The sequence below is a fragment of the Cibotium barometz genome, chromosome 22, assembly GCF_041138505.1.
Source record: "Cibotium barometz isolate CiBa-2024 chromosome 22, ASM4113850v1, whole genome shotgun sequence".
NCBI classification, from domain to species: domain Eukaryota; kingdom Viridiplantae; phylum Streptophyta; class Polypodiopsida; order Cyatheales; family Cibotiaceae; genus Cibotium; species Cibotium barometz.
Genome location: NC_141067.1, coordinates 51161825 through 51306003, shown reverse-complemented (window position 1 = coordinate 51306003; position 144179 = coordinate 51161825). Strand labels below are relative to the sequence as shown.

The following is a 144179-nucleotide window of genomic DNA, read 5'->3' as shown; positions in this document are numbered from 1 at the left end:
TAATCAATCATCTAGGATAAAGAATGGTTGGATTTACTAAAGAAGAGAGGGGAATGCCTTTTTTCAATGAGGCATAACATCCATTCAATTTAGAGAAGATAAAAATCATAAAAAAAAACCATAAAAGAAATAGAAAAGAGAAGAATCTCCAACTTACATGGATAATTTGAGAGCTTTCCTTTAGCTTGATGGTTTGAGGGTTCTACTCTTGTTTGAAACAAGAGTGGCCACCAATCTTTTAGAAGAGGGAAGGTCAAAAACTAATGAATTATGAGTAAAATTCACAGTTTTTGGCACTTGGGAGAGGCAGGGTAATAGTGCAAAACACTATTGAGTTTCAACAAAGGGGAAGGCTTCTATTTATAGAAAAAAGTGATCTTCTAACCAAGCCAACTGATTCTAGAATTTTCCAGATCAGTTTCGTCAATTTTTGACCATTTTTGGGTCAGTTTAGTCCACTTTTTGGATATAGTTGAAACAAGAGAGAGGAAAGATAAAAATATCTCATTATTTGGGATTTTAAAACTCATTCAAGCATGTGAAATAGGCACCTCCTTCATGAGGGGAATTTCCCCATACTACTGAGGTGTCAAAAATGCATCATTTCACCTAAATATCTCTCTTTTTTAACTATTAACCTTGTCCTTAGTCAACTCTTCATCTTATGTGAGTATTTACTCATTTTTGGGGGATTTTCCTTTTTTTCTTCTATTTATCTCTTCCCTACATTTGGATGAATCTTATTGGTCCATAGGAACCTTAATTTAAAATTTCGAAAAAAATCTTGACCCCCAGGATAATGCCCTTAATTTCTAATGCACCTTCTGAAAATATTTTTGAACTTTTGTTTCAGGAAAACTTATTTTAATAAGATGAGATATTTTTCTATCCAGAAATATTTAAAAACTGAATTACCACTCTCTAGGTTAAAACTGGTAGAAACAAGATCTTTTATATTTCTGAAGAGGGATTTGATTACAGGGGAAGATGCTGGACACCTTAAGAGGCTGGGGAAGAATCTTACATTCTCTCCCACTTGAAAAATGCGAGATGCCCTCATCTTACAAACTGGGGATAATCCTGCAAACAGATCGGCTTCATTTTTCCAGGTGGCATCTTCAAAAGGATAGAACTTCCATTTTACCAATAATTCTCTGAGAATTCTGTTCTTGAGAATCCTTTCTCGAACATCAAGAATTTCTTCAGGTTCGAGTTCTATCTACCCTTGGGTGAAAGAGGTTAGGATTTCATCATCAAGCACATGATTTGGGCTTGGCACATATTTCTTTAGAAGGCTTACATGAAATACATTATGAACTTTCAAATGAGGAGGTAGAAGAAGTTCGTAGGCTAAGTCACCTACTTTCTTTGTAATCAGATATGGCCCACAATATCTGGGGGATAACTTTTTGTACTTCCCAAGAGATAGAGAACTTCTTTTGGGCCGTACTCTAATGAAGACCATATCTGCTTCTTCAAACTTTCTGTCTGTCCTCTTCTTATTTGCATACTGCTTCTGTCGATCCTGGGTAGCTTTAATATCTTTACCAATTGAGTGCATCTGCTGCTCCATGTCGTCAAGCATCTATATGGACATCTCGACCCTAATCAATGGGTCGGACCAAGTTAATGGAGTTAAGCAATCTTGTCCATAAAGAGCTTTAAAAGGGCTCATCCCGATACTTCGGTGATAAGAAGCATTGTAGGCGAACTCGACTAGGTGCAAATAGCTTAGCCACTTCTTGGGTTCCCTGCCACACAGCACGACCAAAGTATATCTTCGATTACTTGGTTTACCCTTTCAGTTTGACCATCGGTCTTAGGGTGATAAGCTGTGCTGAGATCCAAGAAAGTTCCCACTGCTTTGAAAAATGCAGTCCAGAACGTTGAAGTAAACTTGGGATCTCGATCACTTACCATTCTCCTGGGTAGGCCATGCAATCTGAAGATTTCTTTGAGGAATACTCTGGCCACATCCACTGCAGTACTGCAGTGTAGGTTTCTTTTACTGGGAACAGATGGGCAACTTTGGTTAGTCTATCAACAAACAACAAAAATGGAGTTGTAACCTGATTGCACTGAAGGTAATCCAGTAATAAAGTCCATACTGATACATTCCCACTTCATCTGGGGGATGTCCAATGGATGTAACTTCCCAGGCATTTTTACTCTTTCAGCTTTGACTTTCTGGCATGTCATACATTGACGTACATGATTCAGTACATCCTTTTTCAGACCAGGCCAAAAGAAGCTTTTCTTTACACTGTAGGTTTTGATGAAACCTAGATGTCCTGCTATAAGGCTGTCATGGGCTTCATTCAGAATTTGATCCTTGGTTCCCTCATCATTGGGGATGCATAGCTTGCGATTATAATACAAAATGCCATCATCGAGGCTGTACCCCCTTGAACTCTGTTCAACTCATGAGGAGTTTTGCTTTCCTGCATAAGTAGGGGGTAGCAATAGGGCAAAAAATCTATCCTGCATGATCTTCTCTCTTGCTTCAATAATCAAAGGATTTGATACTACAGTAATTGCAAGCAAGGAGGCTTTTCTATTGAGGGCATCTCCTACCACATTTTCTTTGCCTGGGCGGTACTTGATTTCAAAATCAAATTCCTGCAGGGTCTGCATCCACCTTCTTTGGCGCATGTTGAGGTCTTTCTGAGTAAAGATCCACTTTAATCTCTGATGATGTGTCATCAAAGTGAATCTTTTTTCCAGTAGGTAATGTCTCCACAACTTTAGGGAATAGACTACTGAAAGTAATTCCAGGTCGTGGATAGCATAATTCCTCTCATGCGTTCTGAGCTTTCGGGATTCATAGGCCACTGCATGACCTTCCTGCATGAGTGCACCTCCCAGGGTAAAACCACTTGCATCAGTTACTACCTGAAAGGGTAGAGAGAAATCTGGCAACTTCAGAACGGGACTAGTTACCAAGGCGGTCTTCACCTTATCAAAAGCACTCTGGCACTTGGCAGACCACTGAAATGGGGTATTCTTTTTGAGAAGGTTAGTCAGGGGGGAAGCTATGAGAGCATACTTTGGTATAAAAGTTCTATACCAACCAGTCAATCCCAAGAATCTTCTGACTTTTTTCACTGTCTTTGGTTCAGGCCAATCTATGACTGCTTGGACTTTTGTGAAATCTGGAGAAATTCCATCTTTGGATACCAAAAATCCCAAGTATTCAACGTGGTCAGCAGAGAAAGTGCATTTGCTCTTTTTGGCAAAGAGTTGGTGCTTCCTTAGAATCTCAAGAACTTTTCAGACATGATGTAAATGGATGTGAATGTGATGAGATGTGGATGTGGATGGATGTGAGTGTGATGTGATGAGATGTGATGATGTGGATAAATGTGAATGGATGAAATGTGATGTAAATGGATGTGAATGTGATGAGATGTGGATGTAGATGGATGTGAGTGTGATGTGATAGATGTAAATGGATGTGAGTGTGATGTGAATGTAGATGGATGTAAATGGATATGAATGTAGATGGATGTAAATGGATGTGAGTGTGCTGTGAATGAGATGTGATGATGTGGATAAATGTGAATGGATGATGTGGATAAATGTGAATGGATGAGATGTGATGTAAATGGATGTGAATGTGATGAGATGTGGATGTGGATGGATGTTAGTGTGATGTGGATGTGGATGGATGTAAATGGATGTGAGTGTGATGTGAATGAGATGTCATGATGTGGATAAATGTGAATGGATGAGATGTGATGTAAATGGATGTGAATGTGATGTAAATGGATGAGATGTGATGTAAATGGATGTGAATGTGATGAGATGTGGATGTGGACGGATGTAAATAGATGTGAGTGTGATGTGATTGTTGAGATTCAAGCTCAATGTCAGCTTGTGCCAGTTGCACTATGTGCTGGCATGTTAGGTAGTAACATGTGTGAGACATAAATGACCGCGTCTAGCTGGTCATAGTGTGTGGACATTAGCTAGGGTTAGCTCTATGTGGACACAACACATGTAGTGTGTTGTAGATTATGGATTATGGCTTTATGCATTGTGTGAGAAGGGAGATGGCTTCCCTCGATGGTCAGGGTTTGCTCCTGTGTGTGTGTCTCCTCTCCCTCTACCTATTTTTCATCATGGTATCAGAGCCTGGTGCTCTCTATTAGGGTTTATGAGTGAGTGAGAGAAGAGGGAGAAGAAGCTGTGAAGAAAAGCTGTGAAGCTTGCCATTGGAGATGTGAAGCTTGGCGCACACCAATTTTCATCAAATCTGAGAGCTTGGCCTACCAGGTAAGGACTAATAAACATCCTTGAGCGGATTGCAAGTGCAAAAACACAAACAACACCAGATTTGAGTTGCCCAAAGCAAAGAAAAATTTCTATTTTGCAAGCTCTCCATTAAAGCTTGAGTGTGGTGAATGTATGAGGAAAATGGTTGCAAATCTGAAAAAGAATCATGTATCTGGCAAATGGGAATGTATTGGCAACTCATGTGCAAGCCCTATATTGTAGACACTGAGAATTTGGAGCAAAGTTGATGCATTTAAGTGATTGGAATTCACTGTTTTGAAGCCCTCACAAAAACAGAGAAGAGGGGTCCATTGTTGATGAAATTGGAGCTGGTCTTTTGCAAAAATCAACTAATTGTTGGATTGGGTACATGCCTAGGAGTGTTGGCCATCTACTTATGCTTTCAATAACCATTATAAACTTGTCAAATCACCCCTACTGCAGGCAACGCAGACAGAAGTGAAGAAACAGAGAAAATTTTTCATCCTCTTGCAAAGTGAAGGCCAAATTCTAGTTTTGTGATTGATTAAACCCAAAATTTAATTAGCAATTTTGTGATACACATACTTGAGAATGTTGCTATGTGATTGGTTGGAACAATTATGCATTATGGAGCTAATTATGAGTTGATTAAACAGACTGTCTATAGCGATTAGTGAAACAGAGGGTCATTAATCGGCTAATTACTCTCTCAACTTAAACAATTGGTCTAATTTCTTTCACATGGAGTTAGTCATAATTGCTAAGCTAATGAATGCCTGGTCTCTCAATTTGGACAAGAATAAAAGGAATTAGAGCACTTTTACTATTGGTTTTTATTGGTTTTTCTCAAAACAAAGAAGGGGATTTGATGGATAACCCAGATTGTGGCCGAGAAGCTTGATAAGAATAACTTCCATACTTGGAGGTTCAGGTTGACAAATTTCCTGATGGGAAAAGGCTATTGGGACTACATAGAAGGTGAGCATGAAGAGGCATCGGAGATACTGGATATAAATCCGACTGCTGCAGATGTGAAAGAGTTTAAAGACTGGAACCAAGGAGCCAGGAAGATTATGTATTGGCTCTCCATTAGTATACAGGACACCATGATTGGGCACATTCAGGATGCCAAGTCCCCCAAGGAGGCGTGGGACACCTTGGTAAAGCTCTATGAAACAAATACCAAGGCACGTAAGATACAGTTGAAGAATGAACTTCATACTGTGGAGAAAAAGAGCATGTCTGTGAATGACTATGCGCTGAAGATAAAGGGTATTGTGGAATCCCTTACATCTATTGGTGTGTCAGTAGATGATGATGACAAGGTGGAAGTCTGTCTACGTGGTCTCGGGCCACAATACAAGGCATTCAAGATGTCCATTCAGACTCGGGAAAACATTCCCAACTTTACAGATTTGGTGTCTATGCTGATTATAGAAGAGAAGAGCTTGGGTGAAGACCAACAGTCTTCACAAACCAAAAACAATTCGGAGCAACAGGCCTTCTACACAAGTTCACGAAGAGGACGAGGTAGAGGAGGCCGTGGACGCGGTTAAGGAGGTGGCCGAACAGGTAATCAGAATTATGGCTAGCAACAGCAGCAACAACAACAGTCCCAGAATCAACAACAACAACAACATGCAGGTGGAAGAGGCAAATTCAAAGGCCGGGGGAGTCAAAGAGGCCATGGAAATTGGCAAAGGCAATATAGTGAGGCACGTGAATGCTATTATTGTGGTAAGCCTGGACATGTGCAGGCAGAATGTTATAAGAAGCAGGCTGACATGCAAAATGGGAAAGTGCAGCAAAACAACTATGCATCCTCAAGTAGAAATAATGAGGATAATGAAAGGTTGTTTGTTATGCAGCATGTCGTGAATACCATGTCTGAAAATGTTGATGCAGCACAAAAAGATAATGTATGGTATGTGGATTCAGGCACCACATGAGGAGTCATGGGGAGTGGTTCAAGAAGATGAAAAACTCGGAAAGACCAGGTTTTATGGAAACAGGGGATGACACTGCTCATCCAATTCCCCATGTTGGAGATGTGCCATTGTCTATGCAGGATGGCAAAGTGAAGTACCTTGCAGATGTACTTCATGTACCGAACATAACAAAGAATCTGGTTTCAGTTGGCCAGATGATTGAGTAGGGTTTGCAGGTTCGGTTTAACCCTGATGGTTGTTATGTTGAAGACTTTAAAGACAAGTGCAGGTTGGTTGCAAAAGGCAACAAAGTGGGCATAATGTTTACATTGAGAATGTAGACATGCCTGAAATGAGTGCTGCGATGTTTGCAAATGGTTCAGGAATTGTTGCAGACACAGACATCTGGCATAAAAGGATTGGACATGTAAATGTGCAGAGATTGAAGTCTATGCAGACAAAAGGAATTGTGACAGGGCTGCCAAAATTTAAAGTGGAAGGTATGCGTAAAATATGTGAAGCATGCCAATTTGGGAAGCAAACAAAGCATGTGTTTCCACGTAACAGATATGTGAGCAGAAATGCACTAGATGTTGTGCATTCAGATGTATGGGGTCCTACGAAGACCATATCTATGGGAGGCTGCAGGTATTATGTGACTTTCATTGATGACCACACAAGGAAAGTGTGGGTATATTTCATGAAGGAGAAGAATGAGGTGTTCACTCACTTTCAGAATTTCAGAGTTTTGGTTGAAAAGCAAACAGGGAATATATGTAAAGTGCCTAAGGTCAGCTGGAGGGGGAGAGTACTTCTCCAATGAGTTCTCTGAATTTTTGAAGAAGAATGGTATTTGGAGACAGTTTATATGCAGATACACTCCGTAGCAAAATGGAGTTGCTGAGCGAAAAAACAGGCACATTGCTGAGATTGCGTGAGCATTGATGGAAGAGAAGAATATGCCGCATAGCTATTGGGCTTAGGCTGTTTCTACAGCAGTATACATCATGAACAGGACTCCAACTGCAGCCATACATGATGTAACTCCAGAGGAGAAGTTTACTAGCAGAAAACCAGATTTGTCTCATCTGAAAGTCTTTGGATGCATTGCATATGTGCATGTGCCAGATGAGCTGAGAACTAAGCTGGATCCAAAAGCTGAAAAATGTGTGTTTATTGGATACTCCCTTGAGCAAAAGGGATACAGGTGTTATAACCCTGCTACACGTGAGTTGAGGGTAAGCAAGGATGTTGTCTTTGATGAGATGAGCAGCTGGTATGCTGCTGAAAAAGAAGCTGTTGGGGCTGATGTGAGTGGAAGTGTGGTTGCACAGAATGCAAGTCAGCAATCACAGTCTTTGAGTGGACCAGGAGAGTCCTCATCTAGTGGGTCTATTGATAAACCATGGAGTGGCAGGCTGCGTCATAATACCAGTCCTGCAAATGTGATTAGTACATCACGTAAAGGAAAAGAGAAAGTGGTTGAGCCCCTTGGTATGCCTGACATTTCTGTAGGGCATTCTCATGTTGATGGAGCTATGGACGCCATGAATGAAAAGCTGCAAAGATCAGGGAGAGTGAAGAACCCTGTGCAGAGATTTACATATGATGGTTATGTGGCACATCACTATGCATATATGGCAAAGGTTGTGCAGGTTGTAGAGCCCACATGCATTGATGAGGCTGTTGGAAATGTGTGTTGGGAGAAAGCTATGGATGAGGAGATGGATGCACTATATGGAAATGAAACTTGGGATTTAGTGCAATTGCCTGAAGGCAAGAAAGCCATTGGATGCAAGTGGGTGTACAAAGTTAAACATAACAGTGATGGAAGCATAAACAGGTACAAGGCTAGATTGGTAGCCAAAGGATATGCGTAGACATATGGGATTGATTATGAGAAAACTTTCAGCCCAGTAGCCAAGATGGCAATGGTGAGAGTTGTGATAGCAGTGGCTGCGTCAAAGCAATGGTCTTTACATAAGATGGATGTAAAGAATGCATTCTTGCATGGAGATTTTCAAGAACAGGTGTATATGTTGCAGCCACCTGGTTATGAGGATGTGGGTCACCCCGAGCATGTTTGCAGGTTGAAGAAAGCCTTGTATGGCTTAAAGCAAGCACCAAGAGCATGGTCTGACAAGATTTCTGAATATCTTGTCACTATTAGCTTTCATGTAGCCAATGCAGATTTCTCGCTGTATGTGAGACATGGTGATAGAGGAGTTGTGCTTGTTGTCATCTATGTAGATGACTTGATCATTACGGGGGACCATGATGCAGAGATCTTTGATGTAAAGATCTTGCTTAGACAGAAGTTCGAGATGAAGGATCTGGGGGAGCTCAGATATTTCTTGGGAATTGAGGTGATTAGGTCATCACATGGTATTAGATTACTGCAGAGACAGTATGGCTTGGACATGTTGTCCAAGTATGGTATGACAGGTTGTAAGCCTATTTCTGTGGCATTGGATCAGAATGGCAAGTTGAGTGCAGATTCAGGAGAGATCTTGGAGGATCCTACTATGTACAGGCACATAGTAGGAAGTTTGATCTACATGACGATCACCAGACCAGATTTGAGCTATGCTGTTGGGTTGGGGAGTCAGTTTATGCAGGTTCCACGAAAACCGCATTTGGATGCAGTGAGACGCATACTGAGGTACGTGAAGTCTACTTTGCATTGTGGACTATTCTATGAGACTGGGACAGAGATATGTGTACATGGGTACACAGATGCTGATTGGGCTGGAAGTATCTCAGATAGAAGATCTACCAGTGGATTCATGTTTTCTTTGGGGAGTGCTGCTGTGACTTGGAGCAGCAAGAAGCAGCCTACGGTTGCTCTATCCAGTACAGAGGCCGAGTATAGAGGAGCTGCTATGGCAGCATGTGAGGTAGCTTGGTTGAGAAAGCTACTTGCAGATTTGGGTCTATTAGTGGATAGACAAGTTGTCATTTTTTGTGACAACATTAGCAGTATGGTGTGTTGAGTGTTGAGTGAAGAAGAAGAAGATTTTCAGCCTCTCACCTTGTATGTTCTCTATTAGGGTTTTGTGAGTGTGTGTGTGTGCTTGTAAGAGCTCAATCTCTCTTCCCCCTTGCATCTTTTCAGCTCTAAGGGACCACATCACGAGTGCGTCAACTGGGGAATATGCTATATCATTGGAAGGGGCGGCTACAAGGCTTCAAGCATACTAAGAAGGAAGGACTAGTTACCATAGTGCAACATGTGTATACCCTTGGAGACCTGTACATTCAAGGCCAACGACCAAGGTTTCCTTCAAATTGTCAGTGAAACATAAACACAGCTTTAATAACATGCTAATATTGGATTTTTTGTTTCTAATTTTCTTATGATTCTCTATTTTCTTATGTCTCTCTGTAGATATTTTCCCCTCTAATTATGTTGAGGAACAACCACAAAGCCTCACTGGAGTTTTCTATGCTATGCATGCATGCATTGGAGAGGCAATGTTTGTATCTCAAAGCCCAAGTGATCTTCTACAGAGCAATATCTTTTTCTTTTCTCACTCATATTTTGTAGATAAAAAACCAGGTTTATTTGGCAAGCTAGAAGAGATCCCCAACCACCCTCTTAACAATCCCGAATGGCCCAAACCTGATGCTTGGACCATCTTATGCTTTAAGTTTAAGATGGTAAGTGTTATCAAGACATCACTCAAGTTTTCAAAGGCATCTAGGTCAATAGGGATAAATTGGTTTTATCCTTTACATGTTTTTGTGCACATGTTCAATTCCATGCCAATGCACCAAACAAAAATAATGTATATTTGTAAGGAGATACGGTCTAACCTCATTTAAGGATTACTAGGAGAGGGTTATGTGGGGGTATTTATACATCAAGCTAAGGGGGGGTGCCTAGATCCGGTGGGCATGCCACTTGCCTCCACAAGATCATCCTCCAACACATATCCAAAATATGCTTAAGATATCTAAGATCACCTTCGATCACTATGATTAATCATATCATAGTCCCATAGCTTACAAAGTATTAAAACCACCCACCTAAGGTAGTGTGCCCAAAACTAATGTAGATCACATCTTTCAATACACTTTCATGTTATCTAGCCACATTTTCCATCTGCAAAGAGACAATGACTAGAGTATTGTTGCCACAAAGACTCACTTCTCTATGTCTCTCAAAAGGAATACACTACAAAGGCTACAACAAAGAAGTGTCAACCCACATAGGGTGTGGGGGTATTTGTACATCAAGCTAAGGGGGGGTGCCTAGATCAAGTGGGCATGCAAATTGCAGCTCCAAAATATGCTTAAGATATCTAAGATCATCTTAGACCACTATGATTAATCATATCTTCTAACATAGTCAACAGCCTTAACTATTCTTTGTATTCTGACCAACCCCGCGGTCGCATGACCAAATCAAAGGAGGAACTTGCACTTGGTTCATAGAGACCAGCGCTTTTTTTCCCATCAAAAGAGGCACAGGCGTTGATTCTTTTTCCATAGAACAAGGATTATCCTGAGACTTCAACTATCGTAACTTAAACAAAATTGAGTTTTATTATAGGAATCCATGAGTCCAGCCTCAGTCCCATGGGTTAGCCAACCGCCCAACCACTGTATTGATAGGATCGATTCTGAAAATTTGGTTATGTTTTGTCCTAGGTACCAGGGAAAAGAGTTCCCAAGCCCCCTAGCCGGATCTCATGCAAAAAATAAATAGACAGACCACTTACACACCCAATATGAAATTGCCTTTTCTTTGATTTCAATATTTCCAAAACAAATTTGCAATAAAACCACTGTGTTTCCATCCTAATCCTCAGTATTCAATTTCCAGATCCAATTTCCAACTTTTCCACTTTCCAACCATAAAATCCAATTTTAGTCATTCCTTCCTCAGCGTACCTATGGCATCATCGGCAACAAGAACGCTCACCACCTCCTCACTCAGGGGCCTTTTCAATAGTACCTAGGAGTTTAATCACATAAAATCCATATGGACTCTCAGTTGGAGATCAGTAAGATGACCCAACAAGATCCATGTAGAAGAGCCATGAACTCATCCGTTGAAGACTAGTAAGGCCAATCAACCAGATCCATGCCCATGTTCAAAAAACAGCTCCAACTCATCTTTCTTCCTCATCGCATGTGTGGGTATCCTAGGGACCCAGAGCCCGAGCATCGTATGGTCAGCACCCTCTAGGTTCCTTCGTAGCTCACCTAGCGCTTCACTCATAGACCGCTTCCTTGGTCCCTCATAAGCACACCATTTTAATTGAACTGGGGGGATGGTCAAGACCTCCGCCGCGACCTTGCCACCTGAGACGTCCTTCATTGACTCTCCGTCAACTGTTGCAACTATGTCACTTAGGTCACCACATGACCTTATTCCACAAGATAGTCAAAATGCTTCCCTAGCATTATTGACATAAAACAATCTTTAAAAAAATAAGTTTCACATACAATTACAGTTCCAACAAAATTCCCATCTTTTCTCATCACCACTACACATTCTTTCACATCATTCCTCATCATTCCTCATCGTCCCATATCATCTCTCACCATTCCATATCATTTCTCATTATCCCACATCAATTTACATCTAATCACATCACTCCCACATCAACTCACATCCAATCACATCAATTCATATCTAATCCCATCATTCCCATATCCAATCACATAATCTCACATCAATTCACATCCAATCACATCATTCCCATATCAACTCACATCGAATCACATCATCTCACATCAATTCTCACATCAATCCACATCTAATCACACCATTCCCACATCAATCCACATCTATTCACATCTTCCCACATCAATCCACATCTAATCACATCCATTCACATCATTTCACATCCATTCACATCCATTTACATCCATTCATTTCATAACCATTCACATCCATTCACACCCATTCACATCATTTCACATCCATTTACACCCATTCACACCCATTTACATCATTTCACATCCATTCACACCCATTCACATCATTTCACATCCATTCACATCATTTCACATCCATTCACATACATTTCACATCATTTCACATCATTTCACGTCCATTCACATCATTTCGCATCCATTCACATTGTTTGACATCCATCCACATACATTCACATCATTTCATATCCATTCACATCATTTCACATTCATTCACATCATTTCACATCCATTTACATACATTTCATATCATTTCACGTCCATTCACATCATTTCACATCCATTCACATCGTTTGACATCCATTCACATACATTCATATCATTTCATGTCCATTCACATTGTTTCGCATCCATTCACATCATTTCACATCCATTCATATCTAAATGAATCATTTTCGTAATTCATCTAGAATTTTGTGCATAACCTTCTTTATTTTTCAAGAAAATGAATAATGCTCAAAACTCTACTTTTAGCATAAAATTTATTTTGCATAAATTCATTCTTTAATGATATAATTTTTTCTTCCATAACTTTCTCGCATTTTCTATGAAATGATAATGATTAAAATTCCACTCTTAGCATAAACACTATTATACATAAATTCATTTTCTAATGCTATAAACTTTGCCATAGCTTCCCCACATTTTTTATAAATTGAGAATGCTTAAAACTCCACTTTAAGCATTAAAATTTAATTATGCAAAAAATCATTTTTTAAATAATAAAATTTCTACCATAGTTTCCCCGCATTGTCTATGAAATGAAAATGCCCAAAAGTTTGCTTTTAATATTAAATTATGTTTATGCAAATCCTTCATTTTTTGATGATAAAATTTTGCTATAGTTTCCCCGCATTTAATATGAAATGAGAATACTCATAAGTTCACTTTTAGCATAAAATTTAATTTATGCAAAAACCTTCATTTTCTATTGATAAAATTTTGCTATAGTTTCCCCGCATTTACTATGAAATGAGAATACTCAAAAGTTCACTTTTAGCATAAAATTTAATTTATGCAAAAACCTTCATTTTCTATTGATAAAATTTTGCTATAGTTTCCCCGCATTTACTATGAAATGATAATGCTAAAAATTTCACTTTTAATATAAAAGTTAGTTTATGCATAAACCAAGGCTTAAACATAAACATTAATTCATCATAATCAAGAAAAGCATGGTTTTAAGAGAAAAACCACAAAATAAAATGCTTCCCAAGCATGAGGGAGGTTGGGAAGAGACTACCATTAAAAAAGAGAGGAAAACATCATTGATTTAGGCTTACCCTTGGTTTGCTTGATTCTTTAGGGAAATGTGAAGCCCTCAAAGAAGAAACTTGTCCACCAAGTAAAAGAGGGTAACCTCCAAGAGAAGAAAAGGATTAATGAAGCTCCAAAGCTTCATAATAATAGAAATATAATAAACTGAAAATTACACTAGCATAAAGTTACTCCAATATGAATTTCATACAAAGGAATGGGGGTCTATTTATAGGAGAGGGAGGCCACAAACCAAGTCCAACTAGAATCTAGAGGCTTCCATTGATCCATTTTGGACAAGTTTAGACTAGTTTAGCTCACTATTTTTATTTGGTTTGAAGGAGAAGAGAGGAGAGATGAAATATCTCACTTTTTTGAATTAAAAAATACCCTCTTGATGTGATTTCTAGGCGCCTCCTTCATGAGCCCTTCTCCCCATTCCGAGATGTCAAAAATTTTATTTTTAAACTAAAAAATCCAATTTTTTAACTAATAAACCCTGTACTAGTCAACTCATCTTATGTGAGAATTTACTCATTTTTGGGGGATTTCTTATATTCTTTGCTTTTTTCTCATCCCAACACTTGGATTAACCTTATTGGCCCTTCTTGACACTCTTTAGACCTTAATAAGATTTTTCTGAAATTTTATACCCCTATGCAAAGATGTCCAATTCACATATTCAATTAATTTGTAATGCACATTGGAAAACTCTTTTTAAGATTCTATTTTTGGAAATCTCTTCCTATTGACTGGGAGAAAATTTTTATCCAAAAATATTTTAAAACTGTATTATTTCTCTCTAGACCAAAACAGGGTAAAACAATATTTTCTTGCATTCAGAATTAGGGGATGATTACAGAGACTAAAGGGGAGGTTCTTACACCTTTACATCTCAAAAGATGGAGGGAGGAATCTTACAACCAGCCTCATAGAAAAGTCTATAATCAAATGTGGAATTTGTATACCTGAGAATTCATCTAGCTCCATCCAAGTGTGGATTCCTAGGGACCTACATAAACTAACTCACAAGTCCAACAACATAACTCTCGTCTAGCCTAGTAATGGTCATGTAGATTAAGCTACCCCCTATGCACCTGTATGTAGTGGGGTCCTCTAAAATCTTACCTATATCTATGGAAAACTTTGTGTTCTACTCCAATGGCACTAAAATAGGCTTACAGGCTATCATACCATACTTGGACATGTCCAAGCCATATTGCCTCTGCAATAACAAAATGACATGAGGAGGTGATCTCACTACCTCTATGTCCAAGTAATACCGCATCTCACCCAAATCCTTCATCTCAAACTTTTTCTTCAAAAGCCTACTGACATCATGTATGTCAACATCACCCCATCACTAGTGATAATCATGTCATCCACATAGATGACTAATAGCATGATCCCTCTATCTGTCTTTTTTATATAAAGTAAAAAATTTGCATTGGATATCCAAAATCCAATGGTAAGAAAATCTCTGATCTTGTTTGACCATGCTCTGGGTGTAAGATTCCTCCCGAGCCTTCGAGGTATACAGGAGTAAGAATCTCCCTTTCTGATCTTATAATTATTCCCTCTCTAAAATAAAAGAAAGTTTATGTTTAAAAAAAGGAAGACCCTTTTCATAGAATACTTCTCAGGAGTCCCACCTATTTTAAGGATTTAGAACAATGAGTTCAGAAGTGAGAATCGGTGTTTTGGATATGAAGGTTTTGGTTTTCATTCGAGTACGGCTCAAAAGAAGTTCATTATCTCTTGGGGAGTATAAGAAGTTATCCCCCAGATATTGTGACCCTTATATCTAAATTCAATATAAAAGTAAGTGACTTAGCCTACAAGCTTCTTTTATCTCCTCATCTCAAAATTCTTAATGCCTTCTATAAAAAAATGTGTCAAACACAAATCATGGAAAGACGGTAAAACTTCAGTGGCAAGTTACCGTTGGCTTCTAGGTTACGCTAGCTCCTTCCTTTATATAAGTCATAACTTTTACTTGTTGCTCACAGTAATCTTACTCCCATGAATCTTCTTTCTTTATGGCTTGGCAACAGGAATTAGTTTTATCCATGATGATTTCTCACCTTCAAGACGCAAGAGAGTCTGTGAAGAAAGATTTTATAGAACAGTATGAGCGCTCACTTTTTCCTCACTTGGGAACTTCTGTAGCACAGACCAAATGGCGGACCTATCAAGACATAACTAGGGTAACACCCTGGGGTCAGCAGCACTTTCGTAATAATGTCCGCTTGGCCATGGTTATTGAAGCCTTGGGTTTGGGTCCCCGATACTACTGCGTCATGAGATCAAGGCATCTTGGGTTTTCTGAGCGGGTCTTCTTACTGGCGTGTTTTCTTCCTCATGAGAAGATATGCCTTTACCCCGTTTTTGGCTTGCCTCTCAGAGGTCCTTTTGTTAGATCACCTCATACCACTGAGATAGGTGCGGCAATAACCAGCAGAATCATTCCCATAGATGAGTTACCCTATACTTGTGCAGCTTGTGAGGACTGCTTTTGTGACCATATGATGGACCGGCTTATGGAAGTGTAAAGAGTTCTTCTATCTTTACTGTATAAGTTCCGAGAATGAATAAAGTTTAAATCTTGTTCTTATTTTGAATCTTGCTCTCTTTAAGACTTTTCTTGGTGGTTAATCTTGATTAAAATTTTTCTCTAAGTCTCATATTCGTGCATCTTGCGAATTTATCACAAGTTGCGAGATGAGGACATCTCGCGTTTTTTAAGTGGGGTAGAATGTAAAATTCCTCCCTCAACCCCCTTTTTGATGTCTAGTATCTTCCCCTGTAATCAATCCCTCTTCAGAAATATAAAGACCTTGTTTCTAACTGTTTTAACCTAGAGAGAGAAAATATTCTAGAGAGAGAATATTCAGATTTTGAATATTTTTGGATAGAAAAATATCTCATATAATTAAGATGAATTTCCCTGAGACAGAAATTCAAAAAGAATTTTCAAATGTGCAATTGGAATTAATTGGAAATAGGTATAAAGAACCTTAGTCTAAGAGTCTAGATTTTCAGAAATCTTTAGACTATGGTCCAATAAAGGTTCCTATGGGCCAATAGCATCAATACATGTGTAGGGAGGAGATAAATCCAATTTGTAAAAAGAAGATATCCAAAAATGAGTAAATGCTCACATAAGGTGAAGAGTTGAAAATGTACAAGGTTTATTAGTAAAAAACTATGAGCAATATTAAAAATATGAGATATTTTGGGTATCCAAAAATGAGTAAATGCTCACATAAGATGAAGAGTTGAAAATGTACAAGGTTTATTAGTAAAAAAAACACATATGTAAGAAAGGGGAGTTCTTTAAAGGAGGTGCATATTTCACATAAGATGAAGAGTTCAAAATGTACAAGGTTTATTAGTAAAAAAAAACTATGACACATATGTAAGGAAGAGGAGTTCTTTAAAGGAGGTGCATATTTCACATAAGATGAAGAGTTGAAAATGTACAAGGTTTATTAGTAAAAAACTACGAGCAATATTAAAAATATGAGATATTTTGGGTATCCAAAAGTGAGTAAATGCTCACATAAGATGAAGAGTTGAAAATGTACAAGGTTTATTAGTAAAAAAAAAACACATATGTAAGGAAGGGGAGTTCTTTAAAGGAGGTGCATATTTCACATAAGATGAAGAGGTTAAAATGTACAAGGTTTATTAGTAAAAAAAAACTATGACACATATGTAAGGAAGGAGAGTTCTTTAAAGGAGGTGCATATTTCACATGCTTGAATGAGTTTTAAACTCATAAAAATTGAGATATTTCATCTCTCCTCTCTCCTCATTCAAGTCTAGTTCCAAAAAGTTAGCTTAACTGACCTAAAAATGGTCAAAAAGTGACCTAACTGACTTGGAAAATTCTAGAATCAGTTTGTTTGGTTAGGAGCTCAAATTTTCCTATAAATAGAAGCCTCCCCTTGTTGAAAAAATATAATGTCTTATGCATTGTTACTCTACTCTACCTAAGCCAAGAACTGTGAATTCTTTAATAATTCACTAGTTTTTGATACTTCTCTCTTTCTTCAATCCCCATTGGTGGCTCCATCAACATACTAAACCAATTGATTGGTTGGGGGCCTCTACCGTGAAGAAAGAATCAAGCAAATTATAAGATAAGTATAGTGAATTATGATCTTTTCTATAATTTCTCAATGATTCTCTCTTCTCAACCCCTCTCAAGCTTGAGAAGCTTAATTGGTATGGTTTTTGAAATGCTATTGAAGTTAATTAATTAATGATAGTAAAGAATTACATAAAATTCTATTTAGATTTAATTCTAATGGTTTTTCTCTCTTTCTCACTTAACCCTTGATCTGACCAAGTATCTTATAGATGCAATTGGATCAGCTCGATCAGAAATGATCTTGACTACGTTAGAGTAAAAAGTTATCCTGATGGAATCGCCCGTGCTTTCCGATAAAGGAAGTTTTTTTGGGTTCGGTTTTGGAACAATCGACGGATTAGTCTCTTATCCGGATATTCGTGGATGAGGCCCCGAATGTGGGACCCCTGTCCCGCGTGAGAAGTGCTACTTTCGCTGCCAGTATCCTGAATCCGTTGCTCGGTGGGAATAGGGATCTTACAGTTGGTATCAGAGCATTTGGTTAATAAAGATCAACTGAGAAGACAAATATGTCAAAAATTTATCAAGAAACACAAAAAGGTTATAATTGTGTGATATAATTCATACAATTTGATATTCAAACTGAAATTCATAATTTGGTAATTGGTTCTTCAGATGGAAGTACCACAATTATATAGAATCCCTGACTTGCTTGAGGCCTAGACATGATAGTATTTACCTTATAATTCCAAGGGCCGTGACTACCCGTATATACGAGAGTATACTGCAGCTCTTTACTGACAGTATATACGAGTAAATCTAAGACTTGAAATTATAAGTGTTAATGCTATCCAGATGATGATTTCGAATGTGATTGATATGATTTTTAATTCTGTTTGAGAATTGATGAATTGATTTGGATTTTGATTGAAAATGCTGATTGAAAAATGTTGATTTTAAAAATTAGTTGAAATATAATGAAACCACAATGAGGGGGAATGGGACGAGTCCCTGTGATGATATTCATAACTAGAATGATGATAACGAATTCAGCAAATCACTATGAGATTAGTGAGTTGTGCTGTCAGATTGCTACTGTTAATACTTGATTGGTAGATCAAGTTAAGGGATGTCAAATTGAGAACTTGCTTGACTGAAATTTCCGTGGAGGAATGTTCCGAAGGAAACTTTTCGGTCTAATGGACCATTATCATGTTAAAGATATGAATGATATAATCTGAATGAATTGTTATTTAATGATGAGTTCTATATAAGAGATATTTATCCCAGTGTTCTGTTGGGTTGACCAGAATATAAGGAACCCCAGAATAAAATTGGATCTTAAGAATAAGAGCTGTCCTCTACCTTGCGAGATGAGGATATCTCGCACTTTTTAAGTGGGGTAGAATGTAAGATTCCTCCCCAGCCTTCGAGGTGTACAGGAGTAAGAATCTCCCTTTTTGATCTTATAATTATTCCCTCTCTAAAATAAAAGAAAGTTTCTGTTTAAAAAAAGGAAGACCCTTTTCATAGAATACTTCTCAGGAGTCCCACCTGTTTTAAGGATTTAGAACAATGAGTTCAGAAGTGAGAATCGGTGTTTTGGATATGAAGGTTTTGGTTTTCATTCGAGTACGGCTCAAAAGAAGTTCTTTATCTCTTGGGGAGTATAAGAAGTTATCCCCCAGATATTGTGACCCTTATATCTGAATTCAATATGAAAGTAGGTGACTTAGCCTACAAGCTTCTTTTATCTCCTCATCTCAAAATTCTTAATGCCTTCTATAGAAAAATGTGTCAAACACAAATCATGGAAAGACGGTAAAACTTTAGTGGCAAGTTACCGTTGGCTTCTAGGTTACGCTAGCTCCTTTCTTTATATAAGTCATAACTTTTACTTGTCACTCACAGTAATCTTACTCCCATCAACCTCTTTTCTTTCTTAATCTCCTTCATGACTTGGCAACAGGAATTAGTTTTATCCATGATGATTTCTCACCTTCAAGACGCAAGAGAGTCTGTGAAGAAAGATTTTATAGAACAGTATGAGCGCTCACTTTTCCCTCACTTGGGAACTTCTGTAGCACAGACCAAATGGCGGACCTATCAAGACATAACTAGGGTAACACCCTGGGGTCAGCAGCACTTTCGTAATAATGTCCGCTTGGCCATGGTTATTGAAGCCTTGGGTTTGGGTCCCCGATACTAATGCGTCATGAGATCAAGGCATCTTGGGTTTTCTGAGCGGGTCTTCTTACTGGCGTGTTTTCTTCCTCATGAGAAGATATGCCTTTACCCCGTTTTTGGCTTGCCTCTCAGAGGTCCTTTTGTTAGATCACCTCATACCACTGAGATAGGTGCGGCAATAACCAGCAGAATCATTCCCATAGATGAGTTACCCTATACTTGTGCAGCTTGTGAGGACTGCTTTTGTGACCATATGATGGACCGGCTTATGGAAGTGTAAAGAGTTCTTCTATCTTTACTGTATAAGTTCCGAGAATGAATAAAGTTTAAATCTTGTTCTTATTTTGAATCTTGCTCTCTTTAAGACTTTTCTTGGTGGTTAATCTTGATTAAAATTTTTCTCTAAGTCTCATATTCGTGCATCTTGCGAATTTATCACAAGTTGCGAGATGAGGACATCTCGCGTTTTTTAAGTGGGGTAGAATGTAAGATTCCTCCCCCAACCCCCTTTTTGATGTCTAGTATCTTTCCCTGTAATCAATCCCTCTTCAGAAATATAAAGACCTTGTTTCTAACTGTTTTAACCTAGAGAGAGAAAATATTCTAGAGAGAGAATATTCAGATTTTGAATATTTTTGGATAGAAAAATATCTCATATAATTAAGATGAATTCCCCTGAAACAGAAATTCAAAAAGAATTTTCAAATGTGCAATTGGAATTAATTGAAAATAGGTATAAAGAACCTTAGTCTAAGGGTCTAGATTTTAAGAAATCTTTAGACTATGGTCCAATTAAGGTTCCTATGGGCCAATAGCATCAATACATGTGTAGGGAGGAGATAAATCCAATTTGTAAAAAGAAGATACCCAAAAATGAGTAAATGCTCACATAAGGTGAAGAGTTGAAAATGTACAAGGTTTATTAGTAAAAAACTATGAGCAATATTAAAAATATGAGATATTTTGGGTATCCAAAAATGAGTAAATGCTCACATAAGATGAAGAGTTGAAAATGTACAAGGTTTATTAGTAAAAAAAACACATATGTAAGGAAGGGGAGTTCTTTAAAGGAGGTGCATATTTCACATAAGATGAAGAGTTGAAAATGTACAAGGTTTATTAGTAAAAAAAAACTATGACACATATGTAAGGAAGAGGAGTTCTTTAAAGGAGGTTCATATTTCACATAAGATGAAGAGTTGAAAATGTACAAGATTTATTAGTAAAAAACTACGAGCAATATTAAAAATATGAGATATTTTGGGTATCCAAAAATGAGTAAATGCTCACATAAGATGAAGAGTTGAAAATGTACAAGGTTTATTAGTAAAAAAAAACACATATGTAAGGAAGGGGAGTTCTTTAAAGGAGGTGCATATTTCACATAAGATGAAGAGTTGAAAATGTACAAGGTTTATTAGTAAAAAAAACTATGACACATATGTAAGGAAGGAGAGTTATTTAAAGGAGGTGCATATTTCACATGCTTGAATGAGTTTTAAACTCATAAAAATTGAGATATTTCATCTCTCCTCTCTCCTCATTCAAGTCTAGTTCCAAAAAGTTAGCTTAACTGACCTAAAAATGGTCAAAAAGTGACCTAACTGACTTGGAAAATTCTAGAATCAGTTTGTTTGGTTAGGAGCTCAAATTTTCCTATAAATAGAAGCCTCCCCTTGTTGAAAAAATATAATGTCTTATGCATTGTTACTCTACTCTACCTAAGCCAAGAACTGTGAATTCTTTAATAATTCACTAGTTTTTGATACTTCTCTCTTTCTTCAATCCCCATTGGTGGCTTCATCAACATACTAAACCAATTGATTGGTTGGGGGCCTCTACCGTGAACAAAGAATCAAGCAAATTATAAGATAAGTATAGTGAATTATTATTTTTTTCTATAATTTCTCAATGATTCTCTCTTCTCAACCCCTCTCAAGCTTGAGAAGCTTAATTGGTATGGTTTTTGAAATGCTATTGAAGTTAATTAATTAATGATAGTAAAGAATTATATAAAATTCTATTTATATTTAATTCTAATGGTTTTTCTCTCTTTCTCACTTAAGAAATGGTCATACTCATGACCCTCTTCAATCCAAATGAAGCTTTTCATAAGGCTTTTCCTTAATCCAAGATTAAGCTATGCTTGAGGCCAAATTAATGGCTTTTTTCTATGCTTTTAGTTTATGTATATTGATGATTCAATCCATTATGGATTGATGATCCAATTAGAGACCATTCTAATTATTTTCTTAATGATCCAATTAGAGACCATTATGGATTGATGATCCAATTAGAGACCATTCTAATTATTTCTTTAATAATGAGCCTTATCCCTTAGAAAAAAATTGAGATTTATCAGTCATAGTAGCGGAGCTATGGCAAAATTTTTATAGAAATTACGCATAAAATAATTTCATTCAAAGCATAAAAAGAGGACTTCCTACCATATTCTAGGAACTATCATCCTAGATTAATTAAAAGAATATTATTATGCATGGAGATATGGATGTTTGCATGTAGATGTAGAGTTATGGATGTGAGTGTGAATGTGGAGGTGGATGTATGCATGGAGATGTGGATGTATGCATGTAGAAATAGATGTGTAGATGAGGATGTAAATGGAGATGTGGATGGATGCTTGTAGAAGTAGATGGATAGATGTAGATGTGAATGGAGATGTGGATGTATACATGTAGATGTAGATGTATAGATGTAGATGTGGATGTGGAGGTGGATGGATGCATGTAGATGTAGGTGTATAGATGTAGATGTGGATGTGGAGGTGGATGGATGCATGTAGAAGTAGATGTATAGATGTAGATGTGAATGGAGATGTGGATGTATACATGTAGATTTAGATGTATAGATGTAGATGTGGATGTGGAGGGGGATGGATGCATGTAGATGTAGATGTAAAGATGTAGATGTGAATGGAGATGTGGATGTATGCATGTAGATGTAGGTGTATAGATGTAGATGTGGATGTAGAGGTGGATGTATGCATGTAGATGTAGATGTATAGATGTGGATGTGAATGTGGAGGTGGATGTATGCATGTAGATGTAGATGTATGGAGGTGAATGTGAATGTGGATGTGGATGTGGATGTATGCATAGAGATGTGGATGCATGCATGTAGATGTGAATGTACGCATATAGATGTGGATGTACATGTAGATGTGGATGTATGGATGTGGATGCATGAATGTGCATGTAGATGTGGATGTGAAAATAGATATATGGATGTAGATGTGGATGTATGGATGTGAATGTGGATGTGGATGTAGATATATGTATGGATGTGAATATATGATATGTGATGTGAAGGAATCTGAAGTGATGAGATGGATAATGATGTGATGGGAAGAGTACACATATAACTGGAATGTGGAATAAGCAATGTGGATTGATGAGGGATAATGTGGAAAAATGAGAGTTAATATAGAAACTGTATTTTGTGTCTGTTTGTAAATGCTATTTGTAAATGACTGTTTTATGTCAAGATTGCTGGGAAAGCATTGTGACCATCTTGTGATTAAGGTCATGGAGACCTAACTGAAAAAGTTGCAACTGCTGAACGGAGAGTCAATGAAGGACGTCTCGCGTAGCAAGGTCAGCCGAGGTCTTGACCAGCCTCGGTGCGATTAAAATGGTGAGCTTCCAGTACGGTGGATGACGGGCCAAGGAAGCGGCGTATGAGTGAAGCGCTAGGTCACCTGCGAAGGATCCTAGAGGGTGCTGACCATACGGTGCTCGGGCTCTGGGTCGCCTAGGATACCCACGCGTGCGTCGAGGAAGATATTGGAAGAGAGTTGGAGTTGTTTTCTGAAATCGGGCATGGATCTGGTTGATTGACCTTGCTGGTCTTCAATGGATGAGTCCATGGCTCTTTATATGGATCTGTTGGTTGATCTTGCTGATCTTCAACGAGAGTCCATCTTGATAAGTGATTATATTGCCGAGTATTATGGGCTAGGGATTAGGAAACGGCCCCTGAGTGGACAGGTGGTGAGCATCCTAGTTGCCAATGATGCCATAGATACTCTGATGAAGGAATGATGGAAAAATTAAGAATCAACTGGATAAATTGGAAGATGGTGATCAGTGATACTATGGTTTTATTAAAGGATTGTTTTAAACTGGTTGAATCTGTGAAAAGGCAATTTCATATTGGGTGTGTGAGTGGTGTGACTAGTTTTATTTTGCATGAACATCCAGCTAGGGGGCCTTGGAACTCTTTTCCTTGGTACCCGGGACAAAACCTAACCAAATTACTAATTGGATCCCATCACTACAATGGTTGGGCGGTTGGCTAACCCATGGGATCGGATGGGGTTAGGCTGGACTGATGGATCCGTAAATCGAGACTCAAACTTTTGTTTTTACGATAGATAAAATAAATCTCGGACAGTAACTGTTCTATGGATAGGAATCAACGGCTGTGCCTCTTGAATGGGGAAAAAAGCGTTGATCCCAATGATCCAAGTGCAAGTTTTTTCCTTGATCTGACCAAGTATCTTATAGATGCAATTGGATCAGCTCGATCAGAAATGATCTTGACTACGTTAGAGTAAAAAGTTATCCTGGTGGAATCGCCCGTGCTTTCCGATAAAGGAAGTTTTTCTAGGTTCGGTTTTGGAACAATCGATGGATTAGTCTCTTATCCGGATATTCGTGGGTGAGGCCCCGAATGTGGGACCCCTGTCCCGCGCGAGAAGTGCTACTTCCGCTGCTAGTATCCTGAATCCGTTGCTCGGTGGAAACAGGGATCTTACAGTTGGTATCAGAGCATTTGGTTAATAAAGATCAACTGAGAAGACAAATATGTCAAAAATTTATCAAGAAACACAAAAAGGTTATAATTGTGTGATATAATTCATACAATTTGATATTCAAACTGAAATTCATAATTTGGTAATTGGTTCTTCAGATGGAAGTACCGCAATTATATAGAATCCCTGACTTGCTTGAGGCCTAGACATGATAGTATTTACCTTATAATTCCAAGGGCCGTGACTACCCGTATATACCGAGAGTATACTGTAGCTCTTTACTGACAGTATATACGAGTAAATCTAAGACTTGAAATTATAAGTGTTAATGCTATCCAGATGATGATTTCAAATGTGATTGATATGATTTTTAAGTCTGTTTAAGAATTGATGAATTGATTTGGATTTTGATTGAAAATGCTGATTGAAAAATGTTGATTTTAAAAATTAGTTGAAATATAATGAAACCACAATGAGGGGGAATGGGACGAGTCCCTGTGATGATATTCATAACTAGAATGATGATAACAAATTCAGCAAATCACTATGAGATTAGTGAGTTGTGCTGTCAGATTGCTACTGTTAATACTTGATCGGTACATCAAGTTAAGGGATGTCAAATTGAGAACTTGCTTGACTGAAATTTCCGTGGAGGAATGTTCCGAAGGAAACTTTTCGGTCTAATGGACCATTATCATGTTAAAGATATGAATGATATAATCTGAAAGAATTGTTATTTAATGATGAGTTCTATATAAGAGATATTTATCCCAGTGTTCTGTTGGGTTGACCAGAATATAAGGAACCCCAGAATAAAATTGGATCTTAAGAATAAGAGCTGTCCTCTACCTTGCGAGATGAGGACATCTCGCACTTTTTAAGTGGGATAGAATGTAAGATTCCTCCCCAGCCTTCGAGGTATACAGGAGTAAGAATCTCCCTTTCTGATCTTATAATTATTCCCTCTCTAAAATAAAAGAAAGTTTCTGTTTAAAAAAAGGAAGACCCTTTTCATAGAATACTTCTCAGGAGTCCCACCTGTTTTAAGGATTTAGAACAATGAGTTCAGAAGTGAGAATCGGTGTTTTGGATATGAAGGTTTTGGTTTTCATTCGAGGTACGGCTCAAAAGAAGTTCTTTATCTCTTGGGGAGTATAAGAAGTTATCCCCCAGATATTGTGACCCTTATATTTGAATTCAATATGAAAGAAGGTGACTTACCCTACAAGCTTCTTTTATCTCCTCATCTCAAAATTCTTAATGCCTTCTATAGAAAAATGTGTCAAACACAAATCATGGAAAGACGGTAAAACTTTAGTGGCAAGTTACCGTTGGCTTCTAGGTTACGCTAGCTCCTTCCTTTATATAAGTCATAACTTTTACTTGTCGCTCACAGTAATCTTACTCCCATCAATCTCCTTTCTTTCTTAATCTCCTTCATGGCTTGGCAACAGGAATTAGTTTTATCCATGATGATTTCTCACCTTCAAGACGCAAGAGAGTCTGTGAAGAAAGATTTTATAGAACAGTATGAGCGCTCACTTTTCCCTCACTTGGGAACTTCTGTAGCGCAGACCAAATGGAAACCTATCAAGACATAACTAGGGTAACACCCTGGGGTCAGCAGCACTTTCGTAATAATGTCTGCTTGGCCATGGTTATTGAAGCCTTGGGTTTGGGTCCCCGATACTAATGCGTCATGAGATCAAGGCATCTTGGGTTTTCTGAGCGGGTCTTCTTACTGGCGTGTTTTCTTCCTCATGAGAAGATATGCCTTTACCCCGTTTTTGGCTTGCCTCTCAGAGGTCCTTTTGTTAGATCACCTCATACCACTGAGATAGGTGCGGCAATAACCAGCCGAATCATTCCCATAGATGAGTTACCCTATACTTGTGCAGCTTGTGAGGACTGCTTTTGTGACCATATGATGGACCGGCTTATGGAAGTGTAAAGAGTTCTTCTATCTTTACTGTATAAGTTCCGAGAATGAATAAAGTTTAAATCTTGTTCTTATTTTGAATCTTGCTCTCTTTAAGACTTTTCTTGGTGGTTAATCTTGATTAAAATTTTTCTTAAGTCTCATATTCGTGCATCTTGCGAATTTATCACAAGTTGCGAGATGAGGACATCTCGCGTTTTTTAAGTGGGATAGAATGTAAGATTCCTTCCCCAACCCCCTTTTTGATGTCTAGTATCTTTCCCTGTAATCAATCCCTCTTCAGAAATATAAAGACCTTGTTTCTAACTGTTTTAACCTAGAGAGAGAAAATATTCTAGAGAGAGAATATTCAGATTTTGAATATTTTTGGATAGAAAAATATCTCTTATAATTAAGATGAATTCCCCTGAAACAGAAATTCAAAAAGAATTTTCAAATGTGCAATTGGAATTAATTGGAAATAGGTATAAAGAACCTTAGTCTAAGGGTCTATATTTTCAGAAATCTTTAGACTATGGTCCAATAAAGGTTCCTATGGGCCAATAGCATCAATACATGTGTAGGGAGGAGATAAATCCAATTTGTAAAAAGAAGATACCCAAAAATGAGTAAATGCTCACATAAGGTGAAGAGTTGAAAATGTACAAGGTTTATTAGTAAAAAACTATGAGCAATATTAAAAATATGAGATATTTGGGGTATCCAAAAATGAGTAAATGCTCACATAAGATGAAGAGTTGAAAATGTACAAGGTTTATTAGTAAAAAAAACACATATGTAAGGAAGTGGAGTTCTTTAAAGGAGGTGCATATTTCACATAAGATGAAGAGTTGAAAATGTACAAGGTTTATTAGTAAAAAAAAACTATGACACATATGTAAGGAAGAGGAGTTCTTTAAAGGAGGTTCATATTTCACATAAGATGAAGAGTTGAAAATGTACAAGATTTATTAGTAAAAAACTACGAGCAATATTAAAAATATGAGATATTTTGGGTATCCAAAAATGAGTAAATGCTCACATAAGATGAAGAGTTGAAAATGTACAAGGTTTTTTAGTAAAAAAAAAACACATATGTAAGTAAGGGGAGTTCTTTAAAGGAGGTGCATATTTCACATAAGATGAAGAGTTGAAAATGTACAAGGTTTATTAGTAAAAAAAAACTATGACACATATGTAAGGAAGGAGAGTTCTTTAAAGGAGTTGCATATTTCACATGCTTGAATGAGTTTTAAACTCATAAAAATTGAGATATTTCATCTCTCCTCTCTCCTCATTCAAGTCTAGTTCCAAAAAGTTAGCTTAACTGACCTAAAAATGGTCAGAAAGTGACCTAACTGACTTGGAAAATTCTAGAATCAGTTTGTTTGGTTAGGAGCTCAAATTTTCCTATAAATAGAAGCCTCCCCTTGTTGAAAAAATATAATGTCTTATGCATTGTTACTCTACTCTACCTAAGCCAAGAACTGTGAATTCTTTAATAATTCACTAGTTTTTGATACTTCTCTCTTTCTTCAATCCCCATTGGTGGCTCCATCAACATACTAAACCAATTGATTGGTTGGGGGCCTCTACCGTGAACAAAGAATCAAGCAAATTATAAGATAAGTATAGTGAATTATGATCTTTTCTATAGTTTCTCAATGATTCTCTCTTCTCAACCCCTCTCAAGCTTGAGAAGCTTAATTGGTATGGTTTTTGAAATGCTATTGAAGTTAATTAATTAATGATAGTAAAGAATTACATAAAATTCTATTTATATTTAATTCTAATGGTTTTTCTCTCTTTCTCACTTAAGAAATGGTCATACTCATGACCCTCTTCAATCCAAATGAAGCTTTTCATAAGGCTTTTCCTTAATCCAAGATTAAGCTATGCTTGAGGCCAAATTAATGGCTTTTTTCTATGCTTTTAGTTTATGTATATTGATGATTCAATCCATTATGGATTGATGATCCAATTAGAGACCATTCTAATTATTTTCTTAATGATCCAATTAGAGACCATTATGGATTGATGATCCAATTAGAGACCATTCTAATTATTTCTTTAATAATGAGCCTTATCCCTTAGAAAAAAATTGAGATTTATCAGTCATAGTAGCGGAGCTATGGCAAAATTTTTATAGAAATTACGCATAAAATAATTTCATTCAAAGCATAAAAAGAGGACTTCCTACCATATTCTAGGAACTATCATCCTAGATTAATTAAAAGAATATTATTATGCATGGAGATATGGATGTTTGCATGTAGATGTAGAGGTATGGATGTGAGTGTGAATGTGGAGGTGGATGTATGCATGGAGATGTGGATGTATGCATGTAGAAATAGATGTGTAGATGAGGATGTAAATGGAGATGTGGATGGATGCTTGTAGAAGTAGATGTATAGATGTAGATGTGAATGGAGATGTAGATGTATACATGTAGATGTAGATGTGGATGTGGAGGTGGATGGATGCATGTAGATGTAGGTGTATAGATGTAGATGTGGATGTGGAGGTGGATGGATGCATGTAGAAGTAGATGTATAGATGTAGATGTGAATGGAGATGTGGATGTATACATGTAGATGTAGATGTGGATGTGGAGGTGGATGGATGCATGTAGATATAGATGTAAAGATGTAGATGTGAATGGAGATGTGGATGTATGCATGTAGATGTAGGTGTATAGATGTAGATGTGGATGTAGAGGTGGATGTATGCATGTAGATGTAGATGTATAGATGTGGATGTGAATGTGGAGGTGGATGTATGCATGTAGATGTAGATATATGAAGGTGAATGTGAATGTGGATGTGGATGTATGCATAGAGATGTGGATGTATGCATGTAGATGTGAATGTACGCATATAGATGTGGATGTATGGATGTGAATGTACATGTAGATGTGGATGCATGAATGTACATGTAGATGTGGATGTGAAAATAGATGTATGGATGTAGATGTGGATGTATGGATGTGAATGTGGATGTGGATGTAGATATATGTATGGATGTGAATATATGATATGTGATGTGAAGGAATCTGAAGTGATGAGATGGAAAATGATGTGACGGGATGAGTACACATATAACTGGAATGTGGAATAAGCAATGTGGATTGATGAGGGATAATGTGGAAAAATGAGAGTTAATATAGAAACTGTATTTTGTGACTGTTTGTAAATGCTGTTTGTAAATGACTGTTTTATGTCAAGATTGCTGGGAAAGCATTGTGACCATCTTGTGATTAAGGTCGTGGAGACCTAACTGAAAAAGTTGCAACTGCTGAACGGAGAGTCAATGAAGGACGTCTCGCGTAGCAAGGTCGGCCGAGGTCTTGACCAGCCTCGGTGCGATTAAAATGGTGAGCTTCCGGTAGGGTGGATGAGGTGCCAAGGAAGCGGCCTATGAGTGAAGTGCTAGGTCACCTGCGAAGGATCCTAGAGGGTGCTGACCATACGGTGCTCGGGCTCTGGGTCGCCTAGGATACCCACGAGTGCGTCGAGGAAGATATTGGAAGAGAGTTGGAGTTGTTTTCTGAAATCGGGCATGGATCTGGTTGATTGACCTTGCTGGTCTTCAATGGATGAGTCCATGGCTCTTTATATGGATCTGTTGGTTGATCTTGCTGATCTTCAACGAGAGTCCATCTTGATAAGTGATTATATTGCCGAGTATTATGGGCTAGGGATTAGGAAACGGCCCCTAAGTGGACAGGTGGTGAGCGTCCTAGTTGTTGCCAATGATGCCATAGATACTCTGATGAAGGAATGATGGAAAAATTAAGAATCAACTGGATAAATTGGAAGATGGTGATCAGTGATACTATGGTTTTATTAAAGGATTGTTTTAAACTAGTTGAATCTGTGAAAAGGCAATTTCATATTGGGTGTGTGAGTGGTGTGACTAGTTTTATTTTGCATGGGATCGGATGGGGTTAGGCTGGACTGATGGATCCGTAAATCGAGACTCAAACTTTTGTTTTTACGATAGATAAAATAAATCACGGACAGTAACTGTTCTATGGATAGGAATCAACGGCTGTGCCTCTTGAATGGGGAAAAAAGCGTTGATCCCAATGATCCAAGTGCAAGTTTCTTCCTTGATCTGACCAAGTATCTTATAGATGCAATTGGATCAGCTCGATCAGAAATGATCTTGACTACGTTAGAGTAAAAAGTTATCCTGGTGGAATCGCCCGTGCTTTCTGGTAAAGGAAGTTTTTTCGGGTTCGGTTTTGGAACAATCGACGGATTAGTCTCTTATCCGGATATTCGTGGGTGAGGCCCTGAATGTGGGACCCCTGTCCCGCGCGAGAAGTGCTACTTCCGCTGCCAGTATCCTGAATCCGTTGGTGAGAACAGGGATCTTACACTGGGTGCCTATTTTAAGCCATACAAGGATTTGTGTAACGTGCACACAAAATCTAGGTGTGCATCACTCTCATAACCTAGTGGCTGCATCATGTAAACTTCTTTTTGCAAATCACCATGCAAGAAGACATTCTTTACATCCATCTGATGTCAAGACCAACCCTTTGCTGCTGCAGCCATAGCAATGACAGCTCTCACGGTTGCCATTCATGTAACTGGGTTGAATGTCTTTTCATAGTCAATGCCATAAGTCTCCGCATAGCCTTTGGCTACCAATCTTGCCTTATACCTCCTCACTGAAGCATGAATGTTATGCTTGACTTTATACACCCACGTACAACCAATTGCCTCAAACGCACTAACTTCCATGTTGCATTTGTACCCAATACTGCCATGTCCTCATTCATGGCATCTTCCCATTTCTTATTTCCAAGTGCCTTCTCAAAACAAGTTAGCTCCAATTCCTGTATGGATTTAACCATGTAAGCATAATGATGGGCTATATATCCATCATATCTCAATCTATCAATAGGGTACCTAACCCTCGTAGACCTGTGTACACTTGGATCACTGCCAGGTGTCCTCAAAACAACCCTCGTTCTCCTTACACTAGGAGTAACCATAGATGGAATGCCAAGCTCCTCATCAAGTCTTTGCTTAGAGCCACTACAGTCACCATCCATATATGAGTGACCTCCTAACAGATCAGGCACAAAGGGTTGATCTACATTTTCCTTCCCTTTCCATGATACATGTGTACCTACATTTGTCTTCAAGTTGCCTAACCATCCACTAAGCACCTATGATTGTTGCTCTATATGTGGTGTAGTATCAGCACTTCTTACATCTACATCTTTTATTGCCTTCAACTACTAGTGCATACCAGCTACTCATCTCCTCAAAAATCAACATCTCTGCTTACTCACAGCTCACGAGTGGTATGGTTATAATATCTATAACCTTTCTACTCCATAGCATAGTCAATAAATATGCATTTGTCTGCCTTTGGATCCAACTTTGTTCTCACTTCATGAGGAACATGCACATATGCAATACACCCAAACACTTTTAAGTGAGACATATCCGATCTTATGCCTGTAAACTTTTGTTCAAGCGTCATACCATGAACAGCTGTAGTGGGTGTCATGTTCATAATGTACACAGTAGTTGCTATTACTTCTATCCAAAAATAATGTGACATACTCTTTTTAGCCATCAAGGCACTTTTCATTTCTGCAATGTGCTTGTTTTTTCTTTCTGCAACACCATTCTGTTGTAGAGTATACCTGCATGTAGAGTATACCTGCATGTTGCATGTAAACTGTCTCTTGATTCCCTGCTTCCTCGAGAAATTGATGAACTCATTGAAGAAATATTTTCTCCCACCATTTGATCTCAGGCATTTTATTTAGATGCCTTCTTTCTTATTGACCAAGGCTTTAAATCTCTGAAAATGAGCAAACACCTCACTTTTCTCCTTCATGAAGTAAACCCACACTTTCCTAGTGTGGTCATCAATGAATGCACCATAGTACCTACAACCTACAATTATTGCATTCTTGGTCGGTCCCCATACATCTTAATATATGACATCTAATAGCCTTGCACTCACATGTTTTTCATGTGGAAAAGTATGTTTGGCTTGCTTACCAAGCTGGCATGCTTCACATACTTTGTGCATACCATCAACATTAAACTTTGGCAAATCTACAATAATATTTTTGGCCTGCATAGACTTTGTTGTACACTCACATGACCAATGCGCTTGTGCTATATGTCAATATCTGCAATGACACATGTTCCACGAGCATATATGGCTGCCTTTACTCTTTAAACATGTTCACATCCAAAGTAACATCCTGCCATTTTTGTTACCCTTTGCAACCAAACGACACTGATTTTTGAAGTCTTCCACCGTGGCCAGCTTGTTGAAAAGCCACTTGGCCCCTTGTTTAATTGCCAGCGCTGCTGCCAGCACGTGAATGGCAAACTCGAGAAGGTTGGCGAAGATGCAGAAATGATAGGTTGCCGCCTTGTGATGTACCGGGGATGGCTCTTACCGGAGGTGCAGGCGCAAGGGGTAGCAGCTGACAGGCGTTGTAGGCAAATGGAGCCGCCATTGAGGATCACCACCCACGAGGACAAGGTGGCTAGAAGGCGATCTCTGTGTGCGCAAAACGGCTGATGACAGGCTGGCGTCAAAGGGACGGGCTCGGACATTTTGGAGTCCCCGGTGGTAGTGCAGAGCCAACGGAGTGAAAAGTGTAGGGACGGCGACTGCAGAGGAAGTCGCCTAGGAGCTATTACGACAAGTGGAGGATCGCCATGAAGAAGCAAAGAAGAGGCTGGCACGTGAGCGTGCAGGGTTGATGAGTAGAGCTGCTGGCGACTGTGAGGAAGTCGCCTAGGAGACAGAGGTGTGGACAAGCGAAGAGCAGGGGCTAGATGTGAGACAAGCTTGACGTGGAAGCTGTTCAGAGACAGAGGGCAGGCGATAGGGTGGCAAGAGCGCAGTGACCAGAGAAAGTGCTTGGGTTCGTTGTGAGGTTGACAGAGGATCAGCACAGAGAGAGAGAGTGAGGTGTTGGAGTAGCTACTGCTGGCGACACACACGGAAGTGATGGGCTGCTGAAGAGTTGAGGGTTGCTGGTGGGGCACCCTCTTTGAAGAGAGAAGTGGCCAGGTTCTTTCTGGTGTGGTTGGCACAGGACGCAGGCGAGAGGTTCGCGGCGATTGAAAAATCCGACTGTGGGCAGAGGCAGTGGATCATGTGCCGATTAAGGATGTGGTGGAATTCCCTTGGCAGTAAATCCAGGCCTGAGTGTTTGTATGGTTGTGTGAGTAAGGCTTCTGTGTAGGGAGAAGCTTGTATGAAGTGTTGATTTGGAATTTAGTTGCTGGGTGTTTACCTTGTCTATGGTGCCCCTGTTTTGTCTTTTTGGCGTGGGTGGTGTGGTGAACCATGAGAGAAGTGTTCCAGCCGGTGGCTGGTGGTGCCCTCGTTCGTGTTAGTATTTTCGAAGTTGGGAGGTGAAGGGCTATAGAGGCATGGTCTTTTTTTCTTGTTTTCACCTCACATCTTTCTGGTGCCCCCACTGAGGAGAGCTCTAGTGTTGTTCTTTGCCTAGAAGGGTGTATGTTCCACTGAGGAGAGCTTAGGGATTGTTACAGGTTTTCATGATGTGGTCTTATCCGGAATTTCATGGCAGGAAGGGTGAGGATGTGTTTGACTTTTTGGAGCAAATGGAGTTGGCATGCATTAGCAATCATGTTACAGATGAAGAGCAGGCTTTGAGGTTAGTAAATATTTTCTTGAAGGGAGATGCCCGAAGCTGGTTTAAGGATTTTGAAGCACAGGATGCGGCATGTGAGCTACATAGTGTTTTGACCTTAGACAGGTTGAAAGAAGGGCCTTTGGAGAATTTTCAACAAGCAGAGGAGCCTAGTGTGCTTTGGAAGGGTGACATTGAAGCAGGAAGTTCCTCCTATGTTTTTGAAGAAGAGCTTGTTTATTGATGGTTTGCTACCCCATTTGAAGGTCAGGGTTGAGTTAAAGAATCCCAAGTCATTTGATGATGCAGTTAGGGTTGCTAGGGAAAAGGAAGGCAAGATTTTGAAGCAAATGGAGATGGGTATTTATCCGTATATGAAGGTGTTGTGTCTGCAAGGGATATGCATGTAAATTTGGTTGAGGTGGATAAGAGTCCCATGCAAAGTTTGATTAGACAGGATCCTCAAAGGCCTATACAGGTGCAAAGGGGGATGTTCTATATGCCTTCTGATTTTTTTCCAAAGTCTTTAAAGCAGGTGAAGGAGCAAAATAAAGATCCGTGTTTGATGAATAATGTGGATGTAGCTAAGGTTTTCCCTATTGTTGCAATTAAAAATAAGGATGTGCATGTTGAAAAGCAGGATGAGGAATCTGGGTCAAGATTTGAGACTTTTGTAGATGAGGAGTTGTCAGTGGATTCTTCTTTGGATTTGGATATCATGGCTGTACATGACAGTGATTTGGAATGCTCTATTGGAGATCATTTGCATTCGGATCTGGATGACATGCATGCACATGGAAGCAAAAAGGATGATGCCTTGGGATTGGCTGATGATAAGAAGGAAGAGGAGTTGGATATAGAATGCTTTGAGGATGATTCTTTGCCAGATTCTACAACGGAGGAGGATGGGGTAGAGACTTGTGAGATGAAGTGAAGATGGTTTGTAATGCGGATGTGGAGAGCATGGAGGAAGATCCTATTATTATGGATTTTCTTGGACAACTTGATGGTGATATGGTACCTCTATGGTACCTGCAATGAATGGTATGGATGTTTTTCTATTTGATACATTATGTGTTGGGGAGTCTTTGGACGATGATACTAGGGGGGATGGCAACATTCAAGAAGGTATGCATGTAGATTTGGCTGATGAAGAGCGTTGTGATGTGAGTAGTGTGTTCGAGGATGATATGTGGGAAGTTGCTAGCCTTGATGAACAGGAGCCAGAGATGGACATGGATGCTGATATGAAGTGGACGAAAATGGTTTTGTGGCTCATATGGTTGATGTTTAGTATGTAATGATGCAGCCATTGTTTTTCACAGATATTGGGGAATGGGATGGTGAGTTACAGCTGTTTCCTTTTGATCTTGGTGGATAGCTATTGGACTTTATCTTTTTGCTGCTGAGTATAAATGCTCTAGCAGATAGGGGGGTTGGCAACGTATGTCAGGCATTTATCTGAGAGGTGTTTGGGGCTTGTGTACATATGGGATGCATGGTGTGTGGAGAGTTTTGCTTTGGAATGCCTTGGCAGGTGTACAGGGTGGACGTTTTGTTTTGGGCTTGTTACAGGTTTGTGCGAAGTGTGGTTTGCTGAGGTGATATCAATTGTTCGGCCGCTTTGGTTGTGTACGCGTCCCAAGTACAATGGGCACTAGAAGATCGTATTCAAAGGTGTGTGGAATCAAGGGGCAAAGTTGACTTGAGAGAGTGAGGTGTTGGAGTAGCTGCTCTGCTGGCAACACACACAGAAGTGATGGGCTGCAGAAGAGTTGAGGGTTGCTGGTGGGGCGCCCTCTCTGAAGAGAGAAGTGGCCAGGTTCTTTCTGGTGTGGTTGGCACAACACACAGGCGAGAGGTTTGCAGCGATTGAAAAAGCCGACTGTGGGCAGAGGCAGGGGATCATGTGCCGATTGAGGATGTGGTCGAATTCCCTTGGCAGTAAATCCAGGCCTGAGTGTTTGTATGGTTGTGTGAGTAAGGCTTCTGTGTCGGGAGAAGCTTGTATGAAGTGTTGATTTGGAATTTAGTTGCTGGGTGTTTACCTTGTCTATGGTGCCCCTGTTTTGTGCTGTCTTTTTGGCGTGGGTGGTGTGGTGAATCGTGAGAGAAGTGTTCCAACCGGTGGCTGGTGGTGCCCCCGTTTCGTGTTCGTATTTTCGAAGTTGGGAGGTGAAGGGCTATAGAGGCATGGTTTTTTTTTTCTTGTTTTCACCTCACAACGGGCAAGAGAAAATAGTGCATGAGGGCATGGCTCAGCTTTTAGAAGAGTACAAAGAAGTGTTTGAAAGGCCTAAAGCCTACTACGAAAGAGAGATGTTGATCATGTATTGAGCTTGATCCAAATGCAAAGGCGGTCACAACAAGCCACCATATAGACTCTCTAAGGTCAAAAAAGATAAGGTAGCAAGGAAAGTTAAGGAGATTTTGGATACAAGATGGGTGGAACCAAGTCAATTACCATTTGCTTTACCTGTACTTTTGGTCAAGAAAAAAGATGGGACATTCAATATGTGCATTGATTACCGTGATCTCAACAAGGTCACCATCAAGAATATATAACCAAACCAATTACCATTTGCTTCACCCATACTTTTTGTCAAGAAGAAAGATGGAACATTCTGTATATGTGCATTGCATATCGTGATCTCAACAAGGTCACCATCAAGAATATATTTCCCATACCTTGTGTGGATGATCTTCTTGATGAACTCAAGGATGCCAAGTAGTTGTCTAAGATTGATTTGAGGTCGTAGCACCATCAAATTAGAATGAAGGAGGGTGATGAGTTCAAAACAAGATTTTGAATGGAAAGAGGGCTAATTAATTTTATGGTGGTGACATTTGGGTTATGCAATGTTCCCGTGACTTTTCAAGCTTTGATGAACAAAATAATATAGCCCTTCCTATTCAAGTTTGTTCAAGTGTTCTTCGATGATATCCTCATATATAGAAAGGAAGAGGATGAACATTTGATGCATGTTAGAGAAGCACTTGAGGTGTTGAAGAGCAACCACTTGTATACAAAGGAGAGAAAATGTATGTGCAAGGAGGGCATCAAGGTGGGTCCTAAGAAAGTTGAGTGTGCAAAAAAGTGGCCTACACCAATAAATACAACTCAACTAAGGATATTTTTGGGCTTATCATCTTCTATAGGAGGTTTATGAAGAGGTATGCAAAAGTTGGGCTTATCTTTTTATAGGTGGTTCATGAAAGAGGTATACAAAAATCGCAACCCCACTCAACAAGCTCAAAAACTAACCCTTCTTTTGGGATGAAATAGATTTTAGGAGCTAAAAAATCTTCTCACAAATAGCCCCTATTTTGGTTTGCCTGGATTTCACTAAACCATTCACAGTGAGGGGGGCCGATGTATGTGGGAAAGGAATTGGGGAAGTTTTGTACCAAGATCATAGTGTGATTGCTTATGAGAGCCACAAGTTGAGTTGTAATGAGATGCAAATTCATGTGTATGAGCAAGAGATGGTTTCTAATTTATATGTTATCAAGAAATGGCACCATTATCATTATGGGAGTCACTTCTATGTGAGGAGTGATCATTGCGTGTTGAGGTATTATCTCTCTCAACCAAATTTGTCTCCTAAGCAAAGGCAATCGTGGTTGGCTATACTATAAAATTATGACTTTGAGATTACATACAAAAAGGCCAAATAGAATGTGATTGCCGGATGAGTATTCTCTTTGTTAACCACCTCCAAGGTGCATAGGGATTGGATCATGGACATTCAAGAGGAGTATCTCTTGGCTGAGGAAGAATCATAACTATTACAGAAATTACAACATGTTTCTCATGAGGATTTGGTTCATTTTAAACTTCAAAATGGTCTCTTGTATTACAAAGAAAGAGTTTACCATGTGTCTAAGTCCAAATACAAGCAAAAGGTGATGGAAGAAATGCATTCAACTCCTATTTAAGGGAATTTGGGTATTTTTAAGACCTATGACAAGATAAGGAATATATTTTATTAGAAAGGGGTGTGGAAGGATATACATGCATATGTGTCAAAGTGTATGCCTTGTTAGCATAACAAAGATCCAACACATAAGCCCAGGAGTTTTCTACAGCCTTACCTATTCTAAAGGGAAAATTGACACACACTGCTATGGATTTTACTATGGGTATCCCTCATACAAAGAAGGGATGGGATGGATTATATGTAGTCATGGATAGATTAATAAACGTGGCACATCTCATCATTACAAACATTAAGTACATGGCATCTATGGCAACCAAGCAATTTTTAGAGTTTCTCTTCCAATTGCATGGTATGCAGCAACAAGTTGTTAGTGACCGTTATGTAAAGTTCATGAGCTCATTTTGGAGGACTCTATTTGAGACCATGGGAACCAGGTTGACTCCTAGTATGACTTATCATCCCAAAACTGATGGTCAAATAAAAAGGGTAAATAAGTGGGTGGAGACTTATTTGAGACACCATTGCCATGAGACACAACATTGATTGGTTTCCTCTTGCTAAATTTTCTTACAATAGTACTTATCAAGCATTGGTATGTTGGCAGTGAGTCCACAACAACATATACTTTTTCTTTGCACATATTTTGTAGCTTTTCCTTCTCCAGTCTTGCTCAGAGAGATCTATAAGCTTTGGGGTGGCCTTCTACAACTTAATTTCCATAGCACAGTTAGGGCCTATGCCAATATGTACATGCTTTGATGTATATGTATACACTAGTATTGTAGTACGATGTGGTGATGAAATAATGGTAAAATCCCCCTCTAAAATTTTATCACTCTATGAGGGGCTTGAAATCATCTTGAGATGTATCTCGGCAGGTTGATCCATGATGTTGCCTCCATTGATCCTTATTTTGTGGTAGCTATTCGCTACCCTTGATTAAGGAGATCACACTCTCTACAAATGCAACCCATGAAACATTGTATTTGATTTATCTATAGGCATTTATGTAGCTTGGTAATACTCATAGAGGAAAACCCTCGAGTAAAACTCAAATACTATTCACAATTAAGGGGAGGCTCTTGCTACTCCTTCTCATGCAAAGTGATCATCTATTGATGCAGGTCTGCACATACCATTTTACACTTCACCTTAGAGACTTTTTTAACCTCCATGAAAATGGACAACCATTATTTATCAAACGGATGTCAATATTTGTGAGCCTATGTGGGTCTTGACCTATTAATCTCAACCCATATTCCACATGAAATTCCTCGGCTGATTGCAAAAATTATCCTACTTCATTACTTTATATGGAGGAGATACCCAATGAGACATCCAGAATAGCATAACAAGTAAACACACAACCTTTTTAGAGAGCAAGAATTAATAGAAACTTCTTAAACCTATTCTATACTAGGGAGTAATCATGTAAGGAGAGGCTTATCCTTGCATAAGTTTGTATACTACCCATATGAGTTAGATAATCAATGTGTCTTATTAGAAGGATTATGGTGGCCTACCTTGTTTGGAGAGGCAACATAATTTGTAAAAGGTTGCGATGCATGCTATTATTTTGTTGGGATTCATAACATGATGACAAAATTCCCATGTGCCCTATAGTTTCCTTGTAACTATTTAAGAAACGGGGTATTGTTATCAAACCAATTAGTCCTACTTCTCAAGGAGCTCAAGGAATGATTTATCATTGCCACTGCTATCGACTACCACCCCAAATCGGTTAAGCTCATGATATCACAAAGGCTGATGAAAGAGCAATAAACAATTCCTTTACAAGAATATAATTACTAGATTTGGGTCTGCACTTGAACTAGTAAGTGATAGGGGGACTCACTTCATCAACAAATCCATGGTAGTACAGTGCAAATCCTTACCCTATTATGCCTAGGCTAATGGAAAATCGAAAAGCACCAAACAAGATTATCTATTTTGTCCTAATGACCAAGGTAATTGAAGCCTCTTATAATGACTAGGAACAAGAGTTACTAGCTACCCTTTGGGCTTATAGAACTATCTACAAGGTGGCCGTCCACACCAGACCTTTCAACTTGACATTTGAAACAAATTCCAACATACACATGAAATTCTTAGTACCAAGCTTAAGAATTACCTGTCAAGGAAGGGTTGACACGAAATATCCGGACTACTATAGCTTATTTTAACCTTGAATGCTCAGGAAAAGACAGACTATGTGTGTCTATGGAATGATCTTCAAAAAATTAAGGCACAAAAAATGGATTGATGAGAGTCTCAAAGACAAATAAAGTGAAGTCGGGGACATGGTTCTCATGTACAACACAAAGAACTAAAAGTGCAAGCTACAATATAAAGGAATGGGACCATTCCTAGTGTGTGAAATCATCCATCAAAAATCCGCATGCAACAAAACATGTGACAGTGTGGAGAGGAAAGGTTAGGAGGTTCACTTTGGGATTCAAATGCTAGAGTGGCTTTCATAATGGCCCTGGGCGCTGCAGGAGCTTGGCTGATATCCAAATTATTTTGAAGTTGGATGTCTTGGTTGAGGCTCCGCTTTTTGTTTAAAAAATTTGATGTATGGATTACCTTTGGATAATATATTTGGTCACCATGCTTTAGATATAGTGTTGTATTGATTCTAATGATCCAAGGTATTCTTTAGTATCCATACTTTTTTGGGCCTTTTTACCGCAATTGTTTTTTTGTTGCCTCAGTTCTAACTTTTGTTCTTGTTAACGAGGTTTTGGTTTTTCATTACGGTTTATGGTTTTTGTCAGCACAACAACGTCAATATTTTTGTCAAGTTTAAAACTTATTTGACTTGTGTTATTGTTATTGGAGGTGGAAGTTTGAGAGATTGCATGGTTTTGGTTAGTACCATGCTCCAATGGTACGATCTCTTTGTCTTTTTACAATATAAAGATTGCCGTTTGTTTTGTCCAATTGACCATGTAATTTGTGGTGGCCATTATTGAAATTCTCCCTAGTATGATGTTTTCATCACTTGTTCCTGCAGGGATCACATAGAATTTGCAAAATACACCTTTAGTTGAAATAACAAACTCAATTTCAAGGCTTCCTATAGTCATTGACAATTGATGATTGCAACAACCGTTGCTATCGATGGTGTGATATTTAGGTGACCTAACAATGTCCATGTTTCCCATGACATTATGTTATGAGACTGTCTCCTACATTAACTAGGGCAAGCCATGCTACTATATGGTCTGGTTGGGGAAACTCTAACTCTAGATGAGCTAGCTCCACATACGACTCTTAATTATTGAGACGTGTAAGTTTAGCTTATGAACATATATCTATCTGTACACTATCAGGTCTTCGTCCTCATTATTACTTTTTTGCAAGCCATCACTTCAAGTAATGCTTTGCGATTTTTGTTATCTTGTTTTTTATTTTCTTCTTTCTTCTTGTGGATTTGATAGAGCATATCCTGGGTGAGTGTTCCATAGTAGCATTTTAGTTTGCTACCATTGGAAAATCCAACCATTTCTTTTCCATCCAGGGTCTCAATCTAAATTGTCCCTTGAGGAGTGATTTGTGAGACTCTATAGGGACCTAGGCCTCTATATTTAAGTTTTCTTTTTCCTTTTCTGATAGTGTACATAAGTACCACATCTCCTTTGTTCATGTTTTTATCTTTAAGAGCTGGTTATCAAACCACTACTTGCGTTGTAACTTTTCACAACCATTAATCTGTAAATGAAGAATTTAATCTGAATTCATTAAGTTTTTCCATTTCAATAAGTATTTTTGACAAGGGATTTCCATGAAGATTGTGACGAGTAGATATAAGATGGCTTGGACTAATATATTCCAATATAAATACTACATCAAGCCCAAATTTTAGTTAGAAAGGTGTGAGGTTGACAGCTACCTTACGGTAGGCCCATAGAGCAGCATGTGGTTGGTGCTCCATGTTGTTGATGGGTGTGTACACTCCTTAGCATTTTTGCATTATCGTGGGTGTGGAACACCCCCTAGCATCAGTATCATTAGCTTAGGCTAATGAGTTGTGGGATTTGGTTATTTACAAGGTTTCATATCAAGAAGTGGTTACAAGAGTGCTAGTAGGGAGTTGGGATCTTGTGAATGTTATGAGAGCCCAATAGTCACATGGGTATCCCAAGAGTCACATGGTTGGATGGCTATATAAAGCCCCTTTTGTATGAAAATTAGACAGGACTATGGTATGTACATGATTCTTATACACACAATATACATGAGTCTTACATACACAATATACAATATATTATACATGACTCTTGGACACACAAGATGATGGATATGAAATACACTACGATGTTTTGCTTGTATCTTTATCTTGTGTCTTTTATCTTATTCTTGATCCATGTCTCTTACACCATGCTCATGTGTACATGTGTACTCCATGGATATGTGTTTTTTCCCCATACTAGCAAGGCTATTCGAACACTTGGCTATCATGGGTGACGAGATGAGAAGCTTCAATCTCCTCCTTGCCAAGCTCTTAATTAGAAGTCAAATGCCTAATCCATACACGTATTTCTTGCAAGAAGAGAGATTAGTAGTATGTATGATTCTTTCTTGATTTTCTTGATTATAGATTACCCAGAATATTTATATTTTCTCTCTTTCCCTTTTTTGATATAAAAAGGGAGAACTGGTTACATGGAGTGCAATGGTTTCAGGACTTGTCCACCATACGTGTAGTGTAGAGGCTCTTGCACTATTTGTTTTTGGATGCAGCAAAAGGGGATTGAGTCAAATGATATTACCTCTGTTTATATCATGAAAGCATGTTCTAACATAGGAGCCGGATCTACCATTTTTCGAGCTAAAACCCACGATCCCTCGAGTGAAGGTATCACAAAAAGAGGAGTAATTACTAATTTTTTAGAAAAATCACATGATTCCACAAGCATGTTTATCCAAGGAATATGGATATATTATTAAATTATGTATTTTTCACATTCCAAGAAAGAAACATTGATATTATATGATGCCTAGAAAACAAGCACAACTAAATATAAGAGTCACATGTGAGGATGGCGTGCAGAGAGACTGGTGGATTTAAGACACGTGAATGTAGGCATATGTAAAGGAGTTCATGCGCCCATATAAGAGACTCCTCTCCATGCACTTAATAGGAAAGACAAGGATTTCATGGGTATGTAAATGAGATCATTCCCTAGACACATAGTAGGATAGAATTAAGTAATGTTACTGAAAAAAGCATAAGAAACATCTCTTAAACTTATCGAATTGTAGATCTATATCTTTATTTTGAAAATTTTAAACTTGTCCATATGTAGATCTAAATTTTTTTTTTAATTTTTTTTCATGGTAAATCATGTTTTTTTGTATGATTAAACCCATAAAATGCAGTGAAATGGCATTTTTCGTTCGACTTGAGTGGCTGGATGACTATGTTTGGTCATTAGATATGAGAGTTATGGCAATTTTGAAAAGTTGTCCCAAGTACTTGGGCTTGCCTTCTTTCATAAACTATTCCAAGTACTTTCTTTAGAGAAAGGACTTGGGCTTGCTTTCTTTCACATCAAGTTTCTGTGCATACAAATGAGATCTTGCTATCTGAGGGACTTCTCCTGAAGTACTTTCCCTACGGGGGAAGTAGAGGGAAAAATGAGGTCATGGTAATGTAATGGAGAACATAGCCATGCTAGGGACTCTTCCCTAGGTGGTAATGTAATGGAGAACATATCTATGCTAGAAACTCTTCCCTAGGTACTTTCTATAATTAAATAGGGAGGATATGGAGGTCATGTGTGCTTGTAGAGAACTCCATGCCAAGAAATTCTATTGAACATGTATCCTCATTAAACCTTTTTTTTGGTAGTATGTTGTATAATTTCTTTGCATGTGGAAAATTATAGTTTGGTTTTTTTAACTAGAGGTTTTAGCTGGATAAATGCGCATACCCCATAGGAGCCTTAGCGCACGGACAAGTACAGTGGATTATTCATAAGATTAAGGAGACCCACATCGGCTTCCTTAATCTCTTAGACTACGCCCTGAACTCCCCTGGTGAAAGAACATACCTATGGTGTTTACTATGGACCTCAGTGGATTAGTGGTGTGCTAGAGGCGATCTCAATATGATTGAGGAGCCTAGTGACAGTATTGGAGGGAGCCACAAGACGATTAGTGGTGCGGGGTTGGCAGCTTGGGAGGAGCTTTGTTGTCACAGGTGGCTGCATACTTAGCACCACCCGGAGTTTTGTCACATGGAGGGTAGTCTACAGTTCTCTTGCTCAGACAGATAGGTTGGAGGAGCCAACCTATTGAGGATTAACAGATGAGTGGGCCATACATAGAGGAGGACTCAGGAGGTACAGTGGGGATCCTTGCATGCACCACCTTCTCAAACAGTCTTACACCTAGCAGCACATGAGAGGATTGCACCCTCTCAGAGTTTGTAACTTTCGGATAGTCTGATAGGGGATCTCTCCTTGAACCACAGCATTGAGCTCATAGGGGAGGGCCTTCAATTTGACAGGGGAGAACCAGCACAGGAGCTCGCCCGCGAGATTGCTGAGCTCATCTCCATTTCAAAGGAGAGGCCTTCAGACGACTAGAGGAGATGAGGGAGCAGGAGAGACGAATCTGACGTGGCCTTGCCTTGCTACAACGTAGCTACAGGAGTAGGATCCAAAGAGCCCTGATACAGACGAGCAGCATCGGGATCGTCGTAATCTCAACGCTTCTTTAAGATGCTATTCGCCACCAGCGCACGCCCAGAAACAAGCGCTACTGAGGTATGAGGAGGTTTACGGCTAGATCTCTCATCAAGAAGAGAAGCGATGGTGCCTAGCAGTAGAGGAGCAGCATCAAGATCGTACTAATGTCTTCTTCTGCCGAGGTTAAGGATGCAGAACAGGCAGCTCCCCAATCCTGTAGAGGCCCGACAGCAAGTTTGTCTTGTGCCATGGTGGAGACAGATGTCCTGAGAGGATATCATTGCAGAGCCCAACCCCTAAGTGGATTTTTAACAGGATCAAGTCTGCAACCAGCCTTGTCAAGCTTGATCTCCTTCGCTTTTCCGCGTTGCCTGACCTGCAATGGCACTCGTCGACGCGTACCCTTCCTCTGCTTGCGCTGGTCCAACGGGGATGTGGGCTGCCGATCCTATGGCGGTATTGTATGTACACGATTCTGGCTGTTGAGCATGATCCACATACCATTGCAAGAGGCTGTTCACAAAAACAAAAAGGAATTAACCTACAACTCATAAAAAGATGCCCTATCAATACTAGTTGTCCTTGATACTCAGGCCAATTTCAATTCACCGGAAACCTTGGAGGAATTATTGGAAATGTTTTCTGGGTTCTTCTGATTGGCACCACGGTGTTTGGTCTAGCTGGATGGCGTGCTTCTTTCCACTTCATTGCTAGTATAAGTGTTCTCATGGCAATTTTTAGTCCATTGATTTGCTATCGACCCTCACTTCAAGCAAGATAGCAAAGCTCTAGATTCTTTAAAAAGAATGCAGCTTGAAAGTGTTATGCCAAAACATTGTGTCCTTCTTGAGTGTTCTTGATTCGTTTGCCAGCATGCAAGCCTTAGACAAGGGGAAAAGATCCATGTAGCCATTTTGCACTTTGGTTTTGAGGAATAGATAATAGTTGGATCTTAGTATACTGATCACTAAGCAAGTACACTAAGCAAGTACACAAAGCATGGGCACTATACTCTCCACTTAGCTCCCTCTACTAGATCTATATGTGTGAGTAGTAGTCCCTGAATTTATAGGCTCATGAGAGGGAGGAATCTAGGGCCCTTGATTCTCTCCATCTCCCTAATGTTTCTCACCAAACTCACCTAAAAGGTGATTCCCCAATCAAAGGAAGATAACTACTAGACCTACACCTACTTACTCGACCTACACCCAGTTGCTCTAGACCTACACCTAGTACTCTAGCAATTGAGCCTTCTAACCTTAGAACAAGCCACATTAAGTATCACTAAGGAAATCTCACTAAGAATGGATGCTAGATCATATATTTTCTAATACCCTCCCTTGATCAAGCATCCAGACCACGTAGGGTGTGCTTGGATCAGCTCTACCACTAAGATAAGAAATCACTAAGATAACAAATTGTCCCATGGGCTATAACATGTCATACAAACTCCTTGAATGATGAGTTGGAGAAGTTTTCCTCCTCCTCCTATCGTTGCTTCGTCTTAAAGCAATCCTTGATGATGTGTCTCTTGTTGTTGTAATATTAGCGAGTTCGAGGAGCCTTGGTCTTTTTGTCCTTGATTGTAGCAAAATAGGCATGCTCCATTGGAATTGGTGTTGAAGGAGCTAAAGCTTTGGAACCCTCCATGCGAGTTTCCTCTAGAATGAGGGAAAAAGTCAGTGAGGTTAGTGTATGATTGTTTTGATTGGCTATCACTAAGACACATTGCTCATATAACAAGGAGGCATGCTTGAAAGCAACACATAGATGGCCTCCTCCTCATCAATAGTCACACCTGCACCACCGAGTTGATCAATCATACAACGGATGTCATTTACATGAGAAGAAATACGGTTTTGCCATCTTTTTACATCCTATAGAGTTTCTTCCTTAAGAAGAATCTAGTTCCATTGGTTTTCCCAAAGATAGACTTGAGCCTAAGCCATTCTTCATTCGAAGTCTTTACTGAGCTTACTTGATGAATTTGGCTATCACCTAGCCCACAAATGATGAGAGATAGTGCCTTGGAGTCTAAATTAGTTCACTTAGAGATAAGATCTAGATCTTAACTTAGCCTTTTCTTAGTTCCATTTACCACTCCCCACAAATCTTTCTCAATGAGACACATTTTCATTTTGACGCACCAAGTATGGTACTTGGAGCCATCAAATTTCTTGGTTTTGTCAAACATTTTTCCCACCATGGTTGCCATGGTACTCAACACATCACACACACACACACAATGTTACACAAATACGAAAGTCTTTTATAGCTCTAGAACTTTACAATGGAGCTTGTATTTTTACCCAAAAATGCTTTACTCAAGGATCCCTTAACTAGACAAGTGAAGGTGTGTGCACATGAACTTTAAAACCACTCTAGATAATGTGAATTGCCCTTGATCTTGAACCTGATCTTGGATTCTTTGGCTAAAGCAATTTGTGCTTTCTTTGACCATTTGTCTATTTTTGGGTTTTAAGTTGTGGGCTCTTTGTTTAGCAGGTTTTGCACCATCTATTAAAGGAATGGTGTGTTTTACCCTTTTCGAAGGAATTCCCTTCATATCCGTGTATTTCCAAGAAAAAACATCTTGACTTTCCTTGAGTAAGGATACCAATTCTTCTTCCTAACCTAGGGTTAGATTTTTTGGAATGAATATTGGCTTTGGTTCTTGTTGCCCTCGGTCAGCAAGACTTATCTCTTTAACCTTGATGGGACCATCATAATATGTATGAGGCTCTACGTAGGTGTTCTCCGAGGTTTCTCACTCCATATTAACCTATCCCCAATATTGTAGGACTTGAAATACTCATGCACTTATCTTAAATCTTCTTCATGAGAATTGGAAAGTGCTTTAAGTTTAGCTTCCTTCTATACCTCATCTTTAACTTTGTTAAGCTTACGTTGAGTAGAGCGACATAGTTTAGCATGTTCAGGGGGTTTCTAGAAAATTTTCTTCTTTCCTTGTGGCCTATGTCGTGGCTGGTATGGTAATATTTTTTAGATCATCTTCCCATTGGCACATATAAGATTCATGGGAACTTACCACTTTAACTTAGCATAGCCAATGAAGGTCGGTTTCCATAGAAAAGATGTATATTGTGCAAATCATGTCCCCAACTTTTACAAAAGTTTGTCAAGTCTGTTCAATCGTGCAAATCATGTCCCCAACTTTTACAAAAGTTTGTCCATGGTTGCCAAAATGTGAATCTAGTCTTCAGAATCTTCAGGCTCTAGATGTGGATCATATTTTGGATCCTTATTTGTACCATCTAGTAATTTGTTGCACAATCGGCACATGTTGAAAGTTGTGGTATTAATTGTTGCATTGCATGCCCTACACATGTCAATTGAAATGGTTGTGGTAGTGGGGTCACACTCATCTTCTAGTATTCCTTGACCCATACGGTGTGTTTTCCAAGAATTAAGGTCAACTTTTAATGTTTGACCTCATTTTTTTATGTATATGTGAGTGGTTTCCCAATAATACACTAATCACACTTCTCTCGTGTATGGTCTTCCAAGGATCATTGTGTACGACCCTTTTCTTTGAAAGTTCATTACCACAAATACATGGCTAAATGTGATACCAAAGGAAGTTAATCTTCAGGTTTTCAAGTATACCCATTGGCTATGCTATATTATCGTCAAGCTAGTGAGGAAGTCCGGGGCAAGCAACAAGAAGAGCGGCCTCTAAGAACTCCTCAAGGCTCTCGTGTTGCTCAATGGGCTTGGGGCACAACGCAATACAAACATAAGAACCCCAAAACCACACACTCAACAAGAAAAGGGGCACCACCTAGTTATGTGTATGAACTACGACACCAAAGATCTTTCCTTGTAGCCAATCAACACAAGCTAACCATATACATCAATCAAAAGGCACACAAACCGTCAACAAAGATCTTTCCTTGTAGCCAATCAACACAAGCTAACCATATACATCAATCAAAAGGCACACAAACCCTCAACAAACACTCATAACATATGATATTGTGTGTGTAGGAGACTAGCATAACACAAATAGATGTACACCAAACTTGAAGAAGAACTTAGAGAGACAATATAAGCTTGATTTTGTTGTCGGTATACACATGGTCTTAAGGTTACGGGAGCCCTCTCACCATACGACTCTCTTACCATGGATTGAAAGGCAATAAATCAAAAATAGGCCCTCAAGCCGCCAAGCATAAAATCACACCACAAAATACAAGGATCGAATTTACCTTAAATCAAACATCGGACCACTTTGCTAAATCAACTTTGGAGATGTAGGAGTCCAAGACTTGTACACAATTGCACCCAAACTACTAATATTATTTATGCAACAAGGGCAAGATACAATTATGATAGGGAGTATGGCATCGCTCAAGCCCTCACAATGACATAACTAGCTTCAAGCTTCTCTATGCAATCAAAGGTATTGATGTATAGAGAGAGCTCACAAGTTCACTATCTCCTTACACACTAGAGTTGGGAGTGGTGTACAATGTGTGTAATCCCCCCCTCCATAAGGAATGGAGGGGCTCTATTTATAGGTTTGAGAAGCCCCAATTAGGATTAAGCCTAATCAATTTTATTATGAGAAATCATAGATTATGGATTTTTTATTTTGGAATGAGAGTGGACCTCTTCTTATCCCTTGAGTCACATGGATGTGGGCTCAAGGTGAGAGAATTATTAAAGATGAGAGGAGAGTGTGATGTAGAGGTTTGAGCAAATGACTTGTAGTAATGCCTACTCGAAAAGTAGTAGAGTGGGTGCTTATTTACACATGTTTAGTGGTTAGTAGTTAGTAATCACTATAAAAGGTTAGTAGTACAATGTAAAAATGGGTGAGAAGGGCTGAGAGGTTGAGTGAGAGGAGTAAAGATTTAGAAAGATCCTTTGTGTGGTTGGAAAGATCCTTTGTGTGGTTGAAAGCTCGAAGAAGCTTGGACTCACCCATGTGTAGATCTTTAAGTTAACCGCCGGTCTCCTTCTTGCATTCGATGCCACAAAAGTTGATTGAGGTGAAGAACATGGGGGTTTTTGTAGATAGAAACCCCATATTTGTAGAGGTTAATATGATACATTCATGCTTAATTTTTATGTATTTTTTGAGATTGGGAAAATAATTTAGTAATATGGGAGTAGTAGGGAGAGAAATGGAGATGAGGTATGGGTGTAGAGTAGATATGAGAGCAAATGGAGATGGAAGGAGAGGGCAAAGGTGGAGAGGGTGAGAGAGAGGACATGAAGTTTGCAGGTTTGATGGAGTGAGAAAGGAACGAGTAAGTGTGTAGGTGATGAATGTGTAAGGGAGGTGAGAAGAGACTAGGTGTACCTTGCCAAAAAGTGGCAGACTGGGGTCCAATAAAAACTTCATATCTCACTGCCATTAGCTCCAAAAATTTTCAAAACATTTGAGCATATTCCTGAGCTCACAAGCTAACTTTTGTCTCTTGATGATCAGTCCAAATTTGGAGTGGAGGCGGGCGCAAAAATTTCAGCAGAATCATGTATTTTCTGAATTTTCAAAATCTTTGTGTGGGTCCCCATTAGTGGAATTTTTGATAGCTCCAAGAGTGAGCCCCCAATACATCATATCTTGACCTTAGATACTCAAGTGTATATGGACACTTACATGGAGGAGATTTTTTTCCATTTTATAAAGATATAATGGGAAAAAACAAGCTAGTACTTTAACTAGTCAACATATCATGATAATATGGTTATTATGATAGGAAAATAAAATAAACAAAGAGATCTAATTGTGAATAAAATATACAAAAATAATTGATATATGAAAAACTATTTAATGAAAATATATAAAAAATATTTAATAGTAAAAATATATATACAAAAATACTAAACTATGGAAGACAAAAGGGAGGGAGACCCTCATTATTTTAGGGACGATGAGAGAATAAAAGATGAAATAGTCTAAGGGAAAAAGTGATTTAGGTAGTAGGCTTTCTACACGGTGCTTTCTACACGGTGTGGGTAGAAATGTGAGGGCATAGGATTTACTTATGCAATGTGAAGTTGAAGCATATATACAATGATGGTCCAAAAGTATTATGAAGAAAAAATAATAATAATAATAATAAATAAATAAAAATATACTTAAGTTTTGTAATACACACACCTAATGAAGTATATACATAATTAGAGAAAATAGAGACCCCCATATTTAGGCCCTTATATGAGATGAAATATTTACACAAAAATGGGCCGTAATAATTTTATTTATTTTTGATAAGTAGCTAGCAAAAACTTTTTTTTTAATAATATAAAAATATATAGAAGATATGGGTAAAGTCCCTAACGCACACACGCCTATTTACAGTGAAAAGGAATTTATGACAAAGAGTTTATGTGACTTTCCTTGGCTGAGGTAGTTACTTGTGGTAATGTGGATAGTCGAAAAAATGGCTATCATTTAGCCCTCCCCCTAGATGATGGTATATTCATGTACCATCATAAAGTAGGCCTTCTAAAGCAAGTGGTGTAATGTAGTTCTCTTGTCCATCTTTCTTATGTTCCTCATGTTTTGCACCACAAACATCACTCAAACAACAGAACTTACATGCCCTTTTATCTCCTTTTTGTGGTTGCTTTTGTAAGTCTGTCGGTAAAATACAACTCAAGTCTGGCTTGAGTCTGTAGCCATTAACCTTCTTAGAATGTTCTTTCCATCCAAATCCATGAGCTGATAATAGCTAGAGTTGAAAACCTTCTTGACAATGTATGGTCCCTGCTATCTAGTTTCAAACTTGGCATCAAACCGGTTATCAAGTCGATCGTCATACTTTAGCACAAGATCTCCTTCTTTGATGCCCTTCTTTGATGCCCTTATCTTTAAAAGTTGCATTGAACTTCTCCGCTGCTTGCATGGCTTTTCTGATATAACACTCGTATGCAGCTTCTCTTTTCCAGTCTAGCTCAACTAAAGTGAGAAGTCGATCCACCCATGCATCTTGATCTCCTAGCCCACCCTTTCCATGTAGCCGCATTGTTGGAATGTTGAGCTCAATAGGCTGCAATGCTTCTTGGCCATAAACCAAGTGAAAGGGCGTAAACCCTATTGCTTCTCAGTAGGTAGTCTGGTATGCCCATAGTGCTCCATCAAGGAACTCGTCCCAAAGCTTCGTCTTGTTCTTCACCATCTTTCTTATGATTCGTGCAATGACACCATTAGCCTTCTCTACTAACCCATTTGATTGAGGATAGTAGGGTGTGCTATGACGATGTGAAAAGAGAAGCTCTTCACAAACTTCGGTGAGCAAACCTTTTCTAAAACCAGGACCATTGTCAGAAACAATCGCCAAGGGTGTGCCAAATCTCCAACATATATGAGTGTAAACAAATTTGCTTACAGTCTTTTCATTCACCCTTGCCACACTTTAAGCCTCCACCCACCTAGTCATGTAGTCTATGGCCACTAAGATGTACAATTTTCCATTTTTAGGTCTAGGCAGTGGACCCATAGCATCAATGCCCCATTTTTCAAATGGACCACTTACAATGACTAATTGGCGTGGACCATGTAGCAACCTCTTATTACCATTGACTTCGCAGTTATGACAGCTCTTACACCAATGTTGGACATCCACATGATGTAAGCTTGGCCAAACATACCCAGCAAGCAAAATCTTTTTCACAGTTAGTTCTTGAGCAAAATGGCCACCACATGCTTCTTCATGCAAACCTTCTAAAATGGCTGGAATCTCCTTGGTTGTTGTTGGTACTCTTCTGCACACTTGATCTTTTCCTCTTTGGTAGAGGGCACCTTCTAAGAATAAGAAAGAACTTGCCCTCTTCATGAGCCTCCTCTTTTGTGCCCTTGTGAAGTCTTGTGGGAATTCACCTTCCAAGATGTAGCTTACTATGGGAGCCAGTGTCTCCAAGATGTAGCTTACTATGGGAGCCAGTGTCTCCATTCCTTGGTATCGTGGTTGCTTAATAGCCGCTGCAGCCAAGACTACTTGCATTTCCTTCTTAACACATGCAACAGCTTGTTGTGCAAGTAGATCAGCATCCTCATTTTGTTTCCTAGGAATATGATACAATTGCACCTCCTTAAATTGATTAAACAACCTACGGATAGCATGAACCTTTTGCCTTGATCTTTCATTCTTGCATGCCCAAATGCCTAAAATTTGCCTTACAATAAGAAGTGCATCCCCTTTTACCAGTAGACGACGTATCCCTTGATTGATGCACACCTTCAAGCCATGAAGTAGTATGTCGTACTCTGCTGCATTGTTGCTAGTAGAACTTGGCAAGTTGACCTTCTCCTTCATAATAATAACCACCTCTCCACTTGGGTTGAGCAGCACCAGCCCTCCCCCTACTTTACCTATGGCTTTTCTAAAAGCTCCATCAAAGAACAAGGTATAGTTCTGGGTGGTGGCAATGGTAGGGTCTTTACTTCAGGCACCTTAATCTCGTTTTCATGCACTCTATAAGTGAGAATCCCTGTCAATTGTGCATGCACACTATCTTCTACCTTGAAAGAGTATTGGAATTCTTGCAATTCCATAACCCACTTTGTGATTCTAGCACAGATAGTCATTTGAGAAGACACCCAAGGAAATAAATTTTCTGCAGTGAGAATTACAAAAGGTTTTGGTAACAAGTAGGATCTAAATTTGTGGAGAATGAATCTTTGAAGGAGTTTATTTCTCTAGGAATAGAGACATCCAATGACAAGTTCATAGATGCATCTTCAGCTCTAGCTTTATGTTTTAGAAGGGCTCGAGATTGGTGATATTGGAAGGGAGAAGGTAGAATATGTAGAGCCTAAAGAGGACAACCAAGGCTCCATCAATTTATGAAAGGATGAAGTTCTAGAGGAAGATGAGAATCCGAAGGTAAGAATTTTCTCCATTTTTGTGTTACTTCTTTTTCACTGTTTGTTTAATTCAAATCCTATTTTGAATGTTAGATCGCGCGATAGAAGATGTAAACAACTTTTTGGGAATGGAGAAGGGTTCTAGAGGAGCACTAGACATGGAATCAAGTAAAACAGACAATGCTCTGGCTCATTATTTGCCATATCTTAACTGTAAGATTCCTCCCCCAACCCCTTTTTGATGTCTAGTATCTTCCCCTGTAATCAATCCCTCTTCAGAAATATAAAGACCTTGTTTCTAACTGTTTTAGCCTAGAGATCTAGAGAGATAATATTCAGATTATGAATATTTTTGGATAGAAAAATAACTCATCTTATTAAAATAAGTTCCCCTGAAACAAAAATTCAAAAAGAATTTTCCAATGTGCAATTGGAATTTATGGGAAATGGGTATAAAGGACCTTAGTCTAAGGGTCTAGATTTTCAGAAATTTTTGGATTATGGTCCAATTAAGGTTCCTATGGGCCAATAGCATCAATCCATGTGTAGGGAGGAGATAAATCCAATTTGTAAAAGAAGATACCCAAAAATGAGTAAATGCTCACATAAGATGAAGAGTTGAAAATGTACAAGGTTTATTAGTAAAAAACTACGAGCAATATTAAAAATATGAGATATTTTGGGTATCCAAAAATGAGTAAATGCTCACATAAGATGAAGAGTTGAAAATGTACAAGGTTTATTAGTAAAAAACTATGAGAAATATTAAAAATATGAGATATTTTGGATATAATGATTCCTTTTTGACACATATGTAAGGAAGGGGAGTTCTTTAAAGGAGGTGCATATTTCAGGGTTTGATTTTTTTTGCGAGCTTTATTTGGCGAGCTTTTTGGAGATAAGAGAGTTTTATGCGAGCTTGTAAGAAAAATGATACATTTTGGTGAGCTTTTATATAGTAAGTATTTATGAAAGAGAAATAAATACATTCACATACATACATACATATACATGCATATTCTCAAACACACCTACCTACCTACCTTCCTACATATATACATACATACATATATACACACATTTGTACAATACATACATACATACATGCATGCATACATACATACCTACATACCTACCTACCTACCTTCCTACATATAAACACACATTTTATGTCAAAGAAACTTAAATATAGGCACAAACATACCTATCTATGTACCTTTCTTCCAATATTTATTTCAACACAAGTAAAAACAAGTATACCCGGCTCATATTTTCTTACAAAAAGATTGAGTTCACATTTGCTTACAAGAAGATATATGGTTGGTACAACTCCTTTACCATAGCGTCGCAAGCTACCTACAATAAGACTTTAGAGTACGTGACAGTATACTCCATCTCCCAAAGCAAGACAAAAATATTGGGTTCAAATTTTCTTATAAAAAGATTAACTTCACATTTCCTTACAAGCTTAAGTAGGCACAAACATGAGAGGCTTGATTAAAGCTTAAGTATAGGCACAAACATCCTTGCTTCGAGGACGTTGTCGTACCATGGCACGTCTATGATGTGAAACCGTGCATGTGAGGCCATCAAATACACATCCAGATGCATGGGGTTAAGTGCCATGACGAGTCATTATATGATGCCATGTACATATGTTCATATTGTATATGAGGTTCAATAAGACAAGCTGAGGCTGAGTCAGATTTAGGAGTTTTTTGTATATGAGTATGGAGGATGATGTTTTTGCTGTTACTCAGAGCTCATGGGCAAGTTAGAAGCATCCAGTTATATATGATGGCATGAGGGCATACCAATGCACAAAGGAATCCATGTTGAAGTGTTTGAGGAAACTGTTGTGACCATTAGAAAGAAGGGAATATCATACCTAAAAGACAAGAATAGTGTGGTGAAAGATGGACTAGTGCTAAGGATATGCTTTGCAATGAGAATTCTAACCTTAATGCTAAGGTTAGAAGAAATATATAATGGGATATGCCTTGCAATGAGAATTCTAACCTTAATGCTAAGGTTAGAAGAAATATATAATGGGTGGCAGCGTACGTGGAAAAGGGAAAACATTTCTCTTATTTAGAATTTTCTGGAACAAGCGCAGTATATTGTAAATGGAAAATCCGGACGAGTAGCTGCAAAAAAGGTGGTATGCGCGACTTCTCCGCGGGAAGGAAATAGAAAAAGGACCGGAGGCTCACGGCGAAAACCAGAGTGAAAGGAAAAATATATGCAGCGTTGAGGAACAGTGTCAATTCTACCAGAGCTTTAAATCTTTTGAATATATATAATGCTTGTGCTTTGTAGGTGCTAGAATTAGAGAGTAATTCTAGTACTACATAATGATGTAATTATTGGAAAAGCCATTTTCAAAATCGACACTCAGCGATGCTGCTCCAGATGATTTTCCTTCGCATAATCGGCGAGCAGCATGTGTTTGGAAAAACAAATAAAAAGATCCACGTATGTAAATCGTCAGTTGAGTTTTTTTTTGTTTATTTTATTCTCTTAAAAAATTACACTCACTCTATGTGAATGGAGAGAATCAAATATTCTATACATCAAAGAGAATTTGGAAATGAATAGAAGGATCTTGGGAAAAAGCTAAGGAATTTGGGAGCTCGGAGATTTGTGAAAAATGCATTGAAGTTGAGGGTAAATTGCCTTACTTTCTACTCAAATGGATTTTGGAAATTATGAGTATGTCAAAGCTATGCCAAATGCTATATTTTGCTTGTGAGATGTTAGGATATTAAGGCAGGTTTTCAGGTGATAAAGGACATCTCGAAATAATGGTTTTGAGGGCACTGGATGTAATGGATGTAGCTGGCCACATGTATATTGGAAAAATTAGAAAGCTTTGTTATGCTCACATGTGAATGGTTCAAAGGATTTCATGCAATTCTGTGCAATCATCTGGATGAATTCAAGGATGTATTGAGGCAAGTGGACACATGTATTTGTCATTGGAAATAATGATGTTCAATACTCCTTGGGAAATCTTATGCGTGAAATTCCTTGTTGGATTTGACATTCACTCTCACAGCTAGAAGTTTCGTACTTTCCTGGCTGTACCGCACACTTCACGACATTCTTTTGGTGAACCCGACGTGAAACTGCTGGGGTGAGAGTGTGGTGAAATATACAGGGAAGCTATGGCTGAGAATTCTGAGGGCCAGGGGGTTCATTTTGACCCCGGAGTTATGCAGATGTTCCAAATGTTTACCATGTACATGTAACAGCAACAAGCTGCTGAGAGGGGACAGATTTCCACAACCAAGGCATTACAATCAATTGTGAAAAAGGTAGATCAATTTGATGGGAAGGACATTACAAAGTACCTGCGTAATTATATAAAGGAGATGGAGCTAAACAGGGTGACTGAGGAGGATATGGTTTGAAGTTTCGAGCTGGTATGCGTTCCTGAAATAAGAGAGCGCATAAAAGGATTGCAGACAGCACAGGGTGGCAGAAATTGGGAAGAATTCAAGCTTGCTTTAAAGGATGAATACTTCATGGAGGATTCTGAGCGAGTGACCAAACGAACTTTCTTGGAATGGGTCACAAAACCTAAAATGGGAATTTCTGCCACAGAATTGCTAAGGGAGTTTGAGAAGCGTTATGCCCTGTTGTCAAGAATAGAGCGTGCAACTTTGGACAGAGAAAAGACGGAGCTCTTCTTGCAAGCAGCTGGGAAAGATCTCCAGGAGAAATTGGAAATCCTCCTTGAGGATAAGAATACAGAGCAGGGATTAAAGAGTGATTGGAATGATGTTGAGGATGCAGTCACTATGTTAGCAAAGCGGCAGCGGAGGAGGGATAAAATGGTGATGGGCTCTGCAACCCCCATAGCTGCTGTTACCCCTGAGAATTTATCCAAGCCAACTGCTACAATTCCTAAGATAGATGGGCCGATGGATGAGCTTATCAAGGGTATGCGTGATTTAAAATTGAAGATGTCCAGGATTGAAGAAAAAGGTTATGCAAAGGCCTCAAACCAAAGAAGGGTTTACATATAGATGCATATGGTGTGATGACCCAGAGCATGCAAAGAAGGATTGTACCAGCTATAAAGAAGCTCTTAAAAATCAACTTGTGTTCTTCAAAGATGGGAAAATCCATCTTACAGAGACTGGTCTTCCATTGAGTACAAACTTTGGGAAAGGAGGGATGAAAAAGCTGGTAGAGGATATGGCTGCTAGTCATGCCATTTCTATGGTTGAGGCAGCAACCTATGGATTAAAGGTTGGTCAACTAAAGCAGGGGTTTGATAATGATGAGGATTATGAGAATGAGAATTTTTGGCCATCAACAATGGAATTAATTGCATCAAAGAAAGTGTCAAAGCAAGCTTTGCATGAGGCAGGTGATTGTATACGTCTTGAGACTGGCTGGGAGGAGCCTGTGGATTCTTTATCCATTCATGCCTATATTGCCAAATGCCAAAATAATGAGGCACAGGTAGAGGAGAAGCGAAAAAGGGAAAATGAGGAAGGGGGGCCATCAAAAAGAGTTACACGTGGAAGTGAAAAGAAGGATCCTGGGCCATCACATATGCCTCCACAGCATAGCAGACCTCCACATGATGTTTCAATGGAAGAAGTGCCAGCAAAAATGAAGGAGAAGGGTAAAGGGAAAAGTCCACTCTACAAGCTTCAATCTGATATTGAAGTTGCAACAGATCTCAAAAAGGTGCTTGAAGAGAGAATTCTAAACAGCAGGGTGGAATTCACACTAGGGGAAGTCTTGGGGATTGCAAAGAAAGAATTTCATGATGAGATAATTGATATTATACGAAGAAAAAGGCAGTCCATAATTGAATCTATTCCATCACAAGGAGAGGCAAGCACTTCCAAGACTCATGGTGTACAGGTACAGAAAAAGGAAGAGAGAGAAAATGTGGTGGAATGTAATCACTCTGCTGATGGGGCACGACAAGTGCGCTTTGTGGAAGAGGATGATGAAAAAGAAGTTCTTACAAAAAGTCATTACTCCAGGAGTCATTGGGCAAGAGCAACCACTGAAACCCTTGTCAAGATAGGTGATTTGGAAGAGCCGTATGTCGCTCTAATTGATCATGGGTCTGAAATAAATCTTATGGCTAAAAATCTCTACAACAAATGTAAGTGGCCAATGGATGTGGATCATGGGTGGATGATTAAAGCAGCTAATAATTCATCTGGAGAGCTTTATGCAGCATGTCCAAATGTAAGGGTAACTATAGGGGATGTGAAGGATGATCAGAATTTCTTTGTTCAGGAGATGTCATCGTATCCTCTCATTCTTGGGCAACCCTACATTACAGCTGTAAGGATGGAAACAAAGGTTTTGGATGATGGTTCAGCTTATGCAAGAATAAGGAGTAAAGATGGCAAAAAAGCTGTTCAATTTTTGACAGTTTGCATTAATCATGAAAGGAATCGTGAATCTCTTCGGGCACAGTCACTCCCAAAGATAAACAGAGAGTTCATGAATTACAGGGAGATGAGGGATTTTGGCCAGGTGCCATTGTAAAGCGGGATTCCAATGGTACAAGGGGAAATGAGTTCTCGCAGGACTCAATCAATGTAAATAGTTTTTCAGCAAATTTTCAGGGATTCTCCAGCTATGGGTCACTGGTTTTTGTAAAAAGCAAGGATTTAAAGCGTGGCATGGAAAAACATATACAAAATGAACAAAAAAGTTTTGAGCAGTGTGGTCTTTTGGAGAAAAATGAGTTTATTTCAGGGGTGCTTGATGAGGTGTCATTTATAGATACTATGGATGTGCTTTTTGATATGGGAAGAGCATGCTTACAGGGTGGAAATGAAATGATAAAGGTGTCATCTGCGGAGATGTATGATATAATCCAGGAATTTGAGGGGGTGGAATGTAAAAACATGAATTGTGAGATGGATGCTCATGTTGATACAAAGTACAAAACGGTTGCAAAGAAGGTGAAGCCAGTTGCCTTGCCCTTGCCACCAGGAAGCAAGGAGAAGATAGATGAAGCTTCTATGCAGCCAAATCTTAGAGATCCGAAGAAAATTGGGCATAAATTTACTCAAGAAACTCTGAAAGAGCTGAAGATTGGTGAGAAGGATTTTCTGTTGCCAGTTGAAAGGGAATGCTTTGAGGAGATGCTTGTAAAACATGGGAAAGCTTTTGCCTTTCAGCCGCATGAGATAGGTTGTGTTGATCCAAGTGTAACAGCACCAATGGTGATCTTTACTGTTCCACATGTGCCCTGGAACCTGCAGCCAATTCCAGTACCAAAGGCTCTCTTGCCAAAGTTGATGGAATTACTAAAGGAAAAGATCAGGATGGGAATCTTGGAGCCTTCATGTGCCCCATATTCCAACAGATGGTTTACTGTACCAAAGAAAAATGGGACATTGCGCTTTATTCAAGACATGCAACCTGTAAACAAAGTCACAATCAGGAATGTGGGAGCAGGTCCAATTGTGGATGAGTTTGCAGAAGCATTTGCAGGGAAAGCTATATACTCTATGGGTGATCTGTATTCGGGATATGATCAGTTCCAGCTGGATATACAAAGCAGGGACTTGACCACAATGAGAACTCCTTTGGGATTAGTAAGGATGTGTACCTTACCACAGGGTGCCACTAACTCAGTGGCACATATGATGAATGGAATGAATAAAGTCTTACGGGACTTCATACCACAAAAAACTATGCCATTTTTGGATGATGTGCCAATAAAAGGCTATGATGAGAAAGATAAAGATGAGGATTTGGATTCAAAGGGGTGCCGCAAGTTTGTGGCAAATCATATAAAGGATTGTGACATGATTCTATCCAGGCTTGAAGAAGTAAATCTTACTTTATCTGGGCTGAAATCAGTGTTTGGGGTTGGTGAAGTGCTAATAGTGGGACATCTTTGTAGTACTAGTGGACGCCGTCCTTGTCCAGCCAAGATAGATGCAATACAAAGAATGAAGGAAATATGCATTAATGTTATAGAGCTGAGGAGATTTCTTGGAGCATGCGTCTTTTATGTTATTTGGATCCCACATTATGCACATGTAGCAGATCCTCTTTATCAGCTTTTGAGGAAAAATCAAAAATTTTTGTGGAGTGCAGTACATATTAAAGCTATGCGGAAGCTGAAATATTTGCTCCAATCATCACCCATTTTGAGAAAGGCGGATTATGAGTGTGGCAGGCCTGTGATTGTTACAGTTGATACTAGTCCTACTGGGATAGGATGGGCAGTAGGGCAAGATGATGAGGATGATCATAGGTATGTAATTAGATTTGGAGCAAAGGTATTAAGCTTTCGACAACGAAAGTATCCACAGATCAAGAGAGAATTATGGGGGATAGTCACTGCTCTAAAATGTGAAAAAGAATATCTTATTGGGGCATCTGTACTAGTGGAGACTGATTGCTTGCCACTTCTTGGGATGATAGCAAGTTGTACCACTCCAGATATTGCTATGCTTAGGTGGATTGCTTATATCAAATCACTAAATCCTGAGTTTGAGCATATTGCGGGAAAAGATAATCCAGTTGCAGATATGCTATCACGAGCCAGGTATGAAGATGAGGAAGAGATGATTAGTGACATTGATGATGTGGGTACAAAGTTCTATACTACAGCATATGCAAAAGGGGATCATATTTGCCTATCAAATGCACTTGAGTCTTTTATTGAGGAAATATATGAAGGAGACTGGTTGCTTATTGGTCAATATTTGAGCACTCTAACAAGGCAACAAAATTGGTCTGACTCAGAATTTAAGAGGATCCGCAGAAAAGCATATGGTTACTTTCTAAAGGATGGGTATCTCTGGAAGCATCCTAAACAGAGGAATGCTATGCCACAGAGAGTCATATGTGATAAAGAGACTCAAGGAAAGCTTGTGAAAGAATTCCATGAGAGTCTCTGGGCTGGGCATAGAAGTGTATGGGCCACCTTTACCAAAATAAAGGAAAAATATTGGTGGAGAGGAATGTACAAGGATATTTCCCAATATGTGGAAAAATGCATAGTATGCCAAATGTACTCAAATGTGCGGCATCGTGATGGCTTGCAACCAACCTACCCACCTGCCATGCACTACAAATGGGTAGTGGATCTAGTTACAATGCCTTTGGGAATTTGGCAGATGCGGTATATAGCACTTGCAAGAGAAGATTTGACAAATCAGGTAGAAGGGCGTGCTCTTAGAACAAAGAGTACGGAAACAGTATGCAAATTTCTCTTGGAAGATGTGATCTGCCGATATGGTTGTGTTGGGAAAATAACAGCTGATAGGGGGGAGCTAGATGTTGAAGAAGCAAGGGAATTCTTCTCTAGAATTGGTATCAAACTGTCTCTAACATGTGCTTACAATCCTGAGGGCAATGGGAAAAGTGAGCGAGGACATCCTCCAATCATTAAAGCTTTGGCTAAGGCATGCAGAGAAAGGATGAGAGAGTGGCCAAAGCTGCTACCATATGCCTTGTGGGCTGACCGTACAACTCATAGCTCGGTGACAGGATACATGCCTGCAGAATTAATGTATGGTCAGAAGCCAGTGATGCCAGTTGAAGAAGTAATTCTAACTTGGAATGTATTGCCCTGGGTGGAAGGATTGAGCAGAGATGACCTCCTTGCATTGCGAATAAGACAGTTGGAGAGGAGGCCTGAAGATGTAGAGCTTGCTAAAGCTCGCTTGAAAGATGCAAGGTTGAAAAATAAAGAAAGATTTGATAGTAGACACAGACTCCGGCCAAAACCTATTGAAGAAGGTGATTGGGTTCTAATGTATGACAGTAGCCTTGACAACCAATTCACTGCTCAAAGAAAATTTGCAAAAAGATGGTTTGGCCCTTACATTGTCAAGCATGTGCATGGAAATGCCACGTATACTTTGTGTGAGCTTGATGGAACAGAAGTAAAGAATCTTGTGGCTGGCAAAAGAATCAAGATATTTAAAAGAAGGCATGATAGTGATCCTTTTGATTCACAAGAGGCTCAGGATGAGAGCTTTGACAGTGGTAGTATGGATATGATTGAAGAGGAAGAGGATAATCTTCCTGGAACTGCTGAAGATGAAGACGACATTCAGCTATATGTGGACCTTGATGATGATTTGGCACATACCAGAGGATGTGCAGGTTTAGAGGGGGTGGATGTCGTGCCATGGCACGTCTATGATGTGAAACCGTGCATGTGAGGCCATCAAATACACATCCAGATGCATGGGGTTAAGTGCCATGACGAGTCATTATATGATGCCATGTACATATGTTCATATTGTATATGAGGTTCAATAAGACAAGCTGAGGCTGAGTCAGATTTAGGAGTTTTTTGTATATGAGTATGGAGGATGATGTTTTTGCTGTTACTCAGAGCTCATGGGCAAGTTAGAAGCATCCAGTTATATATGATGGCATGAGGGCATACCAATGCACAAAGGAATCCATGTTGAAGTGTTTGAGGAAACTGTTGTGACCATTAGAAAGAAGGGAATATCATACCTAAAAGACAAGAATAGTGTGGTGAAAGATGGACTAGCGCTAAGGATATGCTTTGCAATGAGAATTCTAACCTTAATGCTAAGGTTAGAAGAAATATATAATGGGATATGCCTTGCAATGAGAATTCTAACCTTAATGCTAAGGTTAGAAGAAATATATAATGGGTGGCAGCGTACGTGGAAAAGGGAAAACATTTCTCTTATTTAGAATTTTCTGGAACAAGCGCAGTATATTGTAAATGGAAAATCCGGACGAGTAGCTGCAAAAAAGGTGGTATGCGCGACTTCTCCGCGGGAAGGAAATAGAAAAAGGACCGGAGGCTCACGGCGAAAACCAGAGTGAAAGGAAAAATATATGCAGCGTTGAGGAACAGTGTCAATTCTACCAGAGCTTTAAATCTTTTGAATATATATAATGCTTGTGCTTTGTAGGTGCTAGAATTAGAGAGTAATTCTAGTACTACATAATGATGTAATTATTGGAAAAGCCATTTTCAAAATCGACACTCAGCGATGCTGCTCCAGATGATTTTCCTTCGCATAATCGGCGAGCAGCATGTGTTTGGAAAAACAAATAAAAAGATCCACGTATGTAAATCGTCAGTTGAGTTTTTTTTTGTTTATTTTATTCTCTTAAAAAATTACACTCACTCTATGTGAATGGAGAGAATCAAATATTCTATACATCAAAGAGAATTTGGAAATGAATAGAAGGATCTTAGGAAAAAGCTAAGGAATTTGGGAGCTCGGAGATTTGTGAAAAATGCATTGAAGTTGAGGGTAAATTGCCTTACTTTCTACTCAAATGGATTTTGGAAATTATGAGTATGTCAAAGCTATGCCAAATGCTATATTTTGCTTGTGAGATGTTAGGATATTAAGGCAGGTTTTCAGGTGATAAAGGACATCTCGAAATAATGGTTTTGAGGGCACTGGATGTAATGGATGTAGCTGGCCACATGTATATTGGAAAAATTAGAAAGCTTTGTTATGCTCACATGTGAATGGTTCAAAGGATTTCATGCAATTCTTTGCAATCATCTGGATGAATTCAAGGATGTATTGAGGCAAGTGGACACATGTATTTGTCATTGGAAATAATGATGTTCAATACTCCTTGGGAAATCTTATGCGTGAAATTCCTTGTTGGATTTGACATTCACTCTCACAGCTAGAAGTTTCGTACTTTCCTGGCTGTACCGCACACTTCATGACAACGTGATAGTATATTGCCCACTTCCTCTGGTGATAGTGTCGGTTGATGCATTACCATATCCTCATTCTTATGTAATCCCAAAACTCGCAAGAAGACAAAATAGATATGCTTATATGCAACATAAGACTTTCCTCTAGATTCTCTTTGGATGAAATCAGGACATGTACACCAGGGTTGTACCTTGATGTGTATAAAATAGTCCTCTCCACTCTCACATGCCAAATGAAAAATAGAGTAGGGGGACGACTGCATTGCACTCTCATTAAATTAAGGACTATCGCTGTCATGGCCTCGACACTACCAATCCTCTTTTCTGCTTCTTTGAAAATCCAATGCCGCCACTTGGTTGATCTCTTTGTATTCTGTGTAGCATCATGTGGCCTCTTGTCACTTTCTTTGTTGCCCGCTGCTTGTGTGGACATTTCTCCCACCCCTGACACAAAAGGTTCCTCATGAGTAACATCTAACTTAAGCCCTGCCTTTACTAATTTCTCTACCTCTTGGCTGGTTATGTTGGTTCCAACATCCACTTTCCACATATCTGGGTGTGATGGCTTGTATATTATGCTTGTAAGTTGTGTCACGAGGCATTACGTAATACACAACACATCTACACACTTGCACACAGTGTGCAGTTTTGCGAGACAAAAGTGACAAACTATTTTAGTTTTCTCATCCTCTGTCAGAAGTCCAACTGTAATCTTTTTTGTCAGATGTCCATGAAAGATGTTGTTATACCTTTTATTGTTCAATTAAAAAGGACAGTTGAGCCTATGGCACTCCAAAGTACCAACACAATAGCTAATATGCACGGTACAACTTACAGACATGTTTGATGTTAATGGACGTATCCATAGGTGACCATCATATTTTTGCTCCATTCCGTCCATATTTCCTATTTTGCCATATGTTGGTGGAAACTCTAGGATGGAATCACCATCATAATGTCTTGGCATACCTCCTGGACTTGGATGACTCAAGTAACTTTTTCCAACAATGAACGTAGAAGAGAAGGTTGCTCCTTCTTACGAAGAACTGAAAGTATACTCTCTGAAGCAATACATTCATCTTCAGAGATATTGTGCTTTGAGCCTTTTGGATTGCTCGTGCCTTCACCTAGTTGCAAAACAGTTACTGAGCCATTCAAGTCATTCTCAGAGGAGGAGCTCGAGATATGAGCATGGGTGTTTTGTGTCCCTAATTCTTTATCCACTGAAGTCTCCAAATGTCGGACATCTTGGGCAATGTAATTAGCACTAGAATCAAGACTATCAGCAGCACAGAGAGGACTACATTGTAGCATATATGTTTTACTTCGAGTAATATCTACGAGGTAGTTTTTATTGCCCTCCATATCATAATGAGCGATGATTTCCTATAGGCTTCCATTGGTCCTAGTAGCTTTCACTCCAGAAAGAGCGTGTGATGAAGGCAGAAACCCTTGTAGATATCCATGACTGACAAGCGTGGTCTGGTGGAGAAGTATTAAAGTTTGAGATTTTTTGCTCCAGCCATCAAGCTCCCACTCAAAGGTGACAGTGTGCTCCATAGGGAAGGCAATACGAAGATGCAGAAAGGACATGAGAGACGAAAATGTGAAATGAAAATATAAGAACGAAGGAACAGCTGTAGTTTATGAAACAAAAATAGAAGATCAGGTATCTAGGTGGAGCAATCACGATTGAGAATGAAGGCGGTTAAAATGATAATACAAGGTAGAGCAATCACGATTGAGAATGAAGGCGATTGAAATGATAAAACAAGGTGGAGCAATCACGATTGAGAATGGTCACGATAAAATTTTTTTTATAAAAAATATACAAATATATATGTATCTACAAATATGTAAAAAAATATACAAATATATACATTTATTTGTAAGTATTATTTTTATAAAAGGCTAGTCTCTTTGTAAATACACACACACACACATGTCTATATTTATATATTATATTGTATATATTTTAGGCTAAGAATCTATTAGGATATATGTATTTTAGTGTGTGTGTGTGTGTATTTACAAAGAGACTAGCCTTCTATCTATTTCAGGATATATAGATATATTAGACTATATATTTAATATGTGTGTGTGTGTGTGTGTGTGTGTGTGTGTAACCTAATAAATACCTAGACTAAAATATATATATATACATCAATATATATATATGTACATATATACATAGCCTAAACTATATTCTCTCTCTCTTTTGAGCCTAAATGTTTAAAAAAGTTTTAAAAGAGGATGATAATGGAGATGGTAAGAAGGTTTTCTGTAACCTTCGTATTAGAATATCCTTGAGTACATACACCTAAAATAACCTTCACATTAAACAACATCCATATAGATTGTTATGATTATAAATTTTTTTTTATAAAATCTTAAAAAATATAGAAGGTATTGGATTTATGGTGATTCTAGAACCACAAGATGCCCACCAATAGTGATTCCTTTTCATGTAAATAATGTTGTTGAAGGGTTTTCCTAATATATACTATTATGCCTACTGTTAGTAAAAAATTATGAAAGCCTTAGAGAATACAAAAGGTAATTGATCTTACAACAAGGAAGTTTTAGAAAGATAATCTTACAATTGCATATCTTCCAAATGCATGCCACTTTTTCCAAGTCCAAGCATCCCTCTAGAGTAACCTTAGAAATATGCACGATGATAAGATCACATGAATTGGGGGCTTGTAAGATCATTTGTTGGACCACCTTGTTAGGTCTCATAGTACATAAGGGTAGATGAATTGAATGATGAAAATGGAGATGGTAAGAATAAAAATGGTAATAAATCTACTTTTCTAATGTACCTTCTAAGTACACATGGTCATCACAAGTGATCGAGGCTCCCACTTTCATGTTTGATGATATTGAGTTATCTAAATATTTTGGAGAATTGACTAGGACTCCCAACATATTGGATCATGCCTGAGTACATATACTTAAGATAACCTTCAAATACATATAATAACATCCATATTGAAGAATCCTTCAATACATATGCCTAAGGCAGCCTTCATGAAAAACATAATAGCCTCCATATGGGATCTTATGGCTATCATAAAAGAATTATGAAAGCCTTAAAGAGTATAGAGGTCAACTGATCTATGATAATTCAAGGACCGTACGATGATACCCTTTCATATAAATAATGGTGTTTAAGGGTCTCCCCAATATGGATTGTTATGGCTGATAGAAAAAAATTGTGAAAGCCTTAAATAATATAGAATGTAACTGATCTTACAAGGAATTTTTCTAAAAAGATGCTCTTACAATTTCATAGGACTATTTTCTATGTATCTAAATGCATGCCACTTTTTTCAAGTCCAAGCTTCCCTCTAGAGTAACCTTAGGAATATGTAAGAGCGCATGAATTGGGGGCTTGCAAGATTATGTGTGGGACCGCTTTGTTGTAGCGATCAATTAGCTAAGTCTCTTAATACTCAAGGGTAGATGGATTGAATGATGACAATGTAGATGCTATGGATGAAAATGGTATATTGAATCCTATTTTCCAATGTATTTTCAAAGTATACATGATGACTGTAGTTGATGGAGGTTCCGACTTTCATGTGTGATGATATTGAGTAATCTGGGCATTGTAATCAAAGTGAAAAATTGACTAGGGTTCCCAACATATCTGAGCATTGTTGAGTACATATACCTAAGATAACCTTTACATATACACAATAACCTCCATATCAAATCATCTTTGAGAGCATCTTTAACCGGTCATGATGCCTCCCTTGCCCCCGTTGCTCCGGCCACTCCAAGCTCCCGGTAGAGCCTGGGGATGGTCTGCGCTAGCACAGACCATCTTCCGGCTCTGTCGGGTGCTTGGAGTGGCCGGAGCAACGGGGGGTGGAGGTGGCAGCGATGGTGGCTGAGAGCTGAGACTGGCCGGAGCAACACGGTGGTGGAGGTGGCAGCGATGGTGAGGAGGCGGCTGAGAGCTCAGACTGGCCGGAGCAACGCGGTGGTGGAGGTGGCAGCGATGGTGAGGAGGCGGCTAAGAGCTGAGAGGTGGAGGTGGCGGCTGAGAGCTGAGTGAATGGTACTAGTTGCCCACTTGCCTCTGTCCTCTTTGCAGTTGTGAAAGAACACCTATTGATCAGCACAAGATACCTCCAAGTTCTAGGAAAGCGGCCAGTCCAGGCACTCGACAGAGCCGGGGGATGGTCTGCGCTAGCGCAGACCATCCCCCGGCTCTGCCGGGTGCCTGGACTCTGGCCGGAGCAACTGGGGGTGGAGGTGGCAGCGATGGTGGCTGAGAGCTGAGACTGGCCGAAGCAACTGAGGGTGGAGGTGGCAGCGATGGTGGCTGAGAGCTGAGACTGGCCGAAGCAACGTGGTGGTGGAGGTGGCAGCAATGGTGAGGAGGCGGCTGAGAGCTCAGACTTGGACGTTGCGGCTGAGAGCTGAGGAGGCGGCTGAGAGCTCAGACTTCGACGTGTGGCGGCTGAGAGCTGAGTGAATGGTACTAGTTGCCCACTTGCCTCTCTCCTCTTTGCAGTTGTGAAAGAACACCTATTGATCAGCACAAGATACCTCCAAGTTCCAGGAAAGCGGCACCATCAAAGGGCTTAGACTCTGTGATATATCTGGTTCTTGTAAGGATTATTGGGTCAATAGATACTAGCCAACATGGGCACCAGCAAATAGTGAAGCACACTGACCTTGAAAGGCTGAAGAGTCCATCCCAATGGAGGACCAGCCTGCCCATATCATACTGCCCGGAGCCATTATGTCTGGCTTCAAAACTTCTGCTACTTGGAAATTATCGTCTGCAGAGTCACGTCCCCTTGGCAACTTTGGGAGCTTCATGGCTGAATTGGGCCTTCGCACCCCCCAGAATTTGTGCGGTTGCAGTGAAATTGGGTGCACTAGTGTAGTAGTCCAAAACAGCCTGCACTGTGCATGCCAATTAGACAAGATCTTCAAGGCATAAAATGATCATCTAATTACACACATTAACAGCTTTAGCACTATTAAAATTGAGATTTTGGGACAATTATAGCAGGGATTGGGATTGGAGCTAATGGAATGTTGAACTGGCTATCGAGTTTGGCTGCTATAACCATCACCACACCCACAGCAGACAAATTTTTGATTGTGCTAACAACGTTGCTCAATGTGGATCCCCCTAAGAGGAAATCTATACTATAGCTGCAAATCAAGACTCTGCCTTGCACCATTGGCTTCTTGAACAAGCTCGCATCCTGGCATTCATTGGCATTTGGAAGTGTGCTACTATCATTATCCAGAGCATCGCTTGCGAGTATCAGACTATACATGCCTTTGCCAGGGGTACTTGCTGATCATGCCCACCCATCCGCACACATCAGTATTGTCCTAAGAACCCTCTTCTTGTACTTGCTCTGTCTAATCAAACCATAAGATGATGATAGTGAAAGCAAAGGAATTACATACATGCAAGCCCTATTCCTTGGACTGTCACATTGTTGCCCAGAATCATCGAGTTTGGATAGGTCCTGTCATGAACACTGGCGGCAACTGAGCATATCCAAGGGCTGAAGGACAAGATTGACTGGGGATAAGGGCCTGCATTCCCTGCAGCTTGAGCCACAAATACACCAGCTTTGTTTGCCGAAAGCATTGCCATATCAAAGGTGCTGAAGTACGTAGCAACCCCAGCTGGCGTGCCACCTGGACCAATGGACAGGCTCAAAATGTCGACCTTGTCTTTCACAGCCTGATTGGAGTATGATTCAAAGATGGGTCTCGTCAATGTAAGGATTATTGGGCTACAAAAGGCAAGCAAAGATATATCTGGTTCTTGTAGAAACTTGCTATTGCAAATGTTATTGGTTGAGATCTCTTGACGATTGCATCATTTTTTGGTCAATGGTTGAGATCTCTTGACGATAGCCACATGGAAATGGGCTGAACTCATCTAGAGAGACCATATCTTCTCTGGAATCAGATGCGATACTTAGGATGCATGACTACTTTTTTTTCTTCTTTTCCCAACTGGTCATAGCTCCCCAGATCCTTTCGTAGTTACCATTTTTTCACTACCTATAAATGCTTGTGGGTAGGCATTTGTTTTAGCAAAAAAAGATGTAATGCATACATGGACATGCATACTCATTAAGAGTACATGTCATATTAAGGTATAAAAAATTATATATAGAGAAGAATGATAGAGCCCCAAGGGTATCACTAAAAAAAATGTATGATATGACATAAGTGCATAGCGAGACCTATTTTTAATTAGGCCATTTATAGGAGGTATCCTATTTATTAGTTCGCCATTGTCCTATTTACTTTTTATATTTATAGGATGTGGCCTATTTATTAGTCTCGCCAGTGCGTTTTGTATACATACAAGAAATGATATGTGTATTCACAAAAACCATGTATACATACCTCTTTTTTAGTACTCTCTTCATGCAAGTTATATATGGAGGTTTTCTTAAGAGTGATGCCCTTGGGGATAGAACTTAATAAGTCTTGTTCACCTTTGGTGACTATGCATGTGACATATTGCTCTAGTTTATATGCCCAAGCACCCAAAAATGACTAGTTTCGATGCTAGGTAGCTGCAAATTGTTGTGGGATAGACTTGACATTTTGCCAAGTAGTATGCATGTAAGTGTGGGTCAATAAGACCACACACATGGGTAGAAGGAGATCCTCCCAAGAAACCTTATCTTTGGATTGTGGACCCTGAAGTGGAGCCCAAGTGAGCACCTACATAACCTAGGATGGACTTAGAAGCTATGCTAAAGCCTATGGTCTCTTGTTTAGTCTGTTATTATCCTAGTCACATGATGTGATCATTTCGGTCTATCAGGGTGGTCAACATAAGTAACCTAGGATGGACTTAGAAGCTATGCTAAAGCCTATGGTCTCTTGTTTAGTCTGTTATTATCCTAGTCGCATGATGTGATCATTTCGGTCTATCTAGACTAGTTGTAGGGTGGTCAACATAAGTAACCTATCTAGACTAAGGTGATGTGATCGGCTGTTCAATCTATCCACCAGCCTAGTCCTAGGGTGGCCAAGATGGACCTACAATACATTTCAGTCTATCTAGACTAGTTGATGTGTGGTCAACATAAGTAACCTATCTAGACTAAGGTGATGTAATCGGTTGTTCAATCTATCCAGACTAGTCCTAGGGTGGTGGGTGGCCAAGATGGACCTATAGTACAACCAACCAAGCATATTGGAAGAATGCATTTAGGCTATCCTTATAACTCATCGTCGTCATGAGCCTAGTCATTTAAGATTTGATTTAAGGGCATTACCAAGCCCACAGGGGGAAACCATACGTCATTTGGGTATTACCAAACCCAAGGTAATGACCATCTACAAGGACACACCTAGACATAGAATTAGGGATGGAGAAGGCAAACTCATCACATCCTAAGAAGAATGTAGCCAAGACAAAGTTGTCTGTCTCTAGGTTGGATACCAAGCACTCTAGCTCTATGGTCTTGCAGAATCTATGGTAAATATGGTCTATGAGAGGGGTGAGGGTAAGGAGTTCTACTAATCCACTCATCAAAAGGCATCTCGATCATAGCATGATGAGTGTGATAACATGAGAGGAGGGTAGAAGCTAGGGAGTGTAGAGCAAATTAATAAACCATACTAGTACTATATTTATACTAATATACTTAATAGATATACTCATAACTATACTTATGTCTATAATATTTTTACTCATAACTATACTTATATTTACTACCATTCATATTTATACTTATACTTACAAATAAAGTGACTTGGAGATATACTTATAATTATAATTCTCATAGAATCTACACATTAAACACTGATCTATTTTCAAAGAATCTAAAAATTAAAATATAATCATAAATTTTATTAAAGTTAAAAAGTATTTTTATTAATTAAAGATGGTGATTAGTACATAACGACCCCACAATCTCAAGGATGTGGGGGGGTAATACATTGCTTGCATGTTACATAGTATTCACATCTCCTCCTAAGCTTTTTACCGTGTGGATTAAAATCTTGGTTAGAGGATCATCTAACATCAATGTTATCTCTTGCCTAAGAAATGCAAGAGGCCTCTTTATATTGCTTGTAACTAGTTGAACCTCTCTATTTTGCACTTGCTACACATACATAGTGTTTTCCAAGTAATGAAGTTACTAACCATTAAAAAAACTATATTAGGAAAACTATGCTTTTTTAGTCACATTCATTCTAATCATAGCACTTCTCACCTAAAGGTAACATCCAGCTTTGAAACTCATGAGTTTATTCCAATCATAGCAGGTCTCACCTAAAGGTAACATCCAACTTTGTAACTCAGTAGTTCATTTCAATCCGAGCAATTATTTGTATGAGAATGGAGAACGGGTAAGTCATAATCTCTCAAATATTTCCCTTTATGTATACATGTTATGTGGTATGGATATCCAAACATAATGTTTTCTCGTTATGGTAGGTGGATACATTGGCGCTTAGTATGTTCTATCGAGTAAATTGCCATGTCCCTATTATTGATCGCGAGGCTGGGCAAAATGTTTTAAAGAAGTTATTTAACGCTCAACGAAATTTCATTTTTAAGAAGAATAAGAAGCATTCATTCCAACGCACGATGGTCTTGGAGCGCTACATTCGAGGTGGTGCAGAAAGATCTCCTATGTTCTTTAGGTGAGACAATTTTCATTCTGTACATTTTCATAGCTACTTTTTCAAAATGCTTAGATGCACGTTTATGATTGCATTTCATTGTAGGTGGCTAGTGGAGACCTTCTCAAGTGAAGGAGATAGTGTCTTGAACGTTTTTGCGGGATGTGGAGGCTTGGGACGTGCATGCCAAGGGTTAAAAAGGTATTATATGGGGATAGAGAATGACATGGAGGTAGCCAGAGCATGTCTGGGAGATTTCTCATTAGAGGATAGGTCGGGATGACACGTAGAAGATTGCTATAGTTTGTGGATCAAAAGACTTTGTAATCGAGATTGTCATGGTTTGGAACTTTAAAGATCGATATATATATTTTTTATCTTTAAAAGATTGTGTTTTATATTTAAGTAAGTAAGAAAGTATGTATGTATGTATATATGTTAGTGCGTAGGTAGCTCTTGTATGTATGTATGTATATGTATATGTATATGTACGAGGTGTATGAATTTAGGTAGATATATGTATATATATAATTATATCAATAAGTATGATGTGGATCAAAAGACTTTGTAATTGAGATTTTCATGGTTTGGAACTTTAAAGATTGGTATATACATTTTTTATCTTTAAAGGATTATTTTTTATATTTAAGTAAGTAAGTAAGAAAGTATGTATGTATGTATGTATATATGTTAGTATGTAGGTAGCTCTTGCATGTATGTATGTATATGTATATTTTGTATGTGTATATGTATGAGGTGCATGAATTTAGAAAGGTATATGTATATATGTAATTATATCAATAAGTATGATGTGGATCAAAAGACTTTGTAATTAATATTTTTATGGACTAGATCTTTAAAAGACTAAAATTTATATTGTTGATCTTTCAAAGCTTGTTATTTATATGTAAGTAAGTTCTTGGTCCTTTACAAACCTCATAGTAAGTTCTTGGTCCTTTGCAAAGCTCGGACTACTTGTTCATTGCTCCAAAAAGCTCGGCAAAAAAAGCTCGCAAAAAAAAAATCCCCCATATTTCACATAAGATGAAGAGTTGAAAATGTACAAGGTTTATTAGTAAAAAACTATGAGTAATATCAAAAAAATGAGATAAATTGAGTATCCAAAAATGAGTAAATGCTCACATAAGATGAAGAGTTGAAAATGTACAAGGTTTATTAGTAAAAAACTATGAGCAATATTAAAAATATGAGATATTTTGGGTATAATCATTCCATTTTGACACATATGTAAGGAAGGGGAGTTCTTTAAAGGAGGTGCATATTTCACATGCTTGAATGAGTTTTAAACTCAAAAATAATGTGATATTTTTATCTCTCATCTCTCTTGAACCAAACCAAATCAAAATGGAACCAAACCGAATCAAAAAGTAACCAAATTAGGTCCAAATCTAGTCCAAATTCAACCAAACTGACTTGGAAAATTCTAGAATCAGTTTGTTTGGTTAGGAGCTCAATTTTTCCTATAAATAGAAGCCTCCCCTTGTTGAAAAAAATATAGCGTCTTATGCATTGTTACTCTACTCCACCTAAGCCAAGAACTGTGAATTCTTTAATAATTCACTAGTTTTTGACACTTCTCTCTTTCTTAAATCCCCATTGGTGGCTCCATCAACATACTAAACCAATTGATTGGTTGGGGGCCTCTACCGTGAACAAAGAATCAAGCAAATTATAAGGTAAGTATAGTGAATTTTGATCTTTTCTATAATTTCTCAATGATTCTCTCTTCTCAACCCCTCTCAAGCTTGAGAAGCTTAATTGGTATGGTTTTTGAAATGCTATTGAAGTTAATTATTTAATGATAGTAAAGAATTACATAAATTTTCATTTATGTTTAATTTTAATGGTTTTTTCTCTCTCTCACTTAAGAAATGGTCATACTCATGACCCATTCTCAATCCAAATGAAGCTTTTCATAAAGCTTTTTCTTAATCCAAGATTAATCTATGCTTGAGAATAAATTAATAGTTTTTTTATCTATGCTTTTAGTTTATGATTAATTTTTATTTAATCCATTAAGGGTTAATGATCCAATTAGGGATCATTCTAATCATTCCCTTAAAGATAACCTATCTTTTAAAATAATTGAGATTTATTAGTTATAGTAGCGGAGCTATGGCAAAATCTTATAAAAATATACACAAAATAATTTCATTCAAAGCATGAAAAGAGAATTTCCTACCATATTCTAGGAACTATCATCCTAGATTAATTAAAAGAATTTTATTATGCATGGAGATGTGGATATTTGCATGTAGATGTAGATGTATGGATGTGAGTGTGAATGTGGATGTGGATGTATGCATGGAGATGTGGATGTATGCATGTAGATGTAGATGTATGGATGTGAGTGTGGATGTGGATGTGGATGTATGCATGGAGATGTGGATGTATGCATGTAGATGTAGATGTAAAGATGTGGATGTGAATGTGGAGGTGGATGTATGCATGTAGATGTAGATGTATGGATGTGAATGTGAATGTGGAGGTGGATGTATGCATGGAGATGTGGATGTATGCATGTAGATGTAGATGTATAGATGTGGATGTGAATGTGGAGGTGAATGTATGCATGTAGATGTAGATGTATAGATGTGGATGTGAATGTGGAGGTGGATGTATGCATGTAGATGTAGATGTATGGAGGTGAATGTGAATGTGGATGTGGATGTATGCATAGAGATGTGGATGTATGCATGTAGATGTGAATGTACGCATATAGATGTGGATGTATGGATGTGAATGTGCATGTAGATGTGGATGTATAGATGAGGATGCATGAATGTGCATGTAGATGTGGACGTGAAAATAGATGTATGGATGTAGATGTGGATGTATGGATGTGAATGTGCATGTGGGTGTGGATATATGTATGGATGTGAATATATGATATGTGATGTGAAGGAATCTGAAGTGATGAGATGAAAAATGATGTGATGGGATGAGTACACATATAAATGGAATGTGGAATAAGTAATGTGTATTGATGAGGGATAATGTGGAAAAATGAGAGTTAATATATAAACTGTATTTGTAAACTGTTTGTAAATGCTGTTTGTAAATGACTGTTTTATGTCAAGAATGCTGGGAAAGCATTTTGACCGTCTTGTGATTAAGGTCGTGGGTGGAGACCTAACTGATAAAGTTGCAACTACTGACGGAGAGTCAATGGAGGACGTCTCGCGTAGCAAGGTCGGCCGAGGTCTTGACCAGCCTCGGTGCGATTAAAATGGTGAGCTTCCGGTACGGTGGATGAGGGGCCAAGGAAGCGGCCTATGAGTGAAGCGCTAGGTCACCTATGAAGGATCCTAGAGGGTGCTGACCATACGGTGCTCGGGCTCTGGGTCGCCTAGGATACCCACGCGTGCATCGAGGAAGATATTGGAACAAGGAGTAAGAGTTGTTTTCTGAAACCGGGCATGGATCTGGTTGACTGACCTTGCTGGTCCTCAACAACGGATGAGTCCATGGCTCTTTATATGGATCTGTTGGTTGATCTTGGTGATCTTCAACGAGAGTCCATCTTGATAAGTGATTATATTGCCGAGTATTATGGGCTAGGAATTAGGAAACGGCCCTTGAGTGGACAGGTGGTGAGCGTCCTAGTTGCCAATGATGCCATAGATACTCTGATGAAGGAATGATGGGAAAATTAAGAATCAACTGGATAAATTGGAAGATGGTGATCAGTGATACTATGGTTTTATTAAAGGATTGTTTTAAACTGGTTGAATCTGTGAAAAGGCAATTTCATATTGGGTGTGTAAGTGGTGTGACTAGTTTTATTTTTGCATGAACTTCTGGCTATGGGGCCTTGGAACTCTTTTCCTTGGTACCCGGGACAAAACCTAACCAAATTCTTAATTGGATCCCATCACTACAGTGGTTGGGCGGTTGGCTAACCCATGGGACTGGATGGGGTTAGGCTGGACTGATGGATCCGTAAATCGAGTCTCAAATTCTGTTACTACGATAGATAAAGTAAATCCAGGATAGTATTTGTTCTATGGATAGGAATCAACGGCTGTGCCTCTTGATGGAAAAAAAAGCGTTGATCCTAATGATCCAAGTGCAAGTTTCTTCCTTGATTTGACCAAGTATCTTTATAGATGCAGTCGGATCTATTTGATCAGTAAGGGTTTGACTACGTTAGAGTAAAAGTTTTTCTGGTGGAATCACCCGTGCTTTTCGGTAAAGGAAGTTTTTCCGGGTTTGGTTTTGGAATAACCGACGGATTAGTCGCTTATACGGATATCCGTGGATGAGGCCCCGAATGTGGGACCCCTGTACCGCGTGAGAAGTGCTACTTCCGCTACCAGTATCCTGAATCCGTTGCTCGGTGGGAATAGGGATCTTACAGTTGGTATCAGAGCCAAATTGAAGGCTAATAAGGATAATTAAATTATTATCTGAAATTGGTAATAAGAATTCAGAAATAGCATTTTCATAATGTATTTTCATTCCGTAAGCTTCTTTAATGAAGAAATTTTAATCAAAGAAATTGTTTTTTATAGATGGAAGTTTCCCATTTATCTGGTATTCCCGACCTCACCCAGTCTCAAGATATGATTGCATTTGCCTTCGAGCATCTCATCTCTTCCGCTTCAACTCGAACAAGCCGAGCAAGACTCACACGCCATTTTGAGGAATTATATTTTCCTAATCTAATGGAGAGACAACAGCATAAGTGGTTTGCAGGGCTATATATCCACGCCCCTTGCAACCAGCATGCAATGCTGAGACAGAACCTCTCATTGGCCATGATTTTGATAAAGCTAAAAATGGTGCGTGGTATCATTCTATATCATTCAACGCCTCAAAATTTCAGACTTGCTTGCCGAGTTTATAGACTCTTTAGTCGATTTATCCCTAAGGAGAAAATAAGAGCTCCCTTCGCAATTAGAGAAATTATGTAACAGGGCATGACTATGGCCCCCAGTACCGTCGTCTTATGCGTCTCCCGAGGAGATTTTGAATTTTGCAGCCGAGCCACTCTATGTACTTATTGCAACTTGTATATAAATATACAAATATCTTCCTGTTATTTAAGTGATTGTTTACGGACGTTCGGAAAAAGAAAAAAATCTGTTTATCAGACATATGTCATAAATCTCCAATAAGATCAACTGAGGAGCCAATTATGTCTAAAATTTATCAAGACGCACAAAAGGTTGTAATTGTGTGATATAATTCATACAAATTGTTATTCAAACTGAAATTCGTAAATTAGTAATTAGGACTTCCATTAGAAAAACTGCAATTATATAGAATCCCTGACTTGCTTGAGGCCTAGACATGATGGTATTTAACTTATAATTCCAAGGGCCGTGACTACCGTATATACCAAGAGTATAACTGTAGATCTTTACTCACAGTATATACAAGTAAATCTAAGACTTGAAATTATAAGCGTTAATGCTATCCAGATGATGGTTTTGAATGTGATTGATATGATTTTTAATTCTGTTTGAGAATTGATGAATTGATTTGGATTCTGATTGAAAATTCTGATTGAAAAATGATGATTTCTGAAATTAGTTGAAATATAATAATCTGAACAAAACCACAATAAGGATTAATGAGACGAGTCCCTGTGATGATATTCATAACTAGAATGATGATAATGATTTTAGCAAATCACTATGAGATTAGTGGGTTGTGCTGTCAAATTGTTATTGTTAACACTTGACTGGTAGATCAAGTTAAGGGATGACAAATTGAGAACTTACTTGACTGAAATTTTCGTGGAGGAATGTCAGAAGGAAATTTTTCAGTCTAATGGACCATTATCATGTTAAAGATATGAATGATATGATCTGAATGAATTGTTATTTAATGATGAGTTCTATATAAGGGATAATTATCCCAATATTCTGTTAGGTTGACCAGAATATAAGGAACCCCAGAATAAAATTGAATCTTAAGAAAAAGAGTTGTCCTCTACCTTACGAGATGAGGACATCTCGTATTTTTTTAAGTGGGGTAGAATGTAAGATTCTTCCCCCAACCTTCGAGGTATACAAGAGTAAGAATCTCCCTTTTTGATCTTATAATTATTCCCTCTCTAAAATAAAAGAAAGTTTCTGTTCAAAAAAAGGAAGACCCTTTCCCTAGAATACTTCTCAGGAGTCCCACTTGTTTTAAGGACTTAGAACAATGAGCTCAGAAGTGAGAATCGGTGTTTTGGATACCAAGGTTTTGGTTCTCATTCCAGTACGGCCCAAAAGAAGTTCTTTATCTCTTGGGGAGTATAAGAAGTTATCCCCCAGATATTGTGAGCCTTATATCTGAATTCACAATGAAAGTAGGTGACTTAGCCTACGAACTTCTTTTATCCTCTCATCTCAAAGTTTTTAATGTATTTCATAGAAATATGTGCCAAACCCAAATCATGGAAAGACGGTAAAACTTCAGTGGCAAGTTACCGTTGGCTTCTAAGTTACGCTAGCTCCTTCCTCTATATAAGTCGTAACTTTTACCTGTCGCTCACAGTAATCTTACTTCCATCGATCTCCCTTCTTCTTAATCTCCTTCATGGCTTGGCAACAAGAATTAGTTTTATCCATGATGATTTCTCACCTTCAAGACGCAAGAGAGTCTGTGAAGAAAGATTTTATAGAACAGTATGAGCGCTCACTTTTTCCTCACCTAGGAACTTCTGTAGCTCAGACCAAATGGCGGACCTATCAAAACATAACTAGGGTAACACCCTAGGGTCAGCAGCACTTTCGTAAAACAATATCCGCTTGGCCATGGTTATTGAAGCTTTAGGTTTGGGTCCCCGATACTACTGCGTCATGAGATCAAGGCATCTTGGGTTTTCTGAGCGGGTCTTCTTACTGGCGTGTTTTCTTCCTCATCAGAAGATATGCCTTTACCCCGTTTTTGGCTTGCCTCTCAGAGGTCCTTTTGTTAGATCACCTCATACCACTGAGATAGGTGCGGCAATAACCAGCAGAATCATTCCCATAGATGAGTTACCCTATACTTGTGCAGCTTGTGAGTGCTGCTTTTGTGACCATATGATGGACGGGCTTATGGAAGTGTAAAGAGTTCTTCTATCTTTACTGTATAAGTTCTGAGAATGAATAAAGTTTAAATCTTGTTCTTATTTTGAATCTTACTCTTTAAGACTTTTCTTGGTGGTTAATCTTGATTAAAATTTTTCTCTAAGTCTCATATTCGTGCATCTTGCGAAATTATCCCAGTTTGCGAGATGAGGACATCTCGCATTTTTTAAGTGGGGTAGAATGTAAGATTCCTCCCCCAACCCCTTTTTCATGTCTAGTATCTTCCCCTGTAATCAATCCCTCTTCAAAAATAGAAAGACCTTGTTTCTAACTGTTTTAGCCTAGAGAGAGAAAATTATTCTAGAGAGAGAATATTCAGATTATGAATATTTTTGGATAGAAAAATAACTCATCTTATTAAAATAAGTTCCCCTGAAACAGAAATTCAAAAAGAATTTTCCAATGTGCAATTGGAATTAATGGGAAATGGGTATAAAGGACCTTAGTCTAAGGGTCTAGATTTTCAGAAATTTTTGGATTATGGTCCAATTAAGGTTCCTATGGGCCAATAGCATCAATCCATGTGTAGAGAGGAGATAAATTAAAAATATGAGATATTTTGGGTATCCAAAAATGAGTAAATGCTCACATAAGATGAAGAGTTAAAAATGTACAAGGTTGATTAGTAAAAAACTATGAGCAATATTAAAAATATGAGATATTTTGGGTATAATGATTCCATTTTGACACATATGTAAGGAAGGGGAGTTCTTTAAAGGAGGTGCATATTTCACATAAGATGAAGAGTTGAAAATGTACAAGGTTTATTAGTAAAAAACTATGAGTAATATCAAAAAAATGAGATAAATTGAGTATCCAAAAATGAGTAAATGCTCACATAAGATGAAGAGTTGAAAATGTACAAGGTTTATTAGTAAAAAACTATGAGCAATATTAAAAATATGAGATATTTTGGGTATAATCATTCCATTTTGACACATATGTAAGGAAGGGGAGTTCTTTAAAGGAGGTGCATATTTCACATGCTTGAATGAGTTTTAAACTCAAAAATAATGTGATATTTTTATCTCTAATCTCTCTTGATCCAAACCAAATCAAAATGGAACCAAACCGAATCAAAAAGTAACCAAACTAGGTCCAAATCTAGTCCAAATTCAACCAAACTGACTTGGAAAATTCTAGAATCAGTTTGTTTGGTTAGGAGCTCAATTTTTCCTATAAATAGAAGCCTCCCCTTGTTGAAAAAAATATAGCGTCTTATGCATTGTTACTCTACTCCACCTAAGCCAAGAACTGTGAATTCTTTAATAATTCACTAGTTTTTGACACTTCTCTCTTTCTTAAATCCCCATTGGTGGCTCCATCAACATACTAAACCAATTGATTGGTTGGGGGCCTCTACCGTGAACAAAGAATCAAGCAAATTATAAGGTAAGTATAGTGAATTTTGATCTTTTCTATAATTTCTCAATGATTCTCTCTTCTCAACCCCTCTCAAGCTTGAGAAGCTTAATTGGTATGGTTTTTGAAATGCTATTGAAGTTAATTAATTAATGATAGTAAAGAATTACATAAATTTTCATTTATGTTTAATTCTAATGGTTTTTTCTCTCTCTCACTTAAGAAATGGTCATACTCATCATGACCCATTCTCAATCCAAATGAAGCTTTTCATAAAGCTTTTTCTTAATCCAAGATTAATCTATGCTTGAGAATAAATTAATAGTTTTTTTTATCTATGCGTTTAGTTTATGATTAATTTTTTTAATCCATTAAGAGTTAATGATCCAATGAGGGATCATTCTAATCATTTCCTTAAAGATAACCTATCTTTTAAAATAATTGAGATTTATTAGTTATAGTAGCGGAGCTATGGCAAAATTTTATAAAAATATACACATAAAAAATTTCATTCAAAGCATGAAAAGAGGATTTCCTACCATATTCTAGGAACTATCATCCTAGATTAATTAAAAGAATTTTATTATGCATGGAGATGTGGATGTTTGCATGTAGATGTAGATGTATGGATGTGAGTGTGAATGTGGATGTGGATGTATGCATGGAGATGTGGATGTATGCATGTAGATGTAGATGTATGGATGTGAGTGTGGATGTGGATGTGGATGTATGTATGGAGATGTGGATGTATGCATGTAGATGTAGATGTAAAGATGTGGATGTGAATGTGGAGGTGGATGTATGCATGTAGATGTAGATGTATGGATGTGAATGTGAATGTTGAGGTGGATGTATGCATGGAGATGTGGATGTATGCATGTAGATGTAGATGTATAGATGTGGATGTGAATGTGGAGGTGGATGTATGCATGTAGATGTAGATGTATAGATGTGGATGTGAATGTGGAGGTGGATGTATGCATGTAGATGTAGATGTATAGATGTGGATGTGAATGTGGAGGTGGATGTATGCATGTAGATGTAGATGTATGGAGGTGAATGTGAATGTGGATGTGAATGTATGCATAAAGATGTGGATGTATGCATGTAGATGTGAATGTACGCATATAGATGTGGATGTATGGATGTGAATGTGCATGTAGATGTGGATGTATGGATGCGGATGCATGAATGTGCATGTAGATGTGGACGTGAAAATAGATGTATGGATGTAGATGTGGATGTATGGATGTGAATGTGCATGTGGATGTGGATATAGATGTGGATGTATGGATGTGAATGTGCATGTGGATGTGGATATATGTATGGATGTGAATATATGATATGTGATGTGAAGGAATCTGAATTGATGAGATGGAAAATGATGTGATGGGATGAGTACACATATAAATGGAATGTGGAATAAGTAGTGTGTATTGATGAGGGATAATGTGGAAAAATGAGAGTTAATATAGAAACTGTATTTGTAAACTGTTTGTAAATGCTGTTTGTAAATGACTGTTTTATGTCAAGAATGCTGGGAAAGCATTTTGACCGTCTTGTGATTAAGGTCGTGGAGACCTAACTGATAAAGTTGCAACTGCTGACGGAGAGTCAATGGAGGGCGTCTCGCGTAGCAAGGTTGGCCGAGGTCTTGACCAGCCTCGGTGCGATTAAAATGGTGAGCTTCCGGTACGGTGGATGAGGGGCCAAGGAAGCGACCTATGAGTGAAGCGCTAGGTCACCTGCGAAGGATCCTAGAGGGTGCTGACCATACGGTGCTCGGGCTTTGGGTCGCCTAGGATACCCACGCGTGCGTCGAGGAAGATATTGGAACAAGGAGTAAGAGTTGTTTTCTGAAATCGGGCATGGATCTGGTTGATTGACCTTGCTGGTCTTCAATGGATGAGTCCATGGCTCTTTATATGGATCTGTTGGTTGATCTTGGTGATCTTCAACGAGAGTCCATCTTGATAAGTGATTATATTGCCGAGTATTATGGGCTACGAACTATTGAACGGCCCCTGAGTGGACAGGAGGTGAGCGTTCTAGTTGCCAATGATGCCATAGATACTCTGATGAAGGAATGATGGGAAATTAAGAATCAATGGGATAAATTAGAAGATGGTGATCAATGATACTATGGTTTTATTAAAGGATTGTTTTAAAACTGGTTGAATCTGTGAAAAGGCAATTTCATATTGGGTGTGTAAGTGGTGTGACTAGTTTTATTTTTGCATGAACTTCTGGCTAGGGGGCCTTGGAACTCTTTTCCTTGGTACCCGGGGGGACAAAACCTAACCAAATTCTTAATTGGATCCCATCACTAGAGTGGTTGGGCGGTTGGCTAACCCATGGGACTAGATGGGGTTAGGCTGGACTGATGGATCCGTAAATCGAGTCTCAAATTCTGTTACTATGATAGATAAAGTAAATCCAGGATAGTATTTGTTCTATGGATAGGAATCAATGGCTGTGCCTCTTGATGGGGAAAAAAGCGTTGATCCCAATGATCCAAGTGCAAGTTTCTTCCTTGATCTGACCAAGTATCTTTATAGATGCAGTCGGATCTGTTTGATCAGTAAGGGTTTGACTACGTTAGAGTAAAAGTTTTTTTGGTGGAATCACCCGTGCTTTCCGGTAAAGGAAGTTTTTCCGGGTTTGGTTTTGGAATAACCGACGGATTAGTTGCTTATCCGGATATCCGTGGGTGAGGCCCCGAATGTGGGACCCCTGTGTCGCGTGAGAAGTGCTACTTCCGCTGCCAGTATCCTGAATCCGTTGCTCGGTGGGAACAGGGATCTTACATTAACAAGCATGTGTTTATCATCTACCATAATGATGTCTCTGAGATTCTTGATATTTTTTCATGAAGGTACTTTCTAGGTTCATGGGATACACATCCATTTAGTCGAATGCAAACAAACTTATGCTCTTGGAGAGGACAAATTCCATAAGGATCTTTGGTTATGGTTTTGGATTCTGGCCTTCATGGACATGATACTTTTTATGCGATTCTTCTTGTTACTAGTAGATAAGAAGTCGGATATAAACCTACTTGGAGGATACAAGAGAAAGACATTTTTGAGATATAAAGGCAAAACTCCTCTTGACATTGCTGTACAGAAAAGCAAAAAATAGTATTGTACTAAAGAAGTTTGTACATTATATAGGGGATTTTAAGCCATACATTGTAGGGCTTTTAAAGCCATTCTATGTTTTTCAACTAGTTTTTTACTTTCTCTATATAACCATATGCTGAATTTTTGCATCAAGATAGCTGAATACTAGTTGATGTATGCCTTTTATGAAATATATTCAGCTTCCTCTATTGTTTGTGTTTACGATTGATGAACACCTACAATTCTTTAAAGTTGTCTCCTATAAAACCAATTTGAAGAGCTCTTTTAATGCATTTCTCCTTATTCTTTCGCCTCCATGTCACGTACTTCAAAAGAATAGTGTTCGGGCTTGGTAGTGTGATTTCTCCATGCCTTGAGTACTCCATGTTGCATGTGGTCCTTGGTTCTCAACTGTAAGATCCCTATTCCCACCGAGCAACAGATTCGGGATACTAGCAGCGGAAGTAGCACTTCTCGCGCGGGATAGGGGTCCCACATTCGGGGCATCGCCCACGGATATCCGGATAAGAGACTAATCCGTCGGTTGTTCCAAAACCGAACCCGAAAAAACTTCCTTTACCGGAAAGCACGGGCGATTCCACCAGGATAACTTTTTACTCTAACGTAGTCAAGATCATTTCTGATCGAGCTGATCCAATTACATCTATAAGATACTTGGTTAGATCAAGGAAGAAACTTGCACTTGGATCATTGAGATCAACGCTTTTTTCCCCATTCAAGAGGCACAGCCGTTGATTCCTATCCATAGAACAGTTACTGTCCGGGATTTATTTTATCTATCGTAAAAACAAAAGTTTGAATCTCGATTTATGGATCCATCAGTCCAGCCTAACCCCATCCAGTCCCATGGGTTAGCCAACCGCCCAACCACTGTAGCGATGGGATGGATCCAATTAAGAATTTGGTTAGGTTTTGTCCCGGGTACCAAGGAAAAGAGTTCCAAGGCCCCCTAGCCGGATGTTCATGCAAAAATAAAACTAGTCACATCACTCACACACCCAATATGAAATTGCCTTTTCACAGATTCAACCAGTTTAAAACAATCCTTTAATAAAACCATAGTATCACTGATCACCATCTTCCAATTTATCCAGTTGATTCTTAATTTTCCCATCATTCCTTAATCAGAGTATCTATGGCATCATTGGCAACTACGACGCTCACCACCTGTCCACTCAGGGGCCGTTTCCTAATTCCTAGCCCATAATACTCGGTAATATAATCACTTATCAAGATGGACTCTCGTTGAAAATCAGCAAGATCAACCAACAGATCCATATAAAGAGCCATGGACTCATCCGTTGAGGACCAGCAAGGTCAGTCAACCAGATCCATGCCCGGTTTGAGAAAACAACTCTTACTCCTTGTTCCAATATCTTCCTCGACGCACGCGTGGGTATCCTGGGCGACCCAGAGCCCGAGCACCGTATGGTCAGCACCCTCTAGGATCCTTCGCAGGTGACCTAGCGCTTCACTCATAGGCCGCTTCCTTGGCCCCTCATCCACCGTACAGCTCACCATTTTAATCGCACCGAGGCTGGTCAAGACCTCGGCCGACCTTGCTACGCGAGACGTCCTCCATTGACTCTCCATCAAACAGCAGTTGCAACTTTATCAGTTAGGTCTCCACGACCTTAATCACAAGATGGTCAAAATGCTTTCCCAGCATTCTTGACATAAATCAGTCATTTACAAACAGCATTTACAAACAGTCACAAAATACAGTTTCTATATTAACTCTCATTTTTCCACATTATCCCTCATCAATCCACATTGCTTATTCCACATTCCAATTATATGTATACTCATCCCATCACATCATTTTCCATCTCATCACTTCAGATTCCTTCACATCACATATCATATATTCACATCCATACATATATCCACATCCACATCCATACATCCACATCTACATCCATGCATCTATTTTCACATCCACATCTACATGCACATTCATGCATCCTCATCCATACATCCATATCTACATGCACATTCACATCCATACATCCACATCTATATGCTTACATTCACATCTACATGCATACATCCATACATACATACATCCATTTCTACATGCATACATCCATACATCCACATACATACATCCATTTTCTCATTCCCATTCATATAACCCCATATGCCTTCACATCTATTCTTTTTCATCACATCCATTTTCACCTTATGACAACCCATATACATCTTATCTCATCACATACACTTCTTATCTCATTCCATACACATCTTATTAGATCTTAACTCATCTTATCACATCCTAACTCATCTCATATACATCTTATCTCATCTTATCACATCTCATACACTTCTTATCACATATTAACTCATCTTATCACATCCTAACTCATCTCATGTGCATCTTATCTCATCTTATCACATCTCATACAGCTCTTATCACATCCTAACTCCTCTTATCACATCCTAACTCATCTCATATGCATCTTATCTCATCTTATCACATCTCATACACCTCTTATCACATCTCATACACCTCTTATCACATCCTAACTCATCTTATCACATCCTAACTCATCCTTTATGCATACCTCTATGCAAGAATTTCAATTGTGATAAAAGTAACACTTTTACAATAAAATAATTATTTTTTTCTGTAATATTTTTATAATAAAATAATAATTTATTTATTTTTTTCATTTCTATGCACGAAATTCAATATGATAAAAATAACTTTTTATAATAAAATAATCATTTTTTTCTTTACAGTTTTATAATAAAATAATAAAATATTCATCTTTTATGTATACCTCTATGTATGAAATTCAATTATGTTAAAAGTAACACTTTTATAATAAAATATTTATCTTTTATGCATACCTCTATGCATGAAATTCAATTATGTTTAAAGTAACACTTTTATAATAAAATATTTATCTTCTATGCATACCTCTATGCATGAAATTCAATTATGTTAAAAGTAACACTTTTATAATAAAATATTTACCTTTTATGCATAATATAAAAATTTCAATTTCCTCATGATTCTAATGAATTTCTTTCAATTAATCGAGGATGATAATTCCTAGAATATGGTAGGAAATCCTCTTTTCATGCTTTGAGTGAAATTATTTTATGTGTAAATTTTAATAAAATTTTGCCATAGCTCCGCTACTATAACTAATAAATCTCAATTATTTTTTTAAAAAATAAGGCTTATCTTTAAGGGAATGATTAGAATGATCCCTAATTGGATCATTATCCCTTAATGGATTGAATAAAAAAATAAACATAGAATACATAAACTAAAAGCATAGATTAAAAAAACCATTAATTTATTCTTAAGCATAGATTAATCTTTGATTAAGGAAAAGCTTTATGAAAAGCTTCATTTGGATTGAGAGGGGGTCATGAGTATGACCATTTCTTAAGTGAGAGAGAGAAAAAACCAGTAGAATTAAACATAAATAGAAATTTATGTAATTCTTTTCTATCATTAATTAATTAACTTCAATAGCATTCAAAAACCATACCAATTAAGCTTATCAAGCTTGAGAGGGGTTGAGAAGAGAGAAACATTGAGAAATTATCAAGCTTGAGAGGGGTTGAGAAGAGAGAAACATTGAGAAATTATCAAAATTCACCATACTTACCTTACAAATTGCTTGATTCTTTGTTCACGGTAGAGGCCCCCAACCAATCAATTGGTTTAGTATGTTGATGGAGCCACCAATGGGGATTGAAGAAAGAGAGAAGTGTCAAGAACTAGTGAATTATTAATGAATTCATAGTTCTTAGCTTAGGTGGAGTAGAGTAACAATGTACTAAACACTATATTTTTTTCAACAAGGGGAGGCTTCTATTTATAGGAAAATTTGAGCCCCTAACCAAACAAACTGATTCTAGAATTTTCCAAGTCAGTTTGGTCACTTTTTGACCATTTTTAGGTCAGTTAAGCTAACTTTTTGGAGCTAGACTTGAATGAGGAGAGAGGAGAGATGAAACATCTCAATTTTTATGAGTTTAAAACTCATTCAAGTATGTGAAATATGCACCTCCTTTAAAGAACTCCCCTTCCTTGCATATGTGTCAAAATGGAATCATTATACCCAAAATATCTTATATTTTTAATATTGCTCATAATTTTTTACTAATAAACCTTGTACATTTTCAACTCTTCATCTTATGTGAGCATTTACTCCTTTTTGGATATCCAAAATATCTCCTATTTTTAATATTGCTCATAATTTTTTACTAATAAACCTTGTACATTTTCAACTCTTCATCTTATGAGAGCATTTACTCATTTTTGGGTATCTTCTTTTACAAAATTGGATTTATCTCCTCCCTACACATGGATTGATGCTATTGGCGCATAGGAACCTTAATTGGACCATAGTCTAAAGATTTCTGAAAATCTAGACCCTTAGACTAAGGTTCTTTATACCTATTTCTAATTAATTCCAATTGCACATTGGAAAATTCTTTTTGAATTTCTGTTTCAGGGGAACTTATTTTAATAAGATGAGATAATTTTCTATCCAAAAATATTAAAAATCTGAATATTCTCTCTCTAGAATATTTTCTCTCTCTAGGTTAAAACAGTTAGAAACAAGGTCTTTATATTTCTGAAGAGGGAATTGATTACAGGGAAAGATACTAGATATTTTGAGAGGCTGGGGAGGAATCTTACATTCTCTCCCACTTGAAAAACACGAGACGTCCTCATCTCACAAAGTAGAGGACAACTCCTTTTCTTAAGATCCAATTTATTTTGGGGTTCCTTATATTCTGGTCAACCCAACAGAATACGGGGATAATCATCCTTTAAATATATCTTATCATTAAATAACAATTCATTCAATCATATCATTCATATCTTTAACACGATAATGGTCCATTAGACCCGAAAATTCCCTTCTGAACATTCCTCTACGGGAATTTCAGTTAAGCTAGTCCTCAATTTGTCATCCCTTAACTTGATCTACCGAGTCAAGTGTTAACAGTAGCAATCTGACAACACAATCTACTAATCTCATAGGGATTTGCTGAATTCATTATCATCATTCCAGTTATATGAATATCATCAGAGGGACTCGTCCCATTAATCCTCATTGTGGTTTTGTTCAGATTATTATATTTCAACTAATTTCAGAAATCATCATTTTTCAATCAGAATTTTTAATCAGAATCCAAATCAATTCATCAATTCTCAAACAGAATTAAAAATCATATCAATCACATTCGAAATCATCATCTGGATAGCATTAACGCTTATAATTTCAAGTCTTAGATTTACTCGTATATACTGTCAGTAAATAGCTGCAGTTATACTCTCGGTATATACGGTAGTCACGGCCCTTGGAATTATAAGGTAAATACCATCATGTCTAGGCCTTAAGCAAGTTTGGAATTCTATATAGTTGCGGTACTTCCATTTGAAGACCCAATTACCAAATTACGAGTTTCAGTTTAAATATCAAAAAGACATCAAAAAGGGGTTGGGGGAGAGGAATCTTACATGCTACCCCACTTAAAAAATGCGAGATGTCCTCATCTCGCAAACTGGGATAACTTCGCAAGATGCACGAATATGAGACTTAGAGAAAAATTTTAATCAAGATTAACCACCAAGAAAAGTCTTAAAGAGAGCAAGATTCAAAATAAGAACAAGATTTAAACTTTATTCATTCTCGAAACTTATACAGTAAAGATAGAAGAACTCTTTACACTTCCATAAGCCCATCCATCATATGGTCACAAAAGCAGCACTCAGAAGCTGCACAAGTATAAGGTAACTCATCTATGGGAATAATTCTGTTGGTTATTGCCGCACCTATCTCAATGGTATGAGATGTGATAAGATGAGATAAGATGCACATGAGATGAGTTAGGATGTGATAAGATGAGTTAAGATGTGATAAGAAGTGTATGAGATGTGATAAGATGAGATAAGATGTATATGAGATGAGTTAGGATGTGATAAGATGAGTTAAGATGTGATAAGATGTGTATGGAATGAGATAAGAAGTGTATGTGATGAGATAAGATGTATATGGGTTGTCATAAGGTGAAAATGGATGTGATGAAAAAGAATAGATGTGAAGGCATATGGGGTTATATGAATGGGAATGAGGAAATGGATGTATGGATGTATGCATGTAGAAATGGATGTATGTATGTATGGATGTATGCATGTAGATGTGAATGTAAGCATATAGATGTGAATGTATGCATGTAGATGTGAATGTAAGCATATAGATGTGGATGTATGGATGTGAATGTGCATGTAGATATGGATGTATGGATGAGGATGCATGAATGTGCATGTAGATGTGGATGTGAAAATAGATGCATGGATGTAGATGTGGATGTATGGATGTGGATGTGGATATATGTATGGATGTGAATATATGATATGTGATGTGAAGGAATCTGAAGTGATGAGATGGAAAATGATGCGATGGGATGAGTATACATATAATTGGAATGTGGAATAAGCAATGTGGATTGATGAGGGATAATGTGGAAAAATGAGAGTTAATATAGAAACTGTATTTTGTGACTGTTTGTAAATGCTGTTTGTAAATGACTGATTTATGTCAAGAATGCTGGGAAAGCATTTTGACCATCTTGTGATTAAGGTCATGGAGACCTAACTCATAAAGTTGCAACTGCTGAGACGGAGAGTCAATGGAGGACGTCTCGCGTAGCAAGGTCGGCCCGAGGTCTTGACCAGCCTCGGTGCGATTAAAATGGTGAGCTTCCGGTACGGTGGATGAGGGGCCAAGGAAGCCGCCTATGAGTGAAGCGCTAGGTCACCTGCGAGAAGGATCCTAGAGGGTGCTGACCATACGGTGCTCGGGCTCTGGGTCGCCCACGATACCCACGCGTGCGTCGAGGAAGATATTGGAACAAGGAGTAAGAGTTGTTTTCTGAAACCGGGCATGGATCTGGTTGATTGACCTTGCTGGTCCTCAACGGATGAGTCCATGGCTCTTTATATGGATCTGTTGGTTGATCTTGCTGATCTTCAAGGAGAGTCCATCTTGATAAGTGATTATATTACCGAGTATTATGGGCTAGGAATTAGGAAACAGCCCTTGAGTGGACAGGTGGTGAGTGTCCTAGTTGCCAATGATGCCATAGATACTCTGATGAGAATGATGGGAAAATTAAGAATCAACTGGATAAATTGGAAGATGGTGATCAGTGATACTATGGTTTTATTAAAGGATTGTTTTAAACTGGTTGAATCTGTGAAAAGGCAATTTCATATTGGGTGTGTGAGTGGTGTGACTAGTTTTATTTTTTCATGAACATCCGGCTAGGGGGCCTTGGAACTCTTTTCCTTGGTACTCGGGACAAAACCTAACCAAATTCTTAATTGGATCCCATCGCTACAGTGGTTGGGCAGTTGGCTAACCCATGGGAGTGGATGGGGTTAGGCTGGACTGATGGATCCATAAATCGAGACTCAAACTTTTGTTTTTACGATAGATAAAATAAATCCCGGACAGTAACTGTTCTATGGATAGGAATCAACGGCTGTGCCTCTTGAATGGGGAAAAAAGCGTTGATCCCAATGATCCAAGTGCAAGTTTCTTCCTTGATCTGACCAAGTATCTTATAGATGTAGTTGGATCAGCTCGATCAGAAATGATCTTGACTACGTTAGAGTAAAAAGTTATCCTGGTGGAATCGCCCGTGCTTTCCGGTAAAGGAAGTTTTTCCGGGTTCGATTTTGGAACAACCGACGGATTAGTCTCTTATCCAGATATCCGTGGGCGAGGCCCCGAATGTGGGACCCCTGTCCCGCGCGAGAATTGCTACTTCCGCTGCTAGTATCCCGAATCTGTTGCTCGGTGGGAATAGGGATCTTACAGAGCATTTGGTTAATAAAGATCAACTGAGAAGCCAAATATGTCAAAAATTTAGCAAGAAGCACAAAAAGGTTGTAATTGTGTGATATAATTCATACAATTTGATATTCAAACTGAAATTCGTAATTTGGTAATTGGGTCTTCAGATGGAAGTACCGCAATTATATAGAATCCCTGACTTGCTTGAGGCCTAGACATGATGGTATTTAACTTATAATTCCAAGGGCCGTGACTACCGTATATACCGAGAGTATAACTGTAGCTCTTTACTGATAGTATATACAAGTAAATCTAAGACTTGAAATTATAAGCGTTAATGCTATCCAGATGATGATTTCGAATGTGATTGATATGATTTTTAATTTTGTTTGGGAACTGATGAAATTGATTTGGATTCTGATTGAAAAATGATGATTTCTGAAATTTAGTTAAAATGTAATAAGCTGAGCAAAACCACAATGAAGATGAATGGGACGAGTCCCAGTGATAATATTCATAATTGGAATGATGATAATGATTTCAGCAAATCACTATGAGATTAGTGCATTGTGCTCTCAGATTGCTACTATTAACACTTGACCCGTAGATCAAGTAAAAGGATGACAAATTGAGAACTTGCTTAACTGAAATTTCCGTGGAGGAATCTTCAGAAGGGAATTTTTCGGTCTAATGGACCATTATCATGTTAAAGATATGAATGATATGATTTGAATGAATTGTTATTTAATGATGAGTTCTATTTAAGGGATAATTATCCCCGTATTCTCTTGGGTTGACCAGAATATAAGGAACCCCAGAATAAATTGGATCTTAAGAAAAAGAGTTGTTCTCTACTTGCGAGATGAGGACATCTCACACTTTTTAAGTGGGGTAGAATGTAAGAATTCTCCCCCAGCCTTCGAGGTATACACGAGTAAGAATCTCCTTTTCTGATCTTATAATTATTCCCTCTCTAAATAAAAGAAAGATTCTGTTTAAAAAGAGAAGACACTTTACCCAGAATACCTTCTCAAGAGCCCACCTGTTTTAAGGATTCAAAACGATGAGTTCAGAAGTGAGAATTGATGTTTTGGATATCAAGGTTTTGGTCTTCATTCGAGTACGGCCCAAAAGAAGTTCTTTATCTCTTGGGAAGTATAAGAAGTATCCCCCAGATACTGTGGACCAAAGAAAGTAGGTAACCTAGCCTACGAACTTCTCTTATCTCCTCATCTGAAAGTTCTTAATACCTTCTATAGAAAAATGCGCCAAACCCAAATCATGGAAAGACGATAAAACTTCAGTGGCAAGTTACCGTTGGCTTCTAAGTTACGCTAGCTCCTTCCTTTATATAAGTCGTAAATTTTACTTGTCGCTCACAGTAATCTTACTCCCATCGATCTCCTTTCTTTATTAATCTCCTACATGGCCTGGCAACAGGAATTAGTTTTATCCATAATGATTCCTCACCTTCAAGACGCAAGTGAGTCTGTGAAGAAGGATTTTATAGAACAGTATGAGTGCTCACTTTTCCCTCACTTGAGAACTTCTGTAGCTCAGACCAAATGGCGGACCTATCAAGACATAACTAGGGTAACACCGTGGGGTCAGCACCACTTTCATAATAATGTCCGCTTGGCCATGGTGATTGAAGCCTTGGGTTTGGGTCCCCGATACTACTGTGTCATGAGATCAAGACATCTTGGGTTTTCTGAGCGAGTCTTCTTACTGGCGTGTTTTCTTCCTCATGAGAAGATATGCCTTTACCCCATTTTTGGCTTGCCTCTCAGAGGTCCTTTTGTTAGATCACCTCATACCATTGAGATAGGTGCGGCAATAACCAACAGAATTATTCCCATAGATGAGTTACCTTATACTTGTGCAGCTTGTGAGTGCTGCTTTTGTGACCATATGATGGACGGGCTTATGGAAGTGTAAAGAGTTCTTCTATCTTTACTGTATAAGTTCCGAGAATGAATAAAGTTTAAATCTTGTTCTTATTTTGAATCTTGCTCTCTTTAAGACTTTTCTTGGTGGTTAATCTTGATTAAAATTTTTCTCTAAGTCTCATATTCGTGCATCTTGCGAAATTATCCCAGTTTGCGAGATGAGGACATCTCACATTTTTTAAGTGGGGTAGAGTGTACGATTCCTCCCCCAACCCCTTTTTGATGTCTAGTATCTTCCCCTGTAATCAATCCCTCTTCAGAAATATAAAGACCTTGTTTCTAACTGTTTTAACCTAGAGAGAGAGAAAATATTCTAGAGAGAGAATATTCAGATTTTGAATATTTTTGGATAGAAAAATATCTCACCTTATTAAAATGAATTCCCCTGAAATAGAAATTCAGAAAGAATTTTCCAATGTGCAATTGGAATTAATTGGAAATAGGTATAAAGAACCTTAGTCTAAGGGTCTAGATTTTCAGAAATTTTTGGATTATGGTCCAATTAAGGTTCCTATGGGCCAATAGCATCAATCCATTTGTAGGGAGGAGATAAATCCAATTTTGTAAAAGAATATACCAAAAATGAGTAAATGCTCACATAAGATGAAGAGCTGAAAATGTACAAGGTTTATTAGTAAAAAACTATGAGCAATATTAAAAATATGAGATATTTTGGGTATAATGATTCCATTTTGACACATATGTAAGGAAGGGGAGTTCTTTAAAGGAGGTGCATATTACACATAAGATAAAGAGTTGAAAATGTACAAGGTTTATTAGTAAAAAACTATGAGCTATATTAAAAATATGAGATATTTTGGATATAATGATTCCATTTTGACACATATGTAAGGAAGGGGAGTTCTTTAAAGGAGGTGCATATTTCACATAAGATGAAGAGTTGAAAATGTACAAGGTTTATTAGTAAAAAACTATGAGCTATATTAAAAATATGAGATATTTTGGATATAATGATTCCATTTTGACACATATGTAAGGAAGGGGAGTTCTTTAAAGGAGGTGCATATTTCACATGCTTGAATGAGTTTTAAACTCATAAAAATTGAGATATTTCATCTCTCCTCTCTCCTCATTCAAGTCTAGTTCCAAAAAGTTAGCTTAACTGACCTAAAAATGGTCAAAAAGTGACCAAACTGACTTGGAAAATTCTAGAATCAGTTTGTTTGGTTAGGAGCTCAAATTTTCCTATAAATAGAAGCCTCCCCTTGTTGAAAAAAATATAATGTCTTATGCATTGTTACTCTACTCCACCTAAGCCAAGAACCGTGAATTCTTTAATAATTCACTAGTTTTTGACACTTCCCTCTTTCTTTAATTCCCATTGGTGACTCCATCAACATACTAAACCAATTGATTGGTTGGGGGCCTCTACCGTGAACAAAGAATCAAGCAAAATTGTAAGGTAAATGGTGAATTTTGATTTTTCTTTAATTTCTCAATGCTTCTCTCTTCTCAACCCCCCTCAAGCTTGAGAAGCTTAATTGAAATGGTTTTTTTTAATACTAATGAAGGTAATTAATGAATGATAGTAAAGAAATTCATAAATTTCCATTTATGCTTAATTCTAATGGTTTTTATGTAATTTCTCTCTCTCACTCAAGAGATGGTCATACTCATGACCCTTCTCTATCCAAATGAAGCTTTTCATAAAGCTTTTCCTTAATCCAAGATTAATCTATGCTTAAGAACCATTAAAAATAATGGCCCATGAATATAAAGTATATGTTGTATGGGTAATGGTAGTATTTTAGTTTTTTGATATACATCAGTAAGTTGTTTCACAAGTGTAAACTAAACAATAGCTTGAAGACCTTACTAGGTAGTATGTGATGTCCTTTTCTCCCCATGCAACCTTGATTGCCTGAATTAGACATGCTATAATTTCTTTGTACTCATGAGGAATCTTACATCAACAAATAATGGCCCATGAATATAAAGTATATGTTGTATGGGTAATGGTAGTATTTTAGTTTTTTGATATACATCAGTAAGTTGTTTCACAAGTGTAAACTAAACAATAGCTTGAAGACCTTACTAGGTAGTATGTGATGTCCTTTTCTCCCCATGCAACCTTGATTGCCTGAATCAGACATGCTATAATTTCTTTGTACTCATGAGAATATTTATTTGTCCTCACTTGTTTTTCGAAAAAGCTTCAAAAAGTCATCAAGTATCATCTACACTTCCATTCTTTTTTTGGCTACTTGAGGATTTCTCGAGACATTTGTTGGGATTTAATATTCACGTAATCACAAGATTTTTTGTGATAATAACACATGTGATCAAGTTTATTCACATGTCCCTTAGAAAAAAATTGAGATTTATCAGTCATAGTAGCGGAGCTATGGCAAAATTTTTATAGAAATTACGCATAAAATAATTTCATTCAAAGCATAAAAAGAGGACTTCGTACCATATTCTAGGAACTATCATCCTAGATTAATTAAAGGAATATTATTATGCATGGAGATATGGATGTTTGCATGTAGATGTAGAGGTATGGATGTGAGTGTGAATGTGGAGGTGGATGTATGCATGGAGATGTGGATGTATGCATGTAGAAATAGATGTGTAGATGAGGATGTAAATGGAGATGTGGATGGATGCTTGTAGAAGTAGATGTATAGATGTAGATGTGAATGGAGATGTGGATGTATACATGTAGATGTAGATGTATAGATGTAGATGTGGATGTGGAGGTGGATGGATGCATGTAGATGTAGGTGTATAGATGTAGATGTGGATGTGGAGGTGGATGGATGAATGTAGAAGTAGATGTATAGATGTAGATGTGAATGGAGATGTGGATGTATACATGTAGATGTAGATGTATAGATGTAGATGTGGATGTGGAGGTGGATGGATGCATATAGATGTAGATGTAAAGATGTAGATGTGAATGGAGATGTGGATGTATGCATGTAGATGTAGGTGTATAGATGTAGATGTGGATGTAGAGGTGGATGTATGCATGTAGATGTAGATGTATAGATGTGGATGTGAATGTGGAGGTGGATGTATGCATGTAGATGTAGATGTATGGAGGTGAATGTGAATGTGGATGTGGATGTATGCATAGAGATGTGGATGCATGCATGTAGATGTGAATGTACGCATATAGATGTGGATGTATGGATGTGAATGTACATGTAGATGTGGATGTATGGATGTGGATGCATGAATGTGCATGTAGATGTGGATGTGAAAATAGATGTATGGATGTAGATGTGGATGTATGGATGTGAATGTGGATGTGGATGTAGATATATGTATGGATGTGAATATATGATATGTGATGTGAAGGAATCTGAAGTGATGAGATGGATAATGATGTGATGGGATGAGTACACATATAACTGGAATGTGGAATAAGCAATGTGGATTGATGAGGGATAATGTGGAAAAATGAGAGTTAATATAGAAACTGTATTTTGTGACTGTTTGTAAATGCTGTTTGTAAATGACTGTTTTATGTCAAGATTGCTGGGAAAGCATTGTGACCATCTTGTGATTAAGGTCGTGGAGACCTAACTGAAAACTTTGCAACTGCTGAACGGAGAGTCAATGAAGGACGTCTCGCGTAGCAAGGTCGGCCGAGGTCTTGACCAGCCTCGGTGCGATTAAAATGGTGAGCTTCCGGTACGGTGGATGAGGGGCCAAGGAAGCGGCCTATGAGTGAAGCGCTAGGTCACCTGCGAAGGATCCTAGAGGGTGCTGACCATACGGCGCTCGGGCTCTGGGTCGCCTAGGATACCCACGCGTGCGTCGAGGAAGATATTGGAAGAGAGTTGGAGTTGTTTTCTGAAATCGGGCATGGATCTGGTTGATTGACCTTGCTGGTCTTCAATGGATGAGTCCATGGCTCTTTATATGGATCTGTTGGTTGATCTTGCTGATCTTCAACGAGAGTCCATCTTGATAAGTGATTATATTGCCGAGTATTATGGGCTAGGGATTAGGAAACGGCCCCTGAGTGGACAGGTGGTGAGCGTCCTAGTTGCCAATGATGCCATAGATACTCTGATGAAGGAATGATGGAAAAATTAAGAATCAACTGGATAAATTGGAAGATGGTGATCAGTGATACTATGGTTTTATTAAAGGATTGTTTTAAACTGGTTGAATCTGTGAAAAGGCAATTTCATATTGGGTGTGTGAGTGGTGTGACTAGTTTTATTTTTCATGAACATCCAGCTAGAGGGCCTTGGAACTCTTTTCCTTGGTACCCGGGACAAAACCTAACCAAATTACTAATTGGATCCCATCACTACAGTGGTTGGGCGGTTGGCTAACCCATGGGATCGGATGGGGTTAGGCTCGACTGATGGATCCGTAAATCGAGACTCAAACTTTTGTTTTTACGATAGATAAAATAAATCGCGGACAGTAACTGTTCTATGGATAGGAATCAACGGCTGTGCCTCTTGAATGGGGAAAAAAGCGTTGATCCCAATGATCCAAGTGCAAGTTTTTTCCTTGATCTGACCAAGTATCTTATAGATGCAATTGGATCAGCTCGATCAGAAATGATCTTGACTACGTTAGAGTAAAAAGTTATCCTGGTGGAATCGCCCGTGCTTTCCGGTAAAGGAAGCTTTTCTGGGTTCGGTTTTGGAACAATCGACGGATTAGTCTCTTATCCGGATATTCGTGGATGAGGCCTCGAATGTGGGACCCCTGTCCCGCGCGAGAAGTGCTACTTCCGCTGCCAGTATCCTGAATCCGTTGCTCGGTGGGAATAGGGATCTTACAGTTGGTATCAGAGCATTTGGTTAATAAAGATCAACTGAGAAGACAAATATGTCAAAAATTTATCAAGAAACACAAAAAGGTTATAATTGTGTGATATAATTCATACAATTTGATATTCAAACTGAAATTCATAATTTGGTAATTGGTTCTTCAGATGGAAGTACCGCAATTATATAGAATCCCTGACTTGCTTGAGGCCTAGACATGATAGTATTTACCTTATAATTCCAAGGGCCGTGACTACCCGTATATACCGAGAGTATACTGCAGCTCTTTACTGACAGTATATACGAGTAAATCTAAGACTTGAAATTATAAGTGTTAATGCTATCCAGATGATGATTTCCAATGTGATCGATATGATTTTTAATTCTGTTTGAGAATTGATGAATTGATTTGGATTTTGATTGAAAATGCTGATTGAAAAATGTTGATTTTAAAAATTACTTGAAATATAATGAAACCACAATGAGGGGGAATGGGACGAGTCCCTGTGATGATATTCATAACTAGAATGATGATAACGAATTCAGCAAATCACTATGAGATTAGTGAGTTGTGCTGTCAGATTGCTACTGTTAATACTTGATTGGTAAATCAAGTTAAGGGATGTCAAATTGAGAACTTGCTTGACTGAAATTTCCGTGGAGGAATGTTCCGAAGGAAACTTTTCGGTCTAATGGACCATTATCATGTTAAAGATATGAATGATATAATCTGAATGAATTGTTATTTAATGATGAGTTCTATATAAGAGATATTTATCCCAGTGTTCTGTTGGGTTGACCAGAATATAAGGAACCCCAGAATAAAATTGGATCTTAAGAATAAGAGCTGTCCTCTACCTTGCGAGATGAGGATATCTCGCACTTTTTAAGTGGGGTAGAATGTAAGATTCCTCCCCAGCCTTCGAGGTATACAGGAGTAAGAATCTCCCTTTTTGATCTTATAATTATTCCCTCTCTAAAATAAAAGAAAGTTTCTGTTTAAAAAAAGGAAGACCCTTTTCATAGAATACTTCTCAGGAGTCCCACCTGTTTTAAGGATTTAGAACAATGAGTTCAGAAGTGAGAATCGGTGTTTTGGATATGAAGGTTTTGGTTTTCATTCGAGTACGGCTCAAAAGAAGCTCTTTATCTCTTGGGGAGTATAAGAAGTTATCCCCCAGATATTGTGACCCTTATATCTGAATTCAATATGAAAGTAGGTGACTTAGCCTACAAGCTTCTTTTATCTCCTTATCTCAAAATTCTTAATGCCTTCTATAGAAAAATGTGTCAAACACAAATCATGGAAAGATGGTAAAACTTTAGTGGCAAGTTACCGTTGGCTTCTAGGTTACGCTAGCTCCTTCCTTTATATAAGTCATAACTTTTACTTGTCACTCACAGTAATCTTACTCCCATCAACCTCTTTTCTTTCTTAATCTCCTTCATGGCTTGGCAACAGGAATTAGTTTTATCCATGATGATTTCTCACCTTCAAGACGCAAGAGAGTCTGTGAAGAAAGATTTTATAGAACAGTATGAGCGCTCACTTTTCCCTCACTTGGGAACTTCTGTAGTGCAGACCAAATGGCGGACCTATCAAGACATAACTAGGGTAACACCCTGGGGTCAGCAGCACTTTCGTAATAATGTCCGCTTGGCCATGGTTATTGAAGCCTTGGGTTTGGGTCCCCGATACTAATGCGTCATGAGATCAAGGCATCTTGGGTTTTCTGAGCGAGTCTTCTTACTGGCGTGTTTTCTTCCTCATGAGAAGATATGCCTTTACCCCGTTTTTGGCTTGCCTCTCAGAGGTCCTTTTGTTAGATCACCTCATACCACTGAGATAGGTGCGGCAATAACCAGCAGAATCATTCCCATAGATGAGTTACCCTATACTTGTGCAGCTTGTGAGGACTGCTTTTGTGACCATATGATGGACCGGCTTATGGAAGTGTAAAGAGTTCTTCTATCTTTACTGTATAAGTTCCGAGAATGAATAAAGTTTAAATCTTGTTCTTATTTTGAATCTTGCTCTCTTTAAGACTTATCTTGGTGGTTAATCTTGATTAAAATTTTTCTCTAAGTCTCATATTCGTGCATCTTGCGAATTTATCACAAGTTGCGAGATGAGGACATCTCGCGTTTTTTATGTGGGGTAGAATGTAAGATTCCTCCCCCAACCCCCTTTTTGATGTCTAGTATCTTTCCCTGTAATCAATCCCTCTTCAGAAATATAAAGACCGTGTTTCTAACTGTTTTAACCTAGAGAGAGAAAATATTCTAGAGAGAGAATATTCAGATTTTGAATATTTTTGGATAGAAAAATATCTCATATAATTAAGATGAATTCCCCTGAAACAGAAATTCAAAAAGAATTTTCAAATGTGCAATTGGAATTAATTGGAAATAGGTATAAAGAACCTTAGTCTAAGGGTCTAGATTTTCAGAAATCTTTAGACTATGGTCCAATTAAGGTTCCTATGGGCCAATAGCATCAATACATGTGTAGGGAGGAGATAAATCCAATTTGTAAAAAGAAGATACCCAAAAATGAGTAAATGCTCACATAAGGTGAAGAGTTGAAAATGTACAAGGTTTATTAGTAAAAAACTATGAGCAATATTAAAAATATGAGATATTTTGGGTATCCAAAAATGAGTAAATGCTCACATAAGATGAAGAGTTGAAAATGTACAAGGTTTATTAGTAAAAAAAACACATATGCAAGGAAGGGGAGTTCTTTAAAGGAGGTGCATATTTCACATAAGATGAAGAGTTGAAAATGTACAAGGTTTATTAGTAAAAAAAAACTATGACACATATGTAAGGAAGAGGAGTTCTTTAAAGGAGGTGCATATTTCACATAAGATGAAGAGTTGAAAATGTACAAGATTTATTAGTAAAAAACTACGAGCAATATTAAAAATATGAGATATTTTGGGTATCCAAAAATGAGTAAATGCTCACATAAGATGAAGAGTTGAAAATGTACAAGGTTTATTAGTAAAAAAAAACACATATGTAAGGACGGGGAGTTCTTTAAAGGAGGTGCATATTTCACATAAGATGAAGAGTTGAAAATGTACAAGGTTTATTAGTTAAAAAAAACTATGACACATATGTAAGGAAGGAGAGTTATTTAAAGGAGGTGCATATTTCACATGCTTGAATGAGTTTTAAACTCATAAAAATTGAGATATTTCATCTCTCCTCTCTCCTCATTCAAGTCTAGTTCCAAAAAGTTAGCTTAACTGACCTAAAAATGGTCAAAAAGTGACCTAACTGACTTGGAAAATTCTAGAATCAGTTTGTTTGGTTAGGAGCTCAAATTTTCCTATAAATAGAAGCCTCCCCTTGTTGAAAAAATATAATGTCTTATGCATTGTTACTCTACTCTACCTAAGCCAAGAACTGTGAATTCTTTAATAATTCACTAGTTTTTGATACTTCTCTCTTTCTTCAATCCCCATTGGTGGCTCCGTCAACATACTAAACCAATTGATTGGTTGGGGGCCTCTACTGTGAACAAAGAATCAAGCAAATTATAAGATAAGTATAGTGAATTATGATCTTTTCTATAATTTCTCAATGATTCTCTCTTCTCAACCCCTCTCAAGCTTGAGAAGCTTAATTGGTATGGTTTTTGAAATGCTATTGAAGTTAATTAATTAATGATAGTGAAGAATTACATAAAATTCTATTTATATTTAATTCTAATGGTTTTTCTCTCTTTCTCACTTAAGAAATGGTCATACTCATGACCCTCTTCAATCCAAATGAAGCTTTTCATAAGGCTTTTCCTTAATCCAAGATTAAGCTATGCTTGAGGCCAAATTAATGGCTTTTTTCTATGCTTTTAGTTTATGTATATTGATGATTCAATCTATTATGGATTGATGATCCAATTAGAGACCATTCTAATTATTTTCTTAATGATCCAATTAGAGACCATTATGGATTGATGATCCAATTAGAGACCATTCTAATTATTTCTTTAATAATGAGCCTTATCCCTTAGAAAAAAATTGAGATTTATCAGTCATAGTAGCGGAGCTATGGCAAAATTTTTATAGAAATTACGCATAAAATAATTTCATTCAAAGCATAAAAAGAGGACTTCCTACCATATTCTAGGAACTATCATCCTAGATTAATTAAAAGAATATTATTATGCATGGAGATATGGATGTTTGCATGTAGATGTAGAGGTATGGATGTGAGTGTGAATGTGGAGGTGGATGTATGCATGGAGATGTGGATGTATGCATGTAGAAATAGATGTGTAGATGAGGATGTAAATGGAGATGTGGATGGATGCTTGTAGAAGTAGATGTATAGATGTAGATGTGAATGGAGATGTGGATGTATACATGTAGATGTAGATGTATAGATGTAGATGTGGATGTGGAGGTGGATGGATGTATGTAGATGTAGGTGTATAGATGTAGATGTGGATGTGGAGGTGGATGGATGCATGTAGAAGTAGATGTATAGATGTAGATGTGAATGGAGATGTGGATGTATACATGTAGATGTAGATGTATAGATGTAGATGTGGATGTGGAGGTGGATGGATGCATGTAGATGTAGATGTAAAGATGTAGATGTGAATGGAGATGTGGATGTATGCATGTAGATGTAGGTGTATAGATGTAGATGTGGATGTAGAGGTGGATGTATGCATGTAGATGTAGATGTATAGATGTGGATGTGAATGTGGAGGTGGATGTATGCATGTAGATGTAGATGTATGGAGGTGAATGTGAATGTGGATGTGGATGTGGATGTATGCATAGAGATGTGGATGCATGCATGTAGATATGAATGTACGCATATAGATGTGGATGTATGGATGTGAATGTACATGTAGATGTGGATGTATGGATGTGGATGCATGAATGTGCATGTAGATGTGGATGTGAAAATAGATGCATGGATGTAGATGTGGATGTATGGATGTGAATGTGAATGTGGATGTAGATATATGTATGGATGTGAATATATAATATGTGATGTGAAGGAATCTGAAGTGATGAGATGGAAAATGATGTGACGGGATGAGTACACATATAACTGGAATGTGGAATAAGCAATGTGGATTGATGAGGGATAATGTGGAAAAATGAGAGTTAATATAGAAACTGTATTTTGTGACTGTTTGTAAATGACTGTTTTATGTCAAGATTGCTGGGAAAGCATTGTGACCATCTTGTGATTAAGGTCTTGGAGACCTAACTGAAAAAGTTACAACTGCTGAACGGAGAGTCAATGAAGGACGTCTCGCGTAGCAAGGTCGGCCGAGGTCTTGACCAGCCTCGGTGCGATTAAAATGGTGAGCTTCCGGTACGGTGGATGAGGGGCCAAGGAAGCGGCCTATGAGTGAAGTGCTAGGTCACCTGCGAAGGATCCTAGAGGGTGCTGACCATACGGTGCTCGGGCTCTGGGTCGCCTAGGATACCCACGCGTGCGTCGAGGAAGATATTGGAAGAGAATTGGAGTTGTTTTCTGAAATCGGGCATGGATCTGGTTGATTGACCTTGCTGGTCTTCAATGGATGAGTCCATGGCTCTTTATATGGATCTGTTGGTTGATCTTTCTGATCTTCAACGAGAGTCCATCTTGATAAGTGATTATATTGCCGAGTATTATGGGCTAGGGATTAGGAAACGGCCCCTGAGTGGACAGGTGGTGAGCGTCCTAGTTGCCAATGATGCCATAGATACTCTGATGAAGGAATGATGGAAAAATTAAGAATCAACTGGATAAATTGGAAGATGGTGATCAGTGATACTATGGTTTTATTAAAGAATTGTTTTAAACTGGTTGAATCTGTGAAAAGGCAATTTCATATTGGGTGTGTGAGTGGTGTGACTAGTTTTATTTTGCATGAACATCGAGCTAGGGGGCCTTGGAACTCTTTTCCTTGGTACCCGGGACAAAACCTAACCAAATTACTAATTGGATCCCATCACTACAGTGGTTGGGCGGTTGGCTAACCCATGGGATCGGATGGGGTTAGGCTGGACTGATGGATCCGTAAATCGAGACTCAAACTTTTGTTTTTACGATAGATAAAATAAATCCCGGACAGTAACTGTTCTATGGATAGGAATCAACGGCTGTGCCTCTTGAATGGGAAAAAAAGCGTTGATCCCAATGATCCAAGTGCAAGTTTTTTCCTTGATCTGACCAAGTGTCTTATAGATGCAATTGGATCAGCTCGATCAGAAATGATCTTGACTACGTTAGAGTAAAAAATTATCCTGGTGGAATCGCCCGTGCTTTCCGATAAAGGAAGTTTTTCTGGGTTCGGTTTTGGAACAATCGACGGATTAGTCTCTTATCCGGATATTCGTGGGTGAGGCCCCGAATGTGGGACCCCTGTCCCGCGCGAGAAGTGCTACTTCCGCTGCCAGTATCCTGAATCCGTTGCTCGGTGGAAACAGGGATCTTACAGTTGGTATCAGAGCATTTGGTTAATAAAGATCAACTGAGAAGACAAATATGTCAAAAATTTATCAAGAAACACAAAAAGGTTATAATTGTGTGATATAATTCATACAATTTGATATTCAAACTGAAATTCATAATTTGATAATTGGTTCTTCAGATGGAAGTACCGCAATTATATAGAATCCCTGACTTGCTTGAGACCTAGACATGATAGTATTTACCTTATAATTCCAAGGGCCGTGACTACCCGTATATACCGAGAGTATACTGCAGCTCTTTACTGACAGTATATACGAGTAAATCTAAGACTTGAAATTATAAGTGTTAATGCTATCCAGATGATGATTTCGGATGTGATTGATATGATTTTTAATTCTGTTTGAGAATTGATGAATTGATTTGGATTTTGATTGAAAATGCTGATTGAAAAATGTTGATTTTAAAAATTAGTTGAAATATAATGAAACCACAATGAGGGGGAATGGGACGAGTCCCTGTGATGATATTCATAACTAGAATGATGATAACGAATTCAGCAAATCACTATGAGATTAGTGAGTTGTGCTGTCAGATTGCTACTGTTAATACTTGATCGGTAGATCAAGTTAAGGGATGTCAAATTGAGAACTTGCTTGACTGAAATTTCCGTGGAGGAATGTTCCGAAGGAAACTTTTCGGTCTAATGGACCATTATCATGTTAAAGATATGAATGATATAATCTGAATGAATTGTTATTTAATGATGAGTTCTATATAAGAGATATTTATCCCAGTGTTCTGTTGGGTTGACCAGAATATAAGGAACCCCAGAATAAAATTGGATCTTAAGAACAAGAGCTGTCCTCTACCTTGCGAGATGAGGACATCTCGCACTTTTTAAGTGGGATAGAATGTAAGATTCCTCCCCAGCCTTCGAGGTATACAGGAGTAAGAATCTCCCTTTCTGATCTTATAATTATTCCCTCTCTAAAATAAAAGAGAGTTTCTGTTTAAAAAAAGGAAGACCCTTTTCATAGAATACTTCTCAGGAGTCCCACCTGTTTTAAGGATTTAGAACAATGAGTTCAGAAGTGAGAATCGGTGTTTTGGATATGAAGGTTTTGGTTTTCATTCGAGGTACGGCTCAAAAGAAGTTCTTTATCTCTTGGGGAGTATAAGAAGTTATCCCCCAGATATTGTGACCCTTATATCTGAATTCAATATGAAAGTAGGTGACTTACCCTACAAGCTTCTTTTATCTCCTCATCTCAAAATTCTTAATGCCTTCTATAGAAAAATGTGTCAAACACAAATCATGGAAAGACGGTAAAACTTTAGTGGCAAGTTACCGTTGGCTTCTAGGTTACGCTAGCTCCTTCCTTTATATAAGTCATAACTTTTACTTGTCACTCACAGTAATCTTACTCCCATCAATCTCCTTTCTTTCTTAATCTCCTTCATGGCTTGGCAACAGGAATTAGTTTTATCCATGATGATTTCTCACCTTCAAGACGCAAGAGAGTCTGTGAAGAAAGATTTTATAGAACAGTATGAGCGCTCACTTTTCTCTCACTTGGGAACTTCTGTAGCGCAGACCAAATGGCGGACCTATCAAGACATAACTAGGGTAACACCCTGGGGTCAGTAGCACTTTCGTAATAATGTCCGCTTGGCCATGGTTATTGAAGCCTTGGGTTTGGGTCCCCGATACTAATGCGTCATGAGATCAAGGCATCTTGGGTTTTCTGAGCGCGTCTTCTTACTGGCGTGTTTTCTTCCTCATGAGAAGATATGCCTTTACCTCGTTTTTGGCTTGCCTCTCAGACGTCCTTTTGTTAGATCACCTCATACCACTGAGATAGGTGCGGCAATAACCAGCCGAATCATTCCCATAGATGAGTTACCCTATACTTGTGCAGCTTGTGAGGACTGCTTTTGTGACCATATGATGGACGGGCTTATGGAAGTGTAAAGAGTTCTTCTATCTTTACTGTAGTAGATGTAGATGTATGGAGGTGAATGTGAATGTGAATGTGGATGTGGATGTATGCATAGAGATGTGGATGTATGCATGTAGATGTGAATGTACGCATATAGATGTGGATGTATGGATGTGAATGTACATGTAGATGTGGATGTATGGATGTGGATGCATGAATGTGCATGTAGATGTGGATGTGAAAATAGATGTATGGATGTAGATGTGGATGTATGGATGTGAATGTGGATGTGGATGTAGATATATGTATGGATGTATGGATGTGAATGTGGATGTGGATGTAGATATATGTATGGATGTGAATATATGATATGTGATGTGAAGGAATCTGAAGTGATGAGATGGAAAATGATGTGACGGGATGAGTACACATATAACTGGAATGTGGAATAAGCAATGTGGATTGATGAGGGATAATGTGGAAAAATGAGAGTTAATATAGAAACTGTATTTTGTGACTGTTTGTAAATGCTGTTTGTAAATGACTGTTTTATGTCAAGATTGCTGGGAAAGCATTGTGACCATCTTGTGATTAAGGTCGTGGAGACCTAACTGAAAAAGTTGCAACTGCTGAACGGAGAGTCAATGAAGGACGTCTCGCGTAGCAAGATCGGCCGAGGTCTTGACCAGCCTCGGTGCGATTAAAATGGTGAGCTTCCGGTACGGTGGATGAGGGGCCAAGGAAGCGGCCTATGAGTGAAGTGCTAGGTCACCTGCGAAGGATCCTAGAGGGTGCTGACCATACGGTGCTCGGGCTCTGGGTCGCCTAGGATACCCACGCGTGCGTCGAGGAAGATATTGGAAGAGAGTTGAAGTTGTTTTCTGAAATCGGGCATGGATCTGGTTGATTGACCTTGCTGGTCTTCAATGGATGAGTCCATGGCTCTTTATATGGATCTGTTGGTTGATCTTGCTGATCTTCAACGAGAGTCCATCTTGATAAGTGATTATATTGCCGAGTATTATGGGCTAGGGATTAGGAAACGGCCCCTGAGTGGACAGGTGGTGAGCGTCCTAGTTGTTGCCAATGATGCCATAGATACTCTGATGAAGGAATGATGGAAAAATTAAGAAGCAACTGGATAAATTGGAAGATGGTGATCAGTGATACTATGGTTTTATTAAAGGATTGTTTTAAACTGGTTGAATCTGTGAAAAGGCAATTTCATATTGGGTGTGTGAGTGGTGTGACTAGTTTTATTTTGCATGGGATCGGATGGGGTTAGGCTGGACTGATGGATCCGTAAATCGAGACTCAAACTTTTGTTTTTACGATAGATAAAATAAATCCCGGACAGTAACTGTTCTATGGATAGGAATCAACGGCTGTGCCTCTTGAATGGGGAAAAAAGCGTTGATCCCAATGATCCAAGTGCAAGTTTCTTCCTTGATCTGACCAAGTATCTTATAGATGCAATTGGATCAGCTCGATCAGAAATGATCTTGACTACGTTAGAGTAAAAAGTTATCCTGGTGGAATCGCCCGTGCTTTCCGGTAAAGGAAGTTTTTTCGGGTTCGGTTTTGGAACAATCGACGGATTAGTCTCTTATCCGGATATTCGTGGGTGAGGCCCCGAATGTGGGACCCCTGTCCCACGCGAGAAGTGCTACTTCCGCTGCCAGTATCCTGAATCCGTTGGTGGGAACAGGGATCTTACACTGGGTGCCTATTTTAAGCCATACAAGGATTTGTGTAACGTGCACACAAAATCTAGGTGTGCATCACTCTCATAACCTAGTGGCTGCATCATGTAAACTTCTTTTTGCAAATCACCATGCAAGAAGACATTCTTTACATCCATCTGATGTCAAGACCAACCCTTTGCTGCTGCAGCCATAGCAATGACAGCTCTCACGGTTGCCATTCATGTAACTGGGTTGAATGTCTTTTCATAGTCAATGCCATAAGTCTCCGCATAGCCTTTGGCTACCAATCTTGCCTTATACCTCCTCACTGAAGCATGAACGTTATGCTTGACTTTATACACCCACGTATAACCAATTGCCTCGAACGCACTAACTTCCATGTTGCATTTGTACCCAATACTGCCATGTCCTCATTCATGGCATCTTCCCATTTCTTATTTCCAAGTGCCTTCTCAAAACAAGTTAGCTCCAATTCCTGTATGGATTTAACCATGTAAGCATAATGATGGGCTATATATCCATCATATCTCAATCTATCAATAGGGTACCTAACCCTCGTAGACCTGTGTACACTTGGATCACTGCCAGGTGTCCTCAAAACAACCCTCGTTCTCCTTACACTAGGAGTAACCATAGATGGAATGCCAAGCTCCTCATCAAGTCTTTGCTTAGAGCCACTACAGTCACCATCCATATATGAGTGACCTCCTAACAGATCAGGCACAAAGGGTTGATCTACATTTTCCTTCCCTTTCCATGATACATGTGTACCTACATTTGTCTTCAAGTTGCCTAACCATCCACTAAGCACCTATGATTGTTGCTCTATATGTGGTGTAGTATTAGCACTTCTTACATCTACATCTTTTATTGCCTTCAACTACTGGTGCATACCAGCTACTCATCTCCTCAAAAATCAACATCTCTGCTTACTCACAGCTCACGAGTGGTATGATTATAATATCTATAACCTTTCTACTCCATAGCATAGTCAATAAATATGCATTTGTCTGGCTTTGGATCCAACTTTGTTCTCACTTCATGAGGAACATGCACATATGCAATACACCCAAACACTTTTAAGTGAGACATATCCGATCTTATGCCTGTAAACTTTTGTTCAAGCGTCATACCATGAACAGCTGTAGTGGGTGTCATGTTCATAATGTACACAGTAGTTGCTATTACTTCTATCCAAAAATAATGTGACATACTCTTTTCAGCCATCAAGGCACTTTTCATTTCTGCAATGTGCTTGTTTTTTCTTTCTGCAACACCATTCTGTTGTAGAGTATACCTGCATGTAGAGTATACCTGCATGTTGCATGTAAACTGTCTCTTGATTCCTTGCTTCCTCGAGAAATTGATGAACTCATTGAAGAAATATTTTCTCCCACCATTTGATCTCAGGCATTTTATTTAGATGCCTTTTTTCTTATTGACCAAGGCTTTAAATCTCTGAAAATGAGCAAACACCTCACTTTTCTCCTTCATGAAGTAAACCCACACTTTCCTAGTGTGGTCCTCAATGAATGCACCATAGTACCTACAACCTACAATTATTGCATTCTTGGTCGGTCCCCATACATCTTAATATATGACATCTAATAGCCTTGCACTCACATGTTTTTCATGTGGAAAAGTATGTTTGGCTTGCTTACCAAGCTGGCATGCTTCACATACTTTGTGCATACCATCAACATTAAACTTTGGCAAATCTACAATAATATTTTCGGCCTGCATAGACTTTGTTGTACACTCACATGACCAATGCGCTTGTGCTATATGTCAATATCTGCAATGACACATGTTCCATGAGCATATATGGCTGCCTTTACTCTTTAAACATGTTCACATCCAAAGTAACATCCTGCCATTTTTGTTACCCTTTGCAACCAAACGACACTGATTTTTGAAGTCTTCCACCGTGGCCAGCTTGTTGAAAAGCCACTTGGCCCCTTGTTTAATTGCCAGCGCTGCTGCCAGCACGTGAATGGCAAACTCGAGAAGGTTGGCGAAGATGCAGAAATGATAGGTTGCCGCCTTGTGATGTACCGAGGATGGCTCTTACCGGAGGTGCAGGCGCAAGGGGTAGCGGCTGACAGGCGTTGTAGGCAAATGGAGCCGCCATTGAGGATCACCACCCACGAGGACAAGGTGGCAAGAAGGCGGCCTCTGTGTGCGCAAAACGGCTGACAGGCTGGCGTCAAAGGGACGGGCTCGGACATTTTGGAGTCCCCGGCGGTGGTAGTGCAGAGCCAACGGAGTGAAAAGTGTAGGGACGGCGACTGCAGAGGAAGTCGCCTAGGAGCTATTACGACAAGTGGAGGATCGCCATGAAGAAGCAAAGAAGAGGCTGGCACGTGAGCGTGCAGGGTTGATGAGTAGAGCTGCTGGCGACTGTGAGCAAGTCGCCTAGGAGACAGAGGTGTGGACAAGCGAAGAGCAGGGGCTAGATGTGAGACAAGCTTGACGTGGAAGCTGTTCAGAGACAGAGGGCAGGCGATAGGGTGGCAAGAGCGCAGTGACCAGAGAAAGTGCTTGGGTTCGTTGTGAGGTTGACAGAGGATCAGCACAGAGAGAGAGAGTGAGGTGTTGGAGTAGCTACTGCTGGCGACACACACGGAAGTGATGGGCTGTAGAAGAGTTGAGGGTTGCTGGTGGGGCACCCTCTTTGAAGAGAGAAGTGGCCAGGTTCTTTCTGGTCTGGTTGGCACAGGACGCAGGCGAGAGGTTCGCGGCGATTGAAAAAGCCGACTGTGGGCAGAGGCAGTGGATCATGTGCCGATTGAGGATGTGGTGGAATTCCCTTGGCAGTAAATCCAGGCCTGAGTGTTTGTATGGTTGTGTGAGTAAGGCTTCTGTGTCGGGAGAAGCTTGTATGAAGTGTTGATTTGGAATTTAGTTGCTGGGTGTTTACCTTGTCTATGGTGCCCCTGTTTTGTCTTTTTGGCGTGGGTGGTGTGGTGAACCATGAGAGAAGTGTTCCAGCCGGTGTGGCTGGTGGTGCCCTCGTTCGTGTTAGTATTTTTGAAGTTGGGAGGTGAAGGGCTATAGAGGCATGGTCTTTTTTTCTTGTTTTCACCTCACATCTTTCTGGTGCCCCCACTGAGGAGAGCTCTAGTGTTGTTCTTTGCCTAGAAGGGTGTATGTTCCACTGAGGAGAGCTCAGGGATTGTTACAGGTTTTCATGATGTGGTCTTATCCGGAATTTCATGGCAGGAAGGGTGAGGATGTGTTTGACTTTTTGGAGCAAATGGAGTTGGCATGCATTAGCAATCATGTTACAGATGAAGAGCAGGCTTTGAGGTTAGTAAATATTTTCTTGAAGGGAGATGCCCGAAGCTGGTTTAAGGATTTTGAAGCACAGGATGCGGCATGTGAGCTACATAGTGTTTTGACCTTAGACAGGTTGAAAGAAGGTCTTTTGGAGAATTTTCAACAAGCAGAGGAGCCTAGTGTGCTTTGGAAGGGTGACATTGAAGCAGGAAGTTCCTCCTATGTTTTTGAAGAAGAGCTTGTTTATTGATGGTTTGCTATCCCATTTGAAGGTCAGGGTTGCGTTAAAGAATCCCAAGTCATTTGATGATGCAGTTAGGGTTGCTAGGGAAAAGGAAGGCAAGATTTTGAAGCAAATGGAGATGGGTATTTATCCGTATATGAAGGTGTTGTGTCTGCAAGGGATATGCATGTAAATTTGGTTGAGGATTTGGTTGAGGTGGATAAGAGTCCTATGCAAAGTTTGATTAGACAGGAGCCTCAAAGGCCTATACAGGTGCAAAGGGGGATGTTCTATATGCCTTCTGATTTTTTTCCAAAGTCTTTAAAGCAGGTGAAGGAGCAAAATGAAGATCCGTGTTTGATGAATAATGTGGATGTAGCTAAGGTTTTCCCTATTGTTGCAATTAAAACTAAGGATGTGCATGTTGAAAAGCAGGATGAGGAATCTGGGTCAAGATTTGAGACTTTTGTAGATGAGGAGTTGTCAGTGGATTCTTCTTTGGATTTGGATATCATGGCTGTACATGACAGTGATTTGGAATGCTCTATTGGAGATCATTTGCATTCGGATCTGGATGACATGCATGCACATGGAAGCAAAAAGGATGATGCCTTGGGATTGGCTGATGATAAGAAGGAAGAGGAGTTGGATATAGAATGCTTTGAGGATGATTCTTTGCCAGATTCTACAAGGGAGGAGGATGGGGTAGAGACTTGTGAGATGAAGTGAAGATGGTTTGTAATGCGGATGTGGAGAGCATGGAGGAAGATCCTATTATTATGGATTTTCTTGGACAACTTGATGGTGATATGGTACCTCTATGGTACCTGCAATGAATGGTATGGATGTTTTTCTATTTGATACATTATGTGTTGGGGAGTCTTTGGACGATGATACTAGGGGGGATGGCAACATTCAAGAAGGTATGCATGTAGATTTGGCTGATGAAGAGCGTTGTGATGTGAGTAGTGTGTTCGAGGATGATATGTGGGAAGTTGCTAGCCTTGATGAACAGGAGCCAGAGATGGACATGGATGGTGATATGAAGTGGACGAAAATGGTTTTGTGGCTCATATGGTTGATGTTTAGTATGTAATGATGCAGCCATTGTTTTTCACAGATATTGGGGAATGGGATGGTGAGTTACAGCTGTTTCCTTTTGATCTTGGTGGATAGCTATTGGACTTTATCTTTTTGCTACTGAGCATAAATGCTCTAGCAGATGGGGGGGTTGGCAACGTATGTCAGGCATTTATCTAAGAGGTGTTTGGGGCTTGTGTACATATGGGATGCATGGCGTGTGGAGAGTTTTGCTTTGGAATGCCTTGGCAGGTGTACAGGGTGGACGTTTTGTTTTGGGCTTGTTACAGGTTTGTGCGAAGTGTGGTTTGCTGAGGTGATATCAGTTGTTCGGCCGCTTTGGTTGTGTACGCGTCCCAAGTACAATGGGCACTGGAAGATCGTATTCAAAGGTGTGTGGAAGCAAGGGGCAAAGTTGACTTGAGAGAGTGAGGTGTTGGAGTAGCTGCTCTGCTGGCGACACACACAGAAGTGATGGGCTGCAGAAGAGTTGAGGGTTGCTGGTGGGGCGCCCTCTCTGAAGAGAGAAGTGGCCAGGTTCTTTCTGGTGTGGTTGGCACAACACACAGGCGAGAGGTTCGCAGCGATTGAAAAAGCCGACTGTGGGCAGAGGCAGGGGATCATGTGCCGATTGAGGATGTGGTGGAATTCCCTTGGCAGTAAATCCAGGCCTGAGTGTTTGTATGGTTGTGTGAGTAAGGCTTCTGTGTCGGGAGAAGCTTGTATAAAGTGTTGATTTGGAATTTAGTTGCTGGGTGTTTACCTTGTCTATGGTGCCCCTGTTTTGTGCTGTCTTTTTGGCGTGGGTGGTGTGGTGAATCGTGAGAGAAGTGTTCCAGCCGGTGGCTGGTGGTGCCCCCGTTTCGTGTTCGTATTTTCGAAGTTGGGAGGTGAAGGGATATAGAGGCATGGTCTTTTTTTCTTGTTTTCACCTCACAACGGGCAAGAGAAAATAGTGCATGAGGGCATGGCTCAGCTTTTAGAAGAGTACAAAGAAGTGTTTGAAAGGCCTAAAGCCTACTACGAAAGAGAGATGTTGATCATGTATTGAGCTTGATCCAAATGCAAAGGCGGTCACAACAAGCCACCATACAGACTCTCTAAGGTCAAAAAAGATAAGGTAGCAAGGAAAGTTAAGGAGATTTTGGATACAAGATGGGTGGAACCAAGTCAATTACCATTTGCTTTACCTGTACTTTTGGTCAAGAAAAAAGATGGGACATTCAATATGTGCATTGATTACCGTGATCTCAACAAGGTCACCATCAAGAATATATAACCAAACCAATTACCATTTGCTTCACCCATACTTTTTGTCAAGAAGAAAGATGGAACATTCTGTATATGTGCATTGCATATCGTGATCTCAACAAGGTCACCATCAAGAATATATTTCCCATACCTTGTGTGGATGATCTTCTTGATGAACTCAAGGATGCCAAGTAGTTGTCTAAGATTGATTTGAGGTCGTAGCACCATCAAATTAGAATGAAGGAGGGTGATGAGTTCAAAACAAGATTTTGAATGGAAAGAGGGCTAATTAATTTTATGGTGGTGACATTTGGGTTATGCAATGTTCCCGTGACTTTTCAAGCTTTGATGAACAAAATAATATAGCCCTTCCTATTCAAGTTTGTTCAAGTGTTCTTCGATGATATCCTCATATATAGAAAGGAAGAGGATGAACATTTGATGCATGTTAGAGAAGCACTTGAGGTGTTGAAGAGCAACCACTTGTATACAAAGGAGAGAAAATGTATGTGCAAGGAGGGCATCAAGGTGGGTCCTAAGAAAGTTGAGTGTGAAAAAAAGTGGCCTACACCAATAAATACAACTCAACTAAGGATATTTTTGGGCTTATCATCTTCTATAGGAGGTTTATGAAGAGGTATGCAAAAGTTGGGCTTATCTTTTTATAGGTGGTTCATGAAAGAGGTATACAAAAATCGCAACCCCACTCAACAAGCTCAAAAACTAACCCTTCTTTTGGGATGAAATAGATTTTAGGAGCTAAAAAATCTTCTCACAAATAGCCCCTATTTTGGTTTGCCTGGATTTCACTAAACCATTCACAGTGAGGGGGGCCGATGTATGTGGGAAAGGAATTGGGGAAGTTTTGTACCAAGATCATAGTGTGATTGCTTATGAGAGCCACAAGTTGAGTTGTAATGAGATGCAAATTCATGTGTATGAGCAAGAGATGGTTTCTAATTTACATGTTATCAAGAAATGGCACCATTATCATTATGGGAGTCACTTCTATGTGAGGAGTGATCATTGCGTGTTGAGGTATTATCTCTCTCAACCAAATTTGTCTCCTAAGCAAAGGCAATCGTGGTTGGCTATACTATAAAATTATGACTTTGAGATTACATACAAAAAGGCCAAATAGAATGTGATTGCCGGATGAGTATTCTCTTTGTTAACCACCTCCAAGGTGCATAGGGATTGGATCATGGACATTCAAGAGGAGTATCTCTTGGCTGAGGAAGAATCATAACTATTACAGAAATTACAACATGTTTCTCATGAGGATTTGGTTCATTTTAAACTTCAAAATGGTCTCTTGTATTACAAAGAAAGAGTTTACCATGTGTCTAAGTCCAAATACAAGCAAAAGGTGATGGAAGAAATGCATTCAACTCCTATTTAAGGGAATTTGGGTATTTTTAAGACCTATGACAAGATAAGGAATATATTTTATTAGAAAGGGGTGTGGAAGGATATACATGCATATGTGTCAAAGTGTATGCCTTGTTAGCATAACAAAGATCCAACACATAAGCCTAGGAGTTTTCTACAGCCTTACCTATTCTAAAGGGAAAATTGACACACACTGCTATGGATTTTACTATGGGTATCCCTCATACAAAGAAGGGATGGGATGGATTATATGTAGTCATGGATAGATTAATAAACGTGGCACATCTCATCATTACAAACATTAAGTACATGGCATCTATGGCAACCAAGCAATTTTTAGAGTTTCTCTTCCAATTGCATGGTATGCAACAACAAGTTGTTAGTGACCGTTATGTAAAGTTCATGAGCTCATTTTGGAGGACTCTATTTGAGACCATGGGAACCAGGTTGACTCCTAGTATGACTTATCATCCCAAAACTGATGGTCAAATAAAAAGGGTAAATAAGTGGGTGGAGACTTATTTGAGACACCATTGCCATGAGACACAACATTGATTGGTTTCCTCTTGCTAAATTTTCTTACAATAGTACTTATCAAGCATTGGTATGTTGGCAGTGAGTCCACAACAACATATACTTTTTCTTTGCACATATTTTGTAGCTTTTCCTTCTCCAGTCTTGCTCAGAGAGATCTATAAGCTTTGGGGTGGCCTTCTATAACTTAATTTCCATAGCACAGTTAGGGCCTATGCCAATATGTACATGCTTTGATGTATATGTATACACTAGTATTGTAGTACGATGTGGTGATGAAATAATGGTAAAATCCCCCTCTAAAATTTTATCACTCTATGAGGGGCTTGAAATCATCTTGAGATGTATCTCGGCAGGTTGATCCATGATGTTGCCTCCATTGATCCTTATTTTGTGGTAGCTATTCGCTACCCTTGATTAAGGAGATCACACTCTCTACAAATGCAACCCATGAAACATTGTATTTGATTTATCTATAGGCATTTATGTAGCTTGGTAATACTCATAGAGGAAAACCCTCGAGTAAAACTCAAATACTATTCACAATTAAGGGGAGGCTCTTGCTACTCCTTCTCATGCAAAGTGATCATCTATTGATGCAGGTCTGCACATACCATTTTACACTTCACCTTAGAGACTTTTTTAACCTCCATGAAAATGGACAACCATTATTTATCAAACGGATGTCAATATTTGTGAGCCTATGTGGGTCTTGACCTATTAATCTCAACCCATATTCCACATGAAATTCCTCGGCTGATTGCAAAAATTATCCTACTTCATTACTTTATATGGAGGAGATTCCCAATGAGACATCCAGAATAGCATAACAAGTAAACACACAACCTTTTTAGAGATCAAGAATTAATAGAAACTTCTTAAACCTATTCTATACTAGGGAGTAATCATGTAAGGAGAGACTTATCCTTGCATAAGTTTGTATACTACCCATATGAGTTAGATAATCAATGTGTCTTATTAGAAGGATTATGGTGGCCTACCTTGTTTGGAGAGGCAACATAATTTGTAAAAGGTTGCGATGCATGCTATTATTTTGTTGGGATTCATAACATGATGACAAAATTCCCATGTGCCCTATAGTTTCCTTGTAACTATTTAAGAAACGGGGTATTGTTATCAAACCAATTAGTCCTACTTCTCAAGGAGCTCAAGGAATGATTTATCATTGCCACTGCTACCGACTACCACCCCAAATCGGTTAAGCTCATGATATCACAAAGGCTGATGAAAGAGCAATAAACAATTCCTTTACAAGAATATAATTACTAGATTTGGGTCTGCACTTGAACTAGTAAGTGATAGGGGGACTCACTTCATCAACGAATCCATGGTAGTACAGTGCAAATCCTTACCCTATTATGCCTAGGCTAATGGAAAATCTAAAAGCACCAAACAAGATTATCTATTTTGTCCTAATGACCAAGGTAATTGAAGCCTCTTATAATGACTAGGAACAAGAGTTGCTAGCTACCCTTTGGGCTTATAGAACTATCTACAAGGTGGCCGTCCACACCAGACCTTTCAACTTGACATTTGAAACAAATTCCAACATACACATGAAATTCTTAGTACCAAGCTTAAGAATTACCTGTCAAGGAAGGGTTGACACGAAATATCCGGACTGCTATAGCTTATTTTAACCTTGAATGTTTAGGAAAAGACAGACTATGTGTGTCTATGGAATGATCTTCAAAAAATTAAGGCACAAAAAATGGATTGATGAGAGTCTCAAAGACAAAGAAAGTGAAGTCGGGGACATGGTTCTCATGTACAACACAAAGAACTAAAAGTGCAAGCTACAATATAAAGGAATGGGACCATTCCTAGTGTGTGAAATCATCCATCAAAAATCCGCATGCAACAAAACATGTGACAGTGTGGAGAGGAAAGGTTAGGAGGTTCACTTTGGGATTCAAATGCTAGAGTGGCTTTCATAATGGCCCTGGGCGCTGCAGGAGCTTGGCTGATATCCAAATTATTTTGAAGTTGGATGTCTTGGTTGAGGCTCCGCTTTTTGTTTAAAAAATTTGATGTATGGATTACCTTTGGATAATATATTTGGTCACCATGCTTTAGATATAGTGTTGTATTGATTCTAATGATCCAAGGTATTCTTTAGTATCCATACTTTTTTGGGCCTTTTTACCGCAATTGTTTTTTTGTTGCCTCAGTTCTAACTTTTGTTCTTGTTAACGAGGTTTTGGTTTTTCATTACGGTTTATGGTTTTTGTCAGCACAACAACGTCAATATTTTTGTCAAGTTTAAAACTTATTTGACTTGTGTTATTATTATTGGAGGTGGAAGTTTGAGAGATTGCATGGTTTTGGTTAGTACCATGCTCCAATGGTACGATCTCTTTGTCTTTTTACAATATAAAGATTTCCGTTTGTTTTGTCCAATTGACCATGTAATTTGTGGTGGCCATTATTGAAATTCTCCCTAGTATGATGTTTTCATCACTTGTTCCTGCAGGGATCACATAGAATTTGCAAAATACACCTTTAGTTGAAATAACAAACTCAATTTCAAGGCTTCCTATAGTCATTGACAATTGATGATTGCAACAACCGTTGCTATCGATGGTGTGATATTTAGGTGACCTAACAATGTCCATGTTTCCCATGACATTATGTTATGAGAATGTCTCCTACATTAACTAGGGCAAGCCATGCTACTATATGGTCTGGTTGGGGAAACTCTAACTCTAGATGAGCTAGCTCCACATACGACTCTTAATTATTGAGACGTGTAAGTTTAGCTTATGAACATATATCTATCTGTACACTATCAGGTCTTCGTCCTCATTATTACTTTTTTGCAAGCCAACACTTCAAGTAATGCTTTGCGATTTTTGTTATCTTGTTTTTTATTTTCTTCTTTCTTCTTGTGGATTTGATAGAGCATATCCTGGGTGAGTGTTCCATAGTAGCGTTTTAGTTTGCTACCATTGGAAAATCCAACCATTTCTTTTCCATCCAGGGTCTCAATCTAAATTGTCCCTTGAGGAGTGATTTGTGAGACTCTATAGGGACCTAGGCCTCTATATTTAAGTTTTCTTTTTCCTTTTCTGATAGTGTACATAAGTACCACATCTCCTTTGTTCATGTTTTTATCTTTAAGAGCTGGTTATCAAACCACTACTTGCGTTGTAACTTTTCACAACCATTAATCTGTAAATGAAGAATTTAATCTGAATTCATTAAGTTTTTCCATTTCAATAAGTATTTTTGACAAGGGATTTCCATGAAGATTGTGACGAGTAGATATAAGATGGCTTGGACTAATATATTCCAATATAAATACTACATCAAGCCCAAATTTTAGTTAGAAAGGTGTGAGATTGACAGCTACCTTACGGTAGGCCCATAGAGCAGCATGTGGTTGGTGCTCCATGTTGTTGATGGGTGTGTACACTCCTTAGCATTTTTGCATTATCGTGGGTGTGGAACACCCCCTAGCATCAGTATCATTAGCTTAGGCTAATGAGTTGTGGGATTTGGTTATTTACAAGGTTTCATATCAAGAAGTGGTTGCAAGAGTGCTAGTAGGGAGTTGGGATCTTGTGAATGTTATGAGAGCCCAATAGTCACATGGGTATCCCAAGAGTCACATGGTTGGATGGCTATATAAAGCCCCTTTTGTATGAAAATTAGACAGGACTATGGTATGTACATGATTCTTATACACACAATATACATGAGTCTTACATACACAATATACAATATATTATACATGACTCTTGGACACACAAGATGATGGATATGAAATACACTACGATGTTTTGCTTGTATCTTTATCTTGTGTCTTTTATCTTATTCTTGATCCATGTCTCTTACACCATGCTCATGTGTACATGTGTACTCCATGGATATGTGTTTTTTCCCCATACTAGCAAGGCTATTCGAACACTTGGCTATCATGGGTGACGAGATGAGAAGCTTCAATCTCCTCCTTGCCAAGCTCTTAATTAGAAGTCAAATGCCTAATCCATACACGTATTTCTTGCAAGAAGAGAGATTAGTAGTATGTATGATTCTTTCTTGATTTTCTTGATTATAGATTACGCAGAATATTTATATTTTCTCTCTTTCCCTTTTTTGATATAAAAAGGGAGAACTGGTTACATGGAGTGCAATGGTTTCAGGACTTGTCCACCATACGTGTAGTGTAGAGGCTCTTGCACTATTTGTTTTTGGATGCAGCAAAAGGGGATTGAGTCAAATGATATTACCTCTGTTTATATCATGAAAGCATGTTCTAACATAGGAGCCGGATCTACCATTTTTCGAGCTAAAACCCACGATCCCTCGAGTGAAGGTATCACAAAAAGAGGAGTAATTACTAACTTTTTTAGAAAAATCACATGATTCCACAAGCATGTTTATCCAAGGAATATGGATATATTATTAAATTATGTATTTTTCACATTCCAAGAAAGAAACATTGATATTATATGATGCCTAGAAAACAAGCACAACTAAATATAAGAGTCACATGTGAGGATGGCGTGCAGAGAGACTGGTGGATTTAAGACACGTGAATGTAGGCATATGTAAAGGAGTTCATGCGCCCATATAAGAGACTCCTCTCCATGCACTTAATCAACAAAAGTAGGAAAGACAAGGATTTCATGGGTATGTAAATGAGATCATTCCCTAGACACATAGTAGGATAGAATTAAGTAATGTTACTGAAAAAAGCATAAGAAACATCTCTTAAACTTATCGAATTGTAGATCTATATCTTTATTTTGAAAATTTTAAACTTGTCCAAATGTAGATCTAAATTTTTATTTTTATTTTTTTTCATGGTAAATCATGTTTTTTTGTATGATTTAACCCATAAAATGCACTGAAATGGCATTTTTCGTTCGACTTGAGTGGCTGGATGACTATGTTTGGTCATTAGATATGAGAGTTATGGCAATTTTGAAAAGTTATCCCAAGTACTTGGGCTTGCCTTCTTTCATAAACTATTCCAAGTACTTTCTTTAGAGAAAGGACTTGGGCTTGCTTTCTTTCACATCAAGTTTCTGTGCATACAAATGAGATCTTGCTATCTGAGGGACTTCTCCTGAAGTACTTTCCCTACGGGGGAAGTAGAGGGAAAAATGAGGTCATGGTAATGTAATGGAGAACATAGCCATGCTAGGGACTCTTCCCTAGGTGGTAATGTAATGGAGAACATATCTATGCTAGAAACTCTTCCCTAGGTACTTTCTCTAATTAAATAGGGAGGATATGGAGGTCATGTGTGCTTGTAGAGAACTCCATGCCAAGAAATTCTATTGAACATGTATCCTCATTAAACCTTTTTTTGGTAGTATGTTGTATAATTTCTTTGCATGTGGAAAATTATAGTTTGGTTTTTTTAACTAGAGGTTTTAGCTGGATAAATGCGCATACCCCATAGGAGCCTTAGCGCACGGACAAGTACAGTGGATTATTCATAAGATTAAGGAGACCCACATCGGCTTCCTTAATCTCTTAGACTACGCCCTGAACTCCCCTGGTGAAAGAACATACCTATGGTGTTTACTATGGACCTCAGTGGATTAGTGGTGTGCTAGAGGCGATCTCAATATGATTGAGGAGCCTAGTGACAGTATTGGAGGGAGCCACAAGACGATTAGTGGTGCGGGGTTGGCAGCTTGGGAGGAGCTTTGTTGTCACAGGTGGCTGCATACTTAGCACCACCCGGAGTTTTGTCACATGGAGGGTAGTCTACAGTTCTCTTGCTCAGACAGATAGGTTGGAGGAGCCAACCTATTGAGGATTAACAGATGAGTGGGCCATACATAGAGGAGGACTCAGGAGGTACAGTGGGGATCCTTGCATGCACCACCTTCTCAAACAGTCTTACACCTAGCAGCACATGAGAGGATTGCACCCTCTCAGAGTTTGTAACTTTCGGATAGTCTGATAGGGGATCTCTCCTTGAACCACAGCATTGAGCTCATAGGGGAGGGCCTTCAATTTGACAGGGGAGAACCAGCACAGGAGCTCGCCCGCGAGATTGCTGAGCTCATCTCCATTTCAAAGGAGAGGCCTTCAGACGACTAGAGGAGATGAGGGAGCAGGAGAGACGAATCTGACGTGGCCTTGCCTTGCTACAACGTAGCTACAGGAGTAGGATCCAAAGAGCCCTGATACAGACGAGCAGCATCGGGATCGTCGTAATCTCAACGCTTCTTTAAGATGCTATTCGCCACCAGCGCACGCCCAGAAACAAGCGCTACTGAGGTATGAGGAGGTTTACGGCTAGATCTCTCATCAAGAAGAGAAGCGATGGTGCCTAGCAGTAGAGGAGCAGCATCAAGATCGTACTAATGTCTTCTTCTGCCGAGGTTAAGGATGCAGAAGAGGCAGCTCCCCAATCCTGTAGAGGCCCGACAGCAAGTTTGTCTTGTGCCATGGTGGAGACAGATGTCCTGAGAGGATATCATTGCAGAGCCCAACCCCTAAGTGGATTTTTAACAGGATCAAGTCTGCAACCAGCCTTGTCAAGCTTGATCTCCTTCGCTTTTCCGCGTTGCCTGACCTGCAATGGCACTCGTCGACGCGTACCCTTCCTCTGCTTGCGCTGGTCCAACGGGGATGTGGGCTGCCGATCCTATGGCGGTATTGTATGTACACGATTCTGGCTGTTGAGCATGATCCACATACCATTGCAAGAGGCTGTTCACAAAAACAAAAAGGAATTAACCTACAACTCATAAAAAGATGCCCTATCAATACTAGTTGTCCTTGATACTATGTCCAACAAAGCTAAGGCAGGCCAATTTCAATTCACCGGAAACCTTGGAAGAATTATTGGAAATGTTTTCTGGGTTCTTCTGATTGGCACCACGGTGTTTGGTCTAGCTGGATGGCGTGCTTCTTTCCACTTCATTGCTAGTATAAGTGTTCTCATGGCAATTTTTAGTCCATTGATTTGCTATCGACCCTCACTTCAAGCAAGATAGCAAAGCTCTAGATTCTTTAAAAAGAATGCAGCTTGAAAGTGTTATGCCAAAACATTGTGTCCTTCTTGAGTGTTCTTCATTCGTTTGCCAGCATGCAAGCCTTAGACAAGGGGAAAAGATCCATGTAGCCATTTTGCACTTTGGTTTTGAGGAATAGATAATAGTTGGAAATGCCCTTGTTGATATGTATGGATCATGGAGGTCACACTTGATGCTATCCCTCACATAGTTGAGGATGATGATGATGTATTCTTTAATGTAAATATGGCCATGGCCGATGACGCACATGGACTCCTCAATGACTCTCATGTCAATGAGGATGATTCCTTGGGCTCCTTGGAATAATGTCTTTCCATTAACGGGAAATAATGTCTTTCAAAGTGAACAATAAAACATAAGATCAAGCAGCCTTACGTGTGAATGACAAGAACCTTGGTATTGCACGAAACTCTACTTATTGGGAGAAAACTTGGTCTTGCACGAGTTGCTATGCACGAGTTGCTAAAAGAAATTGTGTCAGCTTAGTTATTGAATGAATCAAGCAATATACAAGATCATCACATAATCAATCTCACACCACTAAAGCAACATAGGCCAGATGTAGCCAATGAGCAATAGAGTATACTCAAGGTCATCACAAATGCATCACATAGACATATTGTACCAATGGAAAATTTAAAGAAGAGAGTATTTCCACAAAGTACCACTTAGTATACTGATCACTAAGCAAGTACACTAAGCAAGTACACAAAGCATGGGCACTATACTCTCCACTTAGCTCTCTCTACTAGATCTATATGTGTGAGTAGTAGTCCCTGAATTTATAGGCTCATGAGAGGGAGGAATCTAGGGCCCTTGATTCTCTCCATCTCCCTAATGTTTCTCACCAAACTCACCTAAAAGGTGATTCCCCAATCAAAGGAAGATAACTACTAGACCTACACCTACTTACTCGACCTACACCCAGTTGCTCTAGACCTACACCTAGTACTCTAGCAATTGAGCCTTCTAACCTTAGAACAAGCCACATTAAGTATCACTAAGGAAATCTCACTAAGAATGGATGCTAGATCATATATTTTCTAATACCCTCCCTTGATCAAGCATCCAGACCACATAGGGTGTGCTTGGATCAGCTCTACCACTAAGATAAGAAATCACTAAGATAACAAATTGTCCCATGGGCTATAACATGTCATACAAACTCCTTGAATGATGAGTTGGAGAAGTTTTCCTCCTCCTCCTATCGTTGCTTCGTCTTAAAGCAATCCTTGATGATGTGTCTCTTGTTGTTGTAATATTAGCGAGTTCGAGGAGCCTTGGTCTTTTTGTCCTTGATTGTAGCAAAATAGGCATGCTCCATTGGAATTGGTGTTGAAGGAGCTGAAGCTTTGGAACCCTCCATGCGAGTTTCCTCTAGAATGAGGGAAAAAGTCAGTGAGGTTAGTGTATGATTGTTTTGATTGGCTATCACTAAGACACATTGCTCATATAACAAGGAGGCATGCTTGAAAGCAACACATAGATGGCCTCCTCCTCATCAATAGTCACACCTGCACCACCGAGTTGATCAATCATACAACGGATGTCATTTACATGAGAAGAAATACGGTTTTGCCATCTTTTTACATCCTATAGAGTTTCTTCCTTAAGAAGAATCTAGTTCCATTGGTTTTCCCAAAGATAGACTTGAGCCTAAGCCATTCTTCATTCGAAGTCTTTACTGAGCTTACTTGATGAATTTGGCTATCACCTAGCCCACAAATGATGAGAGATAGTGCCTTGGAGTCTAAATTAGTTCACTTAGAGATAAGATCTAGATCTTAACTTAGCCTTTTCTTAGTTCCATTTACCACTCCCCACAAATCTTTCTCAATGAGACACATTTTCATTTTGACGCACCAAGTATGGTACTTGGAGCCATCAAATTTCTTGGTTTTGTCAAACATTTTTCCCACCATGGTTGCCATGGTACTCAACACATCACACACACACACAATGTTACACAAATACGAAAGTCTTTTATAGCTCTAGAACTTTACAATGGAGCTTGTATTTTTACCCAGAAATGCTTTACTCAAGGATCCCTTAACTAGACAAGTGAAGGTGTGTGCACATGAACTTTAAAACCACTCTAGATAATGTGAATTGCCCTTGATCTTGAACCTGATCTTGGATTCTTTGGCTAAAGCAATTTGTGCTTTCTTTGACCATTTGTCTATTTTTGGGTTTTAAGTTGTGGGCTCTTTGTTTAGCAGGTTTTGCACCATCTATTAAAGGAATGGTGTGTTTTACCCTTTTCGAAGGAATTCCCTTCATATCCGTGTATTTCCAAGAAAAAACATCTTGACTTTCCTTGAGTAAGGATACCAATTCTTCTTCCTAACCTAGGGTTAGATCTTTTGGAATGAATATTGGCTTTGGTTCTTGTTGCCCTCGGTCAGCAAGACTTATCTCTTTAACCTTGATGGGACCATCATAATATGTATGAGGCTCTACGTAGGTGTTCTTCGAGGTTTCTCACTCCATATTAACCTATCCCCAATATTGTAGGACTTGAAATACTCATGCACTTATCTTAAATCTTCTTCATGAGAATTGGAAAGTGCTTTAAGTTTAGCTTCCTTCTATACCTCATCTTTAACTTTGTTAAGCTTAAGTTGAGTAGAGCGACATAGTTTAGCATGTTCAGGGGGTTTCTAGAAAATTTTCTTCTTCCCTTGTGGCCTATGTCGTGGCTGGTATGGTAATATTTTTTAGATCATCTTCCCATTGGCACATATAAGATTCATGGGAACTTACCACTTTAACTTAGCATAGCCAATGAAGGTCGGTTTCCATAGAAAAGATGTATATTGTGCAAATCATGTCCCCAACTTTTACAAAAGTTTGTCAAGTCTGTTCAATCGTGCAAATCATGTCCCCAACTTTTACAAAAGTTTGTCCATGGTTGCCAAAATGTGAATCTAGTCTTCAGAATCTTCAGGCTCTAGATGTGGATCATATTTTGGATCCTTATTTGTACCATCTAGTAATTTGTTGCACAATCGGCACATGTTGAAAGTTGTGGTATTAATTGTTGCATTGCATGCCCTACACATGTCAATTGAAATGGTTGTGGTAGTGGGGTCAGACTCATCTTCTAGTATTCCTTGACCCATACGGTGTGTTTTCCAAGAATTAAGGTCAACTTTTAATGTTTGACCTCATTTTTTTATGTATATGTGAGTGGTTTCCCAATAATACACTAATCACACTTCTCTCGTGTATGGTCTTCCAAGGATCATTGTGTACGACCCTTTTCTTTGAAAGTTCATTACCACAAATACATGGCTAAATGTGATACCAAAGGAAGTTAATCTTCAGGTTTTCAAGTATACCCATTGGCTATGCTATATTATCGTCAAGCTAGTGAGGAAGTCCGGGGCAAGCAACAAGAAGAGCGGCCTCTAAGAACTCCTCAAGGCTCTCGTGTTGCTCAATGGGCTTGGGGCACAACGCAATACAAACATAAGAACCCCAAAACCACACACTCAACAAGAAAAGGCTCACCACCTAGTTATGTGTATGAACTACGACACCAAAGATCTTTCCTTGTAGCCAATCAACACAAGCTAACCATATACATCAATCAAAAGGCACACAAACCCTCAACAAAGATCTTTCCTTGTAGCCAATCAACACAAGCTAACCATATACATCAATCAAAAGGCACACAAACCCTCAACAAACACTCATAACATATGATATTGTGTGTGTAGGAGACTAGCATAACACAAATAGATGTACACCAAACTTGAAGAAGAACTTAGAGAGACAATATAAGCTTGATTTTGTTGTCGGTATACACATGGTCTTAAGGTTACGGGAGCCCTCTCACCATACGACTCTCTTACCATGGATTGAAAGGCAATAAATCAAAAATAGGCCCTCAAGCCGCCAAGCATAAAATCACACCACAAAATACAAGGATCGAATTTACCTTAAATCAAACATCGGACCACTTTGCTAAATCAACTTTGGAGATGTAGGAGTCCAAGACTTGTACACAATTGCACCCAAACTACTAATATTATTTATGCAACAAGGGCAAGATACAATTATGATAGGGAGTATGGCATCGCTCAAGCCCTCACAATGACATAACTAGCTTCAAGCTTCTCTATGCAATCAAAGGTATTGATGTATAGAGAGAGCTCACAAGTTCACTATCTCCTTACACACTAGAGTTGGGAGTGGTGTACAATGTGTGTAATCCCCCCCTCCATAAGGAATGGAGGGGCTCTATTTATAGGTTTGAGAAGCCCCAATTAGGATTAAGCCTAATCAATTTTATTATGAGAAATCATAGATTATGGATTTTTTATTTTGGAATGAGAGTGGACCTCTTCTTATCCCTTGAGTCACATGGATGTGGGCTCAAGGTGAGAGAATTATTAAAGATGAGAGGAGAGTGTGATGTAGAGGTTTGAGCAAATGACTTGTAGTAATGCCTACTCGAAAAGTAGTAGAGTGGGTGCTTATTTACACATGTTTAGTGGTTAGTAGTTAGTAATCACTATAAAAGGTTAGTAGTACAATGTAAAAATGGGTGAGAAGGGCTGAGAGGTTGAGTGAGAGGAGTAAAGATTTAGAAAGATCCTTTGTGTGGTTGGAAAGATCCTTTGTGTGGTTGAAAGCTCGAAGAAGCTTGGACTCACCCATGTGTAGATCTTTAAGTTAACCGCCGGTCTCCTTCTTGCATTTGATGCCACAAAAGTTGATTGAGGTGAAGAACATGAGGGTTTTTGTAGATAGAAACCCCATATTTGTAGAGGTTAATATGATACATTCATGCTTAATTTTTATGTATTTTTTGAGATTGGGAAAATAATTTAGTAATATGGGAGTAGTAGGGAGAGAAATGGAGATGAGGTATGGGTGTAGAGTAGATATGAGAGCAAATGGAGATGGAAGGAGAGGGCAAAGGTGGAGAGGGTGAGAGAGAGGACATGAAGTTTTCAGGTTTGATGGAGTGAGAAAGGAATAAGTAAGTGTGTAGGTGATGAATGTGTAAGGGAGGTGAGAAGAGACTAGGTGTACCTTGCCAAAAAGTGGCAGACTGGGGTCCAATAAAAAATTCATATCGCACTGCCATTAGCTCCAAAAATTTTCAAAACATTTGAGCATATTCCTGAGCTCACGAGCTAACTTTTGTCTCTTGATGATCAGTCCAAATTTGGAGTGGAGGCGGGCGCAAAAATTTCAGCAGAATCATGTATTTTCTGAATTTTCAAAATCTTTGTGTGGGTCCCCATTAGTGGAATTTTTGATAGCTCCAAGAGTGAGCCCCCAATACATCATATCTTGACCTTAGATACTCAAGTGTATGTGGACACTTACATGGAGGAGATTTTTTTCCATTTTATAAAGATATAATGGGAAAAAACAAGCTAGTACTTTAACTAGTCAACATATCATGATAATATGGTTATTATGATAGGAAAATAAAATAAACAAAGAGATCTAATTGTGAATAAAATATACAAAAATAATTGATATATGAAAAACTATTTAATGAAAATATATAAAAAATATTTAATAGTAAAAATATATATACAAAAATACTAAACTATGGAAGTCAAAAGGGAGGGAGACCCTCATTATTTTAGGGACGATGAGAGAATAAAAGATGAAATAGTCTAAGGAAAAAAGTGATTTAGGTAGTAGGCTTTCTACACGGTGCTTTCTACATGGTGTGGGTAGAAATGTGAGGGCATAGGATTTACTTATGCAATGTGAAGTTGAAGCATATATACAATGATGGTCCAAAAGTATTATGAAGAAAAAATAATAATAATAATAATAAATAAATAAAAATATACTTAGATTTTGTAATACACACACCTAATGAAGTATATACATAATTAGAAAAAATAGAGACCCCCATATTTAGGCCCTTATATGAGATGAAATATTTACACAAAAATGGGCCGTAATAATTTTATTTATTTTTGATAAGTAGCTAGCAAAAACTTTTTTTTTAATAATATAAAAATATATAGAAGATATGGGTAAAGTCCCTAACGCACACACGCCTATTTACAGTGAAAAGGAATTTATGACAAAGAGTTTATGTGACTTTCCTTGGCTGAGGTAGTTACTTGTGGTAATGTGGATAGTCGAAAAAATGGCTATCATTTAGCCCTCCCCCTAGATGATGGTATATTCATGTACCATCATAAAGTAGGCCTTCTAAAGCAAGTGGTGTAATGTAGTTCTCTTGTCCATCTTTCTTATGTTCCTCATGTTTTGCACCACAAACATCACTCAAACAACAGAACTTACATGCCCTTTTATCTCCTTTTTGTGGTTGCTTTTGTAAGTCTGTCGGTAAAATACAAATCAAGTCTGGCTTGAGTCTGTAGCCATTAACCTTCTTAGAATGTTCTTTGCCATCCAAATCCATGAGCTGATAATAGCTAGAGTTGAGAACCTTCTTGACAATGTATGGTCCCTGCCATCTAGTTTCAAACTTGGCATCAAACCGGTTATCAAGTCGATTGTCATACTTTAGCACAAGATCTCCTTCTTTGATGCCCTTCTTTGATGCCCTTATCTTTAAAAGTTGCATTGAACTTCTCCGCTGCTTGCATGGCTTTTCTGATATAACACTCGTATGCAGCTTCTCTTTTCCAGTCTAGCTCAACTAAAGTGAGAAGTCGATCCACCCATGCATCTTGATCTCCTAGCCCACCCTTTCCATGTAGCCGCATTGTTGGAATGTTGAGCTCAATAGGCTGCAATGCTTCTTGGCCATAAACCAAGTGAAAGGGCGTAAACCCTATTGCTTCTTAGTAGGTAGTCTGGTATGCCCATAGTGCTCCATCAAGGAACTCGTCCCAAAGCTTCGTCTTGTTCTTCACCATCTTTCTTATGATTCGTGCAATGTCACCATTAGCCTTCTCTACTAACCCATTTGATTGAGGATAGTAGGGTGTGCTATGACGATGTGAAAAGAGAAGCTCTTCACAAACTTCGGTGAGCAAACCTTTTCTAAAACCAGGACCATTGTCAGAAACAATCGCCAAGGGTGTGCCAAATCTCCAACATATATGAGTGTAAACAAATTTGCTTACAGTCTTTTCATTCACCCTTGCCACACTTTGAGCCTCCACCCACCTAGTCATGTAGTCTATGGCCACTAAGATGTACAATTTTCCATTTTTAGGTCTAGGCAGTGGACCCATAGCATCAACGCCCCATTTTTCAAATGGACCACTTACAATGACTAATTGGCATGGACCATGTAGCAACCTCTTATTACCATTGACTTCGCAGTTATGACAGCTCTTACACCAATGTTGGACATCCACATGATGTAAGCTTGGCCAAACATACCCAGCAAGCAAAATCTTTTTCACAGTTAGTTCTTGAGCAAAATGGCCACCACATGCTTCTTCATGCAAACCTTCTAAAATGGCTGGAATCTCCTTGGTTGTTGTTGGTACTCTTCTGCACACTTGATCTTTTCCTCTTTGGTAGAGGGCACCTTCTAAGAATAAGAAAGAACTTGCCCTCTTCATGAGCCTCCTCTTTTGTGCCCTTGTGAAGTCTTGTGGGAATTCACCTTCCACGATGTAGCTTACTATGGGAGCCAGTGTCTCCAAGATGTAGCTTACTATGGGAGCCAGTGTCTCCATTCCTTGGTATCGTGGTTGCTTAATAGCTGCTGCAGCCAAGACTACTTGCATTTCCTTCTTAACACATGCAACGGCTTGTTGTGCAAGTAGATCAGCATCCTCATTTTGTTTCCTAGGAATATGATACAATTGCACCTCCTTAAATTGATTAAACAACCTACGGATAGCATGAACCTTTTGCCTTGATCTTTCATTCTTGCATGCCCAAATGCCTAAAATTTGCCTTACAATAAGAAGTGCATCCCCTTTTACCAGTAGACGACGTATCCCTTGATTGATGCACACCTTCAAGCCATGAAGTAGTATGTCGTACTCTGCTGCATTGTTGCTAGTAGAACTTGGCAAGTTGACCTTCTCCTTCATAATAATAACCACCTCTCCACTTGGGTTGAGCAGCACCAGCCCTCCCCCTACTTTACCTATGGCTTTTCTAAAAGCTCCATCAAAGAACAAGGTGAATTCATTAGGTATAGTTCTGGGTGGTGGCAATGGTAGGGTCTTTACTTCAGGCACCTTAATCTCGTTTTCATGCACTCTATAAGTGAGAATCCCTGTCAATTGTGCATGCACACTATCTTCTACCTTGAAAGAGTATTGGAATTCTTGCAATTCCATAACCCACTTTGTGATTCTAGCGCAGATAGTCATTTGAGAAGACACCCAAGGAAATAAATTTTCTGCAGTGAGAATTACAAAAGGTTTTGGTAACAAGTAGGATCTAAATTTGTGGAGAATGAATCTTTGAAGGAGTTTATTTCTCTAGGAATAGAGACATCCAATGACAAGTTCATAGATGCATCTTCAGCTCTAGCTTTATGTTTGAGAAGGGCTCGAGATTGGTGATATTGGAAGGGAGAAGGTAGAATATGTAGAGCCTAAAGAGGACAACCAAGGCTCCATCAATTTATGAAAGGATGAAGTTCTAGAGGAAGATGAGAATCCGAAGGTAAGAATTTTCTCCATTTTTGTGTTACTTCTTTTTCACTGTTTGTTTAATTCAAATCCTATTTTGAATGTTAGATCGCGCGATAGAAGATGTAAACAACTTTTTGGGAATGGGGAAGGGTTCTAGAGGAGCACTAGACATGGAATCAAGTAAAACAGACAATGCTCTGGCTCATTATTTGCCATATCTTAACTGTAAGATTCCTCCCCCAACCCCTTTTTGATGTCTAGTATCTTCCCCTGTAATCAATCCCTCTTCAGAAATATAAAGACCTTGTTTCTAACTGTTTTAGCCTAGAGAGACAAAACTATTCTAGAGAGAGAATATTCAGATTATGAATATTTTTGGATAGAAAAATAACTCATCTTATTAAAATAAGTTCCCCTGAAACAAAAATTCAAAAAGAATTTTCCAATGTGCAATTGGAATTTATGGAAAATGGGTATAAAGGACCTTAGTCTAAGGGTCTAGATTTTCAGAAATTTTTGGATTATGGTCCAATTAAGGTTCCTATGGGCCAATAGCATCAATCCATGTGTAGGGAGGAGATAAATCCAATTTGTAAAAGAAGATACCCAAAAATGAGTAAATGCTCACATAAGATGAAGAGTTGAAAATGTACAAGGTTTATTAGTAAAAAACTACGAGCAATATTAAAAATATGAGATATTTTGGGTATCCAAAAATGAGTAAATGCTCACATAAGATGAAGAGTTGAAAATGTACAAGGTTTATTAGTAAAAAACTATGAGCAATATTAAAAATATGAGATATTTTGGATATAATGATTCCTTTTTGACACATATGTAAGGAAGGGGAGTTCTTTAAAGGAGGTGCATATTTCAGGGTTTGATTTTTTTGCGAGCTTTATTTGGCGAGCTTTTTGGAGATAAGAGAGTTTTATGCGAGCTTGTAAGAAAAATGATACATTTTGGTGAGCTTTTATATAGTAAGTATTTATGAAAGAGAAATAAATACATTCACATACATACATACATATACATGCATATTCTCAAACACACCTACCTACCTACCTTCCTACATATATACATACATACATATATACACACATTTGTACAATACATACATACATACATGCATGCATACATACATACCTACATACCTACCTACCTACCTTCCTACATATAAACACACATTTTATGTCAAAGAAACTTGAATATAGGCACAAACATACCTATCTATGTACCTTTCTTCCAATATTTATTTCAACACAAGTAAAAACAAGTATACCCGGCTCATATTTTCTTACAAAAAGATTGAGTTCACATTTGCTTACAAGAACATATATGGTTGGTACAACTCCTTTACCATAGCGTCGCAAGCTACCTACAATAAGACTTTAGAGTACGTGACAGTATACTCCATCTCCCAAAGCAAGACAAAAATATTGGGTTCAAATTTTCTTATAAAAAGATTAACTTCACATTTCCTTACAAGCTTAAGTAGACACAAACATGAGAGGCTTGATTAAAGCTTAAGTATAGGCACAAACATCCTTGCTTCGAGGACGTGATAGTATATTGCCCACTTCCTCTGGTGATAGTGTCGGTTGATGCATTACCATATCCTCATTCTTATGTAATCCCAAAACTCGCAAGAAGACAAAATAGATATGCTTATATGCAACATAAGACTTTCCTCTAGATTCTCTTTGGATGAAATCAGGACATGTACACCAGGGTTGTACCTTGATGTGTATAAAATAGTCCTCTCCACTCTCACATGCCAAATGAAAAATAGAGTAAAGGGACGACTGCATTGCACTCTCATTAAATTAAGGACTGTCGCTGTCATGGCCTCGACACTACCAATCCTCTTTTCTGCTTCTTTGAAAATCCAATGCCGCCACTTGGTTGATCTCTTTGTATTCTGTGTAGCATCATGTGGCCTCTTGTCACTTTCTTTGTTGCCCGCTGCTTGTGTGGACATTTCTCCCACCCCTGACACAAAAGGTTCCTCATGAGTAACATCTAACTTAAACCCTGCCTTTACTAATTTCTCTACCTCTTGGCTGGTTATGTTGGTCCCAACATCCACTTTCCACGTATCTGGGTGTGATGGCTTGTATATTATGCTTGTAAGTTGTGTCACGAGGCATTACGTAATACACAACACATCTACACACTTGCACACAGTGTGTAGTTTTGCGAGACAAAAGTGACAAACTATTTTAGTTTTCTCATCCTCTGTCAGAAGTCCAACTGCAATCTTTTTTGTCAGATGTCCATGAAAGATGTTGTTATACCTTTTATTGTTCAATTAAAAAGGACAGTTGAGCCTATGGCACTCCAAAGTACCAACATAATAGCTAATATGCACGGTACAACTTACAGACATGTTTGATGTTAATGGACGTATCCATAGGTGACCATCATATTTTTACTCCATTCCGTCCATATTTCCTATTTTGCCATATGTTGGTGGAAACTCTAGGATGGAATCACCATCATAATGTCTTGGCATACCTCCTGGACTTGGATGACTCAAGTAACTTTTTTCAACAATGAACGTAGAAGAGAAGGTTGCTCCTTCTTACGAAGAACTGAAAGTATACTCTCTGAAGCAATACATTCATCTTCAGAGATATTGTGCTTTGAGCCTTTTGGATTGCTCGTGCCTTCACCTAGTTGCAAAACAGTTACTGAGCCATTCAAGTCATTCTCAGAGGAGGAGCTCGAGATATGAGCATGGGTGTTTTGTGTCCCTAATTCTTTATCCACTGAAGTCTCCAAATGTCGGACATCTTGGGCAATGTAATTAGCACTAGAATCAAGACTATCAGCAGCACAGAGAGGACTACATTGTAGCATATATGTTTTACTTCGAGTAATATCTACGAGGTAGTTTTTATTGCCCTCCATATCATAATGAGCGATGATTTCCTATAGGCTTCCATTGGTCCTAGTAGCTTTCACTCCAGAAAGAGCGTGTGATGAAGGCAGAAACCCTTGTAGATATCCATGACTGACAAGCGTGGTCTGGTGGAGAAGTATTAAAGTTTGAGATTTTTTGCTGCAGCCATCAAGCTCCCACACCCAAAGGTGACAGTGTGCTCCATAGGGAAGGCAATACAAAGATGCAGAAAGGACATGAGAGACGAAAATGTGAAATGAAAATATAAGAACGAAGGAACAGGTGGAGTTTATGAAACAAAAATAGAAGATCAGGTATCTAGGTGGAGCAATCACGATTGAGAATGAAGGCGGTTCAAATGATAATACAAGGTAGAGCAATCACGATTGAGAATGAAGGCGATTGAAATGATAAAACAAGGTGGAGCAATCACGATTGAGAATGGTCACGATAAATTTTTTTTTATAAAAAATATACAAATATATATGTATCTACAAATATGTAAAAAAATATACAAATATATACATTTATTTGTAAGTATTATTTTTATAAAAGGCTAGTCTCTTTGTAAATACACACACACACACATGTCTATATTTATATATTATATTGTATATATTTTAGGCTAAGAATCTATTAGGATATATGTATTTTAGTGTGTGTGTGTGTGTATTTACAAAGAGACTAGCCTTCTATCTATTTCAGGATATATAGATATATTAGACTATATATTTAATATGTGTGTGTGTGTGTGTGTGTGTGTGTAACCTAATAAATACCTAGACTAAAATATATATATATACATCAATATATATATATATGTACATATATACATAGCCTAAACTATATTCTCTCTCTCTTTTGAGCCTAAATGTTCAAAAAAGTTTTAAAAGAGGATGATAATGGAGATGGTAAGAAGGTTTTCTGTAACCTTCGTATTAGAATATCCTTGAGTACATACACCTAAAATAACCTTCACATTAAACAACATCCATATAGATTGTTATGATTATAATTTTTTTTTTATAAAATCTTAAAAAATATAGAAGGTATTGGATTTATGGTGATTCTAGAACCACAAGATGCCCACCAATAGTGATTCCTTTTCATGTAAATAATGTTGTTGAAGGGTTTTCCTAATATATACTATTATGCCTACTGCTAGTAAACAATTATGAAAGCCTTAGAGAATACAAAAGGTAATTGATCTTACAACAAGGAAGTTTTAGAAAGATAATCTTACAATTGCATATCTTCCAATTGCATGCCACTTTTTCCAAGTCCAAGCATCCCTCTAGAGTAACCTTAGAAATATGCACGATGATAAGATCACATGAATTGGGGGCTTGTAAGATCATTTGTTGGACCACCTTGTTAGGTCTCATAGTACATAAGGGTAGATGAATTGAATGATGAAAATGGAGATGGTAAGAATAAAAATGGTAATAAATCTACTTTTCTAATGTACCTTCTAAGTACACATGGTCATCACAAGTGATCGAGGCTCCCACTTTCATGTTTGATGATATTGAGTTATCTAAATATTTTGGAGAATTGACTAGGACTCCCAACATATTGGATCATGCCTGAGTACATATACTTAAGATAACCTTCAAATACATATAATAACATCCATATTGAAGAATCCTTCAATACATATGCCTAAGGCAGCCTTCATGAAAAACATAATAGCCTCCATATGGGATCTTATGGCTATCATAAAAGAATTATGAAAGCCTTAAAGAGTATAGAGGTCAACTGATCTATGATAATTCAAGGACCGTACGATGATACCCTTTCATATAAATAATGGTGTTTAAGGGTCTCCCCAATATGGATTGTTATGGCTGATAGAAAAAAATTGTGAAAGCCTTAAATAATATAGAATGTAACTGATCTTACAAGGAATTTTTCTAAAAAGATGCTCTTACAATTTCATAGGACTATTTTCTATGTATCTAAATGCATGCCACTTTTTTCAAGTCCAAGCTTCCCTCTAGAGTAACCTTAGGAATATGTAAGAGCGCATGAATTGGGGACTTGCAAGATTATGTGTGGGACCGCTTTGTTGTAGCGATCAATTAGCTAAGTCTCTTAATACTCAAGGGTAGATGGATTGAATGATGACAATGTAGATGCTATGGATGAAAATGGTATATTGAATCCTATTTTCCAATGTATTTTCAAAGTATACATGATGACTGTAGTTGATGGAGGTTCCGACTTTCATGTGTGATGATATTGAGTAATCTGGGCATTGTAATCAAAGTGAAAAATTGACTAGGGTTCCCAACATATCTGAGCATTGTTGAGTACATATACCTAAGATAACCTTTACATATACACAATAACCTCCATATCAAATCATCTTTGAGAGCATCTTTAACCGGTCATGATGCCTCCCTTGCCCTCGTTGCTCCGGCCACTCCAAGCTCCCGGCAGAGCCTGGGGATGGTCTGCGCTAGCGCAGACCATCTTTCGGCTCTGTCGGGTGCTTGGAGTGGCTGGAGCAACGGGGGGTGGAGGTGGCAGCGATGGTGGCTGAGAGCTGAGACTGGCCGGAGCAACACGGTGGTGGAGGTGGCAGCGATGGTGAGGAGGCAGCTGAGAGCTCAGACTGGCCGGAGCAACGCGGTGGTGGAGGTGGCAGCGATGGTGAGGAGGCGGCTGAGAGCTGAGAGGTGGAGGTGGCGGCTGAGAGCTGAGTGAATGGTACTAGTTGCCCACTTGCCTCTGTCCTCTTTGCAGTTGTGAAAGAACACCTATTGATCAGCACAAGATACCTCCAAGTTCTAGGAAAGCGGCCAGTCCAGGCACCCGGCAGAGCCGGGGGATGGTCTGCGCTAGTTCTAGGAAAGCGGCCAGTCCAGGCACCCGGCAGAGCCGGGGGATGGTCTGCGCTAGACCATCCCCCGGCTCTGCCGGGTGCCTGGACTCTGGCCGGAGCAACTAGGGGTGGAGGTGGCAGCGATGGTGGCTGAGAGCTGAGACTGGCCGAAGCAACTGAGGGTGGAGGTGGCAGCGATGGTGGCTGAGAGCTGAGACTGGCCGGAGCAACGTGGTGGTGGAGGTGGCAGCAATGGTGAGGAGGCGGCTGAGAGCTCAGACTTGGACGTTGCGGCTGAGAGCTGAGGAGGCGGCTGAGAGCTCAGACTTCGACGTGTGGCGGCTAAGAGCTGAGTGAATGGTACTAGTTGCCCACTTGCCTCTCTCCTCTTTGCAGTTGTGAAAGAACACCTATTGATCAGCACAAGATACCTCCAAGTTCCAGGAAAGCGGCACCATCAAAGGGCTTAGACTCTGTGATATATCTGGTTCTTGTAAGGATTATTGGGTCAATAGATACTAGCCAACATGGGCACCAGCAAATAGTGAAGCACACTGACCTTGAAAGGCTGAAGAGTCCATCCCAATGGAGGACCAGCCTGCCCATATCATACTGCCCGGAGCCATTATGTCTGGCTTCAAAACTTCTGCTACTTGGAAATTATCGTCTGCAGAGTCACGTCCCCTTGGCAACTTTGGGAGCTTCATGGCTGAATTGGGCCTTCGCACCCCCCAGAATTTGTGCGGTTGCAGTGAAATTGGGTGCACTAGTGTAGTAGTCCAAAACAGCCTGCATTGTGCATGCCAATTAGACAAGATCTTCAAGGCATAAAATGATCATCTAATTACACACATTAACAGCTTTAGCACTATTAAAATTGAGATTTTGGGACAATTATAGCAGGGATTGGGATTGGAGCTAATGGAATGTTGAACTGGCTATCGAGTTTGGCTGCTATAACCATCACCACACCCACAGCAGACAAATTTTTGATTGTGCTAACAACATTGCTCAATGTGGATCCCCCTAAGAGGAAATCTATACTATAGCTGCAAATGAAGACTCTGCCTTGCACCATTGGCTTCTTGAACAAGCTCGCATCCTGGCATTCGTTGGCATTTGGAAGTGTGCTACTATCATTATCCAGAGCATCGCTTGCGAGTATCAGACTATACATGCCTTTGCCAGGGGTACTTGCTGATCATGCCCACCCATCCGCACACATCAGTATTGTCCTAAGAACCCTCTTCTTGTACTTGCTCTGTCTAATCAAACCATAAGATGATGATAGTGAAAGCAAAGGAATTACATACATGCAAGCCCTATTCCTTGGACTGTCACATTGTTGCCCAGAATCATCGAGTTTGGATAGGTCCTGTCATGAACACTGGCGGCAACTGAGCATATCCAAGGGCTGAAGGACAAGATTGACTGGGGATAAGGGCCTGCATTCCCTGCAGCTTGAGCCACAAATACAACAGCTTTGTTTGCCGAAAGCATTGCCATATCAAAGGTGCTGAAGTATGTAGCAACCCCAGCTGGCGTGCCACCTGGACCAATGGACAGGCTCAAAATGTCGACCTTGTCTTTCACAGCCTGATTGGAGTATGATTCAAAGATGGGTCTCGTCAATGTAAGGATTATTGGGCTACAAAAGGCAAGCAAAGATATATCTGGTTCTTGTAGAAACTTGCTATTGCAAATGTTATTGGTTAAGATCTCTTGACGATTGCATCATTTTTTGGTCAATGGTTGAGATCTCTTGACGATTGCCACATGGAAATGGGCTGAACTCATCTAGAGAGACCATATCTTCTCTGGAATCAGATGCGATACTTAGGATGCATGACTACTTTTTTTTCTTCTTTTCCCAACTGGTCATAGCTCCCCAGATCCTTTCGTAGTTACCATTTTTTCACTACCTATAAATGCTTGTGGGTAGGCATTTGTTTTAGCAAAAAAAGATGTAATGCATACATGGACATGCATACTCATTAAGAGTACATGTCATATTAAGGTATAAAAAATTATATATAGAGAAGAATGATAGAGCCCCAAGGGTATCACTAAAAAAAATGTATGATATGACATAAGTGCATAGCGAGACCTATTTTTAATTAGGCCATTTATAGGAGGTATCCTATTTATTAGTTCGCCATTGTCCTATTTACTTTTTATATTTATAGGATGTGGCCTATTTATTAGTCTCGCCAGTGCGTTTTGTATACATACAAGAAATGATATGTGTATTCACAAAAACCATGTATACATACCTCTTTTTTAGTACTCTCTTCATGCAAGTTATATATGGAGGTTTTCTTAAGAGTGATGCCCTTGGGGATAGAACTTAATAAGTCTTGTTCACCTTTGGTGACTATGCATGTGACATATTGCTCTAGTTTATATGCCCAAGCACCCAAAAATGACTAGTTTCGATGCTAGGTAGCTGCAAATTGTTGTGGGATAGACTTGACATTTTGCCAAGTAGTATGCATGTAAGTGTGGGTCAATAAGACCACACACATGGGTAGAAGGAGATCCTCCCAAGAAACCTTATCTTTGGATTGTGGACCCTGAAGTGGAGCCCAAGTGAGCACCTACATAACCTAGGATGGACTTAGAAGCTATGCTAAAGCCTATGGTCTCTTGTTTAGTCTGTTATTATCCTAGTCACATGATGTGATCATTTCGGTCTATCAGGGTGGTCAACATAAGTAACCTAGGATGGACTTAGAAGCTATGCTAAAGCCTATGGTCTCTTGTTTAGCCTGTTATTATCCTAGTCGCATGATGTGATCATTTCGGTCTATCTAGACTAGTTGTAGGGTGGTCAACATAAGTAACCTATCTAGACTAAGGTGATGTGATCGGCTGTTCAATCTATCCAGCCTAGTCCTAGGGTGGCCAAGATGGACCTACAATACATTTCAGTCTATCTAGACTAGTTGATGTGTGGTCAACATAAGTAACCTATCTAGACTAAGGTGATGTAATCGGTTGTTCAATCTATCCAGACTAGTCCTAGGGTGGTGGGTGGCCAAGATGGACCTATAGTACAACCAACCAAGCATATTGGAAGAATGCATTTAGGCTATCCTTATAACTCATCGTCGTCATGAGCCTAGTCATTTAAGATTTGATTTAAGGGCATTACCAAGCCCACAGGGGGAAACCATACGTCATTTGGGTATTACCAAACCCAAGGTAATGACCATCTACAAGGACACACCTAGACATAGAATTAGGGATGGAGAAGGCAAACTCATCACATCCTAAGAATAATGTAGCCAAGACAAAGTTGTCTGTCTCTAGGTTGGATACCAAGCACTCTAGCTCTATGGTCTTGCAGAATCTATGGTAAATATGGTCTATGAGAGGGGTGAGGGTAAGGAGTTCTACTAATCCACTCATCAAAAGGCATCTCGATCATAGCATGATGAGTGTGATAACATGAGAGGAGGGTAGAAGCTAGGGAGTGTAGAGCAAATTAATAAACCATACTAGTACTATATTTATACTAATATACTTAATAGATATACTCATAACTATACTTATGTCTATAATATTTTTACTCATAACTATACTTATATTTACTACCATTCATATTTATACTTATACTTACAAATAAAGTGACTTGGAGATATACTTATAATTATGATTCTCATAGAATCTACACATTAAACACTGATCTATTTTCAAAGAATCTAAAAATTAAAATATAATCATAAATTTTATTAAAGTTAAAAAGTATTTTTATTAATTAAAGATGGTGATTAGTACATAACGACCCCACAATCTCAAGGATGTGGGGGGGTAATACATTGCTTGCATGTTACATAGTATTCACATCTCCTCCTAAGCTTTTTACCATGTGGATTAAAATCTTGGTTAGAGGATCATCTAACATCAATGTTATCTCTTGCCTAAGAAATGCAAGAGGCCTCTTTATATTGCTTGTAACTAGTTGTACCTCTCTATTTTGCACTTGCTACACATACATAGTGTTTTCCAAGTAATGAAGTTACTAACCATTAAAAAAACTATATTAGGAAAACTATGCTTTTTTAGTCACATTCTATTTTTTTCAACAAGGGGAGGCTTCTATTTATAGGAAAAATTGAGCTCCTAACCAAACAAACTGATTCTAGAATTTTCCAAGTCAGTTTGGTTGAATTTGGACTAGATTTGGACCTAGTTTGGTTACTTTTTGATTCGGTTTGGTTCCATTTTGATTTGGTTTGGTTCAAGAGAGATGAGAGATAAAAATATCACATTATTTTTGAGTTTAAAACTCATTCAAGCATGTGAAATATGCACCTCCTTTAAAGAACTCCCCTTCCTTACATATGTGTCAAAATGGAATGATTATACCCAAAATATCTCATATTTTTAATATTGCTCAAAGTTTTTACTAATAAACCTTGTACATTTTCAACTCTTCATCTTATGTGAGCATTTACTCATTTTTGGATACTCAATTTATCTCATTTTTTTGATATTACTCATAGTTTTTTACTAATAAACCTTGTACATTTTCAACTCTTCATCTTATGTGAAATATGGGGGATTTTTTTTTTGCGAGCTTTTTTTGCCGAGCTTTTTGGAGCAATGAACAAGTAGTCCGAGCTTTGCAAAGGACCAAGAACTTACTATGAGCTTTGTAAAGGACCAAGAACTTACTTACATATAAATAACAAGCTTTGAAAGATCAACAATATAAATTTTAGTCTTTTAAAGATCTAGTCCATAAAAATATTAATTACAAAGTCTTTTGATCCACATCATACTTATTGATATAATTACATATATACATATACCTATCTAAATTCATGCACCTCATACATATACACATACAAAATATACATATACATACATACATGCAAGAGCTACCTACATACTAACATATATACATACATACATACATACTTTCTTACTTACTTACTTAAATATAAAAAATAATCCTTTAAAGATAAAAAATGTATATACCAATCTTTAAAGTTCCGAACCATGAAAATCTCAATTACAAAGTCTTTTGATCCACATCATACTTATTGATATAATTATATATATACATATATCTACCTAAATTCATACACCTCATACATATACATATACATACATACATACAAGAGCTACCTACGCACTAACATATATACATACATACATACTTTCTTACTTACTTAAATATAAAACACAATCTTTTAAAGATAAAAAATATATATATTGATCTTTAAAGTTCCAAACCATGACAATCTCAATTACAAAGTCTTTTGATCCACAAACTATAGCAATCTTCTACGTGTCATCCCGACCTATCCTCTAATGAGAAATCTCCCAGACATGCTCTGGCTACCTCCATGTCATTCTCTATCCCCATATAGTACCTTTTTAACCCTTGGCATGCACGTCCCAAGCCTCCACATCCCGCAAAAACGTCCAAGACACCATCTCCTTCACTTGAGAAGGTCTCCACTAGCCACCTACAATGAAATGCAATCATAAACGTGCATCTAAGTATTTTGAAAAAGTAGCTATGAAAATGTACAGAATGAAAATTGTCTCACCTAAAGAACATAGGAGATCTTTCTGCACCACCTCGAATGTAGCGCTCCAAGACCATCGTGCGTTGGAATGAATGCTTCTTATTCTTCTAAAAAATGAAATTTCGTTGAGCGTTATGAAGTTAATTATTTAATGATAGTAAAGAATTACATAAATTTCCATTTATGTTTAGTTCTAATGGTTTTTTCTCTCTCTCACTTAAGAAATGGTCATACTCATGACCCATTCTCAATCCAAATGAAGCTTTTCATAAAGCTTTTTCTTAATCCAAGATTAATCTATGCTTGAGAATAAATTAATAGTTTTTTTATCTATGCTTTTAGTTTATGATTAATTTTTATTTAATCCATTAAGGGTTAATGATCCAATTAGAGATCATTCTAATCATTCCCTTAAAGATAACCTATCTTTTAAAATAATTGAGATTTATTAGTTATAGTAGCGGAGCTATGGCAAAATTTTATAAAAATATACACAAAATAATTTCATTCAAA

The 144179-nt window shown here is 38.6% G+C and overlaps 2 protein-coding genes and 1 long non-coding RNA gene across 3 annotated transcripts; all 3 read right to left on the bottom strand.

The window, feature by feature from the left end:
• Positions 1-68832: 68832 nt before the first annotated feature.
• Positions 68833-111180, bottom strand: LOC147626703 (subtilisin-like protease SBT2.1). Its single transcript, XM_086816865.1, has 4 exons — positions 111121-111180; positions 69628-69910; positions 69276-69511; positions 68833-69132 (listed from the first exon to the last, which is right to left on the bottom strand). The coding sequence occupies exons 1-4, from the start codon at positions 111178-111180 to the stop codon at positions 68833-68835; spliced, it is 879 nt and encodes a 292-aa protein (XP_086672991.1).
• Positions 111181-130627: 19447 nt separating this feature from the next.
• Positions 130628-132091, bottom strand: LOC147626702 (uncharacterized). The gene has a single exon (XM_086816864.1). The coding sequence runs from the start codon at positions 132089-132091 to the stop codon at positions 130628-130630; it is 1464 nt and encodes a 487-aa protein (XP_086672990.1).
• Positions 132092-143405: 11314 nt separating this feature from the next.
• On the bottom strand, positions 143406-143794 carry LOC147626701 (uncharacterized). Its single transcript, XR_015268694.1, has 2 exons — positions 143688-143794; positions 143406-143603 (listed from the first exon to the last, which is right to left on the bottom strand). It is a non-coding gene; the product is annotated as an uncharacterized LOC147626701 (long non-coding RNA).
• Positions 143795-144179: the final 385 nt, after the last annotated feature.

Coding starts and splice junctions, on each gene's coding strand:
- LOC147626703 (XM_086816865.1), bottom strand. CDS start 111,180: ATGGCGGCTCCATTTGCCTACAACGCCTGTCAGCCGCTACCCCTTGCG. Junction 69,911..111,120: donor CCCTTGCGCCTGCACCTCCG/GTAAGAGCCATC, acceptor TACTCCAATCAG/GCTGTGAAAGACAAGGTCGA. Junction 69,512..69,627: donor CCAAGGAATAGGGCTTGCAT/GTATGTAATTCC, acceptor GGGCATGATCAG/CAAGTACCCCTGGCAAAGGC.
- LOC147626702 (XM_086816864.1), bottom strand. CDS start 132,091: ATGGAATTGCAAGAATTCCAATACTCTTTCAAGGTAGAAGATAGTGTG.